This window comes from Peromyscus maniculatus, chromosome 6 (assembly GCF_049852395.1).
Source record: "Peromyscus maniculatus bairdii isolate BWxNUB_F1_BW_parent chromosome 6, HU_Pman_BW_mat_3.1, whole genome shotgun sequence".
Classification (NCBI taxonomy): domain Eukaryota; kingdom Metazoa; phylum Chordata; class Mammalia; order Rodentia; family Cricetidae; genus Peromyscus; species Peromyscus maniculatus.
Window position 1 is genome coordinate 116832075 of NC_134857.1, and position 144179 is coordinate 116976253.

At 38.3% G+C, this 144179-nt stretch overlaps 1 protein-coding gene across 1 annotated transcript; it reads left to right on the top strand.

Annotated features, from left to right (window-relative positions):
* The first annotated feature begins 15996 nt into the window (after nt 1-15996).
* On the top strand, nt 15997-106644 carry Emcn (endomucin). Its single transcript, XM_006970332.4, has 12 exons — nt 15997-16211; nt 47527-47649; nt 54107-54181; nt 66799-66909; nt 82866-82904; nt 89312-89401; nt 89640-89693; nt 91182-91277; nt 94383-94407; nt 95583-95644; nt 100536-100609; nt 106115-106644. Exons 1-11 carry the CDS (start codon nt 16139-16141, stop codon nt 100568-100570), a joined length of 783 nt encoding a protein of 260 aa, XP_006970394.1. The 5' UTR covers nt 15997-16138; the 3' UTR covers nt 100571-100609; nt 106115-106644.
* Nucleotides 106645-144179: the final 37535 nt, after the last annotated feature.

Below are 144179 nucleotides of genomic sequence, written 5' to 3' on the forward strand. Positions count from 1 at the left end.
AGCCACTTAACCTACCTCCTGGGACTTTCATGTGCATGATGGATTAAATGAGTTTTTTTGTTTCTTTTAATGAAAGGGTGTTCAACTAAATGGCTTCTTTTTGCTTTAACTTCTTGTAAAAACTCTAGTCACTTGTTTTTTTAAGATTTCATTATATGATCTATTCATCTGACTAAGTTGTCTGTTTATTCTGGGTTTTCCCAAAGGGAATTAGACATTTTTTTTTTCTCTGTGGTTTTGGGTTGTTTTCCTAGTTAGCATCTGCAGCATAATCAAGGGCAAATGCTTGGGGCTCTAGGCAGAGGTTAAGGATGGCTCTCAGCACAAAATGAACTCCATTCAGAGATATAAGCTCCAGAAGAATGAACTTTGCAAGATGATTTGGAGTCAACAGGGGACACGTGTTGTCTGGGCTTTTGCCCGTTGTAGACTTCTCTAGCTCAGGGTGACTGAGCTCTCTGTAAATTGCAATACTGAGTATGGAGAAGGTCTGTTTTATTCTTTAAGTATGGAAAGTGCAGCCAACCCGTGAGTATGTGTGTATGTGGTGTGTGGTGGTGTGGTGTGGTGTGTGTGTGTGTGTGTGTGTGTGTGTGTGTGTGTGTGTGTGTGGAGTGAATGGAGATGAGACACAGAGACAAGAAATGGAGATGGAGAAATGGAGACCAGGCATAATTTCAGGCTTGCTACTCAGTTCTAGAGTGTTTTCAGAGTCATGTTATTTAGTGACATGTTAGACAGTTTAATATAAACCATTTATTTCCTCCAGGAAGGCCATAAACAGTTCTGAAGCTTATAAAATTTCACGGTCACTTTTAGAAAAAAACGTAAAGTGCTGGAGTAATTATTCATTTACAATGGGAGAAAAACCACGACAAACTGTATTTCTTAAAATCCCACTAATACTATAAATGTCAAAAGAACTAGAAACACTACAATAAATATTCTTCTATCATAATAAGTTCTACATATTTTGTCTTTGTAATATTTGGTTACCATTTCATGTGATTAAAAAAATGTATAAAAACCATTTTGTCAGGGCTGGAGAGATGGCTCAGTGGTTAAGAGCACTAGCTGCTCTTCCAGAGGTCCTGAGTTCAATTCCCAGCACCCACATGGTGGCTCATAGCCATCTCTAATGAGATCTGGTGCCCTTTTCTGGCCTGCAGGCAAACATACAGGCAGAACACTGTATGCATAATAAATAAATAAATCTTTAAAAAAAAAAAACAAAAAAAACAAAACATTTTGTCCAGAAAGAAAAGGAAGTCCACATGGATTGATGGAACTTTCTGTTAAGTTACATTCAGTTATGATATCTAACCATGTCAGTGCCCTCACACGTACACACACACACACACACACACACACACAGGCAACATGCTAAATTAGATTTGTTAGGATTCTTATCAAAACAAAACAAGTACATTGCATTATGTACTGAGTGTATGGAATTTATTAAGTGTCCCTCACAGAAGAGAACAGGAAACCACATGCTCTGCTTATAACCTGATATGTCCGATGATTAGAAGAATTATCCCCAAACTAGCCTGTCACTCCATACATTTCAAACATTGTTTTGCTTCCCCAACCCACAAAATTCCAGTAGGGAGAGCCATAAAACACATTCATCTAACCATGCTCTGCTGAAGGACAATCAGAGCGGGGAACATTAGGGCACAGAGACAGCCACTCGCAACTTGATACCTAGACTTGACCATGAACCCTGGAAATATGCCATCAGTCCTAACCAGACTCTCCATTCCTATTCCTCTTACCTACATCCCACGATACCAATTTCCAGTGCTGTTCGGCAGACAGAGGAGGCAATGGAGAAAGAGTGGTCAGGACTGATTTCAGCTAAAGCACAAACGCTGCAGCAGAGAGAGACATCACTACATGACTGTGTCTCTGAGTTCCACCCAGAAGACCTTGGAAGGAACATCTGTAAATAAGACTCTAAAAGCTAAATGCCATTAGCTTTGTGGTAATTCTGTCCCATCCTCAGTTTTGTCCCTGGTGAGGTCTCATCCATCAGCCTGTTGTGTTATTGTGGATCAGACTGGGAAAGGCCACCAAGTTAGACAAGAAATCTGGCCTCTGGCAGACTGGAGACTTGCTCTAGCCTCTTAAGGCGCTGAGATCTGAGCCTCACGTCTTGTCCTTATGGCTTTTTGTCTTTTAGAATGTCAAGGAGAAAATAAATTTATCCTTGGCATAGCGAGTGCTTCTAATTTTTATTATGTTCACCAGGCAAAGAATCAACTGAAGGGATAGCCTGCAGAGTTCCTTTTGGAGGCTGGGTTTTCTAGCTACACAATCTAGTTGCCATAATAAGAATGTATCTCAAATATGAAATTAACACCTTTGGGTGGGCTGTGAGTTCTTACTTCCTAATGATGGCACCTTTCTAGCCTTGTGATTCTTCTTTGTACATTACCCTTCACCTTCAAAAGTCTCTGATCATGGCAAGCATCAGCTGCATAGCATCATCATGGGAGACAATTAGTCCTCTACTGGCAGGTTAGCAATGAATAAATCCCCCATCTATATATTTCACTGCACTGTGGCTGTGGACATAGCAAAGTAGTTGAGGCTGTAGTTTGTGGGAACTTGTAAGTAAAGCATCACTCCTTTCCCTCTGGTCCTCACTGACTTTCCCACCCTTACCCATGGAGTTGGGACAAGGCCGGCATGTGGGATACTGACAGAGCTCCTTATTTTGAAGCAGATCTACAATGACCTATGTACAGAAATGTTAAAATACCTTCAGGAAAATTGCATTGCATTGATTCAGGTGAAAAGGCTTGGTTTTCTTAACTGTTGCTTGACAAGCCTCAGGTTCTACCTAGAGTTCACATGCAGGAAACCTTAGGGGGAACAACCACAACAACCTGAGGCAGGCAAAACAAACAAACAAACAAACACCTCAGAGTGGTGCCTCTAAAACTTTAATATGCATAAGATTACATGTGTGAGCTTTCCAAGACTGTTTTGATCAGATTCCTAGAGATTTTGCCTTAAAACCTGCTCTCTCCCTCCCTCTTTTCTTCTTTTTCCTCTTCCTCATCCACCTCCTCCCTGACTCCTCCTTCTCATTCCTAACAAACACTCCTAGTGATTTATTGTACAGTCACAATCCATTGCTATCCTCAAGAGAAGTTGCAACTAGAGCAACTTTTTTTTTTTCTTTCTGTATGCTATGAAAATATGTTGCTCTGATTGGTTGATAAATGAAGCCATTTGGCCTATGGCAAGGCAGCTTAGAGGCAGCTTAGACTGCAGGCCAGGCAAGACACAGGAAACCTTTCAGCTACACATTTCTAAGCTCAGGTTAACAAGCTTGAACTCTTTGGAGAGCTATAAATCAGGTCAGCATCCAGTTAAATTTGAGCCAACAGCTAGTCCTAATGTATCAGCTTGTTCCCTTTTTGGTCTTCCATATCTAGAAGTTCTTCCTACATTTTGTCTATTTTTGGAATCATAACCCACTTAACTTTCCAAGTGCTAAATTAGGATGCTTTTCAGACAGACATGTTATTAACTTTGCATTTTCATAAACTAATACCTGAGAAGAGGAATCCTGCGAAGGGTTCAACACAAGAAATCCACCTGGTTTCCTGTCCCTTGGCCACACTTGCATCATAATTGGAGTTCAAAATAAATTTAGTTAAATGAATGAATTGGAATTGTGAGGCCTCCCAAAAGCAAGGAGAAGATCAGTGTAAACAAAATACACACTACCCATTGTTATTGTTATTAATTATTAATTATCTTAAGTGCATCCTTCAGTATCTGCAGAGATCAATGTAGGGTCCTTGCAGATGGCAAAACTGGGGGAGGCTAAAGTTCCCTGCATAGAATGGTGTGGTAACGTCATACAACCTGTCCACATACTTCAAATCACCCCAGGTTACCTATACTATGCAAATGATATATAAGCAGTTGTTGGCGCTTGTATCATGATAAATTTACCAAAGAGATAGATAGATAGATAGATAGATAGATAGATAGATAGATAGATAGATAGATAGATAAACAGACAGACAGATAGATGATGGATGGGTGGATGGATGGATGGATGGATGGATGGATGGATGGATGGAAAACGGTTTAATTCAGGGCATTCACTCCATGATCAGTTGACTCTGTATACTTGCAAAGTGGGAAGAACATCTCGACTGCAGAAGCAAGTGCCAAGGAGGACTCTTTACTTAAGCCTGACCAGGAAGTAGAAACAAAGGGGATTTTCTTTTTCTCCTTTTATTTCACTGTAATCTCCAGCTCATAGCCAGTGCCAATCATAATCTGGAAGGATCTACCATCTCAGTTATTCCTCTCTAAAAATGCACTCACAGATACACCCAGAGTGTGTCCCCCTGATCTCCTGGGCCATTCTAGATTAAAAGCCCTCACAGATATACCCAGAGATGTGTCTCCCTGATCTCCTGGGCCATTCTAGATTTAGTCACATTGACAATGACGATCAATCATCACAAATCAAAGCACTACTTTAAACCTTGAGGTTTACACTGATATTGAGATCAGAAATTGGTGTGGATAAGTCTTTCTGTTTTCATCTGTTGTTTTTATAAATTACTCCATTTTTATTATCTTTTTTTTCCCATGCCCAATACTACAAGACTTTGTCCAGACAAATCAGTCAGAAGAAAGCAAGCAATCTGGTGAAACCAAATAGCCATTAGGATCAACATTTTTTTTAGTACAAATTATAAGAAATTATATGAATTCTTTAAATTTGGAGATACTTATTTCAGGATCAATATCAGAAATTGAGTTACTTGACCCTAATCTAAAAGTGTAGGAGGGGAAGTCTTCAGAAATGGAGGGCTGGATAAGGTAGCTTGACTGCGAAGTTACAATGAAGTCCTGTTACAGAGGGCCACAGTCATTGCCAGCACATCTGCTTGTTATTGTCTCTCCTCCCAACATGCAACACACTTCCAACTAAAGGTGAGATACATGTATCTCTCTCTCTCTCTCTCTCTCTCTCTCTCTCTCTCTCTCTCTCTCTCTCTCTCTCACACACACACACACACACACACACACACACACACACACACACACACATATATATATATATATATATATATATATATATATATATATATATATAAAGTGAAATAGTTACCAGTGTTTAGGGGCTGGGCCTGGTGTGGTCACATTTTTTTGGCGTCTTATTCAGAACTGAAATGAGCACACGGATTTGAAAGGTGGCAAGGAAACTGTATTCAAAGCAACAAAATAATACAGGATGAAAGGAATATACTGTCAAGAGTCACAGCAAGCCACATGAGTAGGGCATTAAAGGCCCTTGATGAATGTCTGAGGTTTCCTTTTATGGGGTTCATGAGAGGAGGAGCTTTGTTCCTAAGGGATGTTGTTTGGTGAAGCTTCTTCATTTTGATCGGCAGGCAGAATGCAGACCCAATTATACAAAACCTAAGATGGTAAACAGGGTGTTCTCCTAAGAGTTCATTTGGAGAACACTGTTTCATCGCACACGCAGCCAAAACTGAGTCAGGCCAGAGCAGCCTCTGCCCCTTGTACACTGGACGAGTCACAGTGTGTGTTTGGACAGAAACAGGGCATGGCCAAGGCGTTGCTAAGGAAAAGAACTATTTCCATTGTTTGGAGCAGACATACAAGCAGCACAATGCAGGTGGAGGCCCTAGGCTGCTCGTAGGCTGCTAGGCGCATTGTTTGGAGAAGGCTATGTATGTGCACATAGTACAAGTAGCTGAAGCTCCCAGGATGCCGAGTGGTTGGTTAGAAGAGGGATGTGTGCAGAACCCAGACTAAGTGCAGCTGCAGGTTCCTGAGCTGCTTCCCATGCTTGTCCGCCTCAGAAGCTTTCGGTAGTTAGAAACAGGACAATTGTGCAAACCAGATCACTGTTAGACTGACACTTTACAAACCCCAAATAAACCTAAAAATTCATCACTGGGAGGTCGTGACTATTCATAAAAGCAAGAAAGCGAAATCAAGGAAATATACAAACTTTTTCTTTACATTTGGAAACCCAGGCTTAGAAACTCTTGAAGTTTAAAGAGTTATTTGGGGAAAATAAAGAAAGGAAAGCAGTATGATCTATAGAGTACAATGAATAATGAAATTAGGGGAGTTTTATTTATTTATTTTTTGACTGTGACGGGAACAACAGTAAAATCATGAGTCCATCCAGTGTTCCTTAGAAGCAGATTCTCACCATAACTTGTCTTACTCAGGTCCCAGTGGTCTGGCTTGTTATTTAATAGGCCAAGAAACTCAAGTGTCTCACATCTGAGTTGATTAAATGTGTCATCTTCAAAAAGGCGAATGCTACAGAAGCACAGGTTAACACAATGGTTTGAACAGAGTATAATCCCTGCTACCGAGCAGAGCCATGTGCTCCATGGCTCAGCACAGCATAGTCCCAAGGGAATTCTACTTGGTATAAACTGAGAAGGCTACTTTGGAAGCATGAAGTAAAACATGGGATGATTAAAAAATTAGAGCTAGCCCCATTCCAGTAGGCTCACACCTCAATCACCATGTCTCAACCGTGAGGTCTTACAAGATATGTTGGTCGAATAGGAAGAAAAGTCTTCTGAAAACTCCCCTCTACAATGGTTTCTATAAAACCTACAGGGATTTTTTTTCCTGTTCTGTAAACCAGCATGCCAATACAGTGTGATCCAATGGGTGATTCATGGACAAACACTAAAGGCCTTTTGGAGCATATGGTCTCAAAATCATAAAACACTAACTGTGCCTACCCGTGGACTTACCTCCTTGCTACTGGAAAAGATCAAACCCATATTAATCAGCTGTGCATTTTGCCATATAAAAGGAATTTATAGTTTAATTTAAGGTGATAAAAATGTTACAAAAGTAGATTTATTTTTAATATTGCTGTTGCTGCTTTTAAAATTTTGGATGTTGCTAAGGAATCTTGATAGGAGTCAATTATGAACAATTAATGAATCTAAATGTGAGGGCCTTCTTGGTGAGTCTGACAACGAGGACCAGGAAATGCAGATGTTTCCTTTTAGGAGCAAGCAAACATTTTTTAAAAAAATGTATTTCCTAATGACCCATGCCAGTAATTACTAACTCGGAGTTGCCATCATAATTACCAAGGGACGCTTCGCCCATATATATGCTGGATCCTACCTTGTGCTTCCTAAACTCTGTAGCAAACCCTAAATATAAATGTTCTTGGACATCTCCACAGGGTGAATCTGGTGCTAAGACTGAAGATAAACATGGACAGAATGAAACACGGACAACAAATCAGTGCTGGCACATCAGGCTCCTCTGAGCTATCCACACCCCAGCCCTCACAGGACAGGAAGTTTGTATTTTCTCGTTGGAAACACACTCAGGTGTGGCTCGGGTCCACTTATGAAAGCGATTGCTGTGTCATTTCCTCTGAGTAAAGGCGACATTTGGAAGGACGGGTCAAGAGAGTACTCCAGCTTTGTTGTTCATCCAAGGTATTTTAATGTTTAGTTAGATATATGCCGTACATGTTGAATGAAGTTGAAGGCATTTGTAAACAATTCTGGCTGGTCACGGAATGGAAACAGTTTGTTTCTGAGAAGCTTGTTAAGAAAGAAAATGATTTGCATTTTGTTAAAATGTTCCATCCTGATAAGTGAAGGGATTTAACATTGGCCATGCCCATAATTATTAACACTTGTTGCTAAGATGATTTGTATGAACTTATAAAAGCTTTACATAATTTTGAGAAAATACCCAAAGCACTCTCTGGTTTTTACTTAGAAATGAATAATGAAATATTTCCATGCAAACATTTTTAATAATACTATGTGCTTCATAGTTTCACAACCAAGGATTGTTATTGTGCAGGCAAATCAACCAAGACTTGGAGGAAGCATTTGGCTTCCTATTTTGTGTCATAGAATAGAACAAGAAGGCAGAGTGTCAGTTGTTGAGTTAATTGATACATCACTCTTATTCTCCTTCCCAACAGTTCTACTATTGTGCATGTGTATTCTATGTTCCCAAAGGGTGCTGTCTTGGTCAATGTCCAATTGCTGTGAAGAGACACCATGATCATGGCAACACTCATAGAAGAAAGCATTTAACTGGGTCTGGTTTACAGTTCAGAGGTTTCGTCTATTATCATCAAGGTAGGAAGCATGGCAGCATGTAGGCTGGAGAGAAGCTGAAAGGCCTACATCTGGATCTACAGGAAGGAGAGAGAGAGAGGAGAGAGAGAAGAAGAGAGAGAGAGAGAGAGAGAGAGAGAGAGAGAGAGAGAGAGAGAGAGAGGAGACAGAGGAGAGAGAGAGAGAGAGAGAGAGAGAGAGAGAGAGAGAGAGAGAGAGAGAGAGAGAGAGAGAGAGAACCTGGCTTGAACATATTGAAACCTCAAAGCCCACCTCCAGCGACACACTTCCTCCAACAAGGCCATACCTCCTCCTACAGGGCCACACCTCCTAATGCCACTTCCTAAGCATTCAAATATATAAGACTATGACCATTCCTATTTAAACCACCACAGGTGCCTTGTGGTTGGAGGCTTGGGCTGTAGTGTACTGGTACTGGAAAGTGCTATGTAATCTTATGGGTGGGCCTAGTAGGATTCTTTAGGTCTTTAAGAACATGAATTGGAAACCTTCATAGTTCCCCGAGAGACCCTGTTATTCTCAGGAGGTGATGGTTTTCAGAAAGAGCTAGCCAGCCCTTGCTGCCACCTCTCCCACCCCAGCTGCCCCTCCTGCCTCTGTTACCCCTCCCTTCACTCTTTCCCTCTGTCCCTGCCATTGGGATCCACCACTACATGACGCACACACCAGAGGACTCAACTGACTGCAGCGCCATCCCCTTGGTCCTCCCAAGCTGTGAGCCGATCAGCTGTGAGCCTGTGTCAGGCATTTCATTAGAATAGCACTAAACTAAACATAAGAGAGAAAAACAGATAAATAAGAACTAGGGCTTTACCGCCTGCCCTCATTCCCACTGAGACTGTGTTAAATGTAGCACTATTTCCTGTCAGTAGACGTCTCTGTGACTCTGTGAAGAGTCATCATGAAGACCTCTCTGGACCTGGCCCTTCCACCCACCTCATGTATTCTCAAGAGTCCATGCTTCATGGTAGACCTCAGCAAATGTCCTGAAATTCTGAAAAAAAAAATGTTGAAACTGGGCAGAACTGGTAGAAACTTAGGCGACTTGAGAATCAAGCCCTAGACTGAAACAAAATCAAGAGCCAAAGAATGGTGAGTGAATTCTCAGTCGGGTCCATGAAATGTCAATGATATTTTATTGCTGGAGGGAAAGAACATCTGGTAAACAGGGTAGGTAGCGGGGCCAACGGAAGACAACCCCTGCAGGTTAAGATCGGAGCTGAGACTACAGCTTAATTAACATGAGAAAGTTAGACGGTGTTGTTAGCAAAACTGTGCTGAACTACAGGGACAGGTGAGGAACACTGAAGTTCTGCCATTGATGAGTTCGCTATCCACCATAGGAGGCTGGGGATGTATGAATAGTGTGCCTAGTTCAGTGCCAACTTCATCAAGTTAAAACTTACCTAGAAAAGATAATAGGATTCTCCACTAGTTAGGACTTAGTGCCAAAATAAACTTGACATACCAGGAGTTTAATATGACACAAATGTTTCCATGTTGCTCGTGAAGATATGAAATACTGTTAAGAAAGGAGAGTTCTGCCCCACATGGTCACTCAGAAACCCAGTCCACATACTCGGAGATAGATGACTTCTAAGACCATCAAGGAGGAAGACTGGAAAGCAGGAAGAAGACACATCTGTGCATCTTTGCACTATTACACAAGAGGAGCATGTTTGACCAGTAACGGGTCAGGGAGTGTAGAACATAATCATCAGGGAAATCTTCTCACAGAACACCAATCTAAGGTGTGTCGCCCGAAACTAAAGACCAAGCTAAACTATTAGTAGGCATAAACCAATTTAACAGTCACAATTCTGAGAAAACAATCATATCTTAAGTCTCTGAGTACCAACTGAGAAACAGTTCCTTCATGACTGACCCATAAGGGTTATAAATGAGCAACACAAGGCACTTTGCCTCCAACTCTAACTTCGTGTTTCTGTGAATACCAAAAGCTGTGCTTGCAGTGTGCTTTCTTTATTGGGAATGAAAAAAAGGAAAAACTGACACATTTTTGTAGAGCTAACTTCAACTTCAATTGATCTGGAACTTGAAAGAGGAAAAACAAATAAATCACCTCATCATGACTTTAGGTTGGCTGAGCTGAACTTTTCCTTCAATTATTACAAAATGGCTAAAGAGAAAAAAATCCGAAGGGGATATTTCAGAAACTGAGAACAACTAACGTAGGCAGGCAAAGAGGTGTGTGCGTACAGCCAGAGGTAAACTATTAAAGCCAGGTGGAGCATGCCAAGTGTGAAAAGGGAATGACACGTAACTAATTCACGTAAGCCTCACACTTAAAAAAAAAAAAAAGATTTTGTGTGCATGGGTTTGTCTGTGAACCACAGGAACGCAATTCCTATGGTGGCCAGAAGATGGCACCCAATTCCCCGGGAACTAGAGTTACAGATGATTTCAGCGCTGGGAACTGCCAGCAAGGGCAATGGGTGTTCTTAATGCCTGAGTCACATTTCCAGTCCTAAATCTCACACTTGCATATGGAAATACCCAATGATTTTAATAGATGTCACTTGACATAAAGGAATTTTTCCTAAAATGATATTTCTTGAACACCAAAAATAAGACATATAGGCAAAAATATTAGACACAGGGTGCCACGTTGGCAACAGCTGACCTAATTAGGAAGTTAGTTAAGGTTGCTTTAAAACTTATCCTGTTTATGATCGCCATTCTAACTGGGATGAAATAAAACATTAATGCTGTATCACTTCTGGGCATTGAGGTAAATGACTCAGAGTCAAATTTTGAGAATGTATGTATGCACCAGAAAGAATTATTTCTTAGGAAAAATATCACTTTTTCTATTAGTATGATAATGTAATGTAATGTAATATATATAAAATATATAATGATACAATTTTCACTGATAGAATCAGTGGAAAATACTGCTATCGCTTAGTTTTGTATGGGAAGATTCAATATGTGGCAGCTTTCTTAAGGTGAAGGTGCAGAAATGGTTGCTGAACCTTTTGAAACTGGGGATTGGATTGTCTCCCAGAGAAGAGTGTTTTCATCATTTCATCTGCTGACAGATGCCTGCGTGCTTACAGCAGAGGATTTGTATGTTTGCGCGGAAATAAATACACATCTCACCCCTGAGCTGTTGTTTTTATGATGCCCCATAGTCCTGCCTCTCTGCACCAATAGATTCATGTAAGCTTAGGGAATCGGTGTGAGTCAGAAGATGATCTCTACATGTTGAGTAAACAGCAATGGATGGATGGTTAGAATGTGGCCGAGAACAGCTTTGGAAACCCAAGGAGGCTTGCCACAATGTCTTGAGTAATGAACTGGAGCAATAATGAATTGGCTCTAGCCTGGCACACCTGGACCCAATTAACAGAACATAAGTGAGGAAGAAAGATGCTTCGGTGGGTGGCATAGGTTTGGCCAAACGGCTGAGAACTTTCACCAGCGATGGTCATTTTGGTTCTGTAGGGGGGAGAACTGGTATCATTTCTACCATGAGTTCTAAACTTTCCTCATTTTAGTTCTGTTTCCAATGGCTAAAAGAAACTAGCCAATTCCCATCTCCAGTAACAAGTGACAAGGACAAGCTGCCATCTCCACTGAAAGTACCTGACATGACATACAGCACGGAGCAAACTTCTGAGGATAGGGTTGGGTCTCTGTATCCCCTCTGCTCAGATCTATTTCTTTGGAAATCAGCTTATCACTCTGAAATAGTGTTTCCTGCAGAATCCTATGGCATGAAGACATACCATTGAACTAAAACAAGTTACTTTAGCCTAAACATTCCAGAAGCCAACATCAGGCTTCTTTTCTTGATTTATTTTTCCCCCCACAGGCACTGTTAAATGACCTCGCTGAATCGCACTTTTTCCTCTGTACACTATTGGAGATAGGCATAATGTTCACCCTCAATTTCCCACGGGGATCTAGGCACTTAGAGGGCAAATAGTTCAGCCAGTGAGCACGGCACTAGAGGAGGGAATGAGGATTTGACTGCCACTGTGTGAGATCATCCGGTGGCTTTCCAACCACTTTAGATGATTGTTTTGCTCAGCTTGATGAGCTGGCAGAGAGGAAGGAGACAAGTACGGAGAAGGCTTTAATTTGTGGCCTTAACAATGGTGCCACCTAAATAAATCTCAGTGACACACGGGTTGAGAGAAGTCACCATTGTTACAGTCTTGGCATCCAAATCCTCTAGTGTCAATGATGTCACAGGCAGCCCTTGGAGCGTGCCTGGGAAGAACGCTGCGAGGGTTATTGCATGACCTTACTTACAGCAATCTCCTTTTCCCTTACACATGGAATCAAAACCATTTTTGTGAAGAAAATAAATACAAACACAATCTCTTCTTTCAGGCTAGAATAACTTTGTTTTTGTTACCTATTTTTCTTCTATTAAAGTGCCCTTAAATAACATACTATATAATGATTAAAACATTCAAGCTGGGTAGAACAGCAAATATTTAGTAATGCTTGTGTAAATATATATCCCAAATATTACATTTTAAAGTATTTACTCAAACAAAAATTGAAGGGCAGAGGACATTCTCTGTGACAGAAATAGAATGTGTTAGTTCCAGGAAAACATTTAAATCTCTCATGTTATCATTTATTTATATATGTGCATACATGTGGGTGTGAGAGGACAACTTGGAGAAGTTGATTCTCTCTGTCACCTTGTCTGTCCCAGAGATTATACACAGGTTGTCACAATTGGTGACCAACACCTCCACCCACCAAGCCACATTGTGGGCATTATAAAGACTTTTTAAGGAAAATAAATGAATGTAAGATTAAAATAACACACAAACTCACTGTCTTTTAAGAGCGGAAAATAAATGAATGTAAGATTAAAATAACACACAAACTCACTGTCTTCCAAGAGCGTCAATGCACAGTGTCAAGTCGCTCCCCTCCCCAACCCAGGAAGGTCATACTTCTGCGAAAGGAGAGCAACAATCCTTGAACATATGCCAATAACAAATGTTACCAAAAGCTAGACCTAATTACATTTGAAAGGCAAGAGTAGGTAAACATGCCATTCACTATCTGTTTCTTTGATTTTGTAGGAAGATGCATCAACTTTTTGCTTCTTTGGTGTTTTATTTGTCTGGTAACGTTTTGTTCATTTTCAGGTATCTGACTTTTGTCTTCTGTAGAGAAGAAGTTATTTTTAGGACATATATGTTGTTAACAGCTTTCCAGTTTTTCTATTTGGGTATTTTATCCTCTGGATATTGGGCCAAAATGCTTTAATTTTCATGTGTGCTGTTATTGGCATCATTCATAAAATGTTCCCTCCAGCACAGTTCAATAACAACACTCATATTTTCCCCAAAGTTTTCTATGTTTTGTTTCCCCATTGAAGTCTTTAACATATAAAAATTATTTTTTTGTTTTTGAGGTAAGATGTGGGTTCAAATTTAACTATTTTAAATGGTCAGCAACAGGTTATTTACTATTTAGATTCACCTATCTCTAATCCACCTCTGTGCACATACCCACACATCAACTCACACACCTGTGAAAATGTTTTTCACACACACACACACACACACACACACACACACACACACACACACATGCATTGTGTGTGTGCTTGTACTTGCTCTTTGGTACTGACCTGTCTCTTCTGGTTTTAACTAACCAGTTTTAAGTAACCAGCTTTAATTAACCAGTTTTAATTACTAACCAGTTTTAACTAACCAGTTTTAATTAACCAGTTTCAGTGTATGACCTATTGAGGCAAAGCTGACCTTCTTTACTACATTTGGGTTGTTTGTTTTGCTTTCCTTTTGTGTTTTCTTGTTTGTTCCTTTCTTTTTCAGCAAAAGCTGCCCGTCTTTTAAACAGCCAGCGTTTAGAGCTGTGGAGAAAACTCAGTGGGTGAGATGTTTATTTCAAAAGCATGAGGACCTGAGGTTTGATCAAAGAGACAGATGTGGCAGTGTGACAGTGTGTCTTCAGCCCTAGTGCTGGGACTTCAAGACAGGCAAATCCAGAGCTCAGCGGCCAGGCAGTCTGGCTGAGACAATGAGCTCCATGCTTAGTGACAGATGTTAAAAAACAAGAAGGCAGAAGATGTCAACCGCTGATCTCCCCTCATATCCGTATGAGTGAGCACACCTGCACGAACAAATCTCTCTCTCTCTCTCTCTCTCTCTCTCTCTCTCTCTCTCTCTCTCTCTCTCTCTCTCACACACACACACACACACACACACACACACACACACACACACACACACACAATCAAGTAACAAAATAAATAAAATTAGCTTGAAAGTCTACGAGGAATAAATTTTCCTGGAATGGATGTCTAGTACCCATCAAGAAAATGCATGGCAATCATGTAGAGAGCCCCACACTCCAAGGACCCTGGGAATTCAGGTGAGCAGCACTGATGGTGAGGCCTCAGCCCCAGGAAAGCTCCCGAGAAGATCAACTTCCCAAGAGAAACAACGGCAAGCTGGAAGTGAGGCAGCCTGTCTCACCCTGTTCTCACAGGGCCACATCCCAGTTAATTCCCGGAAAATGTGTGTGTCATCTACGCACACGCTCTCTTTGTACCTTCTGGGCTATGCCCAATAACGGGGACACCCAAAGGCATTCTGTTTGGAAAAATCAATGAAGAGGCTAAAACTACTCTCACTTGTGTACAAAATTAAAATTATAAACCAACGCTTCTGAGACTGGGCAGCGGTCAGGATGAAATAAGCAATGTTTTCAAGTGGTTGGAGCTAATGACCTGCTCTGGCCACTCTCTTATATGGAGTCCTTCCCTGGATGGTGTAGCAAGGAAGGAGTATTCTCCTTAGAAATGAGCTCAAGTATAGTGTTGTAGTTTATTCTGGAAGACTCCCTCATCACTCTCCTCTAGGAAGCCTGCACCTCCTGATGTATTAAAGAGCAGTGGCTGAGTCGACAGCTGAAGTCTGTGGCGAGGTGTTCTTCTAATGCTACTGTTCACAGGAGTGCTGTGTTGAGGGATCCCTGTGACCCTGTGTACCAATCAATCAGCACTGAGGGCAGAGGGAATGCTGGCTGGTGTTTGGGTCCTACAGAGCACATAATGCACAGGATCACTGATTCACTGTGATGGCGTATTCTACCCAGCCCATCCGAGGCACATTTCTTACACCCACAATGTTGTAATTTTTTCTTGTTCTTCATAAAAAACCCACCAATAAAGCCAGAAATGCAGGACAGAGATACAGCTTAGTGGTGGTGCACTAGCCTAGCGTGGGTTCAATCTGTAACAAAGTAAGGGGAACTTTTTCTTTAAATCTCAAAACCCAAATGAGCAGGAGATAGTCTTAGATCTTTGCTTAATTCTGTTAGGAACATCTTGAAAAACCTCTCAGGATGTTCATTAGAGGCCAGTTTACTTTCTCAAGAGTGGAGCATGATCTAATGATTGCATTTGTCTCTAGAAGGTGGTATTCACTGATTGGGCTTTCAAGTAGAAAAGAGAGAAGAAAAGCCATTCCTTGTGGATTCTATGCTCAAATCAAGCCCTCGGGAAGTTACAGTCTTCTTAGCAGCTTGAGCCGCTGCCTGAGGAGGCGACTTTACAGTTACTCTAAAATGCACTTTCAAAACAAAAGTTAGAAAGCTCCCTGGCCCCTTCTTGAGAAGGGTCTCTTCCTGTTCAAACCCCATCCTGACCTTTTTGTTGAAGAAGAGCAAAATAACGCGGTAACAAAAACACAAGTGGCTGCCAAAGGAAGAGAGAGGAAAAAAAAGGAGTTCCTGTAAGGGGCTGAAACAATAAATCTCCTCTCCGCTGACCTCCCAAAGGGAGTGTGTGTGTTTCCTCTAGTTCTTTATCAGAGTCCCCAAAATAAGTAGGAATGGGCAGCGTCTGCTCACATACAGCACACCTTTTCCAGCTGCTACTACGGCCTGGACAGGCTGGAGGAGTCCTTCCCTGCCTTGCCCTGGGAGAGAAGCCACCGAGACCATCCTAAGGCACCATGCGGCTGCTTCAAGTGACAGCTCTTTTCTTCCTTGTGTCCAGCTGTATCTGCCAGAGCGAGGACAGCGGAGGTACGTTTCTTATCCTTCTGATGGTGTGGATGAGAAGTCGGAGCTGGCGAGCTTCTAGACGCGGTTATCTTCAGGAGGCTTTCTCCTGCAATTCTCATGTGCCAATTGATTTGCTCACGGAGTGCGTGGAGTGAGGCTTGGAAGAGGCCAAGCAGGCAGTGCCACAGACTGAGAGTTTGTTCCTTCTGAGAGGAAATGTTTGCTGGTCTGATGGCCTGAACGTGTGTTTAATGGATTCATAAAACAACTGTGGAAACGCATTGCCTTTTCAGAGACTAAGATAGAATTTTGGCTAATTCAAAGGGAAAAAAAAATGTTCTTTTCTGTCATCAGCCCAGACTAATAAGAGAATCCTGTATGAAGGACAGGTTGTCATTGGAAACACTGTGTTACCCAGGCTGCCGGTGTCTGTTCCAGCTGTTTCTCAGCTCTGGTCAGGTAAAGCTAGCTAGAGAAGTGAATGGTGACTCACTATTAGGAGACTATTATCATCTTAGGTGACTGGGTAAGTGGAGATTGAAATTTATAGACTTTAGTTACAGAAGTATATGCAGTTGTAAACATGATCCCCTAATATTCTGTGTAACTTTCAGAACTTTAAAGATAGATATGTAAAACCCATCACTTACTGTACAGAAAGACCCTCTGGTACATGTTACGCTGCCCTAGTGAGCAGTCGCAAGAATCATTGTTTTTATTTCTAAGCATTCTTAAGTAATACAAAATAAACAGTTAGGCTTAATCAATAATTCATTGGGCTCCTATCCTGTGCTGGGCAATGTGAAGAACATAAAAATGAGTAAGCTGCTTTCCTTTCCCACAGTAGTAAATGTACTATTGAGAGAAATAAGCAAGGGATTCTAGTATTAGACAGCTCTAATAAGTATGAAAGCTAAAACAAAAGCTACCAAAAGAAGACACAATCGGGACAGATTGGTTCTGACTCCGAGGGGTGTGGTAGGGGGAAGGGTATGTGTGTGTGTGTGTGTGTGTGTGTGTGTGTGTGTGTGTGTGTGTGTGTAGTAATCCAGAAAACTCAATTCCAATTTTATTTGCTTGTGCCCTTTTCCAAAGGTTACTGCCTATAAAATTTTAATTTATAAAAACAATGTAAATTCAAAACAAAAATAAAACAAAGCCAGGCAGTGGTGGCGCACACCTTTAATCCCAGCACTCAGGAGACAGAGCCAGGTGGATCTCTGTGAGTTCGAGGCCAGCCTGGGCTACCAAGTGAGTTGCAGGAAAGGCGCAAAGCTACACAGAGAAACCCTGTCTCAAAAAACCAAAAATAAATAAATAAATAAATAAACAAAACCAATGGTCCAACCTGAGTTACATCTTGTCAGTAATTTTTTTAAAAAATATTTTTATAAGTTTATTTTTATAAGTCTTTCCACAACACACATTTGCTTATCTTGCACCTGGCCAGAAAGTCATAAGAGCTACTGCAAATTTTTTTTTTTTTTTACTACAAAAGTATCCACGAAGTATCAGAGATCAACTGCTTGCTTCTCAGTAATTCTTCAGTATATATTAGAATAATTAATGAGAATATCTACTCTGCAACACACTGCTCAAAACTGTGTGCCTGATTAATATAAGTTCTGAAAGCTTGGGCTAGGCTCTTCATGACTTCAGGTCTACAGGCCTTAGAGTGTGCAGCATCCTGCCAGCATATTTTAATGCTGAATGGGCTGTACATCCTGAAAATAACCAAGAAGAGGGTCAGCGGAACTGGCCTCCACATTGTGACTGATTGTAAGAAAGAGAACTATCATGGAGGACAACCCAGAATTGCCGACAGACTTTTCTACTGTGGTCATTTAGAGAAAACACCAGACTCCTTCAGCTCACTGGTCTAGTGTCTACCCTCCCTTTAGTGGGGCCAACTGTCTAAGGAGTTATTAGCCCACGCTAGATAATTTCTCTCTGGGGCAGTGAAAATATTTAGACAGTATTTCCTTCACATCTGCCAACAAACTTACTTGATAACTTAAGACCTGTATCTGGAATGAGGAAGACAGGAGGAAATGAGAGGGAGAGAGGAGAGGGGGAGGGGAAGAGAGGGAGGAAGGGAAGAGAAGGAGGGAGGGAGGGAGGGAGGGAGGGAGGGAGGGAGGGAGGGAGGGAGGGAGGGAGGGAGGGAGGGAGAAAGAGAGGCTGATCTTAGAAAAGGAAGCTGGATCTTGGCACCATAGACTGACCCTTCAGAGTGGCCTGGGTGGGACTGAACGAGATTTTCCTGGCTGGATACGTGGATGGCTTTGATGCACCTGGCTCTGCCAGTTTACGTTTCCTTAGCAGATTGGGCACAGGAAATGAAGCATTTCCTACGTTCATCTCGTCAGCTCTTTCCTTACTCCCTGTACCAAGAGTACATTGAGTTCTGAGCTTCATCGGCTCCTCACGCTTAGGATGATAAACAAATTTATCAGCAGAGTCAATTATTGGGGTTTGGGTAGGAGCCATTTCAGTTCTAGCATTTAGATTTTCAAGTATATGCGTGCTTCTTTTGCTCTGAAATTGACTGCTAAATATGATTTTTTTATCTGAGAAATTGAGTGCTTTCCTTCCTGGTGTTTTTGTCAGTCTCAGATTGAAATAAATATGATCTTGTGGTGGGGCTTTTGTGGAAATCCAGAGAATGATCTGAGTGGCAGCAAGTAGCTTTTGTTGGTAGGATGCTGGCCTAGGAATTTACAGTGTCTAACTTGGAAGGCTGTTCTTTAGAAACATGTCCCAGAAGTGCCTGAAGGAAACCGTCCCTCTTTCCTGAAGTCTCCCACACTGTATTTAAAACTGAACAGGCACTCCAGTGGCTTGTAAGAATAGAGGAGTGAGCTTTTGACTGCTGAGACACAGCCACATTAAATGAAGATTCCAGGAAAATGGAAGCCTGGAATCTATATGTATTTACTCCCTGTAACACTTTATTTTTAAACCTGGCAATAATTTAGAAGAGATTAAAATGTTTTGGGTAGGCAGAAACAGATGCCAGCATATTGATATCAGAAGGATTTAGTTGCTTGGAGGAATTCATTTGTTACTGACAGAACGTTCAGTTTTATAAAACAAAACCTGATTGAATATACTATAAGAAGACACTATGCTAAATCCTGCAGCTTTATGAAAACAAATAGGACCCATTTCTTGTATTAGGTAGAATGGGAAGAGTCAAGCAGTGCAAATTTTATCAGAGGTCTTGAGGAACAGAGAAAGAATGGCATAGGAAATTCACAAGTTGTTTAGTTTGGTGTGTTGGGAAATCACACAACTTCTCATGAAATTGTGATAAGCACTGCAACTTGAAAATCGGGATATCAAGGTCAATGTAAAATGTCTTGAATAGAGACGTTGAAAGAGCGGTGTCTTCCAGTCTAGAAATACAAAGAAGCTATACGCTGAGTATGGATGCACACTCGGAAGCACTGTGCCAAGTGTGGCATCAGATGATGTTGACTAGAGGATAAGCAATACAGATTAATCTCCCTGGAGCTGGAGCTCGGGATAAAGCAGATTCTTAATTTATGTGAGGCCCTGGGTTAGATTTCCATATCTCCAAACAAATACAAAAGAAATACTCACTTATAGGTAACAATTGGTGCTCGTAGAAGCTCTTGAGCGTGGGTTTTATATCATCAGAGTTATAAATTAAGAGGAACAGTCGGTCAGCAGAATACAGATTAGTCTGCTCAGGTCAGGAGAGATAAAGGACAAAGAAACCATTGCACAAGTCACTGTAAGTCAGAGGGTCCACCAGTGAGGTGTAAAGAAGGCTCTGGGAGAACCTTCAAGGATATAGAGCCCATGTAGATTGTCCCTACATTTTACTGCTGATGAGAGACAAGCCAAGACAGGGTTGTGTGAATATTAGAATTGGGCAAATGGTTTTAGAGCAGAGATGAGGAAACACAAAGAGATAGTTTAGGAGAAAAATGGATGCTGAGATAGTAAATTTTTAATCCTGGTAAGATGTGAAAGCTGTGACACGCAATGGGAATCGGAATGTCCCAGGAGCTGGGGGTCATGTTGAGAGGTAAAGTGTTCTCCACCTCTCAGTTCAAAGCTTGACACTCCTCACTGTGACAACATGGATACACAGTTTCCTTTCTTCTGGGTGCCTATGCTTTGCACGTTATATGGAGCTTAATTCACTGGAGCACCTTATTTCTTCCTCCACACTGCAGGCACCTTCAGTTTGCCAGTAGCTATGGCAAATAAATAATATAATAAACAAATAACACAAATAAACATAATAGATAATAGATATAAATGAAACCATAAACAATTAATATAAAATAGTTATATGAAGTTGCTTAGTACTTCAGTTGAGCTTAATTTTCATCCATATTTCTTATATTGGAATAAGCAATCTGTTGTAGTAAAAAGTAATTGCTATGTGGAGTAGTTACAATGTGGAGCAAATCCAGTAGGAAGAGTGTTTGGTCTTCAAGTCATTTGTTTAGTATTCTTTCCTCAGTGATTCATTTGAAAATGGTCCTTACCTAAAACTAAAAGTGATCATATGTTATCAATGTATGGAATATTTTCTGGACATTCATAAGATTGTCCTCAATAAATTCTCTTTTAATTTCATTTCATAGATCTGAACCATTCAGAAAATTGAAAAAAATTGTTCATATTTGAGGATTTTGGAAATTAATTTGTTAGATAATGGTCATTTCCCTTTTTATCTCAAGATTCAGGTAAAATTTTAACTCATAGATCATTATATGATTTGAGTTACTCATATTCTTTTTTTATTAGTAATCAATTGCCAGCCACCTCTTCAACTCTAAGAATAACTTGAGATGGCACATTTCCAAGCATTGATTTGAAAAGTAAGAATTTTCTGTGACATCCAATTCCTGTCATACCCCCTTTTCTGCTTCTGAACTCCTAGCGTCGTTGGGGCTTTATTGAGTCAGACAGTAATGGCTTCATGGAGTGAGAAGGTCTCTCAGAAGAGAAACTTAGGAGTTCGGCTGGCACCTTTGTGCACCCCAGCACTCAACAGAAGAATAAACACCAGAAGCATTAGCGGAGCCAGTGGCACTCACAAAGGCCAATAGGAAGCTCACACTCTGCAGATAAACAGGGGTTCTGTCTCTTACACATACATACATACATCAGTAGAGATGACAACTGTTCTCCAAATTAGAAGCAGCCACCGTGGGAGAATTAGACACCTGCTTTGTTGTTCCATGTAGCTTTCCTGACCACGTGTATTCCAGCCATTGCTGAGGCAGCCATCTGTACACAGGTGTATCCAGACGGAGTTCTGCTTCACTTTGGCGGCTCTATTTTGCTTTCTGTCTGATGCTATTCTGGTACTAACTTATGTTTCAGAATCCTACCTGATTTTTAAAAATTTTTTGTGATTTAGCAGAGTAACATTAGCATTCTACAAGACAGTATTGATGAAGCAGGGATGAAGCCAGTGAGAATATTTTTCATTTTCCCAATTTTTTTTATTTGTGTGTGTGTGTGTGTGTGTGTGTGTGTGTGTGTGTGTGTGCACATGTATAGCAGGAGAATTATGTCTATGATTGTGCAGGAGAAAGGTCAATGTCAGGTATCTTCCTCAATGTCTTTCCACCTAATATTTTGGAGACAGAGTCTCACTGAGCCTAGAGCTCAGTGACTCAGTCAGTGAGTTCCAGGGATGCTCTTCTCTCAACACTCCTCATGCTGGGATTACAGGTGTGCACACCATGCCTCATTTGTTCCATGGCAGGGGTGGATCTGAACTCAGGTCCTCAAGCACTTTGTCAACTGAGCCATCTCCTCAGCCCAGTACTTTCCATTTCTTTCTGAATTCTTCAAACGCACGGCTCTAGGCCTCCACTCTTTCCCTCGCAATCCCAGTTCTTTCTAAACTGAGGGTATGCTCCTTCTGATTCCACACCCTGCTTCCCAGGGAACTCACTTTTCCTAATGGAAATGTTTGGATTTGGGTGGTGGCGTCCTTCATGGTAAGGACAGCTTCCCCTTACTCAAATAACTGTAAAGTGTTGATCCATCTCTTGTTGATAAGCTAAACAATATTTTAAAAGAGCACCTGCTCTGAAGAAAGCAGTTATGTTTGCATAGATTCAGTGATGAGTTCTATGTCTAAAAACGTCAATACCATTGATTTTACTGAAGTGTGCACTGCTTATAAATCTCTTCAATGAGTCATCTTCCGCCTGAAATCTCTATTAAGTGTGTTAAAGACCAGAAAATGGTGATCACAATCAGATCTAGTCCACTTTAGCCCCAAGGGGTATCTGCAGAGCCTCTGAGAGCATCTGCCTTTGGTGCTGCTGAAAACGTCACGCATTTCTTCTGTCACAGCATTTCAAAGCCATCGCTATCATATCTGTTTTTAGCATCCAAAAAGCAGGGGCTTAGAAACAGTATGAGGTTAAAGTGGGGTCATGTGCCATGAAATCAAACAAGGGCTGATGCTCTTCAGGACTTCCTGTGTAGCTTGCTACCTGCCAGTGTGGTGACATTTCCGTAAGTTGAGTTTCCTGATTTAAAAAAAAAAAAGTTAGAGACCTACCACCTGACCAGTTGAGAAACAACTGCTGTCTTAGAAATAACGATTTTTAGTATCCTGATTCAAATGATTCTCACGTGATGGGTTAGAAGGAACTGCAGTGCCTTTTGCCATGCTGGCTGAAATAAAAGGGACTTACCAAATGTCAGTGAAACAGATATGTAGTTTAAAGGAGAAGAAGGAAGTTACCAAATTAGCCACTATTAATATCAAATTGTAATAGTTTCAGACTCAGACCATCTGAATTCAGATTCTGTCTCTTGGGTAAGTGACTTAACTTCAGGTATTCTGAGTTATTAATTGGGGAAAAGTGCAATTCTTACCTCATAGGGACAGTGAAGAAGCCTGTGAGGTGATGCACACAAAACAGTATAGAGTGGGCAGCAAGTACCATACAAGTTTGGAGCTTAATGTTCTACCATAGGTTATATCCCACCCATTAGATAAAATGCTTTCATTCCAAGCTGATCCCAGTCAGAATTAACTAATAAGTATGTTGTTAACTCTCACTGGATGAAATACACATTTCTGAAATAATTTCACACAATGTAGTATTCTAGGAGAATAGATGCTGAGCTAGGTTTTAGTCACAATATATGCAAGTGAAACTATATGTGTGGATGTGTATCATTTCTAGAATGTCTTTCAAAGTTATATCGCTTGTTTCATGAATCAATCACCCAGATCAATAGACATAAAGGGAGAGTGAGATTTATTTAATGGTGTGACTCCATTAATGATAGGTTGACCATTCTTTAGGACAGACACCACCCCCAAGACTATTTGTTCCACACAAATTAAACTTTACGGGTTTTAAAAAAAGAAAGAGAACATGGAGTTGATTGGGTAGGAGAGTAGGGATAGACCTGGGAGGCAGAGGAGGTGGGAGGGAAGGTTATTAAAAGACATGTACAAAATAAATTCTCAAAGAATTGATATAATACTGGTTTTTAAAGTTAATAGTCAATGAAAATCCTTTTGTTTGAAAATCATCAGTATCTACTTTTTCATTTTCTTAGAGGCAGAGTCTAACTAGGTAGCGCTGGCTGGCTTGAAATTTGCTTTGTAGACCAGGCTGGCCTAAAACTTGTTATGTATACCAGGTAGGCATCCTAAACTAACAGAAATCTGCTGTCTCTGCCTCATGAATGCTAAGATTAAAAACATGTGCTACCACAGGTAGCAGCCCCACAAATAGTTTTAATCTTTCATAAAAATTAAGTATCCGTAGGTCTGAGAGGTGGGACATGTTAGTGATGGCGACTCGGCCATGGTGTGACAATGGAGTTTAACCTCGCTTCTGTATGTGACAGAACTGACCACCACACTGCTAGCATTAGCTCATCCATTTGACAGTAATGAAAAGGATATGATTGACTGGCCCTCATGCCATACAGCAGTGATATATATATATTATTTTACAATATCATTCAGTTCTACATATCAGCCATGGGTTCCCCTATTCTCCCCCCTCCCACTCCCTCCTTTTACCCCCAGGCTACCCCCAATTCCCACCTCCTCCAGGACAAGTCCTCCCCCGAGGACTGCGATCAACCTGGTAGACTCAGTCCAGGCAGGTCCAGTCCATTCCTCCCAGACTGAGCCAAGTGTCCCTGCATAAGCTCCAGGTTTCAAACAGCCAACTCATGCAATGAGCACAGGACTTGGTCCCACTGCCTAGTTGCCTCCCAAACTGATCAAGCCAATCAACTGAGACGTCTATTTTTTAAATGCAATATAAACTATGAATTCCCATTGGATTGTTTATGACTATGATAACTAATATTGAAATCATAGAATCAATAAATTCTTTCAGGGTTATTTCTTATTACCTGGGGCTCTGTTGTCCCAATACTTCTCCTTTATCTATATACCTTTTTGCTATTCTTCGTGGCTGTTCACATTGCAATGGTCATGTTTTAAAATAATGCTTGAGTTACAAAAATCACACACAAAACAGAGAAAACCATTTGTATAACACATTGACTTTATTTTTAACTGAGGTGGGAAAAGAAATTTGTTTTGTGGTGAGAAGTGTGAAATTGCCCTCCTAGAGTGTTGAGCAAGTGTGAGGACATAGACATGTAGCTCCTAGATACTCTCCCCAGGGCAGAGAGGCTGCTGCTGCCTGCCTGGGCTCCTACTCCTCTGGCCGACTCTGGCATAGCTCCTGATTATGTTCCTCTGCAAATCGGATTTAAAAAGATGCGAGTTGCCTTTTACATCCACAGAATTAGCTAATTAGGATTTATTGATAGCAATTGCACAATTGGGGCTGTATTATTTAATGATTAAATCATGTGAATCAGTGAGCTTTTGTAATTCTTTTCTTTTTCTTTTAGTTTTGATGGCTTTGTTTATTTGATCTAATTTTATGTTATATTTTAAAACTTGGAAGGATTACAAAATAAAATAACAAATAACAAAAGACAATGCTGTCGGTTTCCCATGCACCTATCAGTAGGGTCCATGCACCACTCAATCTTACATGAATCTTCTAGCATGGAGGATAATGTCTCATGATCCCTTTTCCTTTTCTCAGGCTCTATCTTTGGGTACATAGCAGATGATTAGTTACTGGCCTTACTTTAATGTGGAAAGCTATATTTCACCACAAGTCATCAGAGTTAGAAGGACACAGGGCATCCAAGATGTGTTCTGCTATTTGGGGGCATGTCTATTTTTATCCTTGATGTTCTAGTTTGTTTCTCTGTTGCTGTGATAAAAACACCACAACCAAAAGCAACTTGGGATGGTGGGTATTTGGCCTACAGGTTATAGCTCATCACTGGGGGAAACCAAGGCAGGAACTTGGAGGCAGGAACTGAATCAGGGACCATGGAGGAGTACTGTTTACTGTTTTGCTCCCATCCTCAAGTTCGGCTACCTTCCTTACACAGGCCAGGCACACTTGGCCAGGGATGGCACTGCCCAGAGTAGGCCAGGCAATTTAGGAAATTGGGATTCCCTTTCCTAAGGTGTGCCTAGGTTTGTGTTGTGTTAACAAAACCCAACAGTGACACTTGGCTCCAGAGAACCTGTGAGGTCTTTCTTTTTGACGTACGTTCTTGGTTGGTTACAATTGCTTGCCAAGCTCTGTGAAGTTGGCCTGCCATCTTAGTTTGTATGATGGAGACTGTGCCAGCCTTTGGATCCTAACATCTGCCCAAATCACACCAGGGGGACCTGCAACTGCTGACTCAGATTTTCTTACAAAACAACCCCCCCAAAAAAAGTCCTATAATTCTCTACACTATCTGTCAGGTCATCCTGAACTATCACAGTTCAAATAAAAGCATATTCATTACATTGTTTACATCCATCATTTCTCAAGTTAACTCCAGTCTAATCCTGAAAAAGTGGGGACATTAGATCATTCAGTCATTCTGAAGTTTTAAAATTTCCATAGGCCAGTAGTCATTCCAAATGGCATTTATGTGGTTGTCATGGGTGTTAACAGTCTTTTTGTTGTGGTAAACTAAAGACCCAATCCCTCATAACACATTTATCTGAGTATTATTTTAATAAGAAATTTTATCTAAAAATGATTGAACATATTTGGTAACGTAACAGAGCTCTTATATTTTTCCCTGGTTGAGCCCTGGATGGTATCACAGCCAGGACTGAGCAATGTGGAGAATGCCCTGTCCTCTGAGCCAAGAGTCCTTATTCTCAGTTGCCAGCAGCTTCAGTTCATCTTGTGACTGAGACAAGCAGTTTTCATGTTCTCCAGGCAGGATCTTCCACATCTACAAAGCGAATGAAGGATGACAAGGCCCCTTCCAGATCTCCAGATTTAGGTTCTGACTGTAACAAACAACTTCTGTACATTTTGCCCCAAGTTGCCATGCCTTTACTTCATCCTGACACTGCCAGGGCCGCCTGTTCCAGAGCAGGGCTCAGCTCTGGGGATTCTCACTAGGGCTGCTTGGCCGCAGGGCTTGGCATGTGAAAGGTCTGTTCTGTGCTGCCAGGGATCACATGAGCAAGACACCCTTCCATTTTCCTTTTTTAATGGCACTCTTCATATGGCACTCATTAACATCCAGGAAGAGTTGCCTGAGAGGAAAAGGGGGCGAAAAAAGATCTGAGAAGTTGCTGAGGCCCAGAGAGGGAGCAGGGAGAGGCCTTGTGCAGGAGAGCCAGGATGGGGCACAGGGAGGCAATGGAAGGAGGCGCCCTGAGAGTTCAGCTGATTGGAAAGTGAGCGCCCATGAGCCTCTCGCTGTTGTTGGGGCCGCCAGCATGTTTCCACTCCATTACTATCAAACTCTTCCTTGTCTGTATGTAGCTTCATTCACTATCCCACCTCAGCGCTCATGGGAAGTTTGCTTTTCAAGGAAAATGTCATACTCTCCTGCTTTCAGGGAAAAGTTTGTTATGAATTGTCTTTTTTTTTTTTTTTTTTGGCTTGTATTAGTTTAGGATAATAGGAAAGTAGACATGGCCAAGAAAAATATTATCTGAACTACTGAAATTCCCTAGGCACTACAGCTTAAATTCCTACTTTGTCTGGCCCTCTCCTTTTAAAATGTCCCCTTCAGCACTTACTCATGAGATATTGTTCACTCTCAATTCTGCTCTTTCCTTCCACCCTGTTAACCTGGGAGCACCCTGTAGGCTATTCAGGAAAATTATGCACTTTCAATAATAAGTTAATTAAGGAAGAAAATGCTGCATTCTCTTAAGCGTCTCAGGTGGAGTGGGTATGTAGCTGATAATCCAAACACAACGCTGCTTCCTATGAAACTGTGAAGATACAAAAAAAAAAAAAGTTTGAGGACATTCAGAGGATTAAATGACTAGAATTAACATAGAGACTGTGACTACAGAGAGAAATTGAGATGCTGTGTTATTATAAATTCAGGCTAGATGTGCACATGTGGTTGATATATTGTACACCCCAATATACTTATCTGGGGGTCAGAGAACAGAACAGCCATAATATTAAACATAGAAGTTAGGCAGTGGTAGCACATGCCTTTAATCCTAGCATTCCAGAGGCAGAGATCTTTCTGGATCTCTGTGAGTTCAAAGCCACACTGGAAACAGCCAGGCATGGTGGGTGACTCATGCCTTTAGTCCCAGGAAGTGATGGCAGAAAGCAGAAAGGTATATAAGGCGTGAAAACCAGGAACTAAAGTTGGTTAAGCTTTTAGGCTTTTGAGCAGCAGTTCAGCTGAGATTCATTCTGAATGAGGACTCAGAGGCTTCCAGTCTGAGGAAACAGGATCAGCTGAGGAATTGGCGAGGAGGTGGCCATGGCTTGTTCTGTTTCTCTGATCATTCAGCGTTCACCCCAATACCTGGCTCTGGGTTTGTTTTTATTAATAAGAACTTTTAAGATTTGTGCTACATGCACAAAAATGTCTAACATTGGAAGATGGCACAGTGACACTTCATCAGCTGGCTCATCACCCTGGTAACACTCTGTCAATTAAGATCAGCAACCGAGAGGCCTTAGGAACTGTCTCCTGGAAGTCCTAAGCTAGACATCTTTGACATGAAATGAAAAGGTATGTTGTTGTCCACACAGTATTTTTTAATTCCAGGAGTATTTATTTAAAGAAAATTTGGTAGAACAAAATAGCCACAAAGAAATGAGAAAAGAAAAAAATAGAAAGAGGAAAGGCATTTTTTTCATTTTCTTAACCCTGGGGCTCATGTTTATGCAACATTTATACCTGAGTTACATGTACCCTGTGGACATGCTCTTTCTTAAACGTGTGCGCATCTACCCTGCCCACTCCATGCATGACCTGGCTGCCTGTGGACTCCAGGCTTAACCCCATCACTAATGTGTAGTGCCTGTGTTGCATCTAAGCAGCCAGCAGACAGTGTGCAAAACTGTCACCATGGTTTTGATGTCTTAGTGCATAAGGAAGGGCTATTGTTACAGTATGATTTTGGACATCTAGAGAGGCTTCCCGGTTCAATCTTTTTCTGTTTATGAAAATGAAGAATATTTGTCTTAAAACATTGCTATAAATAATTAGTAGCATCAATTCATGATATCATTCTGTAGTCTTAAGAAATTAGAGAACTTAGAGAATGATTTAAATTCTGGAGAACACACATCACAATATGAGATTAAACTTGGTTTGTTTCCCTTCATCTCCTGCTTACTGACTGTTGACAGTAAAGTTCCTGTCCTTGATGGAACTATTAGAGGCCCATCCTTTTTCCCTCAGTCTCACAGTTCGGTGGAAAACTGAATTTGAAGAATGTATGAATTTCAAGTTAGAACATAATCAAAAATAACAATTGAAATTTCAGTTCCATAAGTCATGACAGCCTGTGATAAAAGTCTACAGCACAGCATGACTTCTGCTTTTAATTTTCTTTTCACATTTACTTATTTATTTTGCGAGTGTGGAAGTATGGGTGCGTCCTTACCACGGTATTCATTTGGAGGTGAGAGGACAATGTTAGCTGTTTCTTTCCTTCCCCAACTTGGGTTCAGGGGAATGAACTCAGGCCATCAAACTTAAAGGCACACGTCTTTACCCACTAAGCCACCTTGCCAGCCCCAACATAGCGCCTTTATGTTTCCGTTTCCCTGTCTCTGACCAGTTTCCTTCCTGATCATTCCATGTGGGGAGCAGAGTTAGGCAGGAGTCATAGGGCTGAATGAAATGAATTCCTTAATGTGGTCATTTGAGTAAGAAATGTCCTCCTCCATAGGGCCACTTTGTCCCCAGTCAGTGGCACTCTTTGGGGAAAGTTAGGGAACTTTTAAAAGTTGGAGTCTTGATAGAGGAATTACATCCCTGGAGGCAGGATCTGATGGTTTTCAGCCTTGCCTGTCTGTGGATAAAATGTGACTGGCTAGCTTCAAGTTCCTACCACCTGCTGCCACGCCTTCTCTGTCATTATAGATTCAGACTTTGGGGCTACACACCAAATAAGTCCTTTCTCCTTAAGTTGTCTTTGTTCATCATATTTTTATCACAGCAAAAACCACAAAATAAGTGAGGTGCTATTCATCCATTCACTGGATTGCATGCAGCAATAATAACAAGTGTATATTCGCCATCACTCACAAGATGAAAAATCTTATACTGATCAAGGCACAAAAATACAGATACATGTTTCCAATTATGTGAAATTAAAAGTGTCAAACCTAAACCCTATTACACTGAAATGAATATGGAGTCTGCAAGAATTATTACAGTGTCAGATAAAGGTTACTCGTGTAAAGGTAGGAGCAAGGCCACTCATATAAGCACATTCCCAAAGAGCTTCCAGGTCACTGTTAACCCAGGTTTGAGCTGAGATTTTATCTGTTGTGTGTGCATTCACTTTTTTTCACTTCTATTTCTTACCTTTTATGATAGAAACAAACAGTTTGAAGACGTTAACAAATTTCTGAAAATGTAAGCTAATGCACTCCCACCACATAGCTGGCACTTAGCAACTGCGCTGAGCGAAAAGGAGTGGGTGCTCATCTGTGAGGCTTCAGCGTCACACTGTAGGAAAGCTGGGGACTGTGGATGGGACTAGTAAACGCGGCTTCATGCAGGTGGGACAACTCCAGATCCAGGAGAATGGAACAGAGATTCCGAGCTAAGAAAATTAACAATTAAATTGCAATTTATTAAAACGAAAATAAGCAATCTTATTCAGTAGAGAAGAGTCTTCAAGGTCTTAGGAGTGATTAGCACTTATCTGAGGTTGAATACGTTTAATCAGAAAACCTTAGGAAATGTCAGAAAGAAGCCCTAGAGGGAAAATGTCTGTAGCCTTCTCCAATGTTTGTTAGGAGAATAGATTCTTTTGCTAAATAAAGCTCCATTATTGTAAGTCCTAAACAATTTGTGAATACTCTATTTCTCAACATCTCTAGAATAATATCTACTAATACAAAAGTATTTTATACTTGTGAATTTAAATTATGCCATTGATTTCCTCTCATTCCACTTTGAGTCTCTTTAATTTTAGAATCTCTCTCATTAAACCTTGTTTATTTGACTTCAGAAACCCGCCTCTGCTCAGGCTTCTCCCCTGCAGTGAGAAAACTTTCTGCATGGTGTAACTGCCTTCAATTATTTTAACAGAGGTATTCATTGTCCTTAATTAGCTGATGAATCTGGTGATGATAGTGGCTTATGTCTGTCTTCTCACTAATCTAAAGATGGATGCTGCAGACTTAAGGCTAGCTGGACCACTCAAGATCCCTAGTCTCCCAGGAGTGCTGAGCATGAGGCAAGGCAGGATCTTAAGTCCATATTCAGGTTTGTTTGTTGTGTTTGTTGATTCTGAAGACAGGAAATCATTATCTGGAACAACATTTTTCAACTCTCTCACAGGCTTTTAATTCTTTTTAAATTTTAACTTGTCCCAGAACCCCATCTAAATCAGAGTAGAAGTACTTTAAAAAATATTTGCAAAGTGATGAAATATTTATCAAAAGCACTCTTGAGCAAAGCAGTGTGCCTTGTTTCCCAGTGGAATTCTTCAATACCAAAGCATATCTGCCTGGAATTTAATAACAATGGTATAGTACTTGAATATCCTTTGGGAATTACAAAGAAATTTTATGTATGTAATCTCTACAAACCCCTAAAAGCCAGCCAATGCAGTACAAATCTTTTTAAACTTACAATAAACTTTTAAATTTTTTTCTTAAGATTTGTTTTGATCATAGCCATTCTGACAGGTGTAAGGTGGTATCTCAGAGTCATTTTGATTTGCATTTCTCTGATGATTAAGGATGTTGAGCATATCTTTAAATGTCTTTCAGTCATTTGTGATTCTTCTTTTGAGAATTCTCTGTTTAGATCTTTAGCCTATTTTTTAATTGGATTGTTCAGTATTTTGATGTCTAGTTTCTTGAGTTCTTTTTATACTTTGGAGATCAGTCCTCTGTCAGATGTGGGGTTGGTGAAGGTCTTTTCTCATTCTGTTGGCTGTCTTTTTGTCTTGTTGACCATGTCTTTTGCCCTACAAAAGCTTCTCAGTTTCAGGAGGTCCCATTTATTAATGGTTGTACTCAGTGTCTATGCTGCTGGTGTTATAATTTAGGAAGTGATCCCCTATGCCACTGCATTCAAGAGTACTTCCTACTTTCTCGTCTATTAAGTTTAGTGTAACTGGATTTATGTTGAGGTCTTTGATCCACTTGGACTTGAGTTTTGTGCATGGTGACAGATAAGGATCTATTTGTAATCTTTTACATATTGACATCCAGTTACGCCAGCACCATTTGTTGAAGACTCTGAGATGCCACCTTACACCTGTCAGAATGGCTACGATCAAAAAATTATACCAAAAAGATACATGCTCAACTATGTTCATAGCAACACTATTCGTAATAGCCAGAACCTGGAAACAAGCTAGATCCCTGTCAACTGAAGAATGGATAAATAAAATGTGGCACATATACACAATGGAGTACTACTCAGCAGAGAAAAACAATAACAGCATGAAATTTGCAGGCAAATGGATGGAACAAGAAAATATCATCCTGACTGAGGTAACCCAAACCCAGAAAGACAGTCATGGTATGTACTCACTCATAAGTGGATTCTAGATATAAAGCAAAGAACAATCAGACTGCAACCCACAGAACCAGGGAGGCTATATAGCAGGGGGGGACCCTAGAATGACTGTGGCTTATAATAAGTTTTGGTTTTACTCAATTATTAGGCAAGCCTCAATGAAACATTTCACTATTAGGATAAGAATTTATACTATATCAAGCTGATAATAGATAGATAGATAAATAAATAAATAAATAAATAAATAAATAAATAAAAATGAAAAGAAGATTTGCTTTTATCTATGCATATATGTGTATACCTGTGAGTGTAGGTAACAAGGAGTTCCGAGAAGTACATCAGATCTCCTGGAGCTGGGGTTATAGGTGACTGTGAGCCTATCAGTGTGGGTGCTGGGAACTGAACTCTGGTCCTCTGCAAGATCAATGTGTGCTTTTAACCATTGTGTTATCTCCCCAGTCCGTAATTTAACAAAATGTGAATGAGACTATAGGTACCTTAAAAATGAGGCTAATTTTGGTATACTAATAAAAAGAAAAATAGCACATGTAAATTAAATTTGGAAGTTTAGCCAAGAAATTGTTGTATTTTTCTGTGACTTAAAAAAATTGAATATTGACATCTAAAAACTAAATTGACATTTAACTTATGAAAAATAATTTATGCACACAAGATGTGTACTCAAAGACATTTTTAAAAATCTCAAGTAATACACCCACAAAATGCACAAAGTGTGATCATCATGATTATAAGATACAAATATGAATCATTTTAGTTGATAAGTAACTTTCATTTCTATCTTTAGTAAACATAACACAGTCCCAACACATAGTGGACTTGCAGTAACTATGTTGGGTGAAAACAAGGTACTAAGTGTCCCTTGTGGGCTCTAGGAACTATCTGTACAAGAATGCTGGAGAAAAGACTATAGACAGTACAACTGAGCTTTAGTGGATGAAAAACCATTCACATTCTAGAGGGGCTTTATTAAATAAAAAGGAGATATAACACCTGTATAGCCAACAAGTAGAAATAAAAATGCCTTAATTAAGAGATAGCTGGGAATCCAGCTTATCCAGTGGAAAGCCATAGGAGTTAGAGTAAGTAGGTTCAAGTTCTAAAACAAACAAACAAACAAAAAACAACTGCAAAGATTCCTCTAGGGTGCAGAAATTCATGCCTTAAAATCTAATACTCTCTATACCTGACAGTGACCTGCCATAGCCAATCTCAGCACACACACTGGGTTATTTCTAGTGGTATTGAATCTGAGTAAGTCATTTCTACAATGGGTCAGAACTGGGTTGTATGAATAGCACAGTACAATGAAGGCACATAGTAACAAGCTGCTTTCTACCTTGCTTTCTTGGATTGTTTATCTGGGGGAAGAATCAAGGAACTTCATGGGGATCACCAATGGAGAAAAACCCAGCCCCTACTTAACCAGCCATGTTAGTTGCCTGAATCCATTGTCTTCTAAGTGAATTCTTCAAAGTCACCCCAACTTTGGCCTTGCCAATCCCAGCCAAGACCTGACAGGTGTCAGAGAGTGATACAAGCAAAGCCACACAATTCTCAAATTGCCACAGTGAAGAGAAATACTGGATGATTGCTTATTTAGAACCACATGTTTAGGAATGAATTAAATTGCAATATAAGCTACTTAATGCAACTACTGTCAAGGAAAGCTTGCACTATATTTAAATTTTTGAGACAGATTCATTTAGATGCTATGAAATATCATTCCACATCCTCATTTTCCTCCTCCTAGAATTCAATTTATACCTTTAACACTGTTAGTTTTTCTTTGATAACTTTACTCTTGCTTAAAATTCAAAGAGTAAAAATGAAATTCACACTGTTTTAAGAATCAAACCATTGTTGAAGACATAGCAATGGTTACTTCCTCATTTTTATATAACAAAACTTTGTCAAGATTTAAAAATAAAATATCACTTTATTCCCAAACTTGGGTTTTCTTTTGTCTTTTGATCATTTACTGATTTTTTTAAAAATTCTTATACCATTCTACCTTTTTCTAGTTTTACTTTTACATTTTGGTTTTTCATTCATATTTATTTCTTCTAAACTTTATCCTATAAATAAATAGTAGTTTTTCTAACTCTCTTATTTGCCTTTTCCATTATTATTCAAGATATTTTAAAATGCTGTTTAGTTTACTGCCCTTTGAAAATTGAATTCCAATGACTCCTCAAATGTAAAGATGAGACTTCTTTGAAGACTGTTGACAGCTGTTGTCCTAGATGAAGCAGTTCAGTGGTTTGTATGTTAATCTGTTCTGCTGCTCATTATGGAGTATGAAATGAGAAATCAAGTCTTACTTAAGTTTATCTAGATGGCTGTAGGCCTTTTGACTCCTTTTTGTATAAAATATTTCCTCTGTATTGGTATTTGAGACATTAAATGATTGTCAACCATCTAAAAATACTGCTCAGCCCTTATTTTCTATTTGCTATCAGACCTTAAAATAATACTGATCTTTGGGACCATGTGCCTTTAGATTGCCAAGGAAGTAGATATAATCCCCATGCCAGGATTTGAGAAACCAATTTTTCCCTCAAACAGAGAAGCTGTGATTTGGTGCCATACAACATCCATGCCTGGCTGGAACATAAAAGCCTTTGTCAGGAGTACCATTTTCAGTTTAAAATGGTACAATTAATGTCACTAGATGGTCTACATGATCATAGAATTTAGAATAATATTGATCTAAATTTCCATATGCTTCTGGATTCCTAAGGCAAATCATGTGTGATTGGTGTTCTCATGTTTTTACTATATTCTAACACTCACTGATTATTCTCTTAAAGTTGAGAGAACAGGAATCAAATTGAAGCCACCACAATTAAAGTTGTCTATCAAAAATCCACCAAGCCTAATTTAGTAACATAGGTCTATAATCCCAGCACTCAGGAGGCAAAGACAGGAGAAAAGTGAGTTTGAGGCTGGCCTGGTTATACAGCAAATTCAAGGCTAGGCCAAGCTACATAATGAGAATCTATCTCAAAATAATACTTAATAATAATAATAATAATAATAATAATAATAATACCTGTTCTATAGTGATGTCTGGAGAAATAGTTGAGTGGTAAAACACTTGCTCCCCAGTGTGTGTATGCGTGCACACACACCACTCCAGTGACTCTTCACAGTATTGATTTTTATGATTACATCAAGATCTATGGTGTCATTTTATATTGTATATCATGATTATATATTATAAAGTCAACTTTTTTTTTTTTTAAGATGAGCTGACATTGAGAAAAAGGAGTAAGGAAATAATAGTACAAAAACAAGAAGCCCTGAAAACCCGTGTGGTAACAAGGCTCCAAGTGGAACAGAAGTAGCTGGAATTTGTAACTCAAGTTCCTAAGAATGCACTCTTGAGTAGACTGCTGCGGGCAGATTTGACATTTCTTTTTGCCAGTTCGGTTTCTCTCACTAGAGCCTGTGGCAGTAGACAGGGGCTTGATGACACATTGATGATTAGTAAACAATTTCTCTGAATGTACAAAGTACATTTAACCTCAGCCTTTATCACAGAAGGATAAGAGTGATGTCGTCTAACATGGCAGTCTCGCTAGAACAAGAAAACTGCTGCAAACACATGAAAGTCTCCATCAGTTATTCCCAGATTTTAAAATGACTCTGTACTTAAAGAACCATAAATCCAAACTTATACTGTATGCCACACTATTCAGGTCACAGAAGAGCTGAGGTTTCCTTACACATAGTAACAAATATATGAAATAATGCTTTAAAAATAAACATTAATCCAGAGTTTCTTTTAGTATTTCACAGGTTCTTTGTAAATTCAATGCAGTTCTTTATTCTCCAGGTTTTATCAGGTGCAAATTCTACCTTAAAGGGTAGAATAATTATTGCGGCATTATACATATTCAGTCCAATTCAAACAAAGCTTAATTATATCTAGCATTTAACAAACATTAAGGACCTAATGACAAATACCTCTGTAGCTGCAAGTTTTCCTGTGTCCCATCCGGTCCTGCAGCTGCTCAAAGCCAATTAATCACACAGAGGCTTATATTACTTACAAACTGTATGGTCTAGGGCAGGCCTTTTGCTAGCTAGCTCTTATATCTTAAATTAACCCATTTCTATAAATCTATACTTTGCCACATGGCTTGTGTCTTACCTATACCTTTATATTTTGCTTCTCCTGGTGGCAGCTCACAGCATCTGCCTTGCCTCTCCTTCCTCTTCCTGTCTATCTGCTTGGATTTCCTGCCTGCCTCTAAGCTGCCTTGCCATAGGCCAAAATGGCTTTAATTTATCCACCCATCGGAGCAACACATATTCACAGCACACACAAAGACAGCCACAGCATACCTCATTAGTAGCAAAGATGCACATTAAGATTGTCTGAAAAATCGATAATTCTCACATTTTTCCCATAACTCTAAATTTCTGAAATGTTTAATTATATCAAACACATTCCAGTGGGTTAAATTAATAGTATATTGCTAATAATGTGAGATTACATATATATTGATTTTTCTCTTATGTATGCCTCTGTTACTATGTCAGGAAAGTAAATTTAATTGTTATGAAGTGAACTTGTCTTCAAAATCAACTCATCAATGTGCCCTGTGATACACTTCTGGCCTTCAGATGTAGAAAACCTTCTAAAACACTTTCCTCAAGGTTGGTATTGCCCAGATTGGGTAACCCTTGCCACTGCACTGAAGTGCTGATCGCACAGTCCATTTCTTTGCATTATCCTCATATATGTAAAGCAAACAATTGGCCAGCCAACAGTGTATCAAAAAGCCACAGAGACTATTTACAATTATCCTCTGCTTCACAAACTCATAGTTATGACAGAAAACATACTTTTCTGGATTTGGTAGATGACATATAATTGAATAAGAAAAGGATTTTAGATAATGTCAGTGTCACCCATGTCTCTTCATTGTCTAATACAATACCATGAGACTGAAAATGGACTCTGAGCCCTTGAGAAATGTCAGAAAGTGTGACACACGATGGGGAATGTTCTCGCACTTACCTTTATTTCCAGCCTTCTGCATCCATCAAATCTTGTATGTCTCTTTGTTCTTTAGGGCATGTCCTTTAACTTCCCTTTAGCAGGCACCAAAATGTGTTTCTCCTTTCCTTCATGTATAGCAGATAAAAATCACTTAACTAAAGTCCTGGTGTATATTTCCAGAGACTAGCAAAGACAGGGAGGTTCCCACCAGAGAGAGGCAGAGTGAAGGGCACACTTCAGATGTCTCTGCTGCTGCGCTGTGAGTATGTATGATGTAGCCATGCTCCATCTCATCCCTGGAAATTCCTTTTCTCCCACATCTTCCAGGATAAAAAGTAGCTTCTGATTTTCAGCGAAATCAGTTCTCTGGTTCTTTCTTTTGCATCTGGTTCTGGGCATCATTTTAAATGTGTAAGCTCATCTATTAGATGGGTGAATCTGATCATGTGGTCCGCAACAAACACCATTCCATTCAAGTCTTTGTCTTGGCATGTAGAGAGAGACCTGGGAGGGCTTTGTTTTTCTAGTAAAAACTGTAAGGCAGCATCATAGAGTGAGTTCCTATCTATGAGAATGAGGTGTGTTTGAGTCAATTACAAAGGAAAGGATGCAGTTCACTTCTTATCTTCCTTGCCAGTGAATGTAGGCGCAGTCCCGTATCCTTAGCAGACTATCAAGATGTACGCTTGCCAATCTGGTGTTGAGGCCTTATCCTGGAAATATGTCAATCGCCTACTACTAAGTTAAAAAAAAAAATCTGTGGCAATGAGGGCTGCATCTGTCCCACAACATGCAGAGCTATTTTTAAGTATGTGAGATGCAATTAACCCACAAGTGACTTCTTTGATGGCATCTTCAAAGAAAATTCTTCAAAACATTAACTTTTTTAAAATAAAAAAAAGCTAATCTCTAAAAGCAGAAAGCAGAAAAAACACAATGTCATCCCTGTTCCCAGTTAAGTACCTGATGCTCTCCTACTGAGCATGCGGTTCAGACCAGTTTTACTGCGAAGACAAGAACACATGCAGAGAAAGAAAAAGCAAGGACTCTGTGCTGGAACTCAGAACTGGTCTATACTGCAACTGAAGAGCTGTAGCTCTCTGGCCTATGGACATTTGTTTTCTTTAACTGTATATTATGAGTCACAAGTGTTTAAAGTGGTTCTTCATTTGAAGGGAATGACTAAGAAAAGGTAAAATTTCTGGCTGAGTTTTATGATGTTATTAAAGCCTGAAGTGGTCAGACCAACATCCCTACTGAAGACATACAATCGATGGCAACAGCTCTCTCAGCTCTGGAAGAGAAACACTCCATCTACATACCAAAATATCTGAGACTCTAGGAACATCATAGTAATACCCACTGAATGGGGTAAGAGGAATTAAACACTACTAATTGGTTAGCAATTTTAATTATGATTGCATTAATAGAGCTCATTGATAAATGAAACAGCATATATTTGGAGTTATTATATTAACATATAGACACTATTTAGAGTGAGAACTGACCTACAGGTCTCATATTGAAACTTTGGGTCATAAGAGTCATATGCTCAGGGGGCAGTGGTCATCTGTGGGAAAATCATCAGTAAAGTTCTTACAGAAATGTGACACACAGTAACTCTCTCACTCACCACCTGAGGCCAGCTTTCAAGGTTATTTTCTTCTACTCTGCATTTGTTCTTTCAAATTACTTTAATCAGAGTTTCTGGGAACAAGTGTTAGCAGTATAGCAGTAAAAAGGAACAATCAAAATAATTTATAAAATTTAGCCAAGTGGTCACCAACAAAAAGGCATGATTATAAAAATCAGATTGTAATTTATGAAGGAAGGTAGGTTTTCTTCAGAAAAACCTTTATTCTCTTGAATCTCCTGATGGAGTTGAAGATTTGGTTTAGCCAAATGTATTGCAGCAATATTACCAAGCAGTATAAAATCTACCTGTCCCTGCGGTAGAACTTCAGATTTCCTTCATGTCATTAATGTTTCTAATAGGAATAAACCCAGGTCTAGCAAGCTGGTTAACTTTCTCATATACCTTTTATATATTTTACTCTTTTAACCCACATAAATTCTATGTTTGTCTCCATAAGACTGAACACAGATATGGTATAAGTCAGGTTTTCATCACTATAACGAAATAGTAGAGGCAACAAACCTTATAAAGAGAAAGGGTTTTTTTTTTTTTTTTGGTTTTTCGAGACAGCGTTTCTCTGCGTAGCTTTGCACCTTTCCTGGAGCTCACTTGGTAGCCCAGGCTGGCCTCAAACTCACAGAGATCCGCCTGGCTCTGCCTCCCGAGTGCTGGGATTAAAGGCGTGCGCCACCACCGCCCGGCGAGAAAGGGTTTTTTACTCCTTTTGGTAGGCTAAGGGCAGTTCTCCAGTAAATTGTTTTTAATTCATTATCTTCTGTTCATAAAAGACACTGTATATATGCATAGGTAATCATATATATATGACTACATATATGATTACATATATATATATATATATATATATATATATATATATAATGTGCTAAGAAATTCACTCCTAGCTCTCTTGTAACTCAAACCCTGTGTTACGACCATAGTTATATGCAGGGAATGAAGAAAGAGCAATGAAGCAGTACTGTTTAGCAATTTTTTATCTCTTGTTGTTCTCACTGTTTCTTTGAGTTCTGATAGTGTAATTATACATGTCTTCATGAAATCCCCTTAGAGGTAAATTCAATTTGAAGACCCATGTGCTTCCTGTATCTGGAGGTTGGTAACTCCCCACAGAAGAAGGAATTTTCAGCCATTATTTCCATAATTTGTTTCTGGCCTTTTTTTCTCTTTTTCTCCTCCTTCTTAAATCAATACTGCATACAGACATGTCTCTTGGAGGTTTATAACTCCTGAACAATTGCTTTTTGTGCGTGTGTCTTTCTGTTCTTCCAATCTGATGAAATGAAATGTATGTCTTCAAGCTCTCCGCTCACTTCTTCAGCTTGTTTTGCCAGCTGAACTTTCTACTGCATCTTTCAGTTTAATCAGTATGTTACTTATCTCTAGAATTTCACTTTTTTTGTTACTGCTCCATTTCCCAATCAAAGTTCTCATTCTGTTCATGCATTAATAAATATTGCTATGGCCGTGACTTCTCTCTCCATGGGGTCTTAGGATGAGCTTTGGAGCCGTATGAAACACTAACAAACTCTTGTCTATAGCAATCTCATTCCTCAGAGAAGCAATAATATCTGGAATAGTGTAGTGCTGTTGTAGAAGCAGATGCATCAATGGATGAAACAGAATATGAATCCAGAATTTCAGCAACAGCACCAAGTATACGCATTGGGAAAGGAGCTATTCCCTCAATAAATGGTGCTGGGGAAGCTAAATATCCACGTGTCAAAGAATTAAAGTGGACCCTTGTCTCACATCATATGCAAAAATCAATCTAAAATAGACCAGAGACTTATATGTAAGACCTGAAACTATACAATGAGAGGAAAACATGCAGAGAAAACTATGGGACACAGTGTGGGTAGGTGTGACTCCATGAAAGCATGAGCAAAATAAAAAAATGAAAGCGTATGGACAATGTGGGAACCCACAGAACAAAGAGGACATCAGTTGTGTCTGGAGAGAGCATTGCACAGCACACATCAGGCAAGGGTTAATCTCCAAAATATTTGAAGAACTCAGAACACTATAAGGGGAATAAATTTAAACCTTGATTTAAAATGGGCCAGAGAATGCTTGTACCATGTTGGTAGGAGTGCAGAGTGGCTAGTGCAGAAAACAGTCTAGCAGTTACTCAATACACAGCAACACTACAAAGAACTGAAGCGGTAAGGTTGGGGAGATGTCTCAGTGGATAAGAGCACCAGAGGACCAGGTTTGATTCCCAGCATTCACGTGGAAGCTTACAACCATCTGTAACTCTAGTTTCAGAGAATCTAATGCCCTCCTCTAGCTTCAGTGGGTACCAGGCATGCATGTGGTGCACATACACACACATAGACAAAACACTCATACATATAAATAAAATAAATAGACCATTTTTTTTTACAATGAAATGGAGCTATCACGATGCAGTGATGCCACTATTGGATATAGGAACAAAGGAATTAATATGGCAAAGAGACACCTGTAACACATATCTATTCCAAAACTATTCCCAATAATTAGGTTAGGGAATCAGACTAAGTGTCCATCAACAGAGGAATGAACAAACCAATGAATGTAACAAACACATGGGAACCCCATTTAATTTGTAAAATGGGAGATATCGCATTACCTTATGTCTGGGACTGGAGATCATTTTGCTCAGTAAAGTAATCTAGACTGACTCAGACGTGTGCTGCATCACCCCACTTAACATGTAAAATAATCCTACTAAAAGAAGCAAAGGGGGGCACAGGGGATGCAGAGGCTGGGAGATGAAGAAAGTGTGGCTGTGACTGAGGAGGACAGGCTATTAGACTAGAAGAATATAATTGAGATTTTTCAGAGATTGATATTGGAAAATGTGTATTATACACCTTAACATCACTGTGAGTAAATTTTAAAGATTCAGCCACAAAAAAAAATAAGGTGTTTATTATGTTCATTAACCTTATTTAACTATTCCACATTGTATTTAGGAGTTACATCATCATTTTTGTACCCTGTAAATACTTTCAACTATAATTTGTCTTTGTACAATTAGGGCAAGAAAAAAATTATCTTTAATTTTTCAGAAAATGAGGGAAAAAACTGTCTTTTTCAATTTTACCCTTTTGTCACCTGAAGTAGCCTTTTGGCTGCTAAAAAGAGCATTTTAATTCAGCTAGGAGTTGGAGAAAATGGAAATAAGAGCAGGTAATTCACAAGATACCCAGACTCAGCCAAACACAATGCCCTAGCTTCAAACGTGTGCCCTTGCTGTTTCATGTCACATGTTTCAAAGACACTATTTCTGACTCTGGGGATCTGTGAGTCAGAAGTATCTGGTGGGATTTTCTGTGTTTCTGGAGAATTTGGGGGGAAAGTTGATGGACTCAGCAGCTCAATGAGAATTAAGCTGAAGGCGTGGATTGATAAAAGCAGGCATAGCACTTGACTGACCTTGGCCTTTGGTTGGCAGGTCCCAGAGAGGCACAAGGCAGTGCTCCCACAGGACAGGCAGACACCAGGACTGATCCAGAGATGATCTGAGGACCCTGCCTGTGCCATTTGACAGAGCTAATCCTAGCATCTTGTTACCAAGCAGATGTCAACAGAACTCCTCACAATCAGTTCTCCTCTCGACTCAGAATCTCTTGGGGGAAAGGATCCCAGCACAGCCCTCTGAACGTCCAAGAGGACATGCGGGTCATTCCTTATCCCTCCCACCTAGCCATATGAATATTAAACACCACCATTGCCAGTGTGAGCCTAAGGGATAAATATTCATCAATCAAACTTGGCATATAATATAAAAAGTCCTGTAATAAATCTCCACGTCTAAACTACCCCATTATTAAACATGATCTTCAAGGAATCACATTTGCAAACAGAGTCTCTGGCACTGCCCCCTAGAATTGAATGGAACACTGGGTGGGTGGAGAGAATTGGCCCTGTAACAGCCTCTGATCCGCCAGGCCCCTCTACTTGTCGGCCAGAACGCCTCAGATCCTCAGGTCCATTTGCAGATAATGTTCTGTGTTTAACAAACTCACGGATGCAGCGCTGAGTCCTGTTTTCCCCAGAGGGGCCAGGTGGCTGAGACACCTGTCCATGCCTGCAGCCTGCCAGACTTGGCACTCCCCCGCTTCTGCACAGATGGCTGGAGACCCGAGGAGATGGCTCTTTCAGGTGCAGAATTTCTCCACTTATTTAAGTGTGTTCCAGAGAGGGATAAGATTTTTCTGTTATCTTCCAACTCTACTCAGTCCAAGTAAGAAATCTAAGCACTCATAACTTCTGTCCCTTCAGGGGTATTTTTTTAGCTTAATTGAGAATGTAATCCAAAGCCTGTTTTTCAAGTCTTCAATTGCTTTGAAGTTCCATTTTAAAATGGGGTTTTCCTGTCTTTATTTCCCAAAGATTTAAGGGTGCCAAGCACAATCAAGGGCCCCTACAAGGTACCTCGATGACCTCAAGTTTACTTGTCACTTTTGATCCCCCCATTTGCATATGAAATACACATTCCCATGTTATGTTTAATGATCCAATTCCTCTCAAAATCTCTCTTTCAAACAATTACTATTATAGGTATGTAGTATCACTACATTGCACACAGCCCTGTCTGCACTATATAATTATACAGCGTCAATTTATGTGGCAGAACTCTGGGTTTCTCATATATTTTAGCACTTATCAAAATAGGTGTTGAATAAATGTTTATCAAGTTAAATGGCTCTTTATCTAGTAAATATCTTATTAATTTCTTATGAGAAATGAAATTTAAGAACAATGTAGAGATAACATTTGACTACATCACTGTACATTAAGTTTCTTTTTAATAAAATCACTTGCATCTAATTTAGTTGGCAGTGAATCAGTGATGTCTCTTATGTCAAAAGACAAGGGATCCTATTACTAATAAAAGGGGTCGGGGTTACAATGAAACTGATGATCTGTTATTGCCCAGCTCAGAAAAGATCATCTTCCCTCAAGGGTTTAAACCTTCCCTCTGAACTTTTGCTGGTCGATAAAAATAGTGAAGTAAATACTTTCTCAGAGACAGGTGAGAGAACACGTGCACTCCATGTACTTAAATATCACAGTGGAGCTAGGAACAAAGACAGACAGCCTCTTGTTGTATGACAGCCTTTTTCCAGAGAGACACCACACACACACACACACACACACACACACCTATACATTCCAGAAAGGGAACCTATGACAGAACAAAGTCCAACTAATATGAATTTTTACTGGGGTTACTAGCAGAAATACTGATGAGGAATTACTTAGAGGAATAAGGATGATTTTAAAAAAAGAAAGGAAGGAAGAGGGAAGGAGGGAGGGAAAGCAAGAGAAAGGAAAAGGAAAGGAAAGGAAAGGAAAGGAAAGGAAAGGAAAGGAAAGGAAAGGAAAGGAAAGGAAAGGAAAGGAAAGGAAAGGAAAGGAAAGGAAAGGAAAGGAAAGGAAAGGAAAGGAAAGGAAAGGAAAGGAAAGGAAGGAAAGGAAAAAGGAAAGGAGGGGAGGGGAGGGGAGGGGAGGGGAGGGGAGGGGAGGGGAGGGGAGGGGAGGGGAGGGGAGGGGAGGGGAGGGGAGGGGAGGGGAGGGGAGGGGAGGGGAGGGGAGGGGAGGGGAGGGGAGGGGAGAGAGGAGAGGAAATAGCAGTTGGCCCACTGAGAAGATGGCTTAGGAAACCTAAAACCCTGGAGGTCTGTAAGAAAGTTGCAGGCAGCTCCAGTCAGAGAATCCCGCCCGCCCCGCCCCGCCCCGCCCCCGCCCCCAGCAGCTAGGCTGCTCAAAGGTCTCTCCCAGCAGTTCATTCCTTTGGAATCTTCCAGGACCCCACTTTCCCAGACATGGGATGTGATGTTTACCTCTAAGCTCAGGACCACCACCACCCCTGCCCCTGATCCTGGAGGGACTGTTTCAATTCAGAGGAAATGGCTATACAAAACCTTAACATTTACAATAAAGACTGTGGAAATGCTAGCAAGTTGAATTTTCTACCAGTTGATACTATGGTCTTTGGAAACAGCCTTTAATAAATTCATTTTCTAAGCAAGAAAATTCAAAGTCGTGTTACTTTAGGATACAAAAAGGATTCCATCCTGAGGTTTGACCAAGGTAGTCACTTAAGATGCTTCCTGCACATTCAGCTTTTTTTCTTTTTCTATTCTACAAAGGACTTTTTAAAAAGAATTAACATTGCTGGGTAAGCCTTTCTCAATAAACAACAAACAAACAAATCCTTATGCTTTTTTCACCAGCAGCATTTGCAGAACACAATCTTATAGCCCACAGTGATAGCCTGTTGTTTGCTGTACACTGCTGTTATGATCCCCACCAGACTAAGAGGTACTTGAGGTTGACGTCAGAAGGGATGTAACAGAGCCTTTTACTGTATCAGATCATGATTTTTATGTAAACAGTCATTCTATGTCTGTTGAGTAAGGAGGGGAGTGAGGCAAGAAATATCTCTGGAGATGGTGGTGGTGTTTGGAAATTCAGATGGTTCCCATTTACAAAGTCTACATACGGGGCTCATCCAAGCTATTTACTAGTAAATTTAGTAGTCTAAGTGGTATACCCATTTGTCTTTGAATAATTTATCCACTTCAAATTGAATTTAGAAATCCTACTGGATCATGAAATGAAAGGTTAAACAAGAGATATACAGCTACACCCACCCTATATCCCTGGCCGCGGGAGGGCCTCACCCCATCCGGACATCGTCAGCTCCCTGCTGAATCCCACAGGTGGACAGGCCAAACAAAGGGCGTGGAATCTACCTCCAGAGAAGAAAAAGCTTCTGATTTGATTTCCACAAAGCCTGTGAAAACACAGCTTTTTTCTGTATGTGCTAAACACCTCCCTGTTGCATCAGGCACTTTCCATTTACTGGGTCCATAAACAGAGTCAGCGCTAAGAGCTAACACTTCTGAGCACCTCAGGGCTGTGAAATGAACAGCAAATACATCCGCCTCCGGACATCAGAGACTGCATTTCCCTGACGTGCCAAATATTACTTTGTCTCTGACTCAAAGAAAGTTTCAAATATAAAGTGAATTTGAGATTCCATACTGATGCACATTTACTGCTGGGACCTATCTAGTTCAGGTCCTCATTGCTCTAAGTCCATCAGCTTTACATAACCTACACTATACACTGTACAAACCACGGCAAGACAGAGTAATGCCTTCCTCAGAGGGCTGATTTCTCTACGCAGACATTTATTTACTGCATTTATGCCATGTGCCCACAGTCTCACTTCTGTGGAGAGACTGTTGCCCTGCAGTTATTCTGAATGAAGAACAATTACAATTCTGGTGGAAGAGACATATGCACACACACACACACACACACACACACACACACACACACACACACACACACACGAGTGGGACGGGGAAGTCCAGAGAATAGACCTATAAAATATAGGGTCAAAACCTTATATATATGCTAGTAAATTATAATCGTGTTAGGAACTAATCTCATCATAGACCATTAGTTGAGCCTTATATTTTTCACTTTGGAGACATGATAAAGCAGTGTTGACTTCCCTGCTTCGCCTGTCATAGCCTAGTTCCTTCACGTGTGTTAAAGGGTTATCATTACAAAAGAAGTGGGCTAAAATTCATTTCCTGCATTTCCATAACCTTGGTTTCCCAAGCATAAGCATAATTTAGAGAAATAAGCAATTTGAAAATATGGATTTATGGTGGCCCCAGACTTAAACTATCACAATTGTTTAATTTCTTTAAAGATTATTGTCTTTCTTGGTAAGGTCTCAGTCTCTCTCTTGCACTTGCAAACATATATGATAAAGTGAATATTTTAAAAAATAAAACATAAAGCATAAACTATAACAAATATAACATTTATGTGTATAAGATATACAATAAATATATGTATATGTAATAAATACATACAAACTACAAATTATATGATCTATAAATGTATTTTATATAAATGACAAATAATAGTTTATATATCACATTAATTTATACTTTACATATAGAGAACACAAAATAAAAAATATTTTATATGAGAGAAAAAGAAAAAATAATCAAGGATGTATATGCAAATATTGACATTTTAGTAATGAGTGACTTTAGTGTGCTATTAAAATACATAGAAAAATATCTACTGCCAGAGAACACACATTTGGTTATTTTCTCTAGTGGAATTAGTTATAGTAAAAAATAGTGCAGAATTTCAAATATAACATTATTCATTCCTCGTTTGTCATCTCAGCCATTATGTAGCTCTAGAAATACAGACAACTGCCCATCATCTAGAAGAATTCACACCATTGTGAGAAGTAGATGGACCTGGGGGACAAGTACTAAACTAAGATCAATTGATTACAACTCGAAAATTGGCCCCAAATAAAATCTCTACTAATTGGGTTAAGATAGTATACATGATACCATATATATCATATCACAATAAACATCACATATATATGTGATAGATATGTAAATAATAAATAGATAATTGATGATAAATAGATAGATGAGAATACATTCACACTCAATTATATTAGTTTACTATAGTTGACTATATTAGTCTGTTGATTGAAAAGATAAATATAAATGAAATAACTTAAGTATATCTTTTTTCAGATGTTCAAAATATACCTACTCCATCACTGCCAGAAAATTCTACAACAAAATCATCTGTCACGACGCCAGGCACTATGGCAATAAAAAATCTTACCAACCCGACAGATGGAACACCAGCTAAAGGTATGACCTTTCTATATAGAATGTAGTTTCTCTTAAGAGAAAAACTAGTAGGTCCTATATAATGTACTATGGGAAAATAATTGTTATAAAGCTAAGTAATGCTTCACTATTTACAAATTCCTCTCTAATTTGGAGGCCTTGCTGAGTTTCCTTAATGATGTTCTTTTGGATCACTTCTTGTTTGGGGAAGGCTCTATTGTGACTGTTATATAAACAAAGTTTATTTTTAGAGAAGAAAACAATTATCATACCTAAGTCATAAAAATATCTTTTTAAATATCTCAGTTCTCCACTTACATAGCACAGCCAACAATTGGAAACTGTACAAACTGACAGATTTTGTTGGTCATATGTGCTAATAATAGATTTAGTTTGAAGATTTCTGTAACAATTTTATCATAATTGTTATTGGATGGAGCATCAACTATGCCAAGAATTTTGGTTAAGTATTAAAATATATTATTTAACTGTCTTGGTTGGAGCTTCTATTGCTATGAAGAAACATCATGACCATGGCAACTCTTACAAGAGAAAACAGTTAATTGAGTCTGACTTACAGTTTCAGAGGTTTAGTAGATTATCATCATGGCGAGAAGTATGGCAGCATGCAGGGAGGCAGACATAGCGCTGGAGAAGGAGCTAAGAGTTCCATATCGTGATCCGCAGATAACAGGAAGTAAACTATCACACTGGCTGTAGCCGAAGCATATATGAGCCCTTAAAGCCTGCCATCACAGTGACACATTTCCTCCAACAAGGTCACACCTCTTAATAGTGCCACTCTCTATAGGCAAGCATTCAAACACATTAATCAATGATGGCTGTTCATACCTATCCACACCACCACATTAACCATCTTTAAAATTTTGCAATGTCTATGGGACTGGAGGCGTATATCTTTAATCCCATCACTTGGGAGGCAGAGGTAGGTAGATCACTATGGGTTTGAGGCTAATCTACTCTGCATATCAAATTCCAGGGCAGCCAGGTCTATACAGAGAGACTCCGTCTCAAAAAGAAATAAAGAGAGAAAAAAGAAAAAAAAGAAAACCATTATAATCACTCAGTTTGAACTCAATCCTCAGGGGAGTCTTTGCCATGGAGGAGATGGAAATGGGGGGTGGGCTGGGGGGGAAGGCGGAGGGGGGAGAACAAGGGAATCCATGGCTAATATGTAAAATTAAATTAAATTATAAAATAAAATAAAACTCAAAGGATTTTCAAGCCAATATTTGCTATCTTGTAACACCGAAAAAATAAATAAATAAGATATCTCATTCAGGCTCAGTATTCAAAAGGAAAAAAAAATAAACTTGCTAGTTAATTGCCAGAAATATGAATATTTAGAATGAATGGATGGCTGAAATTTTATCACTGTATTTCTCAGCTCTGTACACCTTCCTTAATTTTCACTCTAAGGTCAGGCTCACACACATACATATCAACAATCTGGACTTGAATGTGATGGTAACTTAACAGACCAAGAATATCATGAGCAGAATCTATTTCTATCATGTTTGATTCTACAGTGAAAACAAACCAGTCCTCACAGAACTCCTTGACCAAATCAGAAGAAAGCATACTCAGCAGGAACAACATGGATTTTAGTCCCGGTATATCGGAGAATCTTGTTTCCACCGAAGAAAAGCTCCAAACAAAGTAGTCACAGCCTAGGAAGTCTCCAGCCATCACCACAGTGTCATGTTTCATTTTTCGGGATTGTCTCATTTCTGAGCACTCAGGCTTCAAATAGGATTTTTACAAAGGGTGACTATCTGCTGTCTTCTCTAAGCTTCAACTGCCTCTTTAATATGAATTTGGCTGGAAGTTGGCAAGAGTGTATTAGGTTTGCAAACAGTGATATTTGCACAAGAGCCAAGAAAGAGAATGTGGGTGCTGATGTTACATCCAGGCCCCCGTCTCTATACAATTCTATGGTCAAAAGTAATATCCTAATAATAATGCAAACACCGGAACAACATTTAGCTACATGAACCATAGAGGCAGGGGCTGGTGAAAGATTTGGGGCAGAATTGGAATTTGTGATGCCAGAAATGCACCTTATTTTGCTGACATTATTTCAAATAAGTTAGGACGTTATTTCAAACCTGCTCATATTGAGACAGAGAAAGTTGATTTTTTAAATCATCTTTGCAATGTGTGTGTCCTATAGTTGGGCATGAAACACCCCTCTCTGAAGCAAGGGTGTGTCACACTTGAATGTAACATAGCTCATATAAATGTACACCCATATGCTTCTCCAAATTTCTTTTGATAGACATTGCTGGCAATTTATCTCACCCACTTAATAAATATTACACTTTGGTATGTGTTCTCAAAACTTCTCCTAGTGAATTTGAATTGCTTACTTTCAAATGTAAAATTGTAATAAATTATATAAATTTTGTCTTTTATTAATTTGTATTTCAAAAATATTCAGACATATTGTGAAGCAAGGAACATTTTAATTATTCTCCCTATATTCACCTCCCTAAAATACATTTTTACAGATTTCATCACATTTTTTCAGCTTTCCTTGTAGCCAGAGGTTTTTCTGCATCCTGCCCAGTCCCTCTGCTGCTTATAAAATAATCATTCAGAGACTTAATATTAATTATAATTGTTTGGCCAATGACTCAGGCTTATTATTACCTAGCTCTTACAACTTAAAGTAGCCCATTATTATTAATCTATGTATTGTCATATGGCCATGGCATTACCAGTCTGCTGGCATCTTACTCTTTGGGTGGCTGGATGGCATCTGCCCTGACTCCACCCTTTTTTTTTTTTACCTGTATCTCTGCTTGGAATTCCTACTTGACTCTAAGCTGCCTTGCCATAGGCCAAAGCAGCCTTGTTTATTAACCAGTGGGAACAACACATATTCACAGTGTACAGAAAGACATTTCACATCATTTCCTCTTTCGTGTCCTTCTTTCTTCTCACTTCAATCTCTCTATTTATTTGGTAATTAAAGTATTACAGAATCCACACTAAAAATGTGTCTCAAATCTTGAGACAGTTTATTGCAAAGCTATAACGCCATTATCAAATCTACTTTCCAAGTTATTATGACTTTAGAATGACTTAGTATCAAATTAGAGTACTTTTAAGTGATATAAGCTAGTAGCCGTGGATATAGTAGTGAGACAGGGATAAGGAGGAGTTAAGTCCATTCTGGGGCCTCTAATGAGACCAAGTGACACTGCCTGTAGAGCAGCTTGCTACAAGGTAGGAAAGGCAGGCTCATCTGCCCTGTGAGAAACAGTCTGGAGTGGAGGGAGCAGAGTGAGGGAAGTGACCGGGCAGCTGGAGGAGGATGGGTTGGGATGCTAATCAATGGAGAAAAAGCACTAGAGAAAGAAGACATGAGACTACTTTGGCCTAGCCTGTTTAACACCATTCTGTATTAAGGGGAGTTGGAGTACCCACACTGGCTGAACTCATCCTCCTAAAGGTAACACAGTTGCATACAGTAATGAACAGGAAGAGAAATCTGCCTTAATTCCTCATGTTCTAAGTAGTATGTCAGGCATGTGAACAGCTTAAATGTCAGGCAGGTTTATATGCTGACCTCCCCCCTCAAAAACAAACAAACAAAAAAACCAACCATGGCATAGACCAAAATACTTCACACACACACACACACACACACACACACACACACACACACACACACACACACGAGCACGCACGCACGCATGCACGCACGCATCCATGTACACACAGTATACACATGTACACACCCACCCACACACAGAGCCACTTCTCATTCTTCCTTTCTTAAGGCCAACACAGTGCTCCTACCCACAGTAAAGGATTTATAAACAAAAGAAAAAAATATAGAAGTCTGTTTCTTCTCATTTTTGGCTTCCCAATCATATTTTCTTTGTGTAAAATTCAAAGAGGAGTTGGTTCCACAGAGCTTATAAGTGTCTTCCTTCTGCCAATGGCATTGATTCCATCACAGGAAAAGTGAAGCAAAAAAAAAAAAAAAAAGAAGAAGAAGAAGTCTGCAATGGAGCAGAGAATTCTCCTCATAGTGACATAGCTGTAGTGGAGAACTGATTGACAGCTTGGCCTGGAGCATGTCTTGCTTTCAGAGACTTGCACAATTACAGGCAGGACTTGACCTCTTCCATCATGGCCATCAAGTGACCTGTGCATTTTGTGCAAAGGTCAGTGAGAGTTAAAAGATAACATCTTGCAGGCAAAGCGTATCATCATCAGAAAATGAACTTCAAGCACACAAAAATAGATCTGAAATTTTGTCTTTAACATTGATTTTTATTCAGCTTGGTAAAGAAACATTTGATAGTCAATGCCTTTACTTTGGAGTCCTGGTATATTAATATCAACATGATATAATTGGTTAAAAAATTAAACAAAATCCCTGTATAGGTTCTTAGTTGTATATAAAACCCAGCTACCAAAATACTCAATAAAATATTTTTAAGATTAAAGGATGCAAATAAGCTCATTTGAATGTGAATTTTCTCATCTCACCCCTGGACAGTGTCAGATGTCTACAAAAGAGAGCTTCTTTCTCTTCTTTTTTAGAGAGAGGGTGGAAAGAAAGCCCCAAGGATGTAGATGCCCTCATGTTTATTTTTATTTTAGAACTGTTATTACACTACATTTATTCATTTTGTTACACACATGACTTCCTTCCCCTGTGTGGTTTTCAGGGATTGAACTCAGGTCGACAGGCTTGGCAGTAAGTGCCTTTGCCCACCGAGCTCTCTCTCAAACTCTGCACTTCCTTTATTTAAAAACAAATAAAAAAGAGAGTAGTTGATAATGAAGTGGTGTTAATGAGATAAATCAACTAATAGAACAAAAACATTTCAGAATTAATATTAAAATCTCAAGTACAAAATAGGCATTCAATTTTACCTACAGCCAGGGATGTTTCCAGCCAGCTATTTCATGAGACTTTGCTCCGGTGATGTTTCAGTTGGCCATCTTCTGTGCAGGAAATGCATACTTAAAACTGAAAAAAAAACAGATTATTAAAATCTAGTCTCATAAACTTCCTTGTATGATTAGATGGAAGTACAATAGGATTGTGTGCATCACCTTTCTCTTCTCTTGTTATCTTCCTGTCTATAAGTTTGAGTTGAAAATGAACACTATGTGGAAAATGTTGCAAATACACATTCACTAAACAATAGTAAAGTTATGATACAATATACTTTATATATATGCAGTATCCACTTATGTTTATATCAACTTCAGTCTGTTTCTCTTAAGAATTATTTGAAATTGTTGAATTGTTTATGAACTTTAAATTAGCACAAATGACAGTTGCCATTAGTTACCAGTAGTTCCTCATAATAATGGTGTACATTTTTCTTCAGAATTTTAATATATTCAGCACATAAAGAGAAATTCACCATACCATATGTACAGTGCTACACATATTTATAAGTGGTTACTGATAAATTAGTAACAATCCAAAAGTGTTACAGTTCTCACCACAAGCACAAATGCGTATTCATATGTGTACACACACACACACAAGCACACATACTCACACATTCACACAGATGTCCTGTGAGGTAATAAACTTGCCTGAACAGGGCTTCCTCCAAGACTTTGTGGGCAATATCCAACTTTAAGCATCTTTTTGCTCTAGGCAATTTCAGGAATAATTTGTAGCTTTTAATAAATATTCTTTTAATAAAGTACAAGGACATGAAGATCTGCAAAGGACTATGGTGTATCTTATGCAGTCGACACAGCTCATGATTTTGACAGTTACTCTCCAGTAACATTTGCTTCTTTCTCAACAAACTTTCCAATGCTCTTTAGTATTCAGGAATAAGGCCCCATGTTTACTGGGAAATGCATTACAATCTTGCTTCATACATGCATGCCATACTAGGAGTTAAAACTATTTGGATTTCTGAAGTATTCAAAGACCATCTAATGAATGAGCAGATTAATTTTAGAAGTTTTCAAGTTCCTCCATGTCTGGTTTTTATAGAATTTTTATTACCATGAATGACTAAGTTAAGGAAATGAAATATAATTCTGAAATAAAAGTTACATTTCATGATTCTATTTGACTGGATCTTTTTTCCCACAGGAAAAAAATAAAGTGATTTTTATCGCTAAAATTTAGTTTTTGTAATACTTTTTTTGCATGTTTAATGATAACCAAGTAATAACCTGCAATAAAAATGTGGTGTTTGGATCACTTATACTGTGTGTGTGTGTGTGTGTGTGTGTGTGTGTGTGTGTGTGTGTGTGTGTTTTTAAATCAGTCATTCAATAATTCAATACTTGTATTCCTCTTTAGACAGAACGAGCTGGAAAACAATAAAAGGGTTACTTAGTACATCTGTAGATTTATTGCAGATCATTTCTAAACTTGACTTTTAGTCATTCCTTGGCAGATGAGGTGAGATTGTGATTAATAATAGTAATAATATCATCTGTCTTATCAAACTAGGCACAGCCAGTGATGAATTATCCAAAACAACTCCGGTACCAGCATTTAATTCACCGACAACAGTAAAAAGTAAAGGTGAGTATTGATGCTTTTTGTTGTTGTTGAGTGTGTGTGTGTGTGTGTGTGTGTGTGTGTGTGTGTGTGTGTGTAAAATGCTTGGGATTTTCTATAGATAGTATGATGTCATCTGAATATGGAAAAGTTTAGGTCTTCATTCCCAAAGTCAATGCCTTTGATCTACTTAGATTTATTATCTGCCGTTTCTCTTTGGGAGAACTGCTGGAGTGATGCTGAACAGTGGTGAGAAATGACATCATTGCTTTCTTCCTAACTACAAGAGAAAGTTGTCAGGATCTCACCATTTAGTGAGATATTAAACTCCAATGATTAGTTTTTAAAGATGCTTTTATCATGTAAGAATTTTAAGTTTTCAAAAATGATTTTTCTCAACATATTGAGGTTGTCATGTTATCATTCTTTATTTTATAAAGATGGCATGTAACTTTGATTGCTGCATGCTGAACTAACCTTGCTCACTTGGCAAAAATTCCCTATGGTCATACTGTGGAATACTTTTCCTATGAGGCCGGTTTCATTTATATTATTTTGCTAAGAATTTTCATAAGAGATACAAGCTTGAAGTTTTCCTACAACCTTTGTTTTCTTTTAATACCACAGTAATATTAGCCTCATTAGATTGAGTTGGGATGTGGTCTGTTCTCTGCAACTGTTTTTGAAAAATTGTGTGATCTCTTCATATTACAAAGGCAAGTTACCATTTCAGGAAACTCACCATTAAATTAGGCTACTCTTGTCTGTCTTCTTTTCCATCAGAAGAAAATATCCTACTTAAAACCTATGAAGAGCGCCAATATCAACAATTCAGACAAGTAGGAGTTGAGTCACTACATGGAAAGTGGGGTGATAAATGTGGGAGGAGAAGTGGATTTGGGTACATTTTTTGAGACTTCTGTACAGGGTCTAGTACAAACAGAGGAATAATAAATATATAGAGAGGATTAAAAAGCTACTAATATTTTCTGCCCAAAATCATCAGGGAAAAAGCTATAGGGAAAGAAAATTCAAAAATCAATATGATACTGGAGTTTCTAAGGAAGAATGAGGGCTTTATTATTTATTTTTATATTTCCTTATTGTATTTTATGTGTATGAGTATTTTGCCTGCATATATGTCTGTGTTCTGTATGTATATGTACCAAGTGCCACAGAGGCCAGAGGACAGTGACTGTTGCCCAACCAGTAGTTACACATGGTTGTGAGCCTCAACATGGATGCTGGGAATCGAACCTGGGTCCTGTATAAGATCAGCCAGTGTTCTTAGCTGCTGAGGCATCTCTCTAGCCTGGCAGAAGGAACTTTTAAATTTTGAATTCTGAATACCTTTGATGATATCAAACTACCTCAACATATTTGATTTCTGCACTTTTTATAATACAGAAGGCCACTTCAAGTAGCTCTGGAATGGCCTTTTATTTAAAACAAAGTGATATTTTATTCATGGCCTAATTCCTACAGGACCCTATCTTGGTAACTGGGGTTAGAAAATAAAGGAATTTGGGGATCCTGTCACACAGTTAACAATGGTCTAAGGAACAGTGTGCTCCCATTCCTCAACCACAGCTCATCTGAGGTCCTTCTGCACTCTCAAGAATGAGGACCTTGCTGTGTGTACAACTCTAATGAACCTATTTTATCCAACAGCACATAAAATTCTTTCCCATTTTTCTCTTGTTAGAAGTTCAAGTCCAGAGTCTAGAGAGATTGCTCAGTGATTTAGAGTATGTACTTCACTTGCAGAGAAAGGACCCAAGTTTAGTTCCCAGTACCAGCATAGGGCAGCTCACAACTGCCACATCTCTGGCCTCAGTGGGTACCTGCACTCATCTACACACACACACACACACACACACACACACACACACACACACACACACACACACACTTGGAAGAAATACTTTTTAGGTGTTGAAATTCCACTCACCTTTGACTACTCTTCTCTTCAGCGTACTCCTGTAGCTTAATTCCAGTGTCTTGAGCTATTGTTCTTAGTAATGCATGCTGGAGAGAACCAAGTCTTAATCTGGGCTATGTTCCTTCACATAGAATTTCCTTCCTTCTAGTGCAACACTGAAATTAACTGACAAAGTACACTACTTCACTACTTCTTTTCGTTCCCAAGAAAGAGGCCACAAGAGTCTTCAATAAGCTCCTATTCTCCAGTCTCCACTGATGCTTAGAAATATCTTCCTAGTACATGGAGTGTAGACACCCAGACAACCCACAGTCTTACCATAAGTTCTTTGACATTATCCCAGAAGGCATTGAGGGAATCCAGACATTAATTAAATCTGTCCCTGACTATTATCTTGTTACAGAGACAGAATTTCTATAAATTACTGACTTCAAGTCATCCTTGAATGTGAATTTGTCAGCTGTTACTTAAAAAAAAATGCTATTCTCCTAGGAGTTAGTAAGCACAATAGCACACATTAAAATAATGGCAGTCTTAACAAAGAATCTGTGAGTGTCTTAAATTTGTATAGCTCTAAATTAATTTTATTATGCAACATTTAAGAAAATAAACACTTCACAAATCTGTTTGCCAGTGTTTCATTGAGAATATTTATGTGTGTGTTTCTTTCTTGTTGTCCTTTTATCTGGCATTGGTATCAGGGCAATACTGGCTTTATAGAGTGAGTCAGGTAGCATTCCTTCTTTTTCTATCTTATGGAAGAGTTTGAGGAACATAGTATTAGCTCTTCTTTAACAATTGGCTAAAATTTGACAATGAATTTATCCAATCCTGGGCTTTTCTTTCTTAAGACACTATCTTATTAGTGCTTTAAGCTCACTACTACACAATTGCTTATTGCTTATATCTCCTTGATTACATTTTGTTAGGTCGTATGTGTCTAGGAAGTTGTCCATTTCATATACATTTTTTAGTTTGTTGGAATATGCACTTTCTAAGTATGTCCTAAAGGTCTTGTGAATTGCATTGATATCTGTTGTGGTGTCTCCCTTTTCATCTCTAATGTAGCAATTTTAGCATTCATTTTCTTTCTTTTGGTTAGTTCAGTTAAGCTTTTGTCAGCTTTTGTCTTTTCAAAGAATCAACTATCCCATTGAATCTGTGTACAGTTCTTTCCATTTCTGCTCTGTTCATTCCCCTGGATTTTTCTTATTTCTTTCTTTCTATTGACTTAGGATTTGGCTTCCTGTTTTCCTATGACCTTTAGATGTATCATTTTTATTTGTGTTCTCTCTATTTTTTTTTTAAAGTAAGCATCTATAGCTGTAAGCTTCCCTCTTAAGATTACTATTGTGTCCCATGGGTTCTGGTAAGTTGTGTTTCATCATGATTTCATTCTAGGGATTTTAAATTTTCCTCCTAGTTACCTTGATGACTCTTTATCATTCAGTAGTGTGTGTACAATCTTAACATTTCATTTTCTATAATTTATCCTGATGGTGATTTTTAGTTTATTTCCATTGTGATCATGTAAAAAATAAATAAATTCAATTTCCTTGCTTTGTGTTTGACACTAAGATCTATTTGATGGAATCTCTGGAATATTCTCTTGTAGAATTTTTATGATTTCATAACACATCTGGACCTTTTTATCAATTTTGAGTTTATTTTTGTTTGTGGTAGCAGATAAAGGTCTAGTTTCATTCTTTATTTATGACAGTCTGATTTCTCAGCAACATTTATTGAAGAGATTATTCTTTCTCCACTGTGATCTTTAGGTGTCATGTCAATGATTAGTTATGCATATTTGATTTTATTTCCTGATAATCTATTTTTTGTTTGTTTGTTGTTTCACTCTTATATATATGATTTATACCAGCACCATGCAATTTTGATTACTGTTGCTTTGCAATGTGGCCTAAAATCAGAAAGTATGATGCTTTCAACTTTTTATTCTTTCTCAAAATTGCTTTGGTTTATTGATTTTTGTGATCTCATATGTATTTTAGAATTTGTTTGTTTGTGTCTATGAAGAATGTAAATGGGATTTTGCTTCAGATCTTCACTTTGCTCTGAATATGATGGAGATTTTAACTAATTATTCTAAGCCATGAGCATGATGTATCTGTTTTTGTTATATACTATTACTTCTATAATTGTCTTATAATTCTTAATGTTCAGAACCATCACCTTTTAGATTAAATTTATTCATAAGTAGGTTTAGACCATCTTTTAAAAATGAAACTAAGCTAAATGTCATTTCTGAGCTGTAACATTCACCAGTATATGCCTTAGTCAATGCTAATCTTGTCAGAATTCATTCTCTTGTGCCAAATTTATTTTTAAAAAAGATGATTTTACTCTAGGTATCAGATAAAACAGTGCTTTCCATCACAGACTTCCAAATGTATAAAGCAAGTTGTCATTCTTCCTCTATAATTAAAATAATAAATTTTTCCCTTTAGTCAACCAGTTGTAGCCACATAGTAAATCACTAATATAATCCATGACCCTATTCATTATTTCTCACAATAAACTTAGTTTCCAAAATGTATAAAACTAATCTCACATTGATAATTCTAGAATAATGGGATTAACTTTGCACATGTTATTCTGCTCAACTCTAAGCAATGATTGACTTTAAGGGGACAGGTAAAGTCATTTCCCTTAAACTGTCAATCTGGTACTGATACGACTCCTTCAAACATGTTCCATACTAAATTCACTTTATTCTAACCCCTATACAGATAAAAATGCTTAAAATGCTAAAAATTTCAAAAGACCTGAACTCCAAAATCATAGGTTCTAACAGTAAAATCAGAATTATCTCGATGTTACAATTCTTCTATAAATTAAAATACAAGTCAAAACCACAATGAGATGCTACTTTACGCCCCTGAGAAAGGCTGTTGTCAGAAAGCAATAACCATAATACTGGTAAGTAATGTAATTAATATAGATATTATTGTGTGAAATAATATAAACGGTCCCCCAAATAATTAACATTTAAACAATTATATGATCCAGCAACTTCATCACTGGGTAGACATCCAGGGGAAATGAAATTACCATCTCAAAGATACATATATAGGCTCATGTTCACTGTAGTATAAATTACAGTGGTCAAGAAATAGAATCCACCCAAAGCACAGCAACTGATGATGGACATCTAAAACTGTAATCAGGTACACAATGGAATAATATTCAACCATAAAAATAATGAAATGCTGACTAAATGGGTAGAGACGGACACTATGCTAAGTTTAATAAGTCAGCCATAGAAAGACAAATAACACCAGTCTCACTTGCATGTGGAATCTAAAATAATTGTCATAGAATCTAAGATTAGAGGGTAGTTACCAGAGGCTAGAAAGACTAGGAGACAGGGAGAATTAGACAAAAGTTTAGTGAGGTCAGAGTAAAAATTTTTGGTCTGCTAGTCTGGTGTACAATACAGTGAATATAGTTTAAAAACATACTGTCATAAAAAACAAGAAGGATTTGAAGGCTTTTAATCAAGAAATGACATTATTTGAGGAAATATGTTTACCTTCATCTCAATGTTACACAATATAGATATGTATCAAAAGAGCATGTGATCCCATTAAAATGTATGGTAGTTTTGGTTTAAATTTCTAAATGAATTTAATTAAAATATTCAATTTTGCCTATTTAACTTAATGTATATATAGCATTCTCTGAAGTTACAGTGTAAGTTATAGTCAGTCCAATGGGAGTTCACAATGTATTCTTAGAAAAGTAGTCAAAAAAACTGAAAAAAAGCAATATGCAAGTTTAAAGGCCTGCCTCAAGATGGATTTCCTTTTACTTTGGAGTACTGGTGCTCATTAGCTGCAGTCTGAAACATACTTTGTGTGAATCAAAGGATCCCATCAGTGTATCAATATTACAGAGCTCAAATGTTAATAATCTGCTGTGGGATGTCTTTCTGTATGCTATAAATATATGTTGCTCTGATTGGTTGTTAAATAAAGCTGCATTGGCCTATGGCATCTTAGAGATAGGCAGTAATCCAAGCAGATAGTCAGGAAGAGAAAGGAGAGGCAGAGAGATGCCAGCCTGCTGCCAAAGGAACAACATGCCAGCAGACCAGTAAACCACGGAACACATTGCAAAACATACATTAATAGGAATTGGTTAATTTAAGTTATAAGAGCTAGCTAGCAAGAAGCCTGCCATGTGTAGTGCAATTGGTAATTAATATAAGCCTCTGAGTAATTATTTTATAAGTGGCTGTAGGAACATGAGCTGGGCAGAATCGGAGAAAACTTCTGACTACATTTGGCACTTAACGTGGTGCATTGATCCGCATAGACCTAAGAAAGCTTAAAGATTCTGAATGCACAGAAATGGAGCCACGCTAGGCTTCCTAGTCTCACAGTCTCATGCCAGTAGCAGTGCAAACTCGTCTCCCTACAGCTGCCTGCAAGATGGAGCTGGTTGTCAGCCACCATAAGCTAAGCAGCATGGCAGATTCCTGCCGCAGTACAAAGTGCCATCTCCAAGCCATGCAGCACACTGTGTGGCAAATTTTGCTTTTGCTAGTACAGATTTAAAAAAAAAAGTTTCTGGGTTACACGCTTTTTGATAGAGGCATAGATCCACTGCCTCCCAAAGTCAGCAGAGAGTATGGCTCCCAGAGCTGTTGGTGGATTACCACAGCCATGTTGGAAAGCTGAGGTAGGCAGAGCCAGCAGCCAGGCCCCCACAGTCCTGTGGCCCACTTAAGAACAGATTCAGATGGAATAAAACTCTAAACAGTTTACAGTGTATATAAAAATGTACATAGGCTTGTAAGTGATAGCAAAAGGAGTATATGTAGTTACATAAAGAAATAGATCATTTTTAAAAATAAAGTCTTTAAAGAGACAGTAAAAGTAATATAAAAAATAAGCCATGTAACGTTGGAACTTACACAGAGAGTCTAGATTATATTGTCTTTGGGATTTTTATCTGTAGAAAGACATTTGATTTTAAAGGCTACCACGTTAAACCAATATGTATATTTTAAATCTATCTTGACTTCAAAATTGATGTCTAAGAATATGTTGCTTTAGAAAAGAGGTTCTGTTTTTGTCTCCATAGAAAATGAGAACCTGTGGATTCCTTTCAGGCTAATATGGTTTGATCAGCCAAGACCCCCTGAAAGGTCTCCAATGACACCATGACCCAGATGATCCAACATCCAAAATCAACTTCAAGGCAACTGGCTCAGAGAATACAGCCTCACAGACTACTCCAGTCAGGACTTGACCATAATTCTTAATTTTCTCAGGATCCCCATAAGATTTCCAGCACCCCCTACCAGCAGGAAGTAGTATGAGAAGCTATAACCAAATTCCCAAAATATTGTTTATAAATGTTTACTTTTATTTAAAGGGGGTTGATTAGAAATACAATCTCTTTGTATTAAAAAAAAGGTAGATATAGATATGATAGGATAAAAGGGTAGATTATTGTATTTCCTTTTAAAATTTGTTTAAAATGTTTTACATTGCTGTGGATTTTAGTATATTGATACAAATTTAAATTTAATTTTGTTATACTGTATGTATATTTCTACTCTTGTTTCAGGTATGTTTTTGCAGCTCATTTGAAATTGTAATGTATGATTAAGAAATATATATTTATAATTAGTTATCCATAATAATCAAAGTTATAGTCATGCTATATCATCTTTGATAGTATTGTGCTCCACACCTTGATCCTGCTCACCTCAGGTCTACTACATACATTTTAAAATACATTATCTTCACACCATCCAAGACCCCCCTCCATTCCACCTCTTTGTGAGGTAACTGAGCACTGTACTGAGTGTGGCCTCTCATTCCGCTTTCATCTGTAAAGTTCCACATTAAACAGGCAATTCTCTAAGCTAATTGGAGTCTTCTGTTACTCCATCTTTGTTTTTAGGTTCTGATCTAGAAACATTTTATGTATCTCTGCAGTGCATCATCTCTTTCAACACAAATAATTGGAGACTGATGTTGTCTCACTTGTCAGTTTTTGCTTCTCTTCTTGTGCCTTGGATCCTACCCAGAAAATCACTGCCCGGAACAATGTTTTGAAGTGATTCACCCCCAGTTTTCTTCCAGTGAGTTTAAGAATGTTAAGCCTTACATTTAATTGTTTGATGCCTTTTAAGTTGCTTTTTGCATAGAGTATAAGGTAAGGTTCATTTCAGTCTTCCACTTAAGAATATGTAGTTTTCCAGCATCATTTATTGACTGTTCTTTATCCAGTGAATATTTTTGGTACCATTGTTGAGAATCAGCTGGTTGTAGATGTAGTGAGTCTTCTCAAGGTTCTCTGTTCTGTTCTTGGTCTATGTGTTTGTTTCTATACCCACACCCAGTTCTGTAATTACCCTAGCTTCGTAGTGTATTTTGAAGTCAGGAAGTGAGATGACCCAAGGTGATTCTTGTGCTCATGATTTACTTTCACTCTTCATGGTCACTTGCACTGACATAAGTTTTTAGGAATTATTATAGTTTCATAAATAATGTCATTGGTGCTTTGATGGACAGTCATTAACTATAACTTGCTTTGGGTAATATGTATTTTTTGCTATAATAATTTTTCAAATCCATGAACTTAAAAGGACTTTTTAATTTATATGTGTGATGTGTGTTTTTAAATTTTTAGCAATGTTTTTCAACTTTTACTAAGAAGTCTTTTCATTCCTCAGTGAGGCATATTCCTAAGCATCTCATTGTTTTGGGTAGTTCTTGTTCTTTCATGATTCTTTCTTTATAAATTCACTATTGGTGTATATAGGTATTATTGATATTTATGCTGATTTTTATTCTATTATACAACAGTATTGATTTTCTTCATAAGTTCTAATATTTATTGGATGAAACTTTGATGATTTTTTAAAAATTAGATTTATTTTATTTTATTATGTGTGTATTTTACCTGTATCTATATATGTATGCCATATGCATGCCAGATGCCAACAGAGGTCAAAAGAGAGCATTGGATAACCTGGTACACAAATGGTTGTGCACCATCATATGGGTGCTAGGACCCAAACCTAGTCCTCTACAAAAACAGTGTTCTTAACCACTGAGCAATATCTCCATCCATATTGATTCAACTGAAAACAGAATAATTTAACTTTGTTCCTTCCACTTTTATATAGTTTCTAATTTCCTTTTTTCTTTTATAATTGTGGCTACAATATCAGTTCTATATTTAGTTAGAGCTAAGAGAGTAAGTGTGTCTTATTCTTGATTCTAGAAGAAATGTTGACAGTTTAATTAATTCAATGTGATGCTGGCCATTGGGTTGTTACATATAGTCTATATTATCCTTGAGTTATTATCCTTGTATCTCTAATCTGTTGTGGACCTTTATCGTGAAATGTCATTGTTTGTCATCTATTGAGATAGTCATATGATATTTACACTTCAGTTTGCAGACTAGGTATATTATTACATTAGTTTATTTGCACATCCTGTCATCCTTGTACCCCTAGGCTAAAAACAACTTGATGATTTTAAGTGATCTTATTAATAAATTTGATTTTTTAGTACTCTTATTTTTCTGGATCAAATTTTTTGTTGATAATTTCATATGTGTGTACAACACATTGTTACTACTGTCCACCCCCTCACCCTATAAGTCCTTTCCCACATTCATGCCATTTTGTTTTGTTTTTGACTCATTGATTTTTAACAAGGGTCAAGTGGCAAAAAGTTTGGAAGTATCTATTGGATCCTGACAGGCTCGCCATTTTATATACAACTGAAGACAATTACTGTCCCTCCCCTAGAATCCATGAGTCACCAATAGTTCAGCAAAGGGAGGGAGCACCCCAAGAGCTCCTCTCTGATCCTTAGATGGATACAGCTAAATGGAAATGAGTGTGGAAGCATCCAAAAAATATAGAAATGGAACTACTATATAACCCAAATCTACCAGTCCTTTGGAGTACATCCAAAGGACTCTCTATCCAACTAAAGAGACACTTGCTTTTCCATGTTCATTGCTACTCTAGTCACAGAAAAGGAATCAGTCTAATTGTCCATCAACTGATGAATGGATGATGAAAATGTGATACATGAATATAATGAAATTTTATTCAGGTATAAAGAATAACACATGTAAATGCATGGAATTAGAAAAGAAATATGCTGAGCAAGGCAGTGAGCCAGGTCCAGAAAGACAAAAGGAGCCTGTTTGCGCTCTTCCACAGGTCCTAGCTTCAAACTTCTTAATTTGTGTGTTTAACTTGGAGCACTTCTAGAAACCAAGAGACTAGGAACAGGTCTTTGATGGGTTCAATGCCCTAAGGGAAGGGAGCTATTAGAATATACATTTCCATTTCCATGACAACCTTTGCTTTCTGTCTATGTGGGTCTTTACTAGTCAAGTGGGTTGGTGGGCTATTACTGGGTATTTTTACACTTTTAATTCACTCTGACAATCTCTATTATTGGGACTTTTGCTTGTCATTTGACTTGTTTCCTTCTGGTTGCTTTATTCTTCATTTCCTTTGTTCATTTTGTGGTTTGAGGGTTTATTGAGCCAATATTAGATTTTTTTTTCTATATTCCTTTTATGAATCTACTTTTCTAGTGGAATGTGCACTGATACATGTGCCTTGGTGAGAGTAATAGTCTTTCTTTCACTCTGCAATAGGGGTTTCTTTGAGTATCTTCTGTGATGCTGGTTTGATTGACATGAACTCCCTTAGGTTTTGCTTGCTTTTGGATGCTGTCACTTCCTTTTGATTTCTTAACCTCATGGATTCTAGTAATCTTGGTTGGCACCTTATTTCTTTTAGGCCTTAGAATATAACTTTCTATTTCCTCCTAGCATGCAGGATTTTTGTTGAGCATTCTGCTGGTAATGTAAGGAGGAGACTATGACACTTTTTCCCCCGTCAGATTTTAGAATGTTTTTATTGTCTTAAACTCTTAATATGTTATGATAAAAGATTTTTGGTCATTTCTAGTGGTGTCTAATTGGTCTCTTATTTCTCCCAAGATTAGAAAAAAAACTCCTATTATTTTTCTGCAAACAGAGTTGCTATGCCCTTAACTTTTCTCATCCACTTTGGGTGGATATTAAAAAAAAAAAAAAAAAAAAAAAAAAAAAAAAGCATGATTTTTTTTTTCACTTAATTCTGTCCTGAAAATATTGGGTGCTGTCTTAACTCTTTCTTCCTGTTTACACTACCTTCCCTCCTGTTTCCAATTTTATTCCTTTCTTTTACTTCTGACTGGAACATTTCAAAAGACCTAGTATCAACTTCATACATTCATCTGTCCAGTCAATGGTACAAGTAGATGTTCCATGGGGCAAGACAGCACCATCACTTACACTTAGACCTTAGGCAGGAAGACTTAATGTTCCATTTTATATCATCTGATGAATTCTTAGTCAAAGATTTCTACAAAGGAACTCTTCTTAGGACATTTCCCAAGCAGACACTGAGTTACTATGTGGAAAACAGAGACTTTTAACTGCTTGTGTCCTCTATTCTCAAGTGCTAAGTCTGTACTTGGGATAGGGGACACCTTTTGAATTTCTGAGCTATCAAAAACATCAAAGTCTGCTCTTCTGCAAAAGGACCACTACTATTTTCTCAAGTGTTTCCCCCAATTTTACACTTCATGATGCTTCTGATTTTATGCCCATTTCTGTGTTTTCTTTCTCTTATATGATTAACAATGTGGTTTGCATTTGAATTTATTTCAGTTTTGTTTACATTTTAAATCCTAGAGTGTTTCTATCTGAGGATGTATTTGTCTACTATTTATAAACCCTTTCAAACTCTATTGGTTTCTCTCACACAAATGCCTCAGGAACATTAAGAATTTTCTTCATAGATTCTTGCTTTTCATCATGAAATCTCTACTCCAGCCCATTCTGTAATAAGAATCCTCTAAAATGCTTTCCTGCCTAGTTCCAGCTAACTTCATATCTATGCAGTAAAAACTGTACACTAACTGACATTTATGTGTTATTTTCTTTACTGGCCTAATGGCCCTATACTGAACTTTGAAAATACTGAAGAGCACTGGTCATTTCAAACATAATTGTAGAAATATAGATTGCTTCAAGTCAACTTTTTCCAGTATTATTTTTTAATTTTGGTTTACTTTTGCTTTTAATTTTCCTTTTAAAAATTACAACACATGATTTAAGATAGATTTTATTGTTTTCCTGGTATCTCCCACTTCTCTGGCTCTTCTACATGCATGAAGTCCTCTCCTAGGCAGCATGAAAACCATAATGTTCTCTAACTGCTACCATTTCCATATCATCTTCTTTCTAGTAGTAATTAACTTTTTTAATCGAATGTGGGTAGATTTCAGACATAACTCTCTTCACATGAAAGTTACGTGACTGGAGAAATTACTGAACTCTCCAAGTCTCAGATATACAATGATTTTCATTAATTAATATGTAATTAATAGTATCACATATGAGGAGCAGCTGTGGCAAACACACAGGAAACTTTAATGTCACTCTCCTTTCTTAAGTAATTATCTAGATCATTATAATGCTGACCATTAGAATGCTAGATTTCTAAATCTTGGTCCAAATGTTTTCACTACTGAAGCTTGAAGATGTAAATGGATGTGGGCATGAATGTTAATGAAACTAGCTGGTAATTTATTATATTTCCGATGATGGATGTTCTTTTTGTTTTTTCACATAATAGAACCAACAACTCCTAGTCTCATAAAGAATGAAGTTCCCACGACAAACACAACAGTGCCAAATCCTCCTGTTTCAAATGCTGTTTCAACCCTACCAAGTTCCCAGCACAAAAGTAAGTATGATGATTGTACTGCGTGAATGTATTAGATAGGACTACCCTCAGAATGTTTTTAGCCCACAGTTATAAAAGATCCATGCTCCATCTGTGCTTTCTTCTACTTACCATCAAACAAGGCAACAATCTGGCAACCTTGATTAGATTTTAACTTACAATCTACTCATAGCCACAACAGTATGAGTTCCAATGGAGTTCAAGATAAAGTTGAGTCATTGTTTACTAAATCATTTGTCTTCAAGAGGACGGTCAGTCAGTAATATACCCAACTCTGACAAAATTAGAACATTCTCTAAAAAAAAAATTAACCCATTGAAAGTTATTCACTAAGATGTAATGTGAAAAGGTGTAACATTGAAAGAAATTGTAATGTAAGTTGGAAATATTCATGTGAAGAAAACTCCAACAGAGAACGTCTTCAATACACTAAGGAAATAAATTATACCAATTTTCCCCAAATCAGGAAAGATTGAAAGATTTAATGTTTCCTTTTGAATATAGACCAGTCAAAATGTTTTTGATAAGGAAAAAAATTCATGAATTTACATAGATCAGTTTCTAAGTTTATTCCATACCTGTAATAATCAAGTTTGAACCTCAGGGCTATTTTGGTTAATGAATGAATCATATACAAAATATGAGAGAGTATTATCCCAAGTACTCTTGTCACCTGGATTGCTAACTAGCAGAGTCCTGATGATTCCCTTTCTACCTTAATTTTATGACTGATAGTTCCTCAGGTCATGATTATAGGATAAAAGTATTTGTATCTGAAGCAATCCTAAAATCTAGAGCAAAGGCAAGTTTGCTTTAGGAAAGAAGAGCTAATGAGATTTCTTCCTTAACTCCCTCTTCTGAAAAAAAATAGAATTAAAATAAAACATTTCTATAATTTTTATCATTCTTTTAAAATCACATTTAGGGCTGGAGAGATAGCTCAGCCATTAAAGGTTAGGCTCCCAATCAAAAATAAAATCACATTTATTTCTCTCATACTATTCTTTCATTCCATCTGTAGAAGATAAGTTCCTAAAATTATGAAATTTTACAAACAGAAATCATCAATTTGTTCCTCTGAAATTATAGTTTAAAAAAATGTAGGATTGTTGAACGAATTTATTTACTAACTTATATATCACCATTACTCTCATTGTGGGCAATAGTTGTATATTAGACAATGCCAGCATAGAATTAGCCTAGCGGTGGATGACAAAAACAGTTCAGAAGGTAAACCTTAGCCTGGTGCTAACAAATGGATGTATTCATAATAAGAAAACAGAGTAAGGAAAAAGCAAGTGATGGTGATGCTACACCTGTCTCTGGAGTCAAGGATGCCCTCTGAACAGTGGTGTTTAACAAGGAGAACGGAACAACGGGGAAGCAAACATGATGTGTGTAGAAGAGAAGCTGAAGAACACATGTGGAGTTTAGGTTGACTAACAGAGAGGAGGCCTGGTGGTTGAAATGAAAGTGGTTTAGGTAGCCTTAGAGTAGGAATCAAGCTCTTGTCTGTACAAGGCCAAATAGGTCACAGTGAATTCTAATAACTAGCACATATCTTCAAAAGACATGGCATTAACCAGAAGAAATCATGGCGCTAAAGTTCATGATATTCCCTGTAGTGCTATATTGTGTACCCCAATAAAGCTTATCTGGGGATCAGAGGACAAAGCCAGCTACTTAGATTAGACATAGAGACCAGACAGTGGTGGCACACACCTTTAATCCTATCACTCAGAGGCAGAGATCTGTAGCATGAATCTTAGAGAGTCTTGTTAATAAAAACAAATCCAGGCCAGGTATTGGGGTGAACACTGGAAGGTCAGAGAAACAGAACAGGCCACAGCTATCTCACCTCACCAACTTCTCAGCTGGCCTTGTTTCCTCAGACTGGAAGCTTCTGTGTTCTCATCCCAATGGCTCTCAGCTGAACTGCTGCTTAAAACCTAAAAGCTTAACCAGCCAAATGCTTCTAGTTTCTGGTCTTCGTGCCTTAAATACTTTTCTGCTTTCTACCATCACTCCCTGGGATTAAAGGCTCGCTTTCTGGGATTAAAGGAGTCACCATGCTTGGCTGTATCCTTGAACACATGGATTTCTGCCTCTGGAATGCTAGGATTAAAGGCATGTGCTACCACTGCCTATCCTAGGTACCTAGTAGCTTTTCTGTTCTCTGAACCCAGATAAGTTTATTAGGGTACACAATATTTTGGGGAACACAATACCACCACAGAGATCTCTCTGGATTTCTGTAAGTCCAAGGCCACACTGGGAACAGAGCCAGGCATGGTGGCATACACCTTTAATCTCAGCACTTGAGATCTCATATCTTTGCTTGGAAAGGACACATGCCTTTAATCCCAGGAAGTGATGTCTGGGCAGAGAAAGGCATATAAGGCATGAGGAAACAGGAACTCACACTCTTCTGGCTGACTTGTTCTGTTTCTCTGATCTTTTAGTTTTTACCCCAATATCTGGCTCCGGGTTTTTATTAATAAGACCATTTAGCAATTCATGTTATAATTTGTCTGGGCAATGATTTCTTGGATATGACCATAAAATCACAGATAACAACAACAACAAAAGACAAAGGGGTGATATTTTATCAAACTAAAAATCTAACTTGAAATGGTCATGCATTAATAAGTTAAAATAATAGGTATATAAAAAACTCAGACAACTCAGCAGCAAGAAAACATTAAGAAAATGAGAAAAATACTTAGACATTTCTCAATAAGAAAATAAAAATTGGTCAAAAATCTACACTCACTTAAAATCATAATGAGATATGACCTCATATATTTTAGAATTGCTTTTATTAAAGTGGTAAAATATATAGATGATAATATTGAAGAAAAGAAACCTTGTTAGATTGTTGATGGAAATATAAATTAGTACAAACACTGAAGAAAACCACATGGATGTTTCTCAGAAAATTAAAAATAGAATTGCCATATTTTATATATATATATATATATATATATATTACATATGTGTGGAATATATATGGATATATCCATATATTTCCTTGAATATATGTGTATATTCATATATATATTACATTCATATATGTGCATATATCTAAGAAAATTAAATCTGTATCTGGGAGACATGTACTTATTTCCACATTTATTGCTACCACATTAAAAATAGCCAAGATAGCAAACAACCATGAATGCCCTTCAACCAATGATAGACCTAAAAAGAAGAAAAAGTAGTGAAATATATATATATATATATATATATATATATATATATATATATATATATATATAATTGAAGAGTACTAAGACTTGACAAAGAAGAAAAATATACCATGTATGATGGTGTGGATGAATTTGAAGGTTGTTATGCTAAGTGAAATAGACTTGGGATAGAAATACAAACATTTCATAACCTTGTTTACGTGTGGAATCTTAAGAAGTTTAACACTTCTGAGCTTGGCAGTACAGGCCTGAAATTCTAACTATTTAGAAGGGTGAGGCAAGAGGAGCTCAAGTTCAACGCTGCCAGCACTGAATAATGAGTTCAAGGCCATCCTGAGAAACTTACAAGACTTGGTCCACATACCCAAGATACAATGATATAGTATGAACATCCTCAATCCAAAAGGGAGAAATTGAGGCAAAGGAAGGATAATATGGGTAAAGCAGGCTGGAAACCCATCAGGGCAAACACTAAACCCCATAGCTTCATGTGCAGCATCACAGTGTTGTAAACTGTGATAGAGTACCAAAGGACTCTCCGAAGGTGTTATTGCTATCCTTATGGCCTTTGCATGTAAAGACCACTGGGCTTTCTTAGGCTGACCTCACTCACTGTCTGCAGCATTCATCAGTATGTGCCAGACATCTCTAATACTCTGGGGTCTCCACTGTAGCTTCGGATTAATCCTCATCCTTGTTTATTCATCACCCTATCACCCTTGAGCTGCTTACAAGGACTCTACACAGGCTTTCAAATGAGTTAGCAAACCTTTACCCTTTGGTCCTATGGCAGATGGTACCTGGGGAATTCTCAAGATAGCCACAAAACATTTTATTGTTCCATTGCAAAGTGACTTTAATTCATTTTACTGATGTTAACCTTCTTTGCAGCCACATTCCTTGTCCACATTGACCATGCTCCTTTTCTAGGCAAATTTTATACTTTCAAGTTTTTCAACTCTTGTTTTTTTGCTTCTAGCTCTCATTGGAAATGTACCTAAAACCAGCTACATGATATATATGTCATAGCCTAAGTGCTATGCAAACCTGATATTTCCTCTACCAAATTAATCCCATTACTTTTAAACTCAACTTCATGTGAAGTGTTAGAAATTTGGGGGAAAGTAGACAAATTTTTAGACAGAAGAGAGCAACCATGCCTTTAGTTCAATATTGAGTCTACCTGAAACATGGCGAGCACAATCTTGACTCTCCAGAATTCCTGTCAGAATCATGCTCTTTGGGAATTTCACCAGGACCACCCATCAAACATCCTACACTCTCTCAGGCCCATTTCTCCAAACATTTCCAAATTCATCCTGAAACCCAGTTCCAACAACTAAAGAGCCACATGGTATCAGATTCAATCAGAGCAATAACCCCTATTCTTTGGTGCCAAGTTTTTGAATTAGCTACATCTATGTGGTTATAACAGAAATCTCTGAGAGACTAACTTAACAGAGGAAAGACTGCTTTGGTTTATGGTTAAATATTTCAGGCCAGAGTCCTTGGCTCCATTGATTCTGGAGCTATGATAAGTCATGACATTGCGCTGGCAGGAACATCGAGTAGGAAGCTCTTTAGCTCACAGTGAGCAAGGACCAGAGAAAGAAAAGAGACCAGAAGAAGGTATTACCTACCCCCAGGAGCTGGCTCCAGTGAGCTACCTCTTCCAGCTGGAACTCACCTCATAACATTTTTGGAACTTCCCAAAACATCTGGGTACCAAGCATTCAAAAAATGAGTCTGGGGGCATTACATTCCTACCATGACAGCCCCCCCATCTCAAATATATCAAGATTTCATACTAAATGAATTTTGTATATTATAATTTATCAAGTTATAAAAACATTTTTCAAAAGTTATCCAAAAGCTAGAAAAGTTAATACATTATTAATAGGCATGTGCTAGTTATACTTTGTCAATCAATACAAACTAGAGTCTCTTAGGAAAAAGGAATTTCAGTTGAAGAATTGTCTCTGTCAGACTGGTACGTGAGCATCTCCGTGGGGCACTTTTCTGAAGGCTGATTGAGATGGGAGGGCCCAGCCTACTGTGGGCAGTACCACCCCTGGAAAGGTGGGTCTGGGCCGGATAAGGAAGGTAGGTGAGCAAGCCAAGGGAAGCAAGCGAGCACGGAGGTTCCTGCTTAGTTCTCTGGGTTCCTGCCTCAAGCTCTTGTCCTGTTTCTATCAATGATGGACTACAACCTGCAAGCCAAAAAGAACCCTTTTTCCCCCAAGTTTGTCTTAGTCAATGTTTTGTGACAGCAACAGGAAGGCAAACTCCGACCAGACATCAAGGTTTATCAGTCCGCTGTATTGATTTGCTCTGCTCATTTGGAGCCAGTCACCTCATGTCTCCCATTTCTCCAACATGTGATCCTAAGTGGGCCCTGTTCATGGGACAGAAGTTGATTCAAATCATTAAAAAAATTACTGCAAAATGAGACAAAATATAAATAAAATAACTATTTCAATTGATGAAGAAGAAAGGGATGTCACAAATCCATCACTTTTTCTTGAAAGAAATGCTCAACAAAATGGAAAGAAAGGAAAATTCCATCAGCACAATAGATTCACTTGACACTTGGTAGAGAAGATCGTTAGATTTCCACTCTAAGATTTGGAAGTAAGGAGGATGCCCAGCCTCACTACTTCTACCCCACAGAGCACTCAGAGTCCAGAACAATCAGACAGGGAAAGAAAGAAAGATGTGCAAATAGGAAAGACGAGGATAACCAGCTCCAATTTTAGAGGATGGGGGTCTATATACTAAATAATCTTAAACAGTCCACAAAAAGAACAGACCAAACAACAACTAGGATTAATAAATGAGCTTAGCAGATGTAAAGGCCACAAAATCAACAAATAAAACAAAAATTATGATTTTGTGCACAGATAAGAAATGACCCCCTACAGGAAATTAAGAAAACAAAATAATTTGTCATATGTCCAAAATAACAAAATATAAAGGAATAAATCTAATCTACATAGCTCTAACTATTCTCAACTGCTTATTGAGATATATAGACTTTGGATCTGTTAAATATCACTGCATGGTTTTTTATTTTCAAGTTCTTTCTAATAAACTTCTTATGGAAGCAGTGTTGACATCTGATGTTCAAGCCTATAAATACTATTGAAAGAAATGAATCTGATGGATACACAAGAAACATCACATCTCAACTACAGAAAGCAAATTATTTTCTTATGGATGAGGGCTCTTTACTATAATATATCATGGCATGGGGCAAAAAAGTCTCAACATTTATTAAAAAGTTATCCAATATTGCATTTAAACCAGCACTGCAGTAAAACCTGTAACTCCAAAATGCATGGGAAGAAAACAGTGATTCAGATTTGCTCATTAAGCAACCAATCTCAAGAAGATGAGGCAAAAAGGAATAATAAGCCCAAAGAAAGTAGAAGATATAAAATAATAAAAACAACTATGAAATTCATGAGCTAAATATCAATAAAATAGGCCAATAAAATATAAAATTGTGGTTTTAAACATGATGCAGCAGCAGAAGCTAAGGAGAAAAAAAAAGAGAAAAGCTACAAAGAAAGCCTAGGAAACAAACAGTAATTTAAAAAGTTACGGGCCCCAGTGACCCAAACGCAAATAGTCGAACTCCTGGAAGGAAGAGTGAGAAAGGTGGACAGAAAAATATTTCCCAAATATGATTTAAGAACTATAGACCAGCGGATTCAGGAAGCATGATGAGTCCAAAATAGAAAAAAAAAAAACAATAAAGAAACCACAGCAAAGATAAAGAGAAAAATTTGAAATAAGTTGCTGGAAAAAAAAAATGACACATTAAATAAAGGAAGATGGGAAGTGACGGCAGAGCTTCTTCAGGAACAATGCCTGCCAGAAAACAAGGAAGAACACCTTCCCTACTGGAGGGGAAACTGTCATTCTAGTGTTCTGAGGGGACGTTTACAGATGTGCAGAGCTGGGAAATTTCATGATGAGTAAAAACATTCAGCAAGAGACAAATGCCACCAGACGGAAATTTAGATCTAAATAAGGAAAAGAGTGCTGGGAGTGACAAAGTCACAAGTCGGCACAAAAACTTCCATCTCATTTTAACCTTTCAACAGAGAACTGATTGTTGGACTAAAACCTAGCAAGTGCATCTGAGGCTTGAAATATGTTTAAAGTATATATATATACAATAGCATAGGTTTTGAGATGAGAGAGGTCACTATACTGTTGCAAGATCCATAATGGAAAATTGTAATCCTAAAAGAAAGCTTAGTACAGGGGCTGGAGAGATGGCTCAGGTCTGTGTACCAGGGACCCAAGTTCCATCCTCAGCACTCACATCAGGAAGCTCATAACTCTAACTCCAGCTTCAGGCATATCTGGTGCCCTCTTCTGGTTTCTTGTAACACCTACACCCATGTACCCATGTGCACATACCCATACACAGATTCACATACGTACACATATACATACACATAATTAAAAATAATGATCTTTTAATTAAATGCTCAATCCAAAAGAAGGCAATAAAAGAGGGAAAATTAGGAAGTTAAAATGTTGGGATCTTCAGCTTTAAATCAAATACAATGATGACAGAAATTATAGTGCATGAACTAAAATGGCTTAAACATTTCTGTTATAAAAGTAAAGGTTTTTAATAGAAACAAAACATATCCTAGCTACATTCAGAATTTTAAAATAAACTTTAAATATTAATTGACTGTAATTTAAAAATGAAGAAAGGCATCCCAACATTGCAGGGGCTGTGTTATCATCAGGTGAAAATTATTTTTAAGTAAATAACTTATTAGCTTTAAATAGTGTCATTTCAGCCCAAACCAGAACAGCACACTGAACAATTCACCAGTACTTTATAAAAAAACATCTTAACTTTGGCATCTTTGATGATGGATTGCTTAAACAAGAATTTTATGGAAGCTCCATGATAGATGTGAATCTAAGACTCTTGCTAATTAGAGGGATAGTGTGTACCCATCTCTCAGTAAAGCAAAGATTTCCTAAAGAGCATATACCCTTTAATAGTCCCGCAAGCATGAATTACTTTCCATTTATAATTGTCCGGATTTTAGATGGCCATTCCTCAACCAATGAAGGATTTGTGTGTGTGTGTGTGTTGTGAAATAAAACTGGAAATTTGAAATTTTAAGCTTTCTATTTGAAAACAGAAAGTGTGTGTGTGTTAGGGGTAAAATAGTGAGTTTATTATTTGGAGTGTGGAAGCTTCTGAAGAAGCTTGATGAAAACTGCAAGACATTTTCAATAAATCAAAACTGAAAATTATCTAAAAAAATCCATCAGTATAGAAACCAGAAAATATGAATGAATGGATATACTAACTTTGAAAAACTACTATTAATTAATTAATGTTCAGAGAGGTTTTAATACATGCATGGTGACACTAAATGTCCTATACTATACAAATGAAAATACTTTACTACCTAATGGGCAACTAATGGGTGCCATGTAATAAGTACTGCACGAAGTCTAGAAGAATTGCAGTGGTCTCAGTAGGTTACCACCCCTTCTCTCTGGAGAATAAACCCATCTACCATGGCAGCACCTGTGTGTGAACTGTCTGTGGTTCCTGAGTCAGCTGAATGAAGGTGGGGGATTTTGGGTTTCCTTCAGTCATGAGGCTTAGAAGCACCTTCTAGTCTTCATATCCCACTGAAGAAAGCTTTTGTTCTTAGTTCTGGTGAAGCATTTTGTAATTCCTTCAAGTACCTTGGGTATGATGAACTATTAGAAACCCTGATAGTTTGCTGAAACTGTCATGGCCATGTTTATACTGTACATACAAAGTTCTTACAGAATCATAATGATCGACTTATGGGAAAAGCCTTCCAACATTTCTTAGCATGCAAATATCAAACTACTATATCTTTAGCTTGTATTGTGTCACGATGTTTGATTTCTAAAGACCTTCTTCGAGTTGCTGACTAGTTAATTTTTAACGTTGTCGAATGAATTTTGGCTTGAGATTAGGACAAAATTTAAGCAATTTCTGAATTTGCCCTGTGCATAATTCTGCCATTTTGTACTACATACTTATAACTGATAGTTATCAAACCAAGGCATCAGTCAACTGGAGACTATTGAAGATATTCTTTGTCTTACAGTACCAAGGGCTTAATTCTTTATATAAAAATAAACAAGCACACACATCTCAATAGTATAAATATGCCTTTGTATTTAATAAATGGTGAAATTATATGTATATTAGAGGAATAGGTAAAACTACTTTATTTTGATATATTAACAATAAATGATTTGTATTTCTATTATATATAGCTATGTACATGCAAGCTGTATAAAAAATGTCTCAGTCAAAACAGGAACATAAAATGGAAAAAGCTTATGCCACAGGGATTTATCACCTCCCAAGTCTAGTATCAGAAAGTCTATAATCAAGTTTGCATCAGGGTTCCATCTAGAGGCCTGGCATGTTTTCTCACTTCCTTTCTGGTGACTGCTGGCTGTTCTTAGATAACTTGCTTGTGGTATATCACGTATGTTCTGTACCATCATACCACCTTTTGCCTTTGTGTCTAGACATCAGTTCCTCATCATGCTCTCCTATCCAATCTATGCTTTCACTCTTAAGACATTTGTTATGGGATCGAAAGCCTACCCTAATCTACAGAAATCCAACTTCAATATCTTAGCTAAATTATATTTGCATAGATCCCTTTTCCAAATCAGGTCACAGATTCTATCTCCACAAAGCTTTTGGAGGGATGTCACCATGAAACAAACCCACCTCAGACCAGGGACCTGTGTTAGCTCTCAGTGCTCCTAGCTCTATTGCCACACGTTCACCATCTCTATGTAGTCCTGGCACTGACATGCGGTTCAAAAGAAATACCAAGAACAGTGATTCTTGTGGGCCAGCACCTGAACTGCACAGGCATTACATGTAGATTCATTAATTTTCTCACCCTGAGTCTCCAGTTTGGGACTAAGGTGTTGAAAATATGACATTCTCTTTGATTCTCTTTTCATTTCCTGTACTATTGTGGTTTGGGCCCCACATGTGTCCCTTGAGAGTGTGGTCCTCTCGTGGCAGTATGCAGAGGTTGGACTTTTGGGTGGTGATCGGCTCATGCAGGCTCTGGCCTCAGGATGGTGTGTTATATTTATGGATGGCTTTGCTGAAATGGCCTCTGCCAGCTTGGTCCATTATGTTCCATGACACACTGCCTTACCAAAGCCCAAAGCAACACAGCCCAGTAACTGTGGACTGGTGCCTCTAGAACCGTGAGGCAAACATGTCTGCCTGCCTTCATGTTTGTCTCCCTTGGGTGGTTTGTCACAGCAGGGGTAAGCTTCCATGTGGGTACATTTTGTTAGTTTCTGCAAACAGATAGGAAAGAGCGATGGAAGACGGGAAGGTAGGCAGCACTGGACAAGTCCGACACGTGGCCTGTGGGTCACGCGTAGCTGAGAATACAGCTGAACATACAGCTGGAAACTTACTGAAAACATTAGGGGACATTTTTGAGATTTTTTTAAATTGTAACTCAGTTGAGCAAAGGTTCAAGTGTAGATCATAATTTCATATCACAATATCAAGAGATATTTTGGTAGGAGAAGTGAATTTGGTGTTTTTAACCAGACTGGAAAGAGATATTCTATACATGCCCAGAAATTATCAAGAAAGGAACATCATTATTCTTTCTCCCTTGAATGAAGTCTGAAATGGCTGAGGAAAGAATATGGAATAAGTTTATGGATTGATGGTTCACTGCAAATAATTATGCAATAAGGAAATTTAATTGCTAATCTATTTATTGTATATAAATGTTATCATTAATAATTTATACTATAATTGTTATACATTTCTATTTTATAATGGTAGTGTTTATATAAAATAAAGATATTAGCAAATAAACTTCCTTATCACAGAATTATTCCTGGTTTAATGTGGAGTTTACTGCTATACAGGAATGGTTGATTTCACAATAACTGTAGGTGCTACTATCTGACCATGTGAATGAGCTACACCCAGGCCTTTGTTCTCTAAGGTACCACACCTGCCTTAAGACAAAGGTGTCTCTGATCATGCCCAGAGAATGTTGGGTTAGTGATTATGAGTAATGATTCTTAATTCAAAGGGCTTAGTTAATGAAAAGAAAATTAAATGCAAACATTCATTTTGTTGTGGCTTTTGGCCAGCTATGGAACTCCTCTGAGCCGTAGGTTGTTCATCAGAGCAGTGGTTCTCAATCTGAGTCATGATCCCTTTGGAAAAGCTCTATCTCCAAAAATATTTACATTACAATTCATAACAGTAGCAAAATTATAGTTATGAATTAACAACAAAAATAATTTTATGGTTGAAGGTCACCACAACATGAGGAACTGTATTAAAGAACCAGTTGTAGCATTAGGAAGGTTGAGAAGCACTGATCTGGAGAACTGTTATAAGATAAAATCTGGCATGTGGCTATTGCTCAGTAAGTAAATAGTCTGCTGTGTAAGCATGAATACCTACGGTCAGATCCGCAGCACCACCCTAAAAAGTCAGGCCTGGTTGTATATACCTCTAACCCAGGGCTGGGAGGCAAAGACAGGTGGCTCCGTGTGCCTGCTGCCTGGCCAATGTAGTCAGTGGTGAAGTCCAGGTCAACCAGTGAGAAGCCCTGACTGTGGCAATATTTTGTTTGTACTCTAACAAATAAAACTTGCCTGGAAATCAGAGTGCGAAGCTAGCCACTAGAGGCCAGGGACTGGTGGCACACACCTTTAATCCCAGCACTTGGGATCTCATGCCTTTGATCCCAGTATTTGGGAAGTACATGCCTTTAATTCCAGCATTTGGGAGGAGGAAACAGGAAGCGATATGGCTGGGTGGAGAAAGGAAGTGATAAGGAGGGTGGAGACAGGAGCTCAACCCTTTTCAGTCTGAGGATTCCTAAAGGTAAGTAGTCTTTCTAGTGGCTGAGGGCTCTGCTTCTCTGATCTTTCAGCTTTCATCCTGATATCTGACTCTGGGTTTTTATTATTAAGACCAATTAGAATCACGCTACACCTGACTCAAAACCTAAAGTGGAGAGCAATTGACAAAGACACTCAACATCAACCTCTGAACTCCACAGACTCATATGTGGACAAGCATACCTTCACACACTGGGACACACACACACACACACACACACACACACACACACACACACACACCCATATACACATTGAAACCTCATAGTATCCCCCATGGACATCAAACTGAAAGGAAATAACACCCTCATTGGATGTTCCCTTCAAACCATCATAGAGAATCTATCACATTCAATGCTGTCATCTGTCATCCTACAATTTAGAAATCATTAATTTGTCTGATTGCCAACTCTGTCAATGCTACTTTATGAACTGAGCCATTTACCTGTGACATCCAGCCAAGGATTTAACTATAACTTTCCCCTTTTGCAAGGAGGGGAATCTACAGAATAAGTCTTAGTCACATGCCCTAGTTTAGACAAACCAAAAATAATCTCACGTCCATGTCCACTGTCTTAGTGTCAGATGACAGAATAATACAATGGAAATTGTTCATAGCTTATTTTTCAGTAGAAATAGATAATCATATATTTTTAAAAAAAGCTCTATATATCCTTGCTCCTGCATTTAGCATCACATTTTATGTACCACTATAGTGTGTTATCTGTAAACACAGTCTCTGCTGTGAAATAAGCAAAGTTATTTATTATATTGCTGTTAAAGCTTTCTGATTTAAATAATAACGTTTAAGTTTAGCTTTGGAAATATATTTGCAGTTTTTAAGACCACAGTTTCATATTGCAGGATCAAACTCAACAACAGACTTCAACACTTCTGTCTTTTACTGATCATCCAACTGAGACTATTAGCAAAAGCCTCCCATATGCATTTGCAGTTTGACTTCCTTCTTTTCCTCTGCAATCTGACCGTGGCCTTCTGACAGCACATATGTGTCCTTACAGTTATAAATAAAGACCAGAGATACTCACACTTAGCCATATGCCACGGCATTCATTTTTACTGAGATTTTTGTATCCTCTAAACTGCGTCTAGGTTAAATGTTGGATTCATTTAAGAACAGTTTGTTGTCTTCAAACTATTTCCTCTATTTCAAGGAGGAAGCACACATTTCTTTTTGCTTTTTGTTTTTCCTGAAAGTACTGGAGGTCAGATCCAGGCTTTGGGCATGCTAGGTAAGCACTCTTCCACTGAACTATACCCAAATTCCTGACTTATTGAGAGACAGTCTCACTACGGAGCTCAGTCTAATCACAAACTTGTGATCCTCTTGCCTCAGCTTTCAAATGATGGAATTGCAGGCTTGTGCCATTAGGCCCAGTCATATTCTATTCTTGATTAAGTATTGAAAACTGCAGAATTTTGTCCTCAGTACTTTATTCCTCCATGTACAGATATATGTATGGACTTTGACCTCGGACTATTCAGAATTGATGTTTCTTTACACTCCAGTAAAGCTTCAGGACACAGTTACAAAGAGTTCTTATCTATTTTACATTTAAATAAAATTATTATGCATTTTGGAGGCTAAAAGAAATGCAAATAAAAGAGAGCCAGAAGGTTTTGTCTGATTCAAGCTTAAAACTGTTCATTCCCATACAAGTCTATCATCAGGAAAGGTTGTGACCTGATATTAATAAAAGGAAGAAAGGGTTTTGATTTTCTTTGTATTCTAATCCTAGCTGCTAATAAATATTTTAACTGTGTCTCCCAAATGCAGCATTATGCCACTTTCAAAAGTGTTTTAATTAGTTATCAAAGCAGGAATTAATTATATAAGCTTTATACTTGGAATATTTAGGGAGAGAAAAACTGTCTCTTTTAGTAGATGGGTTTGGAATCGAAGTCCTGAATTGTCATTGTGGTTTCACCTTTAAGACAGTAATTTGATTTCTCTCAGCTAATATTTGCAGTTCTACAAAATGGGAATAATATCTTTTATAAACATCAACTTTAAAACTCACCATTCTTTTCCATATACCAGAGACATACTATGGCATATCCTAGGGATAGGTACTAGAATCACAGATCTATGCAAGACAGAAAATCTATCCCCAGGGAAACACAATCCAGCCAACAATAAATCACTTTTCAAGCAGAAAGTAAATGTTACTGTAGTAATAAAATTGCAATGGTGCAAATCAAGTCAAGGAACAGACTGGTGTGAAAGGGGGTCCAGAGACAGTTCAGTAAGGTAGCTTAAGAGAACACTGAGGCATGGGGAAAAACAAAAGAAGCCCAGGTCTGGAAGAATTTTGTATCTTTGAACCTTTGGTCTGTCAACACCAGGTACAAGGTGGAGCATAAAGAGGGAGCTAATGGGTCAGAGGACTGAAGAGTGAGGTAAGGTTCCTGATAGTCTATGAAGACTGGCTATCCACACTAAGAAACAGGCAAGGGCTGGTGAGTCAAGGTTAACTTTTAAGAGATTTTCCTAAGCACTCTTGGGAGCTACATGAATAAACTTTTACTCTAGAGCTTCAGAATGTATCAAGGCACACAGAAAGGGGATTTCAGAAGGGCTACTGTTTTCTGGCCTTAAACAACTGGGAGACAATGGTCCCTTGCACTGATCCAAGAAGGTTGGGGAAGAGGTAGGTTGGAGAACACCATTCAAGGGATGTGTTGAAATTGAGATGCTAATGTTGGCAGTTGAATTGAATATACATGGGACACAAATAGTTTGTAAATGTTATTAGGCTTCTATTTGTTTTAGAAACATTTTCTATAGTTTTTCACAAGGCAAATCCCCTTCACGGCCCATGTCTTCAAACTTACTGAAAAGGCTTTTTTGAAGATTCTGTAAAGTGACTTTCCTTGTTGACATCTCTTCTGGACTAGAGCCATCATCCAGAAATCTCTTAAGTTCCTAGCATAGCTCTCTGATTCTTGCATCTTCCCCAGATGATAATATGCATTAGGTCCTAACAGGATGATAGAACAGGGTAGCCCCTTCCACATAGTAACTGAAATACCTGTGGTTCACTGTGTTGTGTTTAGGTATTTCATTTGTAAGAGTATGTAAAAATTAACCTGGATCAAGCCAGAGAAGCAAAATATGCCCCCTACCTATTTTTCTAAATAAAGTTTTATAAAAATAGAAATATATGCTTTCTTTAGGAATTGCATATGGCTAAGTTCCTTATGTGTTCTTTAGGTATTGTGTATGGCTGAGTTCCTTATCTGCTTTCTTTAGGTATTGTATATGGCTGAGTTCATTATGTGCTTTCTTTAGGTATTGTGTATGTATGACAGAGTTCACACTAAAAATCAGAGCTGAGAAGTTGCAGCAGACACTTCATAGCACATTAAGCATTGAAGAGGAAGTTACAAGGCAGGTAGAAGTTACAAGGCTGGTGGATCTCTGTGAGTTCAAGGCCAGTCTGGTCAACAGAGCTAGTTCTAGGACAGCCAAGGTTACACAGAGAAACACAGTCTTGAAAACAAAAAAAGGAATTTACAATTATAACGATTTATACCTATGATGATACCATAAGGAAACTGTTGTTTAAAAATTAAGAAAAGGGAAGAGACCAAAAAGTTAATTGATTCTTATTCTGAGGTTTCCTGGAATCATAAAGCTCCATGATTCTATAACTTGAGGGACAAATGTATCTAAAATAAGCTGATGTCTATAAAACTTACCTTTGAAACAACTGTTAAACCAGATATTATATTCAACATTTAATTTTAGTGTTTTTATTTTTCCCTTGAAAGCTGAGAATCAGAGTTCAATCAAAACACCAGAAGTGCCAGGTAAGTTCATTTTCTCTTCTCTGAGTATTCATCAAATACCCAAAGAATGCGACCGTCTAGGTGTCTCAATATGCACACACATATGCGAGCTTGAAAGCAGGGAGAAATAGAAAATAATACAGGACAATTAAAAGATGGGAGGCATCGAGTGTAATAGCTGAAAATAGGAATATCAAGGATAAGCCCGAGGACTCTGGTGGGGGTAAGCAGAGCCAGTCCTGGGGAAAGAACCATGCCTACAAATGCCTTTACCCAGTTCTGCTGTATTGGTCAATGTGTCCTCTCAAAGAAGTAGTCTCTTCACCTACTTTTACACAAAATATGGTCCTGACATCGAAAAGGATGCTGTAAGTAACAGTTAAAATCTCACTTCTGGCCACCTGACTTTTACTCTGAATTAATGTCCAATAGTGTTCCTAACAAGATGAAAGTTGAGGATCTCCACTGAAGATTGTCTTCTGACCTCCATATATGCCATGCACTCATACTCATATTTACAAATATACATGTGCACACATACACATGCACACTTCATATATAAACAAATACAAAATTTAAAATGAGCGTATTTTAGAAGATACAAAAAAACTGGTGTTTCTAAAGCAGGAAAAGTCATTGTTCCTACTCAAGGCCATGAGGCAGAGGGATTTTCCTCTTTATTCTACTCGGGTCTTCAAATGATTGCACGCTGGGGAAGGCAACCTTCTTCATTTTGTTTACCAACTCAAGTATTAACCTCAACCAAAAACATCCCATAGTAAGACTTGGACCAATGTCTGGGCACCCTGGAGGTACATTTGGATAACCATCACAGTTGTATCTCAGTTCCCCTGTAATGGCCAGCACAATTTCTAAAGATCTCGTGGTACCCCTCTTCTTCAAACTTGTGTTTTAGAACAATGATTACAATGTGGACATTAAGCTTGGTAGAAAAGCAGAAGCAAGAACAGACAATATATGACCAACACACCAAATCATTAGAAAGGAGGAAGAGCTGTGTTCACTGTCCTCTCCAGCTCCAGGAAGCTGTGGAAACTGAGGCATGCATCACTCTGTGCAGAATATTATCCATTGAGTTCTCTATCATTCAGTGACAGAATGTTGACATTCCCACTCAGTGAGGACCCACTCATGCTAGGATATACCTATCATAAGCTGTCTAGAGTCTGTAGCTCAGGGTTTTATAATATCAAAACAATTAACTGGCTCTAGAGTTTTCATTGAAGTATTTGCTCTACAGCCTACTTACAGCGTGATCTTGAGAGGATGTTTAATCTCTCTGAGCTTCAGTTTTTGCTTTGAAAAAATGAGAACAATAACTCAATAATAATTGAAACAGTTACTCTTTGTTAACTATTTAGAATAATATCTGATATATAGTGTCCCATACAAATTTGAAGTAAAATCCTTTTTAATATCTTTATAGATATATTGATAATGGCAGAGAGAGAACATTGTAAACCTTTCAGAATTCAAAGAACAAATTTTATTAACCTTATGGATAATTATATATAAGCAAATAGGATAGTCTTACTTAAAAATCTGTTTAAAAAATCTTAAAAATCCTATGGAAGCCAGGGGGTGGCGGCAGCAGCGGCGGCAGAGATGCACACCTTTAATCCCAGCACTTGGGAGGCAGAGGCAAGCGGATCTCTGTGAGTTTGAGGCCAGCCTGGGCTACAGAGTGAGTTCCAGGAAAGGCACAAAGGTATACAGAGAAACCCTGTCTTAAAAAACAAAAACAAACAACAAACAAACAAACAAACAAAGCCTATGGAAGAATAGAAAGGGAAATAGAGAGTTTTCGAGTGTATTTAACTTACACTTTCTCTCATTCACTCTCAGACATGTTTGCCTCACCTGCCTGAGCCACACTATTTCTCATCCTTAAAGCACAAGATTAAATATACTTTCTCAGGGATAAAATAATCTGGAACTTAAGGAAGTACTAGTATCCTGCTTTGTTTTTTCTTGGATCTCATGCATAAGTTCCTGAAATTTAATAACTATTTAAACTGGCTGAGAAAGGGGAAATCTCCTCCCTCAATATCAACTTCTATAGAGTTATCTAAGCTAAATATATCTCAGTTCACAATTATTTCCAGGTATATAAGAGTATGTTATGTCTCAGGTTAATTACCTTGATGGCTTAAAGCAAAAGGATGGATAGTTGAGATAAAACTTTGACATTGCTGTAGGAGTTCTCCCAGTTCGGTAATGTAAGCTCTGAGGAGATGCAAACTCAATCTCAACCACTCAAAGGCAGAAAAACTCTCCTCTGGTGTTCTACCTATTAACTGGAAAGAAAGTTCCATCATGGGTATATGCACATAAAAGCTATGAAAAAGAAAGAAATCATGTGACAAGAATCTAAGTTCTTAAAGCTGGAAGAACATTCAATGATCCTATCATCATATTCCCCTCTGCATGCATAGCATTCACTATCTGAATGATGTATGTTCTAGTTGATTTTTATAAAAAGCCGTTTTCTTTCTGATAATGGAAGTCCCGCATAGACTCTCTCCTTGTCAGAATGTTTGACCAATGTAAGTATCTGTACTTGTGTAAATTTGCCTTGGCTCTTATTTCCTGATTCTGATTTATACACCCACACAGTATACATCATTACCAAAGCTTCTCAAATCTTTCCTTTGCTGTGAAGAGTAGCTTATTCATAAGATTTCATAAGAGGTGGCACAGGCTCACTCATCATGACTCTTGGAATATTATTATGTTTGTTCTTCAACCCTGGTTTCATCTGGATCAGTTTGGAATCCCTCAGCTGTATCTTACACTGTGCTGTCCGTCCTTCAATATTTACTGTTAGGTACAGAGTGGGCCTCTATTTGTGATTATTATTGAATGAATATAAAAAGAAACAAAGTAACATGTCAGCATGGATGAGGAGGGTCTCACACAGCTCCATCCTTAGATAAAGAGCAACAGGAAATTAACAGATGCTTGGAGGGGGGAATCAGTTTTTCCCAGGTACAAGATTCCTAATTTGTTATCTAATACCAAGCAGTCAACACTAAAAACATATAAGCAACACTAAATGGACTCAGCAGGTTTTATTTATATATTTATAAACATGTATAAATATAATAATTACTAAAGGGGGAAAAACAATGGAGATAATACCTGAAAGTAAGTCAGAGAAGCCATCAGATAGCAAGAGAAATCTGATGTGAAGAGAGGGCAGGAGAGGACAGCCGAGTGGAAGCCTTCTAGCTTGACATTCACGTTTAGGAAGTTTGAGAAAGGTCATCAAGGAATCCTCTAGCCCAAAAGCATCTTGGGAGGCATTCACAACTCTCAAGAAACAGTGGGCATGATTGTCCCTGCCAGGCTGACACTTGGCTTTGATGAGCCTTGGGGCAGTACAGCCTCAGGCCAGCACAAGGTGGAATTCAGAAAAGTGGGGAACCTCAGCCACCTACACTTCCATAACTTCAGTCCTTTGAAGACCATTCTCTAGTCAAGCTCTGATTCCTTAGAACAACAGTCAAGTCCCCTGTTAGTAAAGTTCCCAGTGACATAGCAAGTTTACATGTATGTAGTGACACATACCTTTGATCTCAGCACTCTGGAGGCAGAGGCAAGCAGATCTCAGAGAGTTTGAAGACAGCCTCCTCTACCTAATGAGTGCAAGACAGCCAGGACTACATAGTGAACCCTTGTCTAAAACCACAAAAGTACCACTGTCAGGAACTATTAGCAAAATGTGAATACATTTCAGTAGAATAGGCTTGGTTCCAAGAGAACTTGCTTCACATAGCTTGCTCTGAGTTTTGACATAAGTTTGTAAATTGCATTTAAATTGTAACACAATGCCTCTAGAATTCAATAACCATCACAATCCCCAAAATCAGGACCCGCATACGAACTTTGTGATCTAAGAGTGACATGTTTTCCAGCTTCTTCCACTCCTGACTGGAGAAAAGAAATACCGAAAAACATGGAAATGTCTGAAAACTCAATTTAACACAGCTAAATTCTGAATTTTTAAGGAAATTAGATGAACTCTCTTTAGTTGGAAAGTTCAACTTTCTAAAAGACATAATCATACATTATAGCAATATCATACAACATATATTACATGATATTATATAGTTTAAAATAACCATACTGGGGCTAGTTATTCTCCTAGACAATTTAAATTTATTCTTTCTTAATCTTTACAGCAACAATATGATGTAAAACTATTTTAACCCCTTTTACATGTAAGAAAATCAGACAAAAAGAGGTTAAGTAACATGACAAGCCTCTTCAGGAAGGCAGTTTTACAGTCAGAGTTTAGCTTTCAGAATCATGTTCTTAACTGCTGCATTATTCCTCATCTGACCCTTCTCTGACATTGCTACTTTGGTAGAAATTTGTGGTAGCAGGTTTTCAACACAATGAATGAAGATCATCAGACTACACTATGAATCTCTCTGTTATAGTCACAGAAAGAATAAATGTTAGGCTCACAAGCTTTATCTAAGTACCATTCAGTCATATGATCATGCTAAAGATACGGTTTCTCAAATTGTGGGGCACTAATAAACACCATAACAAGTACTTTTAATTAAGTAGAAAAATATAAGAAATGCAAACACCAAATACTATTACCCACAATACAGGTAAACACACAGGTGTGTGTGTGTGTGTGTGTGTGTGTGTGTGTGTGTGTGTGTGTGTGTGTGTGAATTCAGAAAAGATTTCTTAAGTAAAAATTACAGTTAAAAGGAAAACAAAAGTAGAAATTTGGAAGTTTCTGTTTTAGCAGCGTCGATCATTCGTGTAAGAAAGGTTAACATGGCAATCTTCCGGGTTGTGGTTAACTCGTGGTTAAGGGTTAACATAGCAGTAATTACTGGCCCTAGGCGATCAACACATTTTAACTCAGAAAGCTTGGCATGGTGTCATTTGAATCAGAAATAATCACTCCTAAAGCAACTCTTGGCCTGAACATGAGGAAGAAATGAGGTGGGATATGGAGTCTTGGAAACTAGCTGTTGGTAAATCCCAAGACCATTGGTTATTTAGCCAACCATCTTATCCTCTTCCAAAACACCCAAAAGACTATTCATCCCCAAACAGTCCTTGACACTGAAAATCACAACTAACAGTACGGAGCTTTCAGCTAGCTCCCACTCTTTCACTTAATATTCCTTTTTTTGCCTGCTTTGTGCACTAGCCTGACATTTCTCTTTGTTCTTATGGGCATGTATCTAGCTCCCTCCCACAGATCTCTTGCCTGGCAAGCACAGTGTAGACTCTCCACATGATTCTTCCCCCACAGAGCATACAGTGTGTGCTGTGCTGTGGGTGGCAAAGGAGGAGAGAGCAGCCATGGCAGCCCTAGAAATATCAGTCTCACGGGTGTAATTATGCAGGGCCTCAGAACTCCTCAAAAGTCTTAAGCAGAATGAATGTCTCCGTGTAGGGACATGGTCAGCCTTGCTCTAGTGCACACAGGCTGAAGCAGGAGCTACGTGGGAGGTATGGTGAGCATTACACCTTTTGCACTCTGGGAGTTTTGTGGAAATATGAGCCAGCAGCTATGATAGAAAGGAGAACTTCCCACCAGGAGGGACAATTCATTTCCCAAAATTCTAAATTACATTTCATTTCACGATAAGTGTGACAAAATTATAAAGCATTCAGTGTTTGTATTTTCTTTCTTTTATTGATATGCCATGTATTATGTTACATATATTAAGCTATATTATCTTACATTTTAAATTATTCATAATTTTTATTCATCATAATAATCTGGCTAGTCCTCTGATTGAATATGGCACACATTTCCCTCGAAGGAAAAAAGGTTATGGTCAATGGAGGAGAAAGAATCAAACAGCCATTATTCCATGAAAGATGTTCACATGGCTACAGAGCTTCACAGAGGAAAATCAAGGAATCTCCATTGGTTCTTCCCCACTTCTCATCAAAGCCTTCATAGGGATCATTTTTCTTCAACCACTGTGAAATACCATAAAACCTGAAGTTTTCTGCATTTACATCTATTTTAAGCATATGTAATGGACAAAACACAGTTTCCCAAAGGTAAAAATATCTGAAAAATAATTAGTGTTTATCATAGATGTACATCTTGCAAGAACCTCCTGATTTGAGTTCTGTGCACTATGGACTAGAATATGAGACTTGCTCAGATTTTCTTGGCGAGTTCTGCTCTGGACAACGTGATACTGATATCCAGTTTATGTGATGCCAAAGTCAATCATTTTTCCAGAAGAAATACATGGAAGTCAAGTTCAGCAATACTATTTTATACATTCTATTATATAAAACAAAGTGTTTTCCCAGATCTTTAAAAATGTAGACTGTTTAAATCTACAAAGAAATCTAATATGAAGAATTAATACTCTAAACTGAGTCTGGGTTTGTGGTTTTTCCTATAGTGGCCACTCAACTGCCAGATGCCCTGCCTAAAAGCACCGTGCCACCCTCAGCATCACTAACAACTGCAAAAACCATCCCACAGCTGCAAGGTATGATTTTTCATGTACCTGAAGAGAAACTTATTCTATTTTACTGTTCTTTATGAAATGAACACTATCCATCTTGATTTTCAAAACATAGCTCTTGCATGGTGAGGGGAAAATCTTGCATTTGTAACATCATAACTATAAATCATGGATATTTCCTTAAATGGGAGTAGAGGGAAGGCTATATGGATTAACATATTTATCAAAGGTGACTTGTTTGTTTTCTCTCTCGAAATAACAGACACCGAAGATGGGAAGATCACAGCCACTCCATCAACCACCCCCTCTTACTCTAGTGAGTAACATATAAATCTCCATTCATGGAAATAGACTTGCAGAATATGCAAATAAGAAGAATGAAAGGGCAGGGTTATGGACAGCCTTTCCTCAACTTCACTCAGCCTGTAGTTCCAATAGTTCAAACCGCAGCCTGCTTTAAAAATCCCCACACACATCTGATTGGAATTACTACACCATGGCCATTTTCTTCCTCTCTTTTCTTTTTGTTTTTCTTTTTCACTCTTGTCCTAGTGGTAAGCAATTACCAAAAAGGACAAATATGACTTGGTGTAACTGTATTCAACTACAAATCACCATACTAATACATTTTATCCAAATCATCATGCCATACCAACATATCCATCTTCATTTGTCAATTGAACATTCTTAAGGCAATTAAATTATAAAGAACAATAATTCTTTTTACCTTGATGAAATTTTGTCATATAGATGGCAGTTAATTTTACTTTAACTTGAACCTATACAAGCAATAAAGACCTTAGAGGTGTGTTAAGTCTGAAAAAATAAATAATAGTTCAGCTGTTCCCTTAGCAATTAACAGTAAGATGAATGTTTGTGAAGCTGGAATTACAAATGATTATCTTTGGTTTCAGTAAAACCATTTCATTAAAAAGGTATCACAGAAGGAATGCCATATTGATTCACAGTATTTCCGTTTTGAGGAGGAAATAACATCACTCAAGATCTATTTTAAAGTGTGCTTTAACATTGCTTCCTGAAAGTGGAATGTAAGCTGCCCTACTGATGAAGTAAAATATTATTGCCCCTTGATAAATAGGCAAGAAGCATAGAGGTGAGGAAATGGAGTACCTGACTAACTCTGCCTCTCACTGCTCCTTTGCTTTAGTCACTAAACTTTTACCCCTGAAATGACTCACTGAAAACTCAAAAACCCTCTTCTTAACCAAAACAGGGAAGCCTTCTTCTGACTCACAACAGCAACACACCCTTTGCGAACACATGCCCAAGTGAGCATACCTGCCTATTGGAGCTACGTTGTTAGACGTTCTAAATTGCTATCCAATCAATCTACTTAAGTTCTTTTCCATATTTTCTAGTTTTAAGGTAACATGTTGCAAAGATACAAGTTTCAGCCTTAAGATTAGAACCACTCAAGTCAGCTGCATATTTTTAAGTAATTTAATAATAAAATACAAAAAAAAAATGATTGAGTACAGTTCTAACTCTAATCTAGAGAACTGTTGCCTCTAGTCTCTCTCCTTATGCCCCCAGCCTCCGGAAAGATGGGCAGCCATCTCCTTGAGGTTTGGAAGTTTAAGGAAGGCTACAAGAGTGACATCAAGTGGATATGTCAGAAATGACAAGCAGAGCAAATCTGTGAATCAGAAGAATTATGGCCCGGAATGTAATAGTGTTTTGATAGAATGATGTTTAAAGAAGGAAGTGTGCATGTTTTGTCCAGTGTGGTCTATTTGTATGGGATTAGCATCACTCCAACTGACAATGTCTCCAATAATTTCAGGTATTATTTTGCCCGTGGTTATTGCGCTGATTGTTATAACACTCTTGGTATTTACTCTGGTGGGTTTATATCGAATGTGCTGGAAGAGAGACCCAGGTAAGTAACAACCTTTTGTTTTGCTTCATTTTGGTTTCCCAGAAGTAGAATGGGGGTTTGCTTAGTGCAACCTTGAATTTAAAAACTGTCAAAGGGAGAAGAGTTTTGGTGACAATACCATGTCACCCGATCACAAAGAGCAGGGGGAAGAGGCGGGGAAATTCTCTGCATGCTATTCAAAGTAAGGAGTGATGATTCAGATCTATTTAGAGTAAATATAGATCAATTCTTGCTAATGAAATAGCCTCAACTGTGAGGACAGTCACAGATCTATGCTCCAAAGACAATCAATGTGCAATAGGATGTGTGGCCTGTGGCAGAGAATAAGCAGAGGAGTGTGGAAATTTACTTTAGAAGTCCATAATCTTAAAAATCACACTCTGGGACCTATGTCCCTTCTTGGGGCCTCAACTTCTTTCCAACATAGATATCTTCTTTGGTGGTGTTATGCAGTTTATCTTTTCTTTAAATAAACCTTCTATTGTAGAGTAGACTAATATTTTAGAGTAGATGAGTTATAAGGATGATACTTTCCCTCATATTCCTCATCTAGAATCCACCATCGTCGTCATAAATTCTCTGTCATCATTATCATCTTAGTGTAGAACAGTACAGTTGTCTCGACTAATGAGCTGGTGTTAATGAATTATTCTAAACAAAACTCTCTACGTGATTTGTGTTCCTTCCTTCTATATTTAGTTGTCCTCCTAGTCCAAGGGTGGTGCTGTCTGTTGAGTTGATGCTCTGCCTGTACCTCCCTTGGCTCACTTAGCTCAGCTATTCCCTCTACCACATGAACTCCAATTCATTTGGAGTTCCAGTCCTCTGCTCTGGATGTGCTGTGATGTTCAGGCTTTCATACATTTACCCATAATTACCATTTTCCTGGAACATCAAGTCTACCCACCAGTTGGCTTATAGAACACATTTGCAACTTACCCTAAAGGATTCCACCAACAATAATCTATTCTACATTTTGGTAACATACCACTTCATTAAGCAGAACAGATTATACCATTAATTTTTACTCTACAAACTGGATTAACAGCTTCATGGCATTATAGATTTTTACTTTTTCTCTGTGCCTGCATTGCCTGTGAGCCCAGCTCACCTTGAATTATGCCTGATATATAGCAGTAGACTTTTATTCTCTGCTTGTTGAGTTAAAAATTTTTAAATGGCCAGTGAAATAGATCTTCCCTTTATTTTCATTCTAACTATTTCACTAACAAAATTCTATCTAAGCCTCTTAAGCTGTTAAGAAGGTAAAAGGTGCTTATTTTTATATGGCTTATAAGCTGCACAGTTACTTTCTTACCCCAGGACATTAATGACTGTGGGTTAGGCCAGCCACTGACGGTGCATCTCACAGACAGTTGGAGCAGATCATGACAGCAAAAGGAGAAGTTAGCAGACCAAAACAGTGGCATTCATTTGAGCTCTGGGTGGAAAATAGGGAGAAAAAAAAACAAAAGAAAAAGAAAACCATGTGCTTTGCTGTAAGAGTGAGTGAATAAATCTCATAATGTCTGAAAGTTACTTTCTTATCCCATTCCCAAAGAGGAAATAGTACTTGCATAAACCAGTCCCTCCTCCCGTCACCCATTTTTAAGCCACAAATCTTATTTCTATGGGAATATAGCCATTACAGTATCACAGTTGAAGCCTGTGGGTGTTGAGTCTATGAGATGGATAAAAACTAATATGTTAAATCTACTTATAAAAATACTGTGTACTGAAAAAGAATTGTTTAACTGGAAAACTTTGAAAATGCATGAGGTTAAGAGTGACATTTTCTATTAAAGCTGACTTTAAATGAATAAATCCTTACCACTCTGAAGAGTTATTGTGAAGATGTATGGTGCTCTAAAACCAAGTGTGGAAGTTATGTAATCAGGCAGGTCTATTTGGTTACTGTTAGCTTTGTTTCCACACAGAGTTTCCAGCATTGTTATCTTTAAATTAGCACCATTAAACACCTGCAGTTAATCACTCTTTAAGTACATGGGGGAGACTTCATTACATTCAGAAAATTAATAAGCCCATTCTGTTCTCTGGTAGACAACATGAATCAGAAGTTGGAAATTAAGCTTATCTGAATAATGTTTGCCATAGATTGAGCTTTTAACATAAGCATGGTATATATGCAGAAAGTTTCTCGGTAAGCATCTATCTGCTAATTAACCCACTGTTACCATACTCTAAGTAAAATGCTAAAACAGGCAATCAAATATTATCAGTTCACTCTAAAGGGGGACTATGAACATCACAGGTAATATTGCATTTGGCACTTATGGTAATAAAAACATACTGCTAGACCCTGCTAATGGGGAAAAACATGGTTAGACATCATTAGTGAGCTGCATCAGGGTATGATGGGTTAATCTTAGGTAGTTAGAGTTCTAGTTGGATGTCTTGGGTTGGGCAAAAGAAATAGAAGCAGTTGTCCAAGGTTTTTAGGAAAATAATAACACTCAAAGGCAGAAGAGATATGCTCAAGAGGCTTGTCCCAATGATGGGTTAGGTTAGATATGAAGAGAAACTGCACAGGAGCCAAGTGGAAAGGGACATAATCAGGGGCAAAACAATGGAGTGAAACAGCTTAACATTTGCTTCAGGAAGGCCATGACCCTACAGTAGGAACCATCCTCACAGTGAACCCAAGGGGTTTCTAAACGTGGAAGGCTAGCTGCCTCAGTGGCACTTTGAAGGCCATGCTTGGAAGGTTGGATCAATGGGCTGTGATTTGTCTCCCAAAAAAGAGCAATGCATAAAGGAGAAGAGAAAAGTCTGTTCTCCAGTTGAAAAGGGCAACGGATACTTTGAGAAGTTTCTCACAAATATCAAATATATGGAAGTTTCTAGTGTTCATGTGATAGACAATCCAAGATGGTACATTCGCAAAGTAATGTGATGCTATATGGTAAAAATTAAACCAGAACCAAGTTCTTGGTAGTTTATTTAACAAGGATTGCTCCTTGTCAGGGGGAATGTTAACTGTGCCTGAGGGAATGTCTGTGGGTAGCCAGTAAGATTAAAACTGGTTCTAGAAGGAGTTTTAGCAGAAAGCAGCCCTGATATCATATTTACTGTCTTCTCTTCTAGGCACTCCAGAAAATGGGAACGATCAGTAAGTTGGGCTGCATCACTGTTTATCTTTTCCCCAGAACTTTCAATCCTGTCATTTAAATAGAGAAAAATTTTGAACTTGTACTTACACTTTATATATTGTTTTCATATATATATATATATATATATATATATAAAATGTAGCTACCGTACATGGGATTTGGCTATTTTTCAGAGCTATTTAAAGACAACTAAAAGAGAAGGTTGCTGGTAGGTATGGACAAGGTACAAGACAGAAAACAAATCAAAATAAAAAGAGATGAGAAAAAGATTCAGTGAAGGGCTGAAGGATGAATATAACAAAGCAAAATATGTAAACCACATCTGGCATTTCAAGATAATGTTCCTGATGAAATGTTCAGCATGTTCACCACAGCTAAGGAAAACAGTGCCTGTTCTTCAAGCTGCCTCCAGGTAGCTTTGCCTGGGTGCAAAGTTGCTCAGCTTTGACTGTCAGAGGAATCCAAACAGCTGGCAGCAGCACAGGCAGCGATCGCAAGCAAGGGGCTGGTGAGCCAGGAGACGTTGTGTTTGTTCATGCTGGAGACAAGAAAGCCACTGCATCTTCTTTGTTAACCTGAATGTACACCCTTTGTTTATAGTAGTGGTGGTGTTCTTTCTTTTTCCACTAAACTGTAACTGTTACAGAAATAATGTCTCTTCATTGCCTACCCATCTTACTTACAAATGGAGGCTCTCAGGATATCTAAGGAAAGAAGCTAGGTTTTGGAACTGGAATCTGGAAAACAGTATAGGAAACTCTCTTGAAAACAGTTGGTTCAGACACTACAATCTTGAGATCTAATAAAATGAATGTCCCTGGACCTCACTTTTTGATCAGAAAGTTCACAAATGTGTCTGTGTCTTCTACCTCATAACTCACAACTGGAGACACAGGCAATTTAGACCTGGTGACATTCATCTACCTGATCCAGGTGATGTTTAACTAAACAGATGATCACCACTGTGACAGTGATGGGACCTGCCATCTTTCTTCAAAAACTACTGGCTACACAGCGTGTCTGTGCTTATAGTGAAGGGACATAGAGTTTGCCATATAATCTTACAAAAAAAAAAAAAAAAAAAAGCTTTGCCTGTGCTTTTTCTTCACTCTGGGCCAGATCGACACACTGTCCATTACTATGGTGATAACTTAAGTGTTTCTGTTTCAAACAGGCCTCAGTCCGATAAAGAGAGTGTAAAGCTGCTCACTGTGAAAACAATCTCTCATGAGTCTGGTAAGTTCCCATTTGGTTAGAAGACACGTGACTAGATGACAATCCTGTGACAGCACTGGCGTTTAGTCATGTGAAATACAAGCCAAAGCAGAACTTCTTGAGAAATAGTGCAGTTGTAGTTCTTGATACATGCTAAGTCCTGCTCTGAAGAGGAGATGATCCTTACATTTTCATAAATTGGAATTTTGGGTCTTGCATTATTGGGGCTGCTTTTGGTAGATGTACAGATGTGTTCTAATGAATGAGTGGTGACTAGACACTTTTACTGTTTTGTAGAAGTAGCCAAAAGACCAGAAAGTTTAACAGGGTTTCAAAAGTTCTGTTTCATTTTGGGTAAGGGGTGTGTGTGTGTGTGTGTGTGTGTGTGTGTGTGTGTGTGTGTAGTCACTTGGAGTCATGATTTGTCAATTAAAATTTAAAAATGGACTACATTATTTCCCACAATCTCAACTAAACTTCTCAAGAAACATCAAATATATTTCTTATCAATATAATCTACACTTGTGCTTTTGATTCCCTATCCATATTTTACTCAATTTGAAATGTAAAATTCTTGAAAAATGCATATGTGATTTGTCTTAGATGTGTTTGTGTCAAGAGCAATAACAAATAAGATGTAGGCTTGTTTTGAAAAATTAATGGTTATTTTCCCTTGATTCAAATAGACTGTTATCTAAAGCACTGATGTCACCAAACAGAGAAATTAAAAACAACTTCTAATTTTCACAAAGTAATCCATATAGTTCTAATTTAAATAACAAGTCATATGGTTCCAGGGTGCATGTGTATAGTAAAGAGCTATGTAATAAACATTTTTAGTAGTTAAAAACAATTTTGTAAAACAACAAGCTCTAAGTATTGTTCCAAACCAAAAGCAAGATATCAAAAATTTTTTTTTTCTTTTTTTTTTTTTTGGTTTTTTGAGACAGGGTTTAGATATCAAAAATTTAATGTTTCAGTGCCAGGCAGGGTATTCCACACAGAGTAAAGCATCGTAGAAAAAGCACTGGACAGGAAGAGCCAGGGCCTCCAACAAAGCACGGACATGCCTTCATCCTCTCTCTTCTCTTCATCTGCCTTTCCCTTCTTACTGGAGATGGGACCCACAGCCATGCTAAGCGATTGCTCTCCCTTTGATAATGGTCTCAGTCCACCATTTTTCTTTTAAGAGAAATCTGGTTTTTTATTCTTGCTTCTTTAATATTGTTTGGTGCATATGTTACTTCTATGTCCACTCTATTTTCTCTCTCTCTCGAGTAACCCCATCTAATGGGGCAAAAGAACACAGATCATCCATAGAGCCATGTGAATCTGTGCCTAGGATTTTCCTGGCTCTTCACCAGCAATGACTATGTAGCCAAGCTTGTTCTACTGGATCACAGAAAGGAGTGGGACATTGAGTAAGGGACCTAAATATGTGTTAGTTAGCACGTGAGAAAGCCTGAGCATGATAACAGTGCTAATCATGAGAAATTCTCCAGAGTCTGCCTGTGTCTGGCCAAGAAGCATCACAATGATTCTATGTGCTGTCCTGCCCTTCCTTAGGAGTTTAAACAAGTGCACTACAGTCTCCTTGACTCTGGAGTTGTGCAATGAGGTATTGTGCAGGAACTCCAAGGGACACCTGCAAGGAGCTGACTATAATAAAGATCTCCACCACCCGCTTCTAGGAAAATGATACCTCGCACTAGGATCATAGGTTTCTCAAGAGAACTCCCCATCCCCCCAAATCTGAAACCTTCTTAAGTTCTGTTTTGAAAACTGAACTTCACATTTGGCTCTCTTGGGGTGGTACTTGCAACAATAAGTGAAGCTGACCCATATAGCTAGATGATCTTCAACCTTACATGTTTCCCTTTCCTTCCTACAGGAGTTATTAGGACCCAGGTTTGAAGCAGAAATATTATCTTGGGAATATTAAGAAGTAGTTTCTGGTACTTACATTCCTTCCCAGTAAGATTTGGGAACCACACTGCTTTCAAAATTACCCCAAAGGCCAATCCAGCTTATTACCATTGGAAAATGCCTGAATTAGATAGAAATTGATGATTTAGAATTGATTTTAATAGCCTAGAATTAAGAAGCTAAGTATAATGATCTTCAAATGGTCCTTATACTACAGAATTTTGATTAAAGTCTATTGTTAATGGAACTTGGTGGCTTCAATGTTCCAGTCAAAAGTCTTCTCATTGCCCTTCAAACTTATTCAAATACATCTTCTTTAGAAAATCTTTCTCACCACACTGGTAAGAAGTTTAATTTTTAAAATTATTTAACATTTGTCTCAGGACCAATGCTAAAATCTTTCCTAAAATATAACTAGAATAGAGCCTGAAATGATAGAGTTTAATATAATTTTACAAGTTTAGCTCAGTTTTTCTACCATCACCCATATAATCATCTCAAAATTGAAATGAAAAAAATCATCTGATAAAGGAGACAACAGGCCACTCACAGACTATAATTGAAGACTGCTATAACTTACATTATTTATCTCAAGGTCTAAGTCATACAGTGTTAAATTAATATACATAAGCGGGAGTATAATGAAATTGGGGTTTCAGTAGCCATACATGGTTTTGGGTACAGTCATTGCCTCACTATAGAATCTCAGGACCTTTATCTCAAAATGAATGATGTCATGATAGAAAACAATAAACAAATGTTTCCAAGAAAGGAAAAGAAAAGAAAAAAGAATATCCTTTAAAGCCTCATACTTTGAGGGAAAGTTCCAGTGCATTCTAAATTATTTTTTGTTGTTTTGCTTTTTGGTATTTTTGTTGTTGTTGTTGTTGTTGTTGTTTACAGATGCTTCAGGGGTTCTTATTAAATTTCTTATGATTTTCCAAGTGTTAACAGTTTCCCAAAGTCCTCTTCCTCTAGTTGGGTGACCATGCTCATCTACCATACTCGCCAGTTCCTTTACATATGTTCTTTCTCAAGCAGTCTGCTACTGAAAGCATAGTTCATATATATTTAAAGGTGGAGTTCATCTTCATATAAAAGAAAAAGTGTGCTACTACTGTGTAAGAAACTTGTGCTTTTAGAAGAATGACATTTTTGTAGGAAGTGTAGCCAAATTAAACACCCCTGTGTCTAAGTGCAGGCTATATGGCCAACATGATGGGTTAAGTGGGGTTCTCAGACAACAATTCAGAGATGATACATTTCACCTCACTTTTAGCATAGAACGCTAGAAGAAATTTGAAGAAAATATTTGACCACATATATATAATATAAAATAGAAAAAAAATAAATTTAAAATCACATATTAAGTACAAACTTGGCCCAACCACTATTGGCATTTGGCATCTTCTTGTCTTCCAAGTGCTCCTTGTCCCTATGTATGTGGATGTGTTCTTTGTTTTTGTCACAGTGTGTTAGTTGTTTTCTGTTCCTGTGATAAAATATGATGACCAAAAACAATGTAAAGAAGAAAGGGTTTATCTTATGGTTCCAGAGACAGAGAGAGAAAGAGAGTGCAAGCGAGCCAGCCCCGTGATGGGAAAGGCAGCAGGAGCAGGGGCTAGAAGCTGACCACGTTTTCATGCACAGACAGGAAACAAAGACAGAGAACAGGAAGTAGAGCAAGGCTATACCCTCAAAGCCCACCCCCAGGGCCATACTCCCCTAGCAAGGTTCCCACCTCGACCTCCCTAAACTCCTGAAGCAGTGCCACCAAGTGGAGACCAAGTTTTCAAATACATGAGCCTGTGGGGGACATTTCCCAATTCAAATCATTACACACAGGTATCACTATTATAATAACTGTTACCCAAATCGTGACATGGCTGAGTTTTTCTCACACTGTCTATTTCTGACTGGACAGAACTTAAGGTCAAATATTAAGAATTGTAATGAATTCTCATACAATGTCCTTTATGTGATTTCTGCATTTTGTTTATTTCTTATTCTTCTACTTCAAAGTCAGGGGCTCCAGGTAAGTGATGTGCCTTTGGCAAACTAAGCAGGTGCAAGCAGAAGGTAGGTCATAGTGTGGTTGGGGCTGCAAGGGATGTCACACTGTGCTCAGCAACTCCTCCAGCACAGCCCTAAGAATCACAGTTAGAAAGGGTTCTGAGTCTGTCAGCTCTCTGATACTATTTATTACCACCATACCTGTGAAAGTGACTGGTGACATACACATTGTCACCAGAAGACAGATGTGTTAACCACTGACAGACAAAACCTAGATAAAATGAGGACATGTATCTGAACAGACGGAGAATCTTATCCATATTGCTGATATAGTGATAGGTGCTGATACTTGATACTCCCTGAAAGATGCTGGTACTATGAAACACCCTTGTCATGAATTCAGTACCATGGAAAAACTGCTTGGGGACTCTCCTCTTTCCATCATCCAGGTCCATCCTTTTACCTTTAAACTCAATAGCAGAATGTTACTGAAATTTTGAGCCATGCTACCTATATGCTTCCCTGAATGTCACTAATGCATTCCCGTGGGCTTATAAATTATTTTCCCAAAGTTCCCACTGAATTATTTAAACAGAAGAACCCCAGAATACCTTCTTGATAAAATGTCACTTTAAATATATACTGTGGGTTTGCCTAGGAAAAGCCACCTCACATAACAGGAGAGTCTATAATGAACCCCCTGGCATCTCCCCTGTGATGTCTCCTAATCCACACTCTCACCTCCAGGGAGTTAGTTAGCAAGGATCCTTTAGGGTGAAAATACATGATGGCCAAAGAAAGCTCATAAGTCTTAGTAAATAATTTCCAGGCAATACCAAGAGGCAAACTGTGGCTTCAATGGCAATCTTGCAGAAAAATTGAACTTTTCTTGAAAAAAATGAAAATCCAGGAAACTTTATTTTCATTTTTCATGTCTCTGAGCACATAGATCAAACCTACCCTCTGTTCTTAGGCGAGCACTCTGCACAGGGGAAAACCAAGAACTGACAGCATGATGGATCCTCCCTACACCTGGGCAATAAATATGTAAGTTTCCTAATTCCGTTCACAGATATACTCATTAATATCTGCTTCCTTAGCCTGCTATCCCTCAGATTATTTTATAGACCTTTAAATCCTGAACATTTAATGGTTGGTGTCAATGAAAACATCATTGGCTATTTGTCTAAAAGCAAACTATAAGAAAAAGGGACCAGAAAAATGACTGCTGTCTTGATTACAGAACATTCTTCCAGTGCCCCCCCACCACTGCCTAAGGAATGACACTGTTCACTCTTCCTGCCTACTTCTTGTTAGTACAGCCCTCCTGCACCCGAGTTAGGCAAGGTTCCACAGTGTAACGACAACCCAAAGGACACAAGGACAATGCTGACAGACCTGTAGCTTATTGCAGGGAGGGATACCACACAGACGCTGTGCAGGGTTAAAGATGTGGCTTTCTGCCATAGGCTGGCTCAGAACTGGTGGCCCAGCTCCATAGAAGACACAGTCATCTTCCCACCATAGGGACCACATCCCGAGGCACTTTCTCTCTAGATCTAGGAACCACGGATATGCACACAAAACTGTTCAAGCAGAGTGACCAAAAACGCAGTCTCAGTTAAGATTTCTTAATTCCATACTAAATATGATGACTTGTTTTTGCTATATGACCAGCTGAGGAACACAGCTTTTATGTGGTCAAGGAGACCAGACAGAAGTGATAAATCTCACACGGCAATAATTGTTAATCCAAAAACAATAGAGGTTCTCAAAAGCATGAACTACCTTTTGATCAGCATGTTCCTGGTCTGGACCAGAAGCCGGTACAATGCAGGGACCTTTCTTATTTTCTATCAAAGCTGCTCTGGAATTACTCCACATGAGGTTAGTTGCCTTTGGTTTTCCTAGAAGAAGGTTACGAGACTTTCTGGTGTTGATTTGGTTCTTATAAGAAGCATCAATTAAATGCTGTTGTAATTAATGTTTGGTATTTTATAGAATATATAGAAAATTTATCCTTCAGAATAAACACTAAAATGCAAATGAACCAATAAACACTTACATATTCGGTACTGGCCTGGCCAAGCTGGTCATCACTCTGAGTAATGTGTCAGAGGTGAGGAGTATCACTGTTCAATGCACAGCTGTGTCCACTGTCCAGCTATTAATATGTCAGTCTAACAGACACTCAGTTGTTTGGTGAGTTCATGGTGATGTCCAAGCTTTCTTCACCAGGAACCGAGGACAGCTTCAGAGATGCCCATCCAGATGCAGACACCAGCATCACAAACTCATCTGCCTCTAACCTGCTGTTAGGGGCATGCTGGTGTAAGAGGAATTTAGGGCTTTATTTTTCTTTTTGGAATGGTCACTTCCAGAGCCCAGTAAGAGAAGCTGGGTGCGGTGGCATGTGAATTAGCCTTAATTAATGAAAAGAAAGTTTCCTTGCGAGATAGCTGTAGTTTCCTTTCAACTCAGTACTTAGTAAAGGGATGTTTTCATATTTACAAAGGACTCAAAATGCAGAAGCCAATTTTCCAACTTGGATGAGGACAATAAAGAGAAGAATAAATTGTCTAGTCCAAGTAAGTTTAATAAAAGAAAGTACTGTCCATGCTGGGGCTGCATTGCACTCAGTAAAGTGCTTGCTCACCAGGCACAAGGTCCCAGACCCCATCTCCATCACCATAGAAAATGAGACAGGGTATCATAGCACTGGGGAGTACAGACAGGAAGATCTGAAGTTCAAAGTCATGCTCAGACACATAACACATAGGAAGTTTGAGGCCAGACTCTTCTGCATGAGGCATTGCCTCAAATCCAGAGAGAGAGAGAAGTTAGATGTTAGATAGGTGGATGGATGGATGGATGGGTAGATGGATGGATGGGTGGGTGGGTGAGTGGATGGATGGATGGATGGATGGATGGATGGATGGATGGATGGATGGATGGATGTATAGACGGACGGACGGACGGATGGATGGATGGACCGACGGACGGACATACAGAAGGACGGACAGACAGGCAGGCAGGCAAACAGGCAGGCAGGCAGGCAGGAAGGTAGACAGACAGGCAGACAGACAAACAGATAGAGATCTGTCAGCATTGTCCCTGTGTCCTTAGGGCTGTCATTACACTATGCAACCTTGCGTAACCCGGGTGCAGGAGGGCTGTACTCACAAGGAAGCATCACTCATAGGCAGGTAGAGTGAATGGTGTCATTCCTTACTCAGGTGAGGAAGGCAGGGAGAGACATGGGGGGTGGCGTTATCCAACTCCCCTTTAGCAATAGGCCTCAATCCTACACAATGAACTATAGGCAACTAAGGAATGCTGAGAGCCAGAGAAAGTCTTCTCCAGGGAAGAGCACATCAACTAGTTATCCAATACCAAACAGTCAACCCTAAGGGCATGCATGTAAATAACATTATATAGACTGAGTCAATTGATATTCAGTGATATATATATACTCATGCATATATGCATTTAACAACAATTAATGAAAAAAAGAAGCCATGGATTTGAAGTAGAGAAAGGAGAGGTGTATATGGAAGGTTTGGGAGGGAGGAAAAGAAAGGGGGCAGTGATATAATTATATGATAATATTAAGAAATGAAAGAAATGTTTTAAAAGTCTAGTCTGGGGAGATGGCTCCGTATGGAAAGTGCTTCCTGCACGTGTGTCCGGGCTTCACTGTGGATTCCCAGGACCCAAGAAATGTGGGATGAGTGTGGCAACCACCTTGTAATCTTAGTGCTCAGAAGGGGAAATGGGCTGCCCCAGAAGCAAACAAACTAACTAGCCCTAGTAGCCAAATGGGTAAGTTGAGTTCAAGTGAGAAACCCTCCCTCAATACACTAGGGTGATCAAAGCAGACACCATCAACCTTGGCCTCCACATGTACCTGTGTACACATGTGCCAACATGCCGAAATAGATACAGCCACATCACACATAACATGTACATACCATGCACATGCAAAATATATGTTCCTGTGCTATGATTTCTTGTTCTTTGATTTGCAAAGCTACACAACTCTTGTTGCTCTTCTGAATAATTTGAGGATTGCATAACCGTATTCTGAAGAATAAAGATCAGAAAGGCGTAGGAAGAAACAAGTTTGACATCTGTCAATTGTACCATCTATTTGTGTTACTTTTTCTTCAACATACATATTTCTGTCACTGTACTAAGAACTTAATAACCAGTGAGTAATTTCTAGGCTGTCAACTGAAAGTCAGATATCAATGCAGAGATTCAGAATGAATTGGAGTGAGTTCATCGGAACTGGGGAAGGAAGGGAAGCTTCTGGATCTGTATGCAACAACAAACAAGGCGCAGGCAATCACTCACAATCAAATTTTTCACCTCAAATGAGCATTCTAGATGTATTTAAGGCTTTCTGTTTCATCTAGTGATCATCCCTTGTTTTGCGGGTAACTATATTTAATGTGAATTAGCAGGGCAGGCAGGAATTCCAAAGACTTTTGAGCTGCAGTCTTTGTCTTCTGCAAAACATTATCTACTAGGAGAATAAAATCTTATATAAGAAATTTAAAGAAAAAGCAATTACAGAAAGACGCTGGCTCATGCATTCAAATCTGTCCTAACACCTGCTATGTTTATAACAATAGGAAGGTTGATAGGGCTCCAGATGATACTACCCTCACACTGCAGAGTTGGTGTCATATTAGAAGATGGACTAGTTGGGTGCTCTAGAGGCACAGCATCTATAAAACAAATATGTACTAAAAGGGAATTTGTTCAGTTAGCATACACAGTGTGGGCTGGCTAGTTCAACAATGGCTGCCTTCATTTTGGAGAGACTGAGAACCCAGTAGAGGCTCAGTCCATGAGGATGAAGGCCTCTGCAGTCCTACTCTGACACCAAAGACCTGGAGGGTTCCTGGGGAGCTACTGATCTTCAGTCCACACTTGATACCTGAAGAAGCAGGGCTCTGATATCAGTGAAGGGAAGCATCAGGGGCAGTGGCGGTATGAGTCTGACAAGCAGGCAAAAAGCATGTCTGTCTTTCTTAGCCTTCCTTTCACTCATTGCTTCCTGCCACCAGAAGGTGGGACCCTGATTTGGAGAGACTCTCAATTTCAAATAAGAGAAAATCCTCACAGGTATCCCTACTGGCTTATCTCTTAGTTACTTAATTCCAGTTGAACCAGGACAACCACCATAAGGGCCTTAATACTTACTTTATCTTCAACTTTTCCTCTATAGTTCACTGTAGTACAAGCTGTGAGAACAAAGATGGTTTTATCCTCAAAATAGTTGGTCTCATACTAAAAATAGCTATTTGATTTTTTGTAAGCCATTTAAAAATCTTGTGCTTAACCAGGTGGTGGTGCCACACACCTTTAATCCTAGCACTCAGGAGGCAGAGTCATGTGGATCTCTGTGAGTTCAAAGCCAACTTGGTCTACAGAGTGAGTTCCAGGAAAGCCAAGGCTACGTAGAAAGACCCTGTCTTGAAAAACCGAAAACAAAGCAAAACTTGTGTTTACTTTTGAATGCCACTATAATCAAAGAACCGGAGCTGTGTGATATGCCAACATACACATTTTTCTTTACAGTTTAGTACTCCTTGGCAGGTACTAAATGTATTCTGTTATTGTTCATTGAGATTATTCTCATATCAAGAGTAGGAAAGGTGGCATGACTACAGGATATAATTTGTTGCCACACAGAACTCCTGCTAAGGCCAGAGTCTTTATTGGTATATGAATTTCATAGACATTTTTATTCAAGTAGGTCCTGTACTTTGACCTTATTCATCCCCTAAACCCATCCCTTTCTCCTCTTTCTTTTCTCTTCCTTCCTTCCCCAAGACAGCCTCATTTTTCTTTTTATGTTATCTATATAAAAATCTAAGGTACACACACAAGAAAATAATAATAACAGGTACACAGTTTGTCTTTCTGATTCTGGCTTATTTCACTTAATATGTTGATTCCCCATTTGCATCCACTTTCTTGTTCCCTTACCAGTAGATCTCATCTCCCTTCTCTCACGTGTGCTCAACCATCTGGGGTGCTCTGAAGAGACATCAAGGATGTCCCCACCTACACTTCCTTCTACTCCTTAAGGCTCAGCATGGACTCTGAATACCACTCCCAGGACACAGTAGCCATGGGCCTGGGGATTTTGCTGTGGAGTACTTGTCTAGCTTGTGCAAGACTCAGGGTTCAGTACCTCACACTGTTTAAAAGAAATTCAAGATGTGCCAATTGATTGGATGTGGGCAGGGAAAAAAGTAGAAACAGTACTGTTGATACCACCCACACTTCCAGCCTGTGTGCTTGCATGAATTAGGGAAATAACAGCAATGATGGGGATTATGGAATGAGGGCCAGTGTGGGGAAGGTAATCATTGTCTACTCAGAATGTTCATATTGAAGTGTGTGTGACATTCGTGTGACCACTGTGTATGACAAAAATTTAAGGAAGTCACTAATACTTCTTGCCAAGTCTTCCTCACTACCTCTGAGTTCTTTACTTCCTTCAAGCTGAGTTTTTGTTGTTTTTGTTGTTCACAGGTTTAATCTTCAGCTTCTGAAATCCAAGTGTGGAAAGGAGACAGTCCCGAAGAACCAATTCCATCTCACGGTCTCCTCACAAATCTACATCAGTTGCCTTTCCCTGCAAAGGATTGACATACCATAACCCAATAGAAACATAAAGAGTTCTAGATAGCTCCTGTCTGAGATGTAGAAAATCAAATGACTCTAGTTTTCAGGGACATTTCAAGGAGGAACTTTTGTGAGCAGTGACCCCTCAGCCTAGGCAGGTGGGCTCCCGGGAGACAAGCCATAGATGAGTTTAGAGTTTCCAGGGCTGAGTTTACAGCCTTGATCCATGGAGACCTGCCTATCTTCTTTGTGTTCATATATTAGCTAGTGTTAGTATTTATTGTTTCCCACTATGTTAATGCAGGGAGATTTTGCAAGTGTGTTATTATGTTAAGTAGAAATCATACCATGTTCCTCTGTACAGACAGGTATGCTATTCATGTTTTCATGTGTTACTTTTTAATAAATAATGGCTGTACTCAGCACACTAAACATTACATCATGACTATGGTGTGGCACTGGCATTGTATTACTATAATTTTGACTAGTTGGATTGATTTTTAGAATATGAATTATAATTAGACTATGAGAAAAACATCTATAAAAAGCACAAAAGGACCAGAGGACTGAGGTATCAGCCAGTAGTAGAGGGAAAGAAATTGCCATTTCTTTGGTTTTTCTCATTTGTAATTCACACCATGTGACAAGAATGCTTGATATCTTTGTGATACCAAGAAGGTAGCAGGGTTAGGTTTCTTTGATTGATCTATTTGGCTGATACTAACTCTGTGGTATTTTTATTTATTTATTTTTAGAAATATCACACATGGGTTAAGGAATCATTACTAAAACTCCAATGTCTAGAAAATCAACATCCCATCAATGTTAAATTGGGATGTTATTTTTCAATGTGTCACCTTCCTAAAAATTCAGTAGGAATAGAGTACCACTCCCATCAAGAGCAGATTCTATTGTTGAAATCTAATAGATCAACCTTGACCCCTTCTTGACACAAGAGATCCAAATATCAAGTTAGCTGAAGTTCTGAGAAAAGTTCCAGAATTAACAAGCTGCAACTGGTAGCTCTTTTTAACATCTATGATTTCTTTAGCAGAACTCAATGAAAATTTGTCTTACTGGTCTGAGGGAGGGTTTGATGAAGATGGGAAGACATTTTATAGCGCCATGATGATTTTCTTTCACTGAAAAGTATATGAAACCTTTCAGCTTTAGGGTCAGAGATTCATTTTGATTCTTACCTTCTTGATATTTGTGCTGTATCTAATCAAAGATCTCAAGCAAGCATATATACAGTTCTGATGGGTATCTCTTTATTTTTCTGTGAGAAGGATAGAGAAATGGGGGCCAGGAAAGAAAAGCTAATGGGAGAGGTTAAGTATCTGCACTTTACATATGCTTTCACCTTGGGACTGCTTTTTTTAAAAAAGATTTATTTATTTATTAGGTGTACAGTGTTCTGTCTGCATGTATGTCTGAAGGCCAGAAGAAGGTGCCAGATCTCATTACAGATGGTTGTGAGCCACCATGTGGTCGCTGGGAATTGAACTCAGGACCTCTGGAAGAGCAGTCAGTGCTCTTAACCACTAGGTTAAAAGGTTCTAAAGGTGTGAGGCAGTGGTTGCAGCCCACCCAGCAGGGAGCATTTGCCTTTGTTACAGATTGTTCCAATGAGCTCCTCAGCCATTGTTAAACAGATGCATTGTGAAGAAAGAAAAAAAACTCTTTTAATTTGGCTTTAATGCCTTTTCTCTAACTTTCATAAACACTGTTAGTACTAACCTGATCATTCTAGATTAAGAACCGATCATAAGGGAATTGCTCTAAACTAATAACCAAAGTGTTAAATCTTTATTAAAGGTCAAATTGATAACAGAGAAATTCTGGATATACTCAGGCAATTCTGTAGCAACAGTCTCTAAAGTAAACTCAACTCTGTATTTTTATAAACCAACTTCAAATGTTGGAAAGGATAAAGTATTTGGTTTCAAGTCAATAATATCATCGTTGAAAGTTTTATTTAGAAATAGATGACAGATTGATTTATTTTAATGCCTAACATCATTATGAAGTTTTAATAATGACATACAGTTCAGATATTATTTAGATCAAAAGCAAGGCCTTCCATGTATTTGTGCTACATGATAATATGAATTTAAGTCTATCAACAATCCAAACATCAACAAGAGTTAAATAAATGGTGTTGTCCCCTGAGAACATGTAGGTGGTACTGGCTAGCACACTAGCTGCTATTGCTGACAAGGCAAGACTTCTAGATCCTTCCTGTGGAGCTAAAACATTACACTGTATATGTGACACATCTCTCACCTTCCTCTCATCTACAGTTAAGTCTGTGAGAATTGGCTATGACATCATCTAACCTTCAATGATGGACATGTTAATTTTTTCTGACTTTCCTCTCATAAGCTCTACTTGTCACAAGATTTTATAGGTGATGAGCACTGAGTACAGCTCAATGGTAGGGCACTTGCCTGGCATGCATGAAGCCCTGACCTTGCTGCCCAGAATTAATAAATACAGACAGATGAAAAGACAGAAGATAGATATAGATAGATAGATGGATAGATAGATAGATATTATGATACTATAAAATGAAAACAAAGTATGTCTTAAAAGTTGTAGTTTGAATGCAAAGCATGATTGTCTATGTCAGAAATGCCAGGGCTTATGAGGCTGCTGTCCCAGGCTCTGACAAAATGCTGAAGGCATATATATACATATACACATACAAAGTTGTATTTTGAGTAGTCATACAGTTTTCTGTATCACCAATTCCTATTCTCTACCAATCTTAAATTGAAAAGAATAGGAAAAGACTTGTATCTACACTGAATATGTGCAGACTATTTTATATTGTCTTTGTTCCCTAAATGCATCTGCTTATACATTTATATTACATTAAGTATTGTAGTATTACCTGAGAATAATTTAAAGTACATGGGAAATAGGTGTTGTTTATATGCAAATATGTCATCATTTTATACAAGAAACCTGAGCATCCACAGATTTTTTTTCTCCTGTGATACCCTCAGGGATTATAAAACCAATTATCTGTGAATGTTAGATCAAGGGTCTGCTATGGTCTCAATCAGATGAGTGAACTAAAAGTTGACAGTGGAGGAGGGTCCAGTCCATGACCATTTGGTGCCATTTGCCTGTGGCAAAGCAACACATCACAACAGCAAAGCATGACAGAGTGATGCCACAGCTCTCACGGTCCGGAGATGAAAGAGAAAAAGAAAGAACCCAGAGCCACCTTCAAGGACATTGCCCAGTAGCCCCAGTATCTCCCCCATTAGGTCCTACCTACTAAAGATTCCACCACCTCCCAAAGCAGCAAATTGGGGCCCACACCTGTAACACACTAGCAATTGTGGAATACTAACAATACAAACTGTGTCAGTGCTAATATAGAAGATAGTCACCACATGATGAATTAAGCCTCTGAACTGAGAATCTGGGATGGATTATCCACAGAATTATTCCTTAAAACTTCCCCAGGAGAAGGATGTGGTGGCTCTTGTCTGTGATCATAGAACTTGGACATTGAGGCAGGAAGATCCTTGAAGATTCAGCTAGCATGGGCTACATAGTGAGTCCTGGCAAAGAAGAAGAAGATGAAGAAAGGGGGAAGGGGGTACAAATGAGAAGGGGAAATAAAATCTTTCTCTAGAAACATTTCCCATCCCATTTAAAGGGCACATTTTAGAGCCCCATGGGCTTCAACATAGTTATTTTCTGTTCTGGCATATATTTTTAAAGGAAAAAGTAATTTTGATAGACCATAGAAAAATATTCAATAGTACATTCCTGGACTTAATATAAAAAAAATTCTACCAAAGCAAAGGTCACAAATAATAACTTGAAAGTTGCCAAGGACTGTTTAATATTTAGAAATGAGTAAATATTTTAAATCATGGTTTGTTTGGTTTTTAAGAAATGAAGTTCTACCAAAGTAATAATGAGAAATATTGACAGTTATTATCATGCCTAGTGCTATGAGCCACGCTTGCACTGTGCTAACAAGGCCACAGTTGATACCACATTAGAAACATCTTCATCAAAAGATGTACAAGTCAGCACAGAAAGTTAAGTAACTACCCTGAGGATTGTGCAACCAATCTTTAGCCTGTGGCCAACACGTTGTTCTTCATTACTCTCCTCTATGGTCATAGGCCTTGGTTTTCTTAATCACACAAAACAGTGAAAGCATGATACTCCTGATAACAGTTTTAAAAAATGGGAAACAGACATACCATTCCACTACTAACACTTAAAAACCCAAACAATCATCTCAGAAAACGCACTATGGGTAACAGTGAGCTAGCATACATAGGCACAGGAGAAACCTAGAAGGTGCACCTTGAGAGCCTGATGTTGGCTCAGTCCAAACCAGCAGGACACAGGAGAATCCTTAACCAAAGTGTGCTCATCATTCTGAGTTGAGGAGAAATATACCAGAGGACAGGAGCTAAAGTGGCTAGAATTGGTAGAATGCAGAATCTGATAAGAATTCACACAGAGAAATCCTTCAAAAATGTACATGCAGGAAACTGTATCTGTTAATAATAGGATAAGAACCTCTCAACACAAAGAAAACTCAGTGAGGCCAGGAGAAGAAGTACTGAGGAAAAATGGGGGCTGAATAGTGTGTGTTCATAGATGTCATGTACAGTCCAGAAATGATCTGGGTCTGACAAATGATGCCTGAGAATCTTTGTGCACCACCCATGACCCTGTATATTCACACCCAGTAGAGGCGCTAGAATACTTCAGAATGAGGATGTCTCTAGATAAGAGCTTACAGGCAAGGCTTGCAAGAATTAAACCAATCCACTGTACATTTAGCAGACTTCCTGAATTCTGACAATCTTTATTAAGGCAACAAAATATAACACATACACAAAAAAGCAACAATTTGAATTTCAGATATCATCATACCTAATTTCAGATTATCATCAGCTTGTGGGAAAATGCTCAATAGTACACTCCTAGACATGAAATAAAAAATTCTACCAAAGCAAAGGTCACCAATAATAATTTGAAAGCTGCCGAGGACTGTTTAACAATTCAAAATGAGTTAAGTAGACATAAAATTTTTAATCTTTTTTAATAAAATGAAATTCTATCCAAGTAATAATAAGAAATATTGACAGTTATCACTATGTCCAGTGCTATGAGCCAAGCTTTCACTGTGCTAAAAATGCCCTTTATATGTGTGTGCCCAAGGAAATAAATTGTAATTATTATTAAAATTAGTTAATAAAACAGATTCATAATCAAATAAAAGGATGAACATTTCACAACTAATTAGATGAGATTTGTGTTAACTTAATAACAACCAGCCAGACAAAGGTGTTTGAAAAGAGAAAAAGAAAAAAGGAATCAATAAATAATTCTCATGAACATAAATACCAATGCTATAAACTAAATATTAGTAAATCTAATATAGCATATTTTATAAACTTCTGGTGATGAGATTAATCCCAGAGATCCTAGCGTCTACTCTTTGAAAATCAATCATTATACTTCAGCCTATTAAAAAAGTAAAGGAGAAAACACTGTGCTTTATCTCAGTAGACAGAAAGGGACATCTAAAAAAATTCAATATTCATTCATGATAAAATATTTAATCAAATCAGGTTATTAAGAAATATCATAAAAGAAAAAGCTCATTTATGAGAAACCAAACTCTTACACAAATGTTAAAAACTCTAAATTATTTCCCCTCAAATTAGAAAAATAAATAAGATGCACTCTTTTATCACTTGTTTCAAACATTGTTGTTGGGAGGGGGAGGTGTCAACAAGACTTAAAATATATTATGAAGAAGTTACTTGATATGTGTGACCTACTAAAATTAAATTAAGAATATATAAGCAATTTAAACAGATCCATAAAAAGAAATGAGACTAAAGCAGCAATAAAAACTCTCTCCCTGGAGAAAACCCCAGGACCAGACATATTTAGTGATGGATTCTACCATTATTTAAAACCACTTTATTGTAAATAACTTGCAAATTGAAAAAGTATCATGCAGTCAGGATAATATAACCACTACAACAAGCTCTGTCTGAGACCCAGAGTCTTTACAGGTTAATGCACTTCTATACAGTGAGAACATCCATCCTGAAGCCAAGCAGTTTCACTTTGGATTTTTCACCTATACCATCAATTGTAGTAGGTAGCCATTCCAGCTTTGATCTGGAAGTCCAACCCCCATTGAGGCTTCAGTAGCTGTCATCCCTACAAGGCAGGATGGAGAGAGGACCTTGAAGACCGGAGATCAGATGTGCTGGCTCTCTTGGTTCCTGGACCCTGGATGCTGGAGGTAGACCGAGCACAGTTCTCCAGAGAACACCGTGATTGTGCTACATCTTTCACAGACCCTGTAACCTATCCCTTCAATTGTAAGTTACCCCACAAAATAAACCTCCCTTTTAACTACATGGAGTTGCCTTAATATTTTAACCAATAATCAATTATATTATTAAGTATTTATCAGCCACAAAATGAAAAATCCATGACAGAGTTTAAACCAGAAAAAACAATTAGCTTTATATGTTCTCTCATGAGTCCAGTGTCCTTTACCTGTGTTCCATCCTTCCTCATGACCTAATTGTAGCCTTTCTTGTTCTCCTTACTACTAATGTACCTGCACTTCCATACTACACCCATTTACATATATGTATGTGTACATTATAGGCTGGGATCTGAATGTGAGGGAGAACATGCTATTTATTTTTCTTTCTCAGATTGGATGATTTCAATATTATACAGTCTCCTGAAAACTGTGTGATTTCATTTTTCTTTAGAACTCAATAACACTGGAGTGTTTATATATGTCCCAGATTTTCACTATTAATTCATCTGTTGATGGACAATTAGACAGATTGCATTTCCTTATTATACAGTAAAAAGAGCAGCAGTAAACATAGAGGGTAAAAATTTCTCTGTGTCTGCTAAACTTTTAAGGAAGAGATGACATCAATACTCCTCAAACTGTTCCACAAATGGAAAGGGAAGAACATTATCAAGTTCATTCTGTAAAGCAAGTGTTATTCTGATACCAAAAGCAAAGAAACAACCGCCCCACACACTCACGCACACACACACACACACACACACACACACACACACACACACACACATACTAAAAGAAAACTACAGATTATTTTCATTGATTAAAATAGACACCAAAAATCTTTCAAATCAAGTTGAAGAATGCATTAATAAGACCATACATTTTGACCAAGTAATTTTAACCCAAGGATACAAGGTTTGTTCAATATATGCAAATCAGTAAATAATATAAGTCAAGACTAAAAGACAGAAATTGCATAATCATCCCCTTGAGAAAGTTCAATATGAATTCATATAAAATCCTTGCAGAAACTAGGAATAGAAGAAACATACCTCAAGAGCAAACTAATAATCAACATTACAATAAATAAAGAGTAACTAATAAAAGAAACTTCTCTAAGATAAGGATTGAGGGAAGGGTGTTAACTATGACCTGTTTCGAATATAATGCTTGAAGTCCTAGCTGGAGCAATAAGACAAGATAAAATAATTACACAGGATACAAGTAGGGAATATATGATTTTATATTAAAAAAAACACTAAATGCTTATGAAAATTCTCTTAGATCTTACAAATACTCTCAGCAAAATAACACTATATAAAATCAGCTATGAAAATCAATAGCTTTTCTATATATTCCAATAACAATCTTGCTGAGAATGAAGTCATGAAAAAAATATCCATTCACAATAGCTTTGAGTATATAAGACACCTAGGACACCACAACCAAAGCACTGAAAGATTTCCACAATTAAAACAAAGTGTGAAGACACTGGAGAAACAAAGTGAACAATAAGAAATAGAAAGAACTCCCATATCCATGGATTGGCAGAATTGATACTGTGAATAGCTTATATTTCTGAAGGTGATCTACAAAATCAAGACAATTCCCATCAAAATTTCAATGGCATTCCTCATAAACTGAGAAAAAGTAACCATAAAATTAATATGATAGCACCAATAAGTCCAAATAGCTCAAACAATTCTAAGCCAAAAGAGCAATGTTAGAGGTATCATAATACCTGATCTCAAACTACACTACAAAGCCATAAGAGCAAACCCAGCATGGTATTGGAACAAAAATAGACATGTAAGACAATCAAAAGAATAGGAAACCCAAAAATAAACTCACACATGAGCAAACACCTAGTTTTTGATAAAAGTATCAAAAATATATATCAGGGAAAAAACACACTCTTCTACAAATTATGACAAGAAACATTGACACCTACATTTACAAGAATAAAACTAGATCCATATCTCTCACCCTGCACAAAATCATTTTGAAATTGAATAAATATTTAATGTAAGACTTGAAACTTTGAAACTACTACATAAAAATATATGTGCAGACTCTCCAAGATCTAGCAAGGACTTTCTTAAAAGGTCTCCAGTAGCCCATATCATAATTCTAAGGATTGGCAAGCAATATAGTGAAAAATAAAAAAAAAAGTCTGCATCAAGGAAAACTACTACCAGAGTGGAAAGGGAACCTACAAAATGAGAGAAAATTCTTGCCAAGATAACATCAGACAAGGGATTAAAATCTAGAATATATATAAAGAACTCCCCAAACCCCAAACTAAGTCATCCAAACAGTAAGTGAATTAATTAGTTGAATAAATAGTTCTCAAAAATGCAAATGGCCAATAAATATTTGAAAGTGTATTCAACACCCATAGCTATCAGGGAAATATAAATTCAAACTGACTTGAGATTCTGTCTCACCTCAGAAAACTGGATATCATCAAGAAAAGAAATAGCAACAAATGATGGGGACGTGGTGAAAGAAAAACCTGTACACACTGCTTCTGGGGACATGTGCTGTCATTATGGAAGTCACTGTATAGGTTTCTCAAAAAGTACAAACAGCATCATATGAACCAGCTTGTGACTCCTGGGTAAGCTAACATACCACAGAGACACTTACTCATGCTGGGCTGGTTTGGTTGTTGTTGTTGCTGCTGCTGTACTATTGTTGTTGATGTTGTACTATTCACAAAGCTCAAGAAATGGAATCAGCCTAGGTATCTATCAAGAGATGAATGGGTAAAGAAAATGTGGTACATATGCCCAATATAGTTTTATTAATCATATAGGAAAAATCATGGTATTTTGGAGAAAATTAATGTGTCTGGGCATTATTATATTAAGTCAAATAAGCCAGACTCAGAAAGATAATCACTGCATCTTTTCTTTCAAATACAGAATATAGCATTAAATTTATGTATTTATGTATATGTGTATAGGCCATGAAAATAGAACGGAGATTATGAGAGATAAAGAATAAATCTTAAGAGAGAGAAGAACATTTTGTAAAGATAAGGTATAAAATATATGTGACATGAATGAAGAAGAGAGGATTATAGGGGGATCAAGAGAAGCCAGAAAGGTGTGGGAGTAAAGCCTAGTGGGTGAACAAGAGCAAAGTTTAGTAATGCATACGTTTAAAAATTTCATAACATAACCCACCACTGTGTACTCAAATTAAAATTAATTTGAAATATTCAAAATCAACTAACATCTTTTCTAATAATTAAAAATGGAAATTAAAGATAGCTTTTTAAATACTGCTGGTAATACTGTCAGCAAATAAGAAAATACTCAGACATAAATATTTTAAATATGTGTACTCTGTACTCTGAAAGGCACCAAGCTTCTGAAATATACCAAGTGACAGTAGGTCAGAAATGAGAAGACCAGGTAATGTCACCTGTTGGGATACTGGTCTGTGGTTTCCTTGCAGGGCCAATCCAATCCACTATTCCTTTTATGTGGGAACTTAAAAGATCGTGCCAAAGTTCATTTGAAAATGCAGTGGAAGCAGAATAGCAAAAACAATTTTTAAAGCTTAAAGTGTGAAGACTCACACAATCAGATTTATGGACTTACCATTGCCACTGTAACACAACAGTGTGGCACTGACTTAACACTGGAATTTAATCAATGAAACAAAATAGAGACTCCAGAGAAATATGTACTTACCCCCTATGTATATCTCTAGATGGTCAATCAATTTTTGCCATAGGAACCAATGGAGATAAGATATCCTTTACAATAAGTTGCTGTGGTATGATAAGACAGCCATATGCAGAAGTAGATGTCAGTAGTTACTCCAAATACACTAAAAACTGTGGTAAATCCTTGAACAGTTTGCAAAAGAAGACATATATTTCAAGAGATACATTCACTATTATTTGTTCATCAGGAAAATGTAAGTTTAAAGCAGAATGAGATAGTAAACATACAAAAATGGCTAAAGCCATAAAGATAAATTGAACCAAGAGTTGATGAGAATATTAGAAACTAAAACCTTCGAGCTTTGCAAGTGGGGATGTAAACTTAAAACTATTGGAAAATAACTTGGCAGGGCTATTTTTATTATAATATACTTATATTATAGTATAATTATATCACTCCCTTTTCTCTTTCCAAAACATCTAATAAACTTTTCCTTTCTCGTCTTTCAAATTCATTACCTCTTTTTCATCAATTATTGTTATATGCATATATGTATGTATATACATATATATTCCTAAATATAACCCATTCAGTCCTGTAATATTGCTTGTAGATATGTTTTTAGGGCTGACTATTTGATATCAAATAACCAGTTAGTGAGGTCTTCCCTAGGGAAGACTATTTCTCCCACTCTTAGCATTCCTTAGTTGCCTGAGTCCTAAGTGGAGAGTTCAAAACTCCTGAGCATTCCCCATCCAGGTGTCTATTGTTGACATTGTTTAGATCATGTTTGGGCAGTCATACTGATGAGACTTTATGGATGTCACCTCTGACAGTACTAGGAGACAGAGTCTCAGAGCAAACTCCCTGACCCTCTGGCTCTTACAATCTTTCAGCCCTCTCTTCTGCAGTGATCTCTGAGTTTCAGGTGCAAGAGTTGTATTGTAGATATATCAATTGGGACTAGGGTTTACACTCTACATTTTGATTGGCCATGGTTTTCTGTAATGGTCTCCATCTGTTGCAAAGATAAGTTTCCTTGATGAGGAGTGAGAACTACATTTATTTATGGGTATAAGGAAAAACATTTAGAATGATGTTAGGGATTATGCTGATTTAGTATCGTGGTGATTGTAGGTTCTCCTCTAAAATTCATGGCTTCACTAGCCCTAGGTAGTTAGCATGGGTTGTTGACTGGATCTTAAATCCAGTTAAAAAGTTGTTGGTGACTGCCAAAGTATGTGTGCCACTACTCCACCAGTGTGCCATCTGGTCATTGTTATGGTTCATAGGCATAATAGCTGGGTAGGACTGTTGGTTGTTGTCCTCCTTTGTAAGCTTGCATGGTACCTTCTGATATCATGAATGCTAGTCCTCAAGGAGAAAACATTCAAGTCACTTCCCATTCAGGGGCCTCTGGGTCTTGCTTCTGAAGTGCATGATGTCTTCAGCAACAGGCATTTACCTTCCACCTCTATTGGGGATACTTAAGGCTATGCCAATAGCTTGAAATTTTTGGAAGTCTTTTGGTTAACTTGGACTTGCTTTGTTTTTAATTTTTTGTTTGTTTAACTAAGCATAGGCATTTCATATGATCCAACATTTTTGTATATATATTTACCTAAGATGACTGAAAATATGCCCTAGCTATAAAAAGACCTATAACAAATGTTATTAGTATGGCTACCCATCATGGCCAAAAGCTATAAACAACAAACAAAGAGTAAGGTGCAGTCGCACAATAGAATACCATCAGGGAATAAATTGGAACAGATCATTGATATGATATCCCAAACTGTGTATCAAGATAGTCTGAATCCACCTGCAGAAAGAAGTCAGACACAATAGCGTGAAGTCTCCATGACTCCATTATGTGAAATCCAAGAAAGAAATAAGTTGAGTGACAACCTAGAGCTAGGGTTGGAGGGTAATTATCAGTAATGGGGAAAGGTATAGGGGAGCTCTTGGGATAATACTCTTTAGTTTGGTGATGGAGTTGGCTATATGAATATACATGTTTATATATCCCTTTGAAAAAAAGTCAACCTATACACTTAAAATTATGCATTTTCAGTTTTGAAAATTGACTTTAAAATGTTTTAAGTATTGGAAAAGGAGGTTAGGTCAGCATCTTTCTGTTATGGACTGAGCTATGTCCCTCGAAATTCAGAAACAAAAGTCCTAACTCTCAGTACCTGAGAATATGCTCATGTTTGGAGACAAATTTTTGAAAGGATAGTTAGCAATAATAGAGTCTCTAGAATGAGATTTATCCAATAGTACTGGTGTTTTTATAAGAACAAGAAATTAGAAGGCAGGTATATACACATGTATACATGTGCAAGTGTACAAACACACACACACACACAATCATATGAAGTCATGGTGTCATCTGAGAGCCAACAAGAGGGGCCTCAGAAATAAACCATCCCTATTAACACCATGATCTTGAATTTTGAAAAATGGGTTTCTATTATTTAACCTATTTAATTCCTTATTCTTTACTAATGTCAACCCTGGAAAGCTAATATACTTTTCTAGTATTATTAAAACAATTAAATGAAATTATAAATATTAGAGGCAAATGAAATTCCAACATTTTCCTTTCCTGGTTTTGCTAGTGACTAGGAAGGTCTATTCAAGAAATTTTCCAAGCCTAAGATTCCTCTCTAATAAGGCAAATGTACTAAACCCCTCTATTCTACAACTAAAACAGATCCATCTAAATTTGGAAACAATTTATTCCTGGTACCATTAAGCAATATAAATAAACTTTCTCCAATGTTGACATCTTTAAAATAAGCTGATAAAATGCTCTAGTAGAGAACAATGAAGAAATGTATCAACAGATATCAATAAATAAGCATACTCCCTCCCAGTAATGGTTAGTTTTGACTATCACCTTGACACAATATATAAGAGATTCTTCATAGAATTGTCTCAGTCTACAGAAAGACTCAGCCCTCTGTTGGTGCTGCCATTCCCTAGACTGGACCATGAACCATGTAAGAGTGAAGAAACAAACAGCAAGCAAGTAAGCAAGACTACATTCATACTTTCTTTGCTCTTGACTTTGGGTGTGATGTGACTACCTGCTTTGAGTTTCTGTCTTGAAATGATGGGCTGTAACTTGGTATTGTAAGGTAAATAAACACTTTCCTCCTCCAAGTTGCTTTTTGTCAGAGTATTCTATCACAGTAATAGAAATAAAACTACAATATTCCTCAAATGTCCTTCTGGTGACTCATCTTGGACTCCAAGACTTCAGCATAAAGCAAATAAAGAAGCTATGTTTAGCAAAGATGTCCTGATAAGTCGAAGCCTATACCACAGCTGTGACCAGATAGTCTCAACACTACTGATATTTAGAGATATGCTTCAGCCACAAGGAAGGCATAAAGATAGCAGTTTGAGAAAACATTGTTTAATTTTCAAAAAAAATGTTCATTTACAAAAGATAACCTTAAATCATCTCAGTTTAAGTATCTTTATTGCAAGATAATATTTACAATTTTTTCAAGGCTAAAAACTTTAGCTGTACTCCCATATTTAAGGGTAGGTCTGATTTGTCTTCTCTAATGTCATGTGTTTGTGGCTATAAATTTATTCCCTTGTTTACAAAATATCAACTAATATGTATGGGTATGTGCATGCTTGTGGAGAGGAAAGGGGTATGCATGGGGGGCTTCGGTATGTGTATGTATATGCATATGTTTATGTGCACACACATGTGTATGCATGCACATGTTGGAGGAGGATGTTTGTGTGTTTCTTCATATGCTATATGCACATGTGTATGCACATGTGTGTGTCATAGTAAATAATGGTGCTATGCTGTTGTGCTAGCAATATATTATTAGACTTCTCCTGCTAATCAATGCTGCAGTACAGTGGGGTAATGGCTTGTGCATTTACAATATGAATATAAGCATGGTAATAGCATTTGACTTTGAACCAAAGTTAAAAAAATCAGAGGTTTAAAATAAAACTATTAGTTTCTGCCATGCTGTGGTAGTTTGAATATAATTGTCCCTCATAAGCTCTTAGGGAATGGCACTATTGGGAGGGGTCACTTTGTTAGAGTAGGTATGGCCTTGCTGGGGGAAGTATGTCACTGTAGAGGCAGACGTTGAGGTCTCATGCTCAAGCTATGCCCAGACTACTTTCTGTTGCCTGCAGGCCAAGATAGAAGAACTCTTAGCTCCTTCCTCAGCACCATGTCTGTCTGCATGCTACCTTGCTTCCCACCATGATAATAATGAACTAAATCTCTGAGCTGTAAGTGAGCCACTACAATTAAATGTTTTTACTTTATAAGAGTTGCCAGGGTCTTGGTGTCTTCACAGCAATAAAAACCTTAACTAAGACAGAAGTTGTTACCAGGGACTTGGGTATTGTTGTGATAGGTCTGGCCACGTTTTTGTTTGGAGGAATTTGGACTTTGGTACTTTAGGTTAGGAAAGAAGTGGAATGCTTTAAGTATTGCTTAATCAGCCATACTATGGAAGACAATGGTGCTGATAATGACTTGAACTGTGGGGAACTGGTTCAAGAGGTTTCAGAGAAGAAGAATTTTTAGTATGTTGCCTAGATATCATTCTTGTGATATTTTGGTGAAGAATGTGGCTGCTTTTTGCCCATCTCTGAAAAAAAAATCTACCTGAGGCTAAAGTGAAGAGTTTTGGATTTATTCTGTTGGCAGAGGAAATCTCAAAACAGCCTAGTATAGACTCTGTCATATGGTTACTAATGTCCATGCTTATGAAGGTTTATAATGAAAAGAAGCAAGCTGGACAAGGAAAATACAAAATGTACATTTGAGGAGAAAGGGAGCACAAAGAAGTAGAATGAAGTTAAATCCTGTGTTCAAGGAGATAAGCAGATTAAGAAATGGATTAAAGAGAGTGGTGACCTCAGGACAATATTCTATGCAGCTAAATTTCCAACTTGTGAAAAGGAATTAAAGAAAAGCTTAGAGCTGGTTGTGTGGCTCACACCTTTAATCTCAGCACTGGGAAGGCAGAGGCTGGTGAATCTCTGCGTTTGAGGCCAGCCTGGTCTACAGAGAAAGTCCAAGGACATCCACGCTTAGGCAGTGAAAATAACATTGAAAAAGAAAGCTGGTGAAGATATAATTAAACAAAGGGGCCATGTTCCAGCCCCAGAAAGCAACAGAACTTGGTAACTTCAGCCACATGGTTCTGGCTTTAGAGTGGAGGATAGAAGAAAGAGTTTGTGGAGTTTGCCTCCACAAATAAGGAAAGCTGTTGAGGCCAGGCAAGTGTCAGGGATGTCCCTAAATGGAAGCCTAGAGGGGCCATTTCATGAAGCTGTGAAGGTGTAGCCTGGATTGCTTTCAAGACTCCATGTTGTTGAAGATGCCAGAGCTGTGGGATACCTACTGAGGAGAGATGCTGACAGGGAGTAGAACCAGCCCAAGAAAAGGAAGTATGTTGCAGTCAACAAAATTGAATGAATTTGGAGATCTGAAGAATGTTTTGACATCAGATATGGAGATGCAAATTTCAGAGTTTGCCAAACTGGTTTTTTGTCTTGTTTTGGTTCCATATTTCCTTACTATGCTCCCTCCCCTATGTTTTGGAATGGTAATGTATATCTTTACTATTACATGTTGAAAGTATGTGGTCTTCTTTTTTATTTTGATTTTATAAGAAATTACAGATAAGAGATTGCATGAATCTCAGAAGAGACTTTGAACTTTGGACTTACAACATTGTTGAGACTGTAATAGACTAGGGGGACTTTTGAAGTTGGGTTAAATGTATTTTACCTTATGATATTATACAAGCTTATGGAGGACAAGGAGTCAAATGTAGTAGTTTGAATGTAATTGGCCCCCATAAAATCATAGGGAATGGCACTATTGGGAGGTCTGGCTTTGTTGGAGTAAGTATGACCTTGTTGGAAGAAGTGTATCACTGTGGTGGTGGACTTTGAGATTTCATATATGCTCAAGTCATGCCCAGTGTCTCAGACCACTTCCTGTGTCCTGTGGGCCAAGATATAAGAACTCTCAGCTTCTTCCCCAGCACCATGTCTACCTACATACTGCCTTGCTTCCCACTATGACAATAATGAACTAAACCTCCGAACTGTAAGTGAGCCACCCCAAATAGATTTTCCTTTATAAGAGTTGCCATGCTTTTGGTGTCTCTTCACAGCAATAGAAACCCTAACTAATACAAATGCTATTCCTACTACAGTATCTTTAATTATTTCTTAAGGCTGAGATGACATGATGAATGTGGAAGAGGCATCAATGAGGCTTTGCATTAAAATTCCATGTATCTGTTGTGCTCACTACTACTGCCTATAGTCTGTGTGTATTATTATTACATTTAATAAACATTATTATTACCTGAGAATTACAGCTTAGAAATGTATTGAAGTTCACATTGGCATGCTAAAACTTTGTGCTTCACTTCAGCTCCATCTTGTTATTAAGATATGACCCAATCCTGAGTATCACCAGGACTTTTTACTACAAGATAACAGTGCCTGAAGTTCTGATAGCCAAGCTTCCAACTCTAGAGATTCAGAGGATGGAACATAGAACTGTGTAGCTGTAAGACTTCCTGTGTCCCTGCCAGTGGTCGAGACAAATCTCTTCTACTCGTGTCCCCCAATTAAACACACAGAGACTCAATTATAACTGCATGGCCATCGCTCAAGCTTTTAGCTAGCTAGCTCTATATCTTAAATTAGTCCATAACTATTAATCTATGTATTGCCACATGTTCCATGGCTTTACCTATATCCCATTACATGTTGCTCCTTAGGTGGCTTGTTGGCATCTCCTGACTCAGCCTTCCACTTCCCAGAATTCTCCTTGTCTACTTATTCCACCTATACTTCCTGCCTGGCTACTGGCCAATCAACATTTTATTTATCAACCAATCAGAGCAACACATTCATAGTGTACAGAAAGACATCCACAGCACCTCTTCTTTTCTGTCTAATCAAAAAGGTAAGTTTTAACTTTAACATAACAAAAGTACATATAATAGAACAGTTATTAAGGAAGAATTACTGTTACAATATCTAGTCTATTTGTATTTTATAACATTAAAGAAAAAATGTTTTATCTATCCTATATTTGTGAGCCTATAAGAAAAATGGGATTCTTTCAAAGCTTAAAGTTTTAAGAACTGTGAGTAGGATGGTAGGAAATATTGAAATAATCTCTATACTAAATGCTAACAGTTACCATGTCATATTATACTACCACTACCACCTTCATCATCATCATCTTCTTCATCCTATTAGCTCAACATATGGCTTTATGCACAAGATTTTAGAATGATATAATAAGTGGTAATTTATTCCTAAAGCTTGTTGTCTGGTAGACAGTAAACAGGGAGCCTAAGACAGGAAGGTGTTTTTTTAACATACTGCTATATGAGCTGGTAAAATGTTGAGTAAAAGGAAACTGAAAGCTGTGTGGCATTATTTCAAAATCAAACTACATATACTACTACATGCACAAATTTAGTGAATGAAGAGTCCTGATGGTTAGATAGAAATTCATCCATAATCTAGGATCCATCAATTATCTTCCCAATTTGAAACTGAAAGTGTGGGGAGATTAAGCAAAATTATACATGCAAACCATTTAGCATAGTGCCTGACATATAAACCACACAAAAAAAAACTTCTTTATCAGTTAATTTTATATTGATGTGATATAATGTCATGACCAAAACCAACTCTTTGAAGAAAAAGTTTATTTTGGATTATGATTCCAAAAGGGCAAGAGATCGTCATGTTGTGAAACATGACAGCAAGGAGCAGGCAGGGCAGAAGGCTAGAAAGCTGAAAGCTCACATTTTCAATTACAAACTGGAAACAGAGACCAGGAACTGAAGTGAGGCAAGGCTACAAACTCTCAAAGCCCACCTTTATTGGCATACTTCCCCCAGCAAGACTGTACCATCTCCCCACCAACTGAAGATCAAATTGACAAATACCCAACTCCATGGAGGACGTTCTCATTCAAACCACCACAACTCCAAAGTCAAAGTATTAGTCAGAAAACTAATACAGACAAGTAACTGGGTACATAACAGTGGAAAACAAATAGAAGTCATATCCTAGAAAAGTGTGGATACTTTCTAGATATGTTTAAGGGAGTCTAACTGTATTTTATGTTAGTATTATCTCAGGGGAACAAAACACAGAAGAAAGATAGAAAGAAAAGCTGCCTGTGACCCAAATGACTTCGTCACTCTCTTAGTCTGCTAACTCTACCTTCAGGCTTTTTTCTTATAAAATTGCACATACCATAGTAAGCAGAAACACTTATGGCAGAAAAAATAGTCCAAAACTGCTTAAAGTTTCCAATATACAACATAAATTTAAACTTTTGTTATATAATTAAATACATATATCAACTAGAGCAAGGGAAGAACTATCATTCTTTGCTGAGTTAATAACAGTTTTACTATCATAACAAGAAGGTGAATTAGAGGCAGCTGAACAATTAGCTGAACGTTATCCACAAAAATATAATCAGTACACATAACTCCCAAAGCTCTGAACAGACTTCATTAAATGTGGAATCATTTTCTTTCTTAATACAGTTTAATTGGAAAACATGAAGTGATTTTTTCAAATGGATGCATTTATCCAGTGTTTTGACACACACACACACACACACACACACACACACACACATATATATATATATATATGAATACATATGAATGGTATTGAATATATGAATATGTATATGTTGATAGTTTCATTATACTATTCTATAGAAGTATTTGTATATAAATACCTTTAGTATTATAAAATAATTGTGAATCTATGTTGACCTTTTTAAAAATAAAAATTGTCTCTACCACATTGGTTGCTATAGAATTCTCTGGTTACTCCCCATTACCTGTTGACAAGCTGCAACACAATCTATGGAGATGTAAAGTACCCTCACTCTGGGTGCAATACTGGTCAGAATCTTGTTTATCTTTTCCTTCACTCAGTTGCTTGGCCTTGGTTCAATCATTTGTGTTTTGGTTGCATTTTGTACTCTGTATTCAATCGCCTGCATTTCCAGGGAATCTGGGAGTCTTGTCAGAAAAGCGCACTTCATAGTGAATGTAAGTGTATGGCAGGTGCACAAGTTGGCTGAAAAGCCATTTCAAATTATATCTTTTATATCTGTTTCTTCAGCTGAATTTCTTAACACATGGGGGGATTTCCTGGTCACATCAGCATGTTCTGAATATTTTGAAATCTCCTTTTCTGTATCATTTGCATTAGTCAGCTATTCAATGAGTTTTCTTCAACCTCCTCCAGGGGTTCTCTGAGGAATTCCTCCTCAAGCCTGAACTGAAGACATTTCCCCTCCTTCTCCTCCTCATCCTCTTCCTCCTTCTCTTCTTCCTCCTCCTCCTCTTCATTTCCTCTTAGTTATTTATTACAAAATCACAAAGAAATCAGTCAGGGTAGCAGGGTCAGAACCCTGCCCACAAGAAGCTCAATATGGGTAAATAAAGCAAACAACAAAATCATTATCTTTTTTAAAAAAGAAGGGGAGAATAGTGAGTTGATTCTGTAACTTTTCTATGTAGTTACACATGCATTTGGTAAACATTTAGAACTTACAAATAAGTGTTCTGGAAGCAAGATTGAGATAAATAACCATGCTATTGGGGATCTGTCACCTATATTATACTTCCATTTAAACTTCATGAGAACCTTGAATAAGACTGTTACCATAAAAACTAATGATGGGAGAAATTGATAGAATTCTATAATCCAATCTATTTAAAATGGACAAAGAGAATGCATCTTAGATGGTTTCCAGGTGGCCTACTTATAGGTTTGAACCATGTTAAGAAACAGGAGAACTAAATTTCATGAGTTCCCACTAGTTTGATTAGGTTGTCTTTGTAAGTTTCACCATCGTGATCTTGATGCACTTGCTCATAGAATCCCTCTTCTCTCTCTTTGACTGGACTTTTGAAGCTCTGCTGGGTGTTTGGCTGTGGATCTCTGCATCTGCTTCCATCAGTTACTGGAGAAAGGCTCTATGATGACAGTTAGGGTATTCACTGATATGATTACTGACGTAAGCCAGTTCAGGCACCCTCTCCACTATTGTTAGTAGTCTAAGCTGGGGTCATCCTTGTGGATTCCTGGGAACTTCACTAGCACCCAGTTTCTCCCTATCCCCATAATGTCTCCCTTTATCGTGGTATCTCTTTCATTGTTCTCCCACTCCGTCCTGTTCCAGCTCGACCATCCCATTCCCTTATATGTTCTCATCCTCGATCCCCTACCCTCTAATATTCGCCCTTTATCCCCAGTTAATGACTGGGCTAGGCCCTCTGCATAAGCGAGATAGTTGTGTAGCTTGATCTGCTTAAGGGGCCTCCTGGGCAGTAGGATCAGGAGCTGGCTTTTGGGAGCCCATTACCTATGTTGGGACACCTCCCAGAGCCTTGAGGCAGAAGGAGGGACTTGGACCTTCCTCTACTGAATGTACCAGGCTCTGCTAACTCCCCGTGGGAGGCCTTACCTTCTTGTAGGAGGGAATAGCGGTTGGGGGGTAGGGGAGGCTGGAGGGATGGGAGGAGGGAAGAAGAGGATCTGTGATTGGTATATAAATGAATAAAAGAAAACCTTAATTAAAAAAGAAAATAAATAAATAAAAATAAAAAATAAATGGGTTGAGCCAGTCAAAATAAAATGAAAGAAACAGGAGAACTGAGAATCTGCCCGATGCTAGACTATGAAGCAGAGCTTGTGATGTCTCTTTGTCACAAGCGTATGTATCTGTGTACCTAGTAGAGATGAGGTGGGAGTTAGAACTCTGGATCTCAGGAGAGATATTCCAACCAGAAGTACAGATTTAGATCACTGGAGATGAAGACAGAGCAACAGGAATTACACCTAGAGTGTCTTCCTTGAATGATGCTCTCGGGAGCTCATTTTATTCCCCTTCAGAGTGTCTTCCTCTGATGATGCTTTCATGGTATTTCCTCAACTTTACAAGTAATAGAATCTTAAAACTCATTTTAAACAGCATAGGTGTGTTCTCAGAAAAATCCTAATTGACATCCTAGCTGGATGTTAGCTCAAATCCCTTACATAAAGATTTACACAACAGCTGCCTCTTTCAATTTGTGCCACTTAAGTTTGTCTTGAAGAGAAGTCTGTACAATTTCCATTACTGGGAGGATGAAGCCAACATGCTTCCCAAGTCTCCAATTGCCAGAACACTCAGGATCAATGTATTAATCCATTCACTTAATGTGCTTAGTAACAAAAAAAGTAACATGGTATCTCCCTCATTGGTATTTTCACTTGTTTTCACACTGGGTTTAATTTTGAAGCAAATAAAGGATTTTTTTCTTTTAGAAACAACACCTCCATCCATCCCTTGCATAAAAGAAAACCTTGCAGGGGTGGCCTCCCTGTACTTATTATAATGTTGTAGGAATCTTCTCCAACAGTCTAGAGATGGCAATTCATTATTGTACCACAACAGCTTTATACTCCTAATCATGTCCTTGGTCATTTTCACTGTATCCAGAGGCCAGTGTCTACCACCTGAAATAATGATGTCTCGCATCTTCTTGAGACCCGTTTATCGCTTCAGGCTGAACTGGATAACTAGGAAACACAGTAACAACAGGATTTGGTACAAAGGGCATCTGAATAACTACACAAATAAGGAAAGTGTGTTTGGAATTGTAATGGCCAGCCTTCATTGCTAACTCCATCGGACTTCGAATTCACCTAAGAAGCTCATCTTTAAATGTGCCTACACAGATATTTCCAAAGAGATTTAACTAAGGAGGAAGATGCTTCCTGGATATAGAAAACACTATGCCATGAACTGATACCCAAATATGATACTGTGTTTCCCCAATATATTGTACACCCTAATAAACTTATCTGGGGTCAGAGAACAGAACAGCCACTAGATATAGAGGCCAGAAAATGGTGGCACACACACCTTTAATCCTAGCATTCTGGGGGCAGAGATCCATCCAGATCTCTGTGAGTTTAAAGCCACACTGGAAACAGCCAGGCATGGCGACACACGCCTTTATCCCAGGAAGTGATGGTGGGAAGCAGAAAGGTATATAAGGCATGAGGACCAGGAACTAGAGCCTGGTTAAGCCTTTGGGCTTTTAGCAGCAGTTCAGCTGAGATCCATTTGGATGAGGACTCAAGGGCTTCCAGTCTGAGGAAACAGGATCAGCTGAGGAATTGACGAGGTGAGGAAGCTGTGGCCTGTTGTGTCTCTCTGATCTTTGAGCATTCACCCTAATACCTGGCTCCAGGTTTTTTTTTTTTTATTAATAAGACCTTTTAAGATTCGTGCTACACAAATATAAAAAGAAAAAACGAGGAAGGCAGCTGCGTGCCAGAGTTTACCACTCCTTGTTCCTGACAACTGATGCAATACAATGTGACCATCACTTCCTGTTCCCACCACCATGTCTTTCTCATCATGATGGACCATGCTTCTTCCAACCATGAACAAAACCAAACAAACAAAAACTTCTTACCTTGGATTGCGTATCTTGTATTAGAAAAACAAACTATCAAGAGACCTGGAAACAGTGGAGGCCTCTCTCAAGAGACTTCACAGGGAAGCAAGGACAGTATTGGGAACCAGATTATGTTAAATCATGTTAAATTTTGGCAAAGAATCTGGCGTGCTGCTTTTATTTTTGTTTTTACATTTTCTTCTATTTTAAAGAACATGGTCAGTGGTCCTCAGCTCTGCCTTGCCTTTCTCCCTCGAAACCCATGGTTTAAGTAGGTTCCCTACTTCATAGTCACTGCTAAGACTGTCTGTCCACTTCTTGAAGTCACTGTGCTGACCATCGGCCAAAGACCTTGAAAATCCATAACAAAGGTTCCTAGCAGAATGACTCTTCATGTTGTTAAATTCTTAATAATACCTACTCTATACTTTAATCTTTTTAATTAATTTTTTAAGTTTTGCACTTTTCTTCTCTTGGATTTGAACCAGTGTCTGAAGCTATGGCTCCAGTGGACACCAAACAAACACTGACCGACTAAGGCAGAAACACAGCTCCAACTCTAGCTTCACCAGCTTAAGTGCATTACCCCTTATATAACGCTTTCCCACATACAGTTGTCACCACTCCATGCTCATAGGGCTTCCCTGGTCACTACTCCTCTGCCTTATGACCAGCTGCCCTTCTGAACTTAGCACAATCCACACATCCTATGACATGGTTATTCTCAGCAATCTATAGGTAACTACATATCCAAATCCCTGCTAGCTATTTTTATTTATCCTCTTTTGCAATTGCCTGTGTATGTGTGTGTGTGGAGGTATATATGTGCCCATATGCATGCAGGTGCACACTTGTGTGCACATGTGTGTGGAGACCAGAGATTAACATCAGGTGTCTTCTTCAAGTGTTCTTCCAACTTATTTCTAAATAAAAGACAAGGTCTCTCTCTGAGCCTGGATCTTACTGATTCAGCTAGTCTGGCTGGCCAGTAAGCCCAGGAATCTTCCTGTTTTTGTCTCCCCAGCAATGAGACTGCAGTGCCTCTGTAGCCAGCTTTTTATTTGAATCTTATGGATCCAAACTGAGGCTCCCACACTTGTACGGCAAGCACATTCCCAGCTGAACCATCTCTCCAGCCCCATCTCAGGTGAAGAGAACTAACTGCATGCAATTGCTTACCTGTCCCGGACTCTGACTGTAGGCGTATTTCCCAGAATACCTTTTTCCAACTCTCTTCTCTGTGACTCTTCAACTTGATGGTTTTCTTTAAAGATTCATAACATATTTTCCATGTCACCTTTTTTGTATCTCATTCTATACTTCTACATAAGTGGCAAATACCTCACAGTGCCCTGTAAGCATTTTCTAATGTCAAATCATTGCCACACCTCTCTATTCAGGGGACAGGAAAGAATCCTATCATGACACACATCTACAATAGTCACTTAATGCTTATGAGATGAATAAATGAACTTGTGACAATTTTACTTAGAGCACAGTTTCTAAATTAAGTAATTTAGGCTTTGTCATGTCATAGAAATATTACCAAGGGAACTAATCATAATAAGAATATTTAAATTTTTTCAGGAAGTTGTCCCAATTCAGTTTTTCTAATGCCTGACTAATACAATAATTGTAGTAACTATACATCTGCTAAGTAAATTCTTTACTGAGCACCTAGAATATTCTAGACACTGTGGGTATTTCAGATATAAAATAGAAAACAGTCAAAGTTGTTGGTAAACAGAAGTCAGAAAAAAGCATAAATGTATAAAATTGCCTGAAACTAGACTAAAAATAAGGAAATGGTAGTAGGGAATCTCTGCAAGTCTGTTTCCAATGCAAGCGGTGGGAAGCAAAGCACCTTTATCTTTTCTCCCTGTTTGCCCCACTCAGGAGGAGGATGTGAACCAACCCAGTCATCACTGTGGTTGCAAGGAGTTTATGAGAGGCCAGAAATATGCTTTTCCCACAGCCTTCCTCAGGCACCAAACCTCTTCCTATTGTCACAGAGAGCCCATAATCCTCAGATAACTATCCGTCAGAATATGGAAACAGGGCCTCAGTGTATGCCTTTTTAAAGGTCCCTGGACTAGAATAGCCTAGGGGCCACTTTTTTCTTCTACTTCGCTGATTTCTGTTGTTAGGGAAGTTGGGGGATTGATGTGGGTGTCTGAGATGGAATCTCAGTGGGGTAGACTTAGAGCAAACCATTGAAACTCCAGATGACAACATCATGTGATTTAACTTGCTCTCTCAACACGTATAGGGGAATATTGAACAAACAAATCTCTCTAGTAGATGGACCGTGGGGCCAAAAGCAATCCATACACCTTGCTTACGGATGCAGGCATAGATCCATCTCCCTGAAGGAGTAAAAAACATACAGAGATCGTAGTCTAGGAAGCAAAGCGGCAGTGCAGGTATTGAACATGATAATAAGGACTCGGGAAAAGAACACAGATATAAACCTGATTGTGGTGATATTTTTATTTGTGATGAAATGTGACATTTTATTTGTATGTTAATAAATTAAGTTGCCTGGAGATCAGAGGTCAAATAGCCATTAAGCAGAAGTCCAGCGGTGGTAGTACATGCCCTTAATCTAATCACATGGCAGGCAGAGTCTCTGTGTGGTCAAGGACACAGCCAAGTGTGGTGACATGAGCCTTTAATCCCAGTACCAACCATAGAGACCTGGAGGTCTGTATAGACAGGCAGTGACGAGGAAGTCATGGGGCTGGGCTTAGACCCAATGAGAAGGCAGAACAGGACCGCAATAAAAAGACAAGTCACACAGGAAGACGCCCTCTCTGGGGAAGCTACTGCTGGTGGTAAGCTAAAGCTAGTCGTGGCTATTGCTCTGATCTCTTTGGCTATTTCCTCTGTATTTGACTCTGTGTTTCTTATTTACTAAGACTGTTTAGAATTTCATCTACATCTAATTTATCACAAAACTCAGGGTATTTGTCTACAAAAGCCTATGGCCCTGGTGACACAGTTATACCCTTAAGAAAGCACGGGACAACAGTGAGTGTGGCAACAGTGAGTGAGAGACAGAATTCAGATTCCCAAGGGAACCAAATACAGCAGAGGAACTGAATTCTCTTCTGGGAAAGCATGAAACAAGGGGAAGAAGACAGACAAAACCAGAAGTGGGGAAAAAAAACCACTGTGACATGGACATATTTCTCATTTTTAATTAGGAAAAAAAATGTTTACAATTGTGGACTAGTAAATACAAATATGCTTATAAAAAGCATGACTTTGGGGGAAACATTTGGAGCCGCATTTACTAAAGAAGAAATAAAAAATCAAAAGCTGTGCTAAGATTGCGTGCTTTTTTTTCCAGTGTGCTGTCTTCCCACAGAAGCAGCTGAAGGCTAAGGCAGGTGTGAGGCCAGGGCTGGGAGGGGGTTCATCCTCCTCAATCCTGCAAGCCAGGGACCTCCAGAGGGATGGATCCAACACACTGAGAGCAAAAACTTGCAATCTCTGTTTGGCACACACCCTCCTTAAACACCTTTGAGAAAGGGTGCTTTGGTTTGGGGAGGAGTTCCTTTCTCCAGGACTTCTTGAACAATATTATCTAGTGGCCAATCTAGCTATAAATTCCTTAAAATATTTAAGTCCCCTCTCATTTACTTGAAAATCTCCAAATCTGCTCATTCTGATGCAATACAAGATAGCTTCAACCCTTCACAAAATACAGACCAACAGCTTGACCAAATGAAGGTTAATTCCTTATAAGTTGGCAGGCTGACCTTCTAAGACCTGAGGCCTCATCCCTTAACTTGTAGATGAACACCTATCTTTTCACACTGTCTTTCCTCCATGTATGTGTATCCCTGTGTTTCTCACTATAACTGTCTCGATGTCTTTCTGCCTCTCCCCTGTTCTCTAGATAGATAGATAGATAGATAGATAGATAGATAGATAGATAGATACATAGATACATAGGTAGATAGATAGATAGATAGATAGATAGATAGATAGATAGATAGATAGATAGATAGATAGATATAGATATAGATCACACACACCTGCACACACAGATTAAACACAATTACCTCACACATTCTTGCAATGCAAGAACTCCACCACTGAGCTCTATTCCTAGCCTTCATTTTACTTATTTTTATTCATGTTTATATTAACTATTTGAGTTGTTTTATTATTTAGTAATTACATATAGTATGTTTTTATCATATCCTTCCCCTAACTCTTTCTAGATCCTCCTCTACTTCCCTACCCAACCAACTTCTTGCTCCCTTGTTTTCTTGTGTTCTCTCTCTCTCTCTCTCTCTCTCTCTCTCTCTCTCTCTCTCTCAAGTCCAGTTTGTGTTGGCTAACTACTCATGGACATAGGGCCTTCCCTGGAGTATGCTTAACATACTAGGTACCTCACTATTAAAAAATAAGAAGAAGACTGACTTTCCTCTTCCAGCAGCAATCAACTGTCAACTGTTTCTCAGCTAGGGGTAGGCTTTGTGCACAGCTCCAGGCTAGGATTTTTTTTCCCTGCTTGATCTTTCACTGGTACTTAAGGAATGGGAATAAAGTATACTAGATATTCTCAGAGACAATATGGAATGACCTTTAAAAAAGAAGGAAAGAAGGGAGGGAAGGAGGGAGGGAGGAAGTAAGGGAGAGAGGGAGAAAAGGGAGGAGGAAAGGAAAGAAGGAAGGCACTAAAGCTATGGTATCACTGGTGCTCTTGATTATACACTTGATATTTTATGACAGAAAAAAATCCCAAAGGTATGTGTTAAAAAATAATCCAGGAATCTGCCGGGTGATGGCGGCGGCGCACGCCTTTAATCCCATCACTCGGGAGGCAGAGGCAGTGATCTCTGTGAGTTTGAGGCCAGCCTGGTCTACAGAGTGAGATCCAGGACAGGCACCAAAGCTACACAGAGAAACCCTGTCTCGAAACAAACAAACAAATAAAAATAATAATCCAGGAATCAAACTGAACATGAAGAAGTCTTAAGTATAAAGGATCCCTGTATATGTGTGCAAAAGTGACATATATTCAAAAATGTCCATATCTAAACAAGACTGAGACTTTTCTAATGAGATAGACTATTGAGTGGTTGAATGCAACATGATGTCATAATTTCATCAGCAGTCTTCTTTCCGCTAGCAGGTACATAAAAGAATAGTTTGTCTTCCAATGTATTAATACATGTGTTATTTAACATGTTGTAACACACATTAGGCATATCTAAGTACTTGGACTATGAAGGAAACATGCCCTCCATCTCTTATATATTTTCACAACCTCTGTACATATAGTTAATAAAAATGTAGTAAGAAAACAGAACTGCACAAGATGGGTACTCCACAGTGGGAAAATAAGTAATACTCAAAGCAAATCTCAGAAAAATCTAGTACGTTCTGGGGCATCCTGGAACATAGGAAGTGATGCTTAGCTGCACAAGACAAAAGGAAGAGAAGTTAACCAAGGAGTTAGAAAACAACCCTGTCCACAGAAGAGCGGCCTGTGCAAGCAGCTGAAAGCAGGGAGCCCTATGACTAACTGGAAAAAACATAGAAAAGTCTAGAACAAGCCAGGCACAATGGTGCATGCCTTCATCCCTGCACCCAGAACTCAAGTAGAAGGATTATGATTTGTGCTACCCTGAGCTACAATGTAAGACCCTATGTCAAAAACTAAACACAATGAAGCCTAATAGAAGCAAATGAAGACCGTGAGACTTGCCTTCTCATATCACCATGGGCTGGTGTGTTCACAGCGGCAGTTTGAGTGCAATTGTGCTCATACCATGCAAAGTTTCCTGTAGGCTGCAGGAATTTCCTCTGGGTGTTTTTTTGTTTGTTTGTTTTTTGTTTTTTTGTTTTTTTTTTTTAACAAGTCATGCAGATGTTTCCAACCCCTCTGTAGACGAATTCCTAAATGGTCTTATGAAATAAAAAACATGGAGCCAAATGTAGGGGTGAAAGCCTTAGAAATCAGGGAAATAGAAATAGCCACCAGCCAACCTTACCTCACCAGCTCTGCAGATTCCAAATTCGAGCTACTTCCTGTCTTACTGTGCCTCTATTGCCTTGATGTTCTGCCCTCTTATTGGCTAGCTTAGACCAGCTACCTCACTTCCTTGTCACTGCCTGTCTATACAGACCTCTAGGTCTCTATGGTTGATACTGGGATTAAAGGTGTGTGTCACCACACTTGGCTGTGTTCCCTAGCGTGGCCTTGAACACACACACACACACACACACACACACACACACACACACACACACACACACAGACCTTGCCTGCTAAGCGATTGGATTAAGGGTGTGTGCTGCCTGACTTTGTTTACTTTAAATGGCTTGCTATTTCCTCTGATCTCCAGGCAAACTTTTTTAAAGCCCAAATAAAATATCATCACATTTCATCATAAATAAAATATCACATCTCCCCTTTTTTGTCTAATAAAAATTTAAAAAATTAAAAAGTTATAGTATAAGAAAAACTATATACAATAAGTACAATAACTATATACAATATATACAAGCAATAAGTACATCAACAATGTCTAGTCCATTTGCATTGACAAATTCAGAGAAAATATTCCATTATCTATCCTATTTTGGTGAGTCAAAAATGTATCTAATTCACTTTCTATCCTATCTTGTATTATCAACAGAAAACTATCTTATGATGTCTTTCAAACTTATACACTTAACAACTCTTCCTGAGTTTCTTTTCTGAATTTCTTAACAAGGAAAATTGTTACTACAACTATCTAATCTTCAACTCCCTCAGAGACCCAAGAGGGAAATAAAACAGGAAGTGCAAACAAGCGACTTCCAAAAAATTGTGAGTCAACAGAAACAGCCAGATGCCTGGACAGTTACCTGAGGTTCCTCTGCATGTTGGGGCATCATCTTTGGCCTACACCCCCCTTACATGCAAAGGTGCTCTTTACTGCAAGAACCCTGATGTAATTTGGCAGTTTTAGAAGCCTGGTGTCCAATACTTAAGAAAAATCTTAATGTTTTCTATCTTGGTCAATGTTGGGTCTAGTGTTTTCTCAGCCTATTTTTAATCATCCTCAGTTTGTACAAAATAGACTTTTATGTAAAGAAATGTCAGTTAAAATTAGTTGAAATTATTATTTGACCAATGGTAGCAATATTTAAATTTTGAAAATGTTTCCTAAAAATTCTGAAACCTTACATACATTATTCATACTATATATTTATATACATGTATGTTTCAATGTTCATTAATCTACTTGATTATATTTTTACTCCACATAAAAAGATAATACAATAGCAGTAACATTATAACCATGAGGCTTAGAGAGAGATGGCTCAGTGGTTAAGAGCATGTGGCACTCTTGCAGAGGACCTGAGTTCAGTTCCTAGCACCTACCAAAATTGAGTTACAACTGCTTGTAACCCCAAGAATCTGATGCCCTCTTCTGGCCTCCACAGTAATTACACTCCTATGCACATAACTCCTGTAAAAACACACACATACATATAATTAGAAACAACAATTAAAGACATAACAACAAACAGAAATTGAGACCATAATAAATTTCAGGTACTAGAGTAAGATCCTGGCCTTCACTCTGATTGGTTCAGGGGGATAAGTTCTGTTACCATCTATACTTTGCAGATAAATAGAAAATGGTGCTTATTTTATTTGTGTTTTTTGTTTGGGTTTTTGTTTTTTCAAACACTAATAAAGGCCCAGAAGGTTCATCTTTGTGAATTATTGGCTTTATGAGCCTTGTTAGAGCCATTTAGTTACAATGGGTTCTGCATCTAAGTTTACCACAGGGTACTAAAGCCAAAATATGATGGTATACATCTCATGATTATTTTAGTAGTCAGTGAGAACATTCTCATTCTACTCCTTCATATCTATATCACTATGCTAATTTATGCTAATTTCCTACTATGCTATCACAAATTGTAACTCACACAGCTACAGGATTCCTGAAAACCACTGCACACTGCTCCCAATTTGAAGGCACTCTCTGTACACAAAGCTTTACCACTTCCTGGCTCTGCCTCAGTCCTCAAGAAGAATAGAGATCAAGGAGAAAGACATCAGGATGAAAAGGGGGGTGGGGCATTGGATTGAACATCCACTCTAAGGCACAGGTCCCTTGCAAAAGGCATGACCATTGAAGACACTGCCACATCCTGCTCTGTTGTCCAAGAATTAAATTTGTTTCATGTTGTGTTTAGAACAAATGCCAAGCACAGTCCAAATACACACAATGCCCTGTCCTGAGTTGTGCCTTGGAAGAGAACGCAGTCTAATGTAATATCTAGGCAAGGAGTGAGGGAAGCAAGTAGAACATGGATTACAAAGTAAACATGTTCCTGGACAATGAAACAAACTAGGGACACACAGACCTTTCCATTTCACTCTGGGTTGCAGAGTTGAGCAATGTTATTGATTCACCTCCTGCTTGGGTTTGTTTTGCGCCAGAGGGCCTTTATGGAGATGTTTTGTCCTCTACCCCTATACCTTTGGGAAACTTTGGGGTATTTTTCTGCCTATAGTCAAAAATCTCAGTTGGCTGCATGCATCATTTTTTTCCTCATCAGTTCCCACTTCAAAATGCTTTAATCCCCCAAAAATGTGTGTTGCTATGGTGATTCTTTCTGTAGTTGCTAGAAGCTTTTGTAAGATGCAGCCATCCTCTTGTTATATTTCAGTTTTTAGAGTTACAGCAAATAAGAAAAAAGTGAAGCCTCACTTGTTAGACTAGGATGTGGGTGCTGAGCAGTTTGGAAGTCAAATGAAGCAGTGTTGGACAGTGGGCATGGTAGAACACAGATCCATGGAGAAGAGAGCTCTGAATGCTGACTGCAGGGTGAAACATTCCTAAGGCTGCAGATGCCACTGCAGAACACAGACCCATCTGTTCCTTTCAGCCTAAATGATCTCAGTTTGCAGGAGCCCCATTAAGTGACTCCATCAACTGAAAAAATGTGTGGCCTTAAGAAACCAGGGGTCAGTAACTATGGCCTATTGGCCAACTGTACCTTATTACCCGTTGTTGTTGTTGTTGTTGTTGGGTTGGGTGTGTGGGTAGGGGAGTAAGGGAGGGTGTAGGTGGGTGTTTTATTGTAGAAAATAATATTTTACTATACAGGGCATAAAAGTGGCTAATATACCACAGAAAGTGCATCACGTGTAATGAAATATATATTTTATTTAGCAAACGTATTTATTATGTGTTGAAAATTGTAATGTCTTCCCCAGCACAAAGAAATTTTTGTTATAAAGCTCATTCACTATGTAGGGAGGAAAACTCTTTTTCTAGTTTGTTATGGTAGTCTATCTAAGTATCAGCCTATAGCTGTCAAGCTAACTTTAGATGGATGACCAGGAATCAAAGGAACTTACTGGCTATTATTTTTAAAAGCAGAATTCTTCTAGAACACTTTGTAATTCCTGAGATGATATTATTTTTCCACCAGCAGGTCAACTTTCCTTGCCTTCTAACAGCTACCATGGACATCACAACGGACACAGAAAACTGTCGACCTGGAACTCATGTCACCCTTGCATACCTATGGCCTCAACGTCATTTCAGAAAGCTCTGTCCATCTGTCTTCTCTTTCCCCTCGAGACAGGGTTTCTCTCTGTAACAGCCCTGGCAGTCCTCAAGCTAAGAATCTGCCCGCCTCTGCCTCCTGAGTGTTAGGATTAAAGGCGTGCAACACCACACCTGGCTCCATCTTTGTTTCAGCCTCTAATTTGTGTGTTTACTTTTGGAACAGGGTCTATGTAGCCCAGGCTGGTCTCAAACATGTCATGTACTCAAGGATGACATTGAGCTCCTGATCCTCCTTTATCATTCTCATGCTGGGATTACAGGTATGCAGACCATGCCTTGCCTCTCATCCATCTTTAAATGGAATTAGGGGACAACAGAGCAAATGACCTTTTCCTCCCCAAAGACAAGGCCGGTAGCTCCCAATCCTTCTATGACTTCCTTACCTTAACAATAACTTTCTTAATGATGATTTCCTGGAGGAAATTCTTTCAAATTCCGAAAAAGAAAGAGAAAAAACAGCATTTAAAACTTAATATATAAAGTGATATACAAAAAATATGAAAGCTATATTAATCCAATTTGGATTTTCAGATATACTTTTTAGGACAAATATTCATGCCTTATGTAAGAACAAGAACTGGTTTATGATACTAAATCTGTGGAATGACATCCTGAGGTTGAGCCTCCCACAATCTCACCACCCACAGCACCTAACCCAGAAAGAGCAGGGTGCAGAATTCAAATTAACTCAGGGTAAATAAGATACACATAATTTTAAAATATGGTGATTAGTAAGTGATAAAAGCCAGCATTTGGAAGTTTAGGAACATCATCTTAATATATTTGTTATCCTTTCTTTATTTTGTTTGAGAGCAGCATGTATGTGTGTGTGCAGTTATATGAATGTGTTACTACTAAGAAAGAAACCCTAGATTAAAATGAGATCAGATATTCCTCTCTCAGCTCAGTCTTCTCTCTTTGCATCCCAAAGTGGCTTATAAAACTTTACATGATAATAGCCTTTTGAATATTTTTCTTCTTTAGAACTCATGTTTCAAGACTCCACCTATCAAATAGCTAAATTTAATGAAGTATTTATGTGTTTTTCTATTTCTGCTCAATAATGAACATGTATGTAACTATTTATCCCTTCTGCCAAGAAGCTTATAATCCTTAGACTATCGTTATGAGTTGACATAATTTTCACATGAAGACAAGAGTTAAGGGTTCAGCCACAAACTGCAGCACCTTCCTTGTCAGGAAAAGATATACAGTTTCCATAAGTTTGCTTTAAACACAATGAACATAGCCTACAGGTCTTTGTTACTGAGGCTGTGAATCCCCCAAAGATCTCAAGACACAGCTAGGAAATAAGGCTCCAGGACATGGAGCTGTGTTTCTCAACCTTTACTCACCTCAATATCCAGGAGACACAATCTGCTCTCACAAGGAGCTGTTGATCAGCGGTAGACTCTGTCCATATTGCCCACCCCAGGCAAGAATGAGCTGGAGTCCTGGAAAAGAAAACCCAGCCTTTGAGAAGAGAGAACGGATCTCTTGAAAATGTACCACAGGCAACTCTAAAATGACGCCCTTAGTTGAAAGTTGACTGGGGGTAGGGGCAGTTGCATAATTCCTGGATAGAAAAGGGCTTTTATGAAATCAAGTGCTTTATATGAACTTTAAATGTGGCTGGATTAGTAAAGAAATTTTTAGGATGTGGATGATTCCATTCATTTTCTATATTTTGAAAGACCAAAGTAGCATCTTCAGTCATTTTTGAACCCAGACAACTCAGAAAAATCTGCTCTCAAATTTGTAAAGGCTGAGTTTGATGGGTTTGGCCCCTGTCCCATTGATGAGCTAACAAATGCTACTTAAATGCTTTCAAAAACTGCAGAAGTGTTAGTGGTGTCTCAAACTGCTAGTCTAGTATGCAGGGCTCTGGGAGGCTAAGACAGGGATCCCATCTCAAAAGGAAAGAGAGTGGAGACAGACAGAGAGAGAGAGAGACAGACAGACAGACAGACAGACAATGATATAGGAAAGAGGGCTTTCAGGATATGTAGCCAAACTACACTGTAAGTTCCTCTGCAGAAGACTGTCATCTCAGCTCCTGGGTGGCCTTTTTCTTTTTCTTTGCAGGAAGGAACTATGAATTCAGACATTATGATAAAACATGAGGAAACACACTGAATGTGGGAGGCTAAACTTATTGTCCCTTCTCCATGATAATGAAAAACGCCTCCCACACTCCCAAAGATAGCATTCCAAATGAAATGGTAAACGTGAATGCACCAGTATTTTGGAAATGGTAGTCTTGGGCATATCTGAAGTTGATTTTGTTGAGCTTTGATAATCTGCCAAAGCCCTCTTCGTTGTTTCCAAGGAGATTATTATTAGCTGTACTCAAAGTGCATGGCCACCTTGAATACATTAGGGTAATCCCTGCAGCTTTATCTTTCAAAAGATTTGGAGCCAGAGTTTTGGCTAATTTTATTTCCAGTAGAAGTCAAACGCTGCCAAAGATCCAAACTTGGATTCATTCCCAAAGCCAATCCTGCTTATTCTGAATGCATTATTATCTTTCACAGTAGAATTTTGCCAAACATGAGAACTGTGCAAATTTTTAACTATGCAGTGCATGGAATAAGACCCAGGTAGTTGATAATTTATACTTTAGGGACTAAGAAATGATAAGTACAGCAAAGGCCCAAGGAAAAGTAGAAGGACTCATGAACAAGACTGAGTTCCAGGAAGCTAATGCACCATCTGAATGTCTTTAGGTGTCCATCTAAATAACAAACAGACTAGCACTGAAATAGCTTGTGTCTGGGGGAACTTATTTTGTCCTGCATAGATAATGTTACTAGTCTGTTTTTCCTCTCTTTGACAAAATAGCTGAGATAAATCAGTTTAAGGGAAGAAAGGCTTTTGGGGGGCTCATGAGTTTAGAGATTTTCATCTATCAGTTGGTCCCCTTATACTTGGAGTGTGCTGTGGAATAATCCTTCTGTACACTGTGAAGATGTGTTGCTCCAGAGTTGGTTGGCCCAAAGCTAGGCACAATTTGGGGGAGGGGGGCAGAGAGAATGCTGGGAAGAAGGAGGGCGGAACAGGAAGAGTCACAAGCCAGACTCGGAAGCAGCAACATGGGAAGTTCATTGATGAGGTAAACAAGCCTCAGTGCAGCACATAGATGAATGGAAATGGGTTAATTTAAGTTGTAAGAGCTGACTGGAGACAAGACTAAGCTATCAGCCAATCATTTATAACTAATAATAAGTCTCCGTATAGTTATTTGGGAGCAGGCTGGCAGGACAGAAAAGTTCGTCTACAGGGGTGTGGTAAGGTAGCAGCACACCATATTGGGGAAGACATGGTAGGCAAAACCCATTCATTTGCTGGTGGCTGGACAGCAAAGAAAGAGAAGGAAGGGCCTGGGTCACAGTATCTGCTCCATGGCACACCCCTCAGTGACTTGGCTCCCTTGCACTGGGCCCCACCTCCTATAGGCTCCACCACCTCCCAGTAGTACCACAAGCTGATAACCAATCCTTTCACACTTAAGCTGCTGAGAGAGACTTGAGATCCAAACTACAGCAAGAATATAACTGTATAGCATTAGAATAATGACTGACCAAAGAGGAAATAGGGGTTAGAAAGATTACGGTTAGTATGAAAATTAACGGCACCTGGAGAACTGGAACAGTCATTGATTGGCTGCACGTTTCAGGTCATATGAAAGCAAGCTAAGGAGGATCCAAAAACAGTTAATACTTTATCAAAAAGCTCAGGCAAGAATGAGGAGCAGTTCCTCAATGAGCTGTGGTGAGTCCTGAGAACAGAGAAAGTATTGAAATCAGAAAGATGGGTGTTGGTTACACATCTACCATTGTGCTGTTCTTTGATATACTAAGCTCCCAAACACAAGACAAATGCAAACCAGTTAAAACAAAAGCCCAGTGATTATGCATAGTGAAGTTCAGCAAAAATAAAGGTTTATTGAGTGGTTAATAAATGCCTGGCTATGAACATTACCTTGTATAGTAAATAAAATAATGAGAGCAAATGATTCAGAAGATTGAATATAGATCAATGTGACCTTCTGTATCTGAATCCAATGGAGGAATTATTAGAAGTAATCAAAGTGTGTGCAGGATTAGAAAGTGGGGGTGTCTATTGCTAATTCCTGATGACCATGATAGCTAATATAGTATAGAAAGTTAATTACCCACCAGAGTTGCTGGGGTATACAGAAGACTCTAGGAAGTATCTTCACAAACAGAATCCACTTTCACCCTTTCTCAATAGTCAGTGGGTGCAGACCGATCCTTGTTGAACAGGGTTATTGTACTTGTAAGACATGGCATCTCTTGTGTTGAACTGCTAAATAGAGTTTTCAGATTTGCAGGAGCAATTGAGTCAAATCTGGATCACAAAATAGCACTTTGCCCCCCAAGTCTTTGTCATGCACCCCCTAAACAAACATGCCTTGCCACTGAGTATTCTGTAGTGGTCAGACCGTTTGTCACACAGGAGTGGCGGTGTCGCTTTTGAGAAATTGTCTTCTGCAACACGATTTGTATATTTGGTCACAGAAATGATCACAATGATTGGACTGATGTTTCTGTTGTTGGGAAGTGCTTGCTCAGATCTCTGGGAAAGAAAACATCACTGTTTTTCTCCTCACTGAAGCACCCATACATAGGTTCACTTTCCTCCTTTTTCCCCTTTAATTCTTCTGCCATCCATGCCTAATTTAATAGTCTTAATATCTGTGGAGAATAATTTTATAGAGAGCTTCATTTTCAGTTGCAGATATTATAATAGTCAATTCAGAAAATTTCAGTTCTGATGAATTATTTACAACTTACAAAGTGAGTATTGGCTTGGATTTGGTTATGATTATATCGCTTGTTCTGCTATGTTTAAAATATAGGGGACAGAGAAATCACTGATGTCATCTATTGGAAAATATCACTGTGATGCTGATCATTTAATGAGACAGCAATAAGGCTGCCTTTAGACTTAGGGTGACTCGTTTATGTTATACATTACACAAATCAAATTTCTCTTGTACCTACTCAGCACAAGTTCAGATTTATGCCTTTAATAAATGCGCAGCAGTGATCAGGCTGCAGATTTGAGGACTGACAATATACAGAACTCTCCCTCTGGGTACCATTTACCTGAAAGCCATAGAGGAGAAGGCTGTGTAGTCCCCACAGAGTAAAGGTATCATCCAGAATTCTAATGGGTGAGTCCACAAAGAAACGGTCTTCTTCTGAGGATCTGGGTTGTTAGCAAATCTTTCATCTCGGTGACTATTTTTGTTGGCTATGTGCTGTAGAATGTCAAGTAATGACGCCATCTTCACTATTTGAATGAAATATCCCCCTCATGTATTTGTCGAGGGAGATAGAAACAGAGATACATGGACCCAGGCTGGCTGGAACTACTGATCCCCTGCCTCCACTCCTCGAGTGATGGATGAAAAGGCGAGCATCTCGAGACCTGGCTAATGCTTAGATTTCCAATTCTATCTGGCAAAGAAATTTCACTGTCTTTCTTTACCAATATTCCTAGCATCTACAGATAAAGTGTTTCTATTGGTGCCTAAGGTCCAAAACTTCCCAAGGTAGATAGACAATCCCATGTGGTCCAGCCGAAAAGTGTTTTTCTAGCTCCTTCCTCCTTCCTCATCAGCCACTGAAGCACACTACCACATGTTCAAACCTCTACCCCCAAACGTTCAAGCTGCTGCCACTTACTGTATATATTCCGGTATATGCTTATTTCAGTTTTGAGATTGAATACCATTGCTTCCAGAAAGCATTCTCTCAAAGCTGTAATTCCCTGAGAAAAAGGTTGGCATGG

What these genes read in the sequence shown, in the direction of transcription:
- Emcn (XM_006970332.4), top strand. Translation starts at nt 16,139, where the DNA reads ATGCGGCTGCTTCAAGTGACAGCTCTTTTCTTCCTTGTGTCCAGCTGT. An exon ending in ACCAAGTTCCCAGCACAAAA is followed by an intron (nt 66,910 to 82,865) that starts GTAAGTATGATG and finishes TTCCCTTGAAAG; the next exon opens with CTGAGAATCAGAGTTCAATC. An exon ending in CCAGAAAATGGGAACGATCA is followed by an intron (nt 94,408 to 95,582) that starts GTAAGTTGGGCT and finishes TGTTTCAAACAG; the next exon opens with GCCTCAGTCCGATAAAGAGA.